This window comes from Diplotaxodon limnothrissa, linkage group LG4 (genome assembly GCF_057381915.1).
Source record: "Diplotaxodon limnothrissa isolate DT_005_m linkage group LG4, D_limnothrissa_male_GT1.1, whole genome shotgun sequence".
Taxonomy (NCBI): Eukaryota; Metazoa; Chordata; class Actinopteri; order Cichliformes; family Cichlidae; genus Diplotaxodon; species Diplotaxodon limnothrissa.
This window is the reverse complement of record NC_140599.1, coordinates 2,342,386-2,483,720: the sequence shown is the minus strand read 5'-3', so window position 1 is coordinate 2,483,720 and position 141,335 is coordinate 2,342,386. Positions and strand designations below refer to the sequence as shown.

Sequence of the window (141,335 nt, the reverse complement as noted above, 5' to 3'; positions counted from 1 at the left end):
AATGACTACGGAGCAATTAAAAAGGAGGGGCGGGTTAGTGCGCAGTGCAGCCAGCACAGCCACGTGAATGGCCCTACACGCTACAACCTACGCAACCCACGACCCCCCCTCACTCACACTTTACATGTTGAGTGATGTGTTGTATGAGACAGTGGGGATAGGGAGGGTCAGGAGGTAGAAGACTATCCCTGGAAGGAGAAAGCCAGCAAACAACCGGCTCAGCAGTCACCCCCATTCCACATAACCCAACAAAGTGAATTCAGGGCCCACAGTGACAATGCCCCGGAGCACCACCGAGTCCACGCAGCAAGTTGAGCAGTAATATGCAGATGGGTCGGAGTTTGAGTTTAATGTTTGATTATTTAATGTTTATTTAATTAATTTAATGTTTTGTGTTCTTCCACACAACTTATGAATCTGTCGCTGCACACCGATTTCTAAGGTAAAGATGAAGTTGCTCTACTAGGTTTGTAACATTTTCTGCACTCTACACAATGATAATGAACACATTAATAAAACAAACGATCTGAAGAGGTTGAAATAGTATATGGATGGTCTTAACCTGTATGACACCCTTCCCAAGCAAACCAGCAGCTTTTAATAGTTGACTGAGAAAATGTTTTTGCATACCGATGTATTATGTCAAGATCTCCATCGAAATCCAAGAGCGACTCTACTTTTCTGTCCTCTCCATCAGGTTCTTCAGTGGCTTGTTTGACTGTTTGGCTGGTTTCACTTTCATGTTTTAAGTCACTCCCTGGCTCGTCACATCTTTCTGCCAGGATCACAAACCTAGACATGAAGACTGAAAAGTACACAAGTATACATACTGAAAAAACACATATTCAGTACAAGTTTAACAATCAGATGATTTGCATTTTGACATGTTTTGAATTTGAATTTTCAAATGACAATTTTGACATTTTATTTCGCTCAGGTCTTCATCTTAGCAGCTTCGATCAATTACCAAGTACAAAAATGTCACAAACAAGTGAGTAATGCTTTACCTTTTTGTCATTTAAAACATGTACATACTATAATTATATTAAAAACACTGATTTGGTCATTGTCACGTTGTGGACAACGGATTCTGTACACAGCAGCAAAAATAAAGCACAATGAACAGTGAACTGCCACTGAGGACTGGCAGTTTGACTAAAATCACTCCAAACACTTTCATAATAGTTGTCATGTTTTCTTTTTGTGATTGTTTTTCACTAATTATAAAAAATCAGAATGAGCTGAAACTTCTGGGAGAACAAAAACAAAGTTTAACAGGAAACGTATTCTTAGTCACAACAACCTACAGCTTCAGTATTATGACGCTGTGACAGTGACATCATTATACACACCAGGTTGACCAACGTTGTTGAGGTGTGTCATAAGGTGGCGTCCACCGGGACGGAGCATGTGAACATCTGACAGCACAGTCTCATGATGGAAACTGATTTCCTGCATGGATGATCAAATCTAATGCTGGAACTGAAGATCAGTCACCTGCTCACCTGAAAGAAGCGCGAGTTTAGAGACAAAGCAGGGTTAACAGGCTCTGGTTAACTCGGACAGGGAAACTGAGCCGAGCCAGTGTTGCCAACTTAGCGACTTTTTTTTCCAAAAAGCGACTAGCGACAAATCTGGCGACTTTTTCTGGTGTTCTTGGAGACTTATTTATGACGACTTTTTGATGTGAAAGGGCGTGTTGCTCTTACTCTCAACAAGCAGCGGGTGCTGCCGTGGGCACCTCACCCGTGCTAAAGCGCTCACGGGCGGAGGATAGTCCTCCCCCCGCTGCAGGAGATGTTCACATCTGTGAGTCCGAACTGCAAATGATGTCACTTTTGCCGGTCCAAACCCGGATAGAGGATCAGGGTTGGAATTGTGGCATTAAAAAACAATAATTGCTAAAAGAAATTTAATTTGTAGTTCTAAATAAATTCTAACTGCATTTAGGACGTTTTTTACTCACTTTGTCTCTTCCACGATGTTATTTCTCTCTCCAACAGCGTAGGTTACAAATACATTAGCATGACCAATTATACAAATTAGGTGATGACGTCATTTAGCGACTAGTAGCGACTTTTTGGACAGCCAATAGCGATTTTCCTTACGGAGGAGTTGGCAACACTGAGCCGAGCCCCACAGCAGCCGTTCAAACCTAATCAAATGTAGCTGGCATGCTCACGGCAGCCGAGGGTGGACACTACTGACAGGCAGCTTTCTCACAGAGTGAACAGAACCAGAGAGACTGAGGTTCAAACTTAATGCTTTGCATTGACAGCATTAACGCTTATACGTCATCCAGCAGCGGCACATGACTGCTGAGGTGGAGGGGACCAGGCCACGCTGCCCACGGTCACACTGGGAAAGATGGAGATCACGTAAAGAAACGTGATGAAGAGGCCTGCCGATGACTACAAACGGGCATAACATTAGGACGTCACGTACAGCAGCTGTTGAGAGGCGAGCTCAACCCGAGAACTGGATCCCTGCTGTCTGGACACGGCACATCTAAAATACATTTACTTTATTTATTTTTTAAAAAATGGGGAGGGGTGACGTTAACTCACCAGCAGCGACGCTGTGCTAAACGGCCACGACAGTTGACCCGGATGGAAACCCTCCCCCGCGCCTGCAGCGCCATCTGCTGTTTCTATACTGTCGTTTCTGTTTGTGCGTGTAAAATAATTGTTGCAAGAACAAATGTTGCATTTTGAGGGGGAAATTATTTTGAGCAAACAAAACTCATTACTGCGTCCAAGAAATGCCTTTCAGTGTTTGCTATGATTCACACACACACACAGAGTCCCTGTCACTCAGTCGTTGGCGTTTGTTCTTGCTCAGATCTCTGCAGACTAGGGTTGCCAACCGTCCCTTAAAATACGGAATCGTCCCGTATTTCGAAACAAAAGTACACGTCCCGTATTGAGCTAATAAGGGACGCACTTTGTCCCGTAATACAGTGAGAATCAAAAGTAGTCTATAACTTTTAATGGAATTAACACTTTGTTTGAAAACATAATTCCCAGCCCCTCTCCTGCTTTGTGACCAATGAGCTGACAGCACACTTATGACAATTCGAGTATGACAATTCAGATTACCGCTCATCTCATTGGTCGATGAAAGGTCGCTTGCGGAGAAAATACCGGAAGACAACAGATGACCACAACAAGAAGCATGGCCAACAGGGGAACAAACGCCGACTCTGCGGTGCAAGTCTCGGATGACAGTACACCTAAAGCTGGGCAAACACTGTGCGATTTTTTCAGTCACGTTATTCAGCTCCTGCTCAAACTGCACGATTGACTCGCAGGGGTTAGAAGTTCGTATGTCACGATGTACTCTCACACTATACCGCCCGATGCTCTGATGCGACCTGAGAGCTCACACTGTGCCTCCATAACATGAAGGTTATAACAGAAAATCTGTCGCGCTCTCCCTCTGTCTTTCACTCACACAGACACACCACCACCATCAACTTTGCTAAATTGCTAATGAAAAACATTGATCAGGCAGCTGTGATTGAGCAGCGATGTAGATCCAACTATTTTCACGGTTGTTGTGGTCGTGATCATTTTGTGATGCCACATCGAAAAGGCTCGGATGAGCTTTCCAAAGTTCTACAAGTTGTGCCTCCATCGCTTGTGTCCAGATCACACGCTGCACTGCCGTGCTGCTCCGTCTTTTTCACCAACGTTTACGTTTGCGCGTGAGCAGTGTGAGCCCCTGTGGTGAGACCCTCACGAGCGATTGATGATCGGGAGCTGGTCGTGAGGTGTTAATCACTTCTCGTTACCCCACGTATACTACACGATGCATGATGAAGGCCAAAATCGGTCCGATCACTCAAAAATCGGCTCAAAATGGGCCAAAAATCGCACAGTGTGAGCCCAGCATTAGAGCAGCAATGTTTGTTCCCCTCAGAGAAAGGGAAGAATGGGAAAAGGAAAACACCTGGCTGGAAAACGTTAATATGGGCATGTGCAGTGAATATCAGCGCTATGTGGCCAGAAGTGTGATAATATAATTTATTTTGTGTAATAAACAACTGCAAGGATAGATGATTACAACAAATTGATGACTAATACATAAAAGTAATACATAGATGAATAATGATGATGAGTTATGATGCATAATCATGGGAACAAGCGGGTTTACAAACAGGAGCAGCTGATTAGCATTAGAAAAGCTGAAATTGTCATGGTCCTGGGCCATGTGGGCCCAGTATTCTTAGTTTTCATGTATTTTTGTATTTTGTTCTTTATTTAGGCCATGCTTCCTGGGTTGATCTGTTACGTTGTTCCTTATGTGTTTTCCCTTCGTGACTCTTACCCCCTGTGTGCCCCTCTGTGTATTTATGAGCCCTCGTCTCTCTTTGTGTTTTATTCTATGTTTTCCCCAGCCCGTTATGTCTGCGTTCTCCCCGTGCTCTCTCTCCTCCTGTTTGAACCTCTGTGTACTTCCTGTTTTACTTTGCCCATCTCCCATCAGTGTTACGTTCACTCCTGCCGTGTCTTGTTATGATTATCAGTGTCACCTGTGTTCCCCGTGTGCATCCACTTCCCCTGATCATCCCTCATGTGTATTTAGTCTCTGTGTTTCATACAGTCTGTGTCGCGTCGTCTGTGTTCCCACCCCCTGTGTTCTGTATTTCCAGCCATAGCCTTTCCATAGTTTGTCCAGTTTAGGTTTCTGTTGAGCTACTACTCATATGCTGCCTTCACTCTGTTTTGTTCCTTTCATCAGCCATAATAAAAGGCTCGCTTTTGTTTAAATCCACTCCTGCATCCTCGCTTGTGTTCGCACCTGGGTCCACCATACACATTCCCGCACGGTCTGCCTCCGCAGACCGTGACAGAAATAATACCTCAACTGAAGCCAATTGTACTAAATGCACTAAATGTGCACTGTTACAAGAATATTTTTCTTTCTATTGTTTTCTATTATTTTAAGTTAAGCAGGACAGAGTGCTTTTAAAGAAAGATTTACTTATATTCTCAAAAGTTAAGCATGACAGGCTTCTGTTTAAGAAAGAGACCTGTTTTACTGTGTTAATGTTGTCATTTTGAGCTAAAAATAAATGGCTAAATGATCATTTGTTTCACATGTGTTCATATCACAAAGAATAGAATATGCATCTACTTAAATCAACTTCAAGTCAAATGGTTAAAAAAATAATTTCACACACAAAAAAAGAGCTAGAAAATTCACCACACTGGGAAGGGTGAAGACAACTGGGTCGCCCGGCCCTGGCCACGAGGTGTCCCTTATTTATTTTTCAGGGAGTTGGCAACCCTACTGCAGACCTGCTCTCAGTGTGTCGCTCCCTCTCTTTAAACAAAGGCACAATAATAACAAGCTGGCTTTAAATTATTAGAACCAACTGCTGAAGCAACCTAAGGGATATATACAAAACAAAAAAGAAACAAAAATCTAAAAGGCAATGCGACTCTTTAATCAGTAGAAGAGCTGGCACAGTAGCTATAAGTGTTTTTGTGTGAGTGTGTCAGAGACAGAGCAAGCGTGTCTATGTGACCAAATTATTTATTAAGCTTTAATTGGACTCACACTTTACTGCAGACGTCACCGTTTCAATTCATGTCATCACCGAGGAATAAGTTCAGGAATCCAGTGGAAACAAAATGAAGCATACACATGGACGGGAAGGTTACACATATAGGTCAGCACTAACTACCAAATGATCGAATGTTAGATTGCATGAATGAAGTAATTTGTCTTCTAGCAGTTTTCCTGTTTAAGGGCTTTTATATGTTGTGTCTAACTTGTCTTCAGAAGAATTCAGTCGTAGCTTAAAGATAATTCAAAGACAGCATATTTCTAATGTTTTTCTTAGCATTTCATTAAAAGGAGCAACTTTTTGTACTCCAAAGCAAATACAGCTTCTTGTTTTTACATCAAGTTCCAGGGGAGATTCAAGGATCAGAGGTAGGGATGGGTATCGCTTAGGTTTTATCCGATACCGGTGCCAAACCGGTACTTTTGAGACGGTGCCGGTGCTTAAACGGTGCTCAAACCGGTGCTTAAAGAATGGAGAACACAAAATTGGTCCAAAAACCTCTCATATTCAGCTGTTTTTTTTGTAAAAAGATAACAATGTTAGCCTTTTCTGCAGCTATAGGGCATATATGGTATCACTCTTGGCTGGAAGCAGTGCTTAATCAATGGAAAAAACACAAACTCTGTCCAAGAACCTCTCATGTTTAGCTGTTTTCCACTTTTTCTTTGGTCATTTTAGCCTTTTTGGCCAGGGTGAAGGGAGCATCTGCCATCAAACAAGAAGACAGCCGCATGTAACTACGAAGGTGTTTGCTAGTTCACCTTACATGCATTAATGTAATAACGTGGTTAGCCTACTCAACGTAAATTATACACGAACAACATTAAGCTACTCACGCAGAGAAGAACGGCTGCTGCTGCCATCATCATCCGTCATCCTTTCTGCTACACTGGCAGGGCTAGGGACCAGGACTCTCCTCTTCAGGTTTTTGGGGGATGTTGCTAACTCCGGGTCCGATAACAGGCACCACACCCGCAGTAGATGTGCTCGGTGTGAGGTCTCGCAGCAAGCTATCAAATACGGCGCATTTTTCGGCTTTTAAAAAAAAGCGCTATGCGTCGCCAGGTGTTTCATCGGATTTGAGGTGTTACCTCCTTTGCACAGTATCACCTTAAAGCACTTGTTGCAGGCTGCTGCATATTTTGCTGTGAAGTACAGCCAGACTTTGACCGCTTCGCCTTGGACATTTTTAATCTGTAGCTCTGCTCTAAAAGAACGTACGTACCTGGACCCGCCTACTATCCTCAGAAACGTAAAATGATTGGCTAGAATTCAAAGTGTATCACATCTCAGGAAAAAAAAGCACCGAAATAAAGCACCGAAATGTGCGCTGCTTTTCGGTCTGGTTACTACCGTTTATGTCAGAACCGGTGCCATCATGGCACCGGATACCGGTACCCATCCCTAATCAGAGGTTTGAGGTGCTGAGCACCCAGAGAGCTGCTCAGCCAGGCAAGATCAACTTTACTCGTCACGATGAGACTTCTTCCCCGTCTCTGTCAGTCCCTGCATCCTTAAATGTCTCCAGTTGTCCCGAGTTCCCTCTGACTGTCTCCTTGGTGCATTTAAACCTGTTCCTCCCTGTCCTCGTCGTCTGTTGTCCTCGTCTCCATTATCAGTCATCATAATTTTAGCATCTCTGTGCAGGTCTGCAAATTTCTTTATTAAATCATAAGATTCTTAAAATCATCAAGTCTCTCTGTGCCTGGGTCCTCGTCACAAAACATGACATCACTGTTTTGTACATTTTAACACAATTTAATCCCACATTTGTGAAAGAAAAGAAAAACACTGTAACAGTCTGTAACAAAACCATCAAATCAAATAAAGGTTATTTAAATGCTGCAAAAGAAGAATGGATTGGAATAAAAAAAATATCCTAACCTTAATTACTGCAGGAGAATAATGAATGATGCTCATAGTGAGTAAAAAGTAAACTGAGTGCATTTTTTGGACAGAGATTCACTTTTAATATGTATGTATAATACAATACAGATACATAAAAATACACTCCAAAAACAGAGTCCTTGAAATGTACAAATGTACAAAATATTGAGAGAAAAATTATAAAAACTGGAGGCAACTTTGCCTATGGTACAATGTATGAAAAGATCTTTACTGCAGATACTACTATGGCTCTGCAGATTTTTTATTTTATTTTAACCTACGTCGCCTCACCTTGAGGTTCGCAAATCTGTCTATCACTTTTTGGTGATCAACTCTCTCAAGCAAGTTAACAGTTTGTTTTGCCTGTCACTGTTCCCTATCTGTTTCCTTATCTGGTTCTCCCTGACCTTGTACTTTCTCCCTCTTGGGACTAGAGTTGGATGTCTCGAGACCGGTCTTGGTCTCGAGACCACTTTTACGTGGTCTTGGTCTCGTCTTAGTCTCAACGGACTTTTGTCTTGGTCTTGTCTTGGTCTCGACGTACTTTTGTCTTGGTCTTGTCTTGGTCTCGATGGACTTTGGTCTCGGTCTTGTCTTGGTCTCGCTGTCTCGGTCTTGCTGTCTCAGATCAACATAGTGGTCGGGAGATTTGGAGTCAACAGTATCCATGACACACAACGTAACGTTCGATAATGTATCATGCGCTAAAGCTTTAGCTCTTGTTACGAGTTCAAAATATTGGGGATGGAGACAAGATGAAAAACCAAAAGAACAACACTGGTCCGGTCGGGTTCAGTCAAACAATGATTTTAATGATCACACGCGTGGGAGATGGACACTGTATGCAGACAGCATCAGATCTCACCTCAAAAAACACATCTCAATAGTTTTATGAAATCAGGGTATTAGAACGCCCCTTCATGCGTAATGACAGGTGGAATACAATCAATGTTGACAATTTTGTTTAACACAGAAAAATAACATTGTCTCCTTCCCGAGGCCAGGCACAGCCTCCCACCCGGCTCTTGGAACCAACCGTCCCCGCTGAGACACAACATTGCAGCTACAAGGATTTCCAGTTTGATTAAAATGATCACAATATGCTGCTCTGGCACAAATGTATAATATTAAATGAATATTGTTTAAATGACTACTGCTTAAATGATTATTGTTTAGGTGAACTACCTCTACTTAAACCAAAACAAGAAATATATAACTGAACACAAGATCACAAAAAATAACCTCATATCAGTGTTATGTAAGCGTGTGCGGCCTTCCATGCTCAAAACCTTTCCCCGCCATAGATCAGTTCAGACATAACGCTGACTGTAGCTCTTAACCCTTTATCGGCTTTGAACACAACTCTATAATGAGCAACAAATTGCAATGTGTGTGAGATGATCATGGTTACACCTGCAATGAAAAATCACTTTATTCTGGTACCTGTAAGCAAAAGATTAATCTAACGTTATAACAATCACTGTAATCCAAAGGGTAACGTAAGGTCAAAAACTTCAATAAATGTTTAATGCAAAGCTGATTATATGATTCTAATAAACTAATAATGTCATATTAAAATAATGATGAATCAAGAAAAGAAAAACATCCCCTTTATTATTCTACAATTCCCTCTGATGACCTCTGGAGAATCCAGAGGTCACAAAACTAACAGTTGTGTCCTTCCCCGGCCTACACATTCACTTCTACATTCATCATGGGCATCATGGACATCGGAGTGATCCCTCTGCGGTCCACTGCCTTCACAAACATACTTTCAAACACTCTTCTGGCACAAGGAATGAGACAACAACAACAAGTAACCATAATACCCACCACAACAGACAAAAAGAGCACGACCGAAACAATGAGCCCCTTCCACCGTCCGAACACTGAGGTCAGCCAGCCTTCTAACGGATTATCAATACCGGAGTGATCATGCATAGTTTCAGAAAGACTCCTTAGGCCCTCCAAGGCCTTTGTCACCGAACTATCTGGAGCAGTGTTGTTTGGAATGAAAGTACAACATTGATCGCCAAACATCGAGCAGACCCCCCCTTTTTCCGCCAATAACATATCAAGGGCCATCCTATTCTGCACTCCCATTAACGATGTCGGACCCACCTGCTCCGCCAACCCCTCCATCCCGTCTCTGGTAAGGTTAGAGAGCCTCAGTACATTGTAATGAACATAATTAATCCTATCTACATTCTTGTTTGGGGTCACTGGAAAGAAAGCAGAGATTAGTGGAATATTTTCAAAACCGGCTGCTATCTGATCAGCAAGTTTAAATTCACTTGGAACCCCCCTGGGCACTCCAATGGAGTCAATCCAGGTGGGGGAATTCATCCTAGGGTCTTAGGAATGTGTGCCGAGAATTCCTCTCTTCCTCAAAACATGTCTTTTACGCCTGGCTGCCAATGTGCGTGTATTGTGTTGAGAGATTGTTTTTACCTGATTACCAATTAACATAAGTGGCGCTCCTAGTCTCACCATCGCGCACGTCCCCACGCTCCCAAGAGGAACACGTACCAATAGAGTCCTGTGTCTGCAATAGTAATACAGCCCGCTCCTAGCCCAAGTCCCAATTAGTGTGGATGCATCACTCACATTGTTGGTGGTCCTCCCCGTCCGGGTGACCGAACACCAACTGGGGTCAATGTCCCCCAACTGATATTTAACTTTATCTGTGGAAAACGTAAAACACGTATAATTATCTTTCCTGGGCACAAACGGCCCTGCTCGTGTGAGTTTGTCAATAGGGGGAAATAGACTAGACAACATAGTGCAGTTCCCCATATTCACAGCTCCTCTAGTCATTCGCAACATACAATCATAGCCCCACTGATCATCTGGATGCAGCGGTGCAGGCTCTGTAAATAAACGCGGCCTTGCGGAAGCGCAAGCTACACAATTTGACACTTTTTGTTCTCTAGCATTTTGAGCCATCCAGTCCAGCCAGATGTTACTGTCACTGAACCCGGTGGCGCGTTCAATCAAATCTTGAGGTTTTAACATGCTGTAGTCTACCGACACTACTCGCCGCTCCTTTGGTTCGTGTTCTTCTCGTGCAGCCACCGACGACCCGCTTCCCTCTTGCCCTGTAGAAGATACAACAGAGCCTATAGAATTAGAAATCACGTGAGTTGTCGTTACTTCTCTACCTAACGGCACGGGATTAGTCTTCTCTAGGAAATTAACTTTAATTAGGCTTTTTGGATCCACCCCCGCTGTTTCCACCCCCAAGATTAAATACATAGATTGTTTTCGACGCCAATTCCCCAATGACAAGGTTAACGGATTTTTAGATGTGCTAAAATCCCTCTGAAGTTTAAGCTCATTTTCTGGTCCTGATTCTAACGGTTCCCAATTTTGCCCAGTGTAACCCCTTACCTGATCCCAGTTACGGCACCAGGTGTCATAAGGCCGATTTCCCCTTTCACAGTGCGTGCTCACTGAATAATCCCAACAGATCCACACATTATATCCCCTCCAGCTGCTGCCGACGTCCTTACAATCAAAGACATCACACAAATCAAACGTAAAGAAAGTTGTGGAGCCGATAACATAATCTAATTCTAAACCACCATATGTGCTGAGACACTCATCCTTTTTACCAGAGACCTCGCGCTTCGCTCTTGCCCGTGGCTTGGAGTCACTAAGGATCACGTGTGGTGTAACTGGTGTATCAAACAATGCTGGGCTGGCATGGCCTCCGTGCTCAGACTGGTTTCCCGGGCTGGTCTGCAACGAATAAATCAAAGAACATATAGCGGTGATTAATACCATGATCAACATCAAGCTTACGATATTTTTGAACATTGTGGTATCTTTTGAAACTTTTCTCTCAACACGAGTGTCTGATTGTGGTGGTATGGTTATATATATATGTGTTTATAGTGTAGCAAAAAGTTCAACGCCCCTGTTTTAGATGCTTAGTTGGGTACCGCTCCTTTTCGTTGGCGCGGCGACCTCCTCCTAGGCTGCTCTTCTTTCTTCGGCCTTCTGGGTGGACTACCAGTCGGCCCGTTGCACAGGTATGAGGGATTATTCTGCCTCTCAATTTCACCTGCGTTGGGTGGAGATTGATCCTTTTCCACCAAGCCCTCATGCGCGGGTGCGCACTGCGTCCAGTGGTACCAGGTGTCGCCTTTCCCCTTCAGTTGGACCGCTGTTGCCGTCCGAGCCGACACCTCATATGGACCCGTCCAGCGAGGTTCCTTCCACTTGCGTTTGATGACTTTCAACCAGACTGCCTTTTCGTCCGGGACCTCTCCTCCTGCTGTGGGCCTTTCACAAGCCACCTGTTTTGTGAAACTGGATACAAGCGCCTTTAACTCGTTCCAGTAATCCGCGTGTGACCGGTTCCCTTTTGTGTCCTGTCCCACCGAGCCCACCGTCCAGGGTGCCGGAAACTGTCTCCCGGTTTGCAACTCGTATGGTGTGAAACCTGTGGATTGATTAACAGAACATCTTATGGTCATCAACGCAACCGGCAGGGCTGCGACCCAATTTAGCCCTGTTTGCGCGCAAATTTTTGCCAATTTGTTTTTCAAATTTAGATTCATTCTTTCTACTTTTCCTTGAGACTGAGGATGATAGACTGTTCCAAATTTGTGCTGGACGCCCAGCATTTTTTCTACTTTTGCCAAATCTTGATTTTTAAAATGGGTTCCATTATCTGATCTGATTCGTTTGGGGAACCCATGACGAGGAATATAATGATTAATTAAACACTTAATGACAGTCTTAGCATCCTCTTTTTTCGTAGCCCACGCCTCTGGCCAGCCGGTCAGAGCGTCTACACACACCAACAAATATCTTACACCACCAGGCCCGGAATCAATCATATCAGTAAAATCAATCACAATCTCCTCTCCCGGCCTCTCAGGGAGCCGAAACTTACCCAACTCCGGTTTGACCGCTGGCTTGGGATTGTGTGCCCCACAGATTAAACACATCCTGGCTTTTTCTCTTATCATTCCTCACAGCTCAGGATGCCACCAATGACACAAGTTCCTCTCCATTTGGGCTATTCCCACGTGGGCCAGTCCGTGGGCCTCATCCACCTTCTGTTCTGCCATTTTGGCTGTCAACACGGGGCGTCCGTCTGGTCCCCTCCATAAATGTCCATCCTGCCAAGCTCCTTTTTTCTTCCACACCCCCTTTTCCTCTGGGGATGCCTCCTCTTGGGCCTGTTTGACTTCCTCAGTCAGGTCAGTAGATATCTCCTCTTCTGGAGTTACCTGTATCATTTGTCTTCGTCCTTTGTAGCCTGCAGCCTCCTTTGCGGCTTCATCTGCTTTCTGGTTTCCTTTTTCCACCATGCTGGTTCCTTGAGTGTGAGCTTTGCATTTTATGATACTCACCTCCTCCGGGTCAGCCAAGGCCTTTTCCAGTTCCTCCATTTCCTGTTTGTGGCAAATGGGTGCATTGGTTGCTGTTCTGAATCCTACTCTTTTCCACTGAGGCAGTTCCACATGAGCTGCTCCAAATGCATATGCTGAGTCGGTGTAGATGTTCACTCTTCTGTTCTTGGCTAGTCTCAAGGCTCAAGCTAGGGCTATCACTTCAGCTCTCTGGGCCGACTGCTGTCCCTCAATCTTTCCTGCCTCTTTGACCTGATACTCTCCTTCTACTCTGCAGACTACCGCATACCCTGCTTTCAGTCCTTCTTCGTCTCTGTGGCAACATCCATCAGTGAACCAGTCCTCAGCTCCAGGTATGGGTTCGGCTTTCAGGTCCTCTCTAATCTTTTCCTCAACCTGTGCTCTTTTGACGCAATCATGTGGTTCCCCTGTTCCCATTAGATCTGCCATGTTAGTTCCTTCATGTGTGAATGTCAAATTTGGGGCCTCTAAGACTTTGCTCAGTCTCTGTTGTGCCCGTGGTGACATACAAAATGCTTGTGAATTCACGTATGCCACTATGCTATGTGTAGTGAGTATTTTTAGTGGGTGGTCTCTCACTACATATGCTGTTTTCTGAATGATTCTGGCAACCCCTGCTGCGTGTTGTGTGCATGTGGGGTGCTTTGCTTCAGTTGGATGTAGTTTTATGCTGACATACATAAGCACATCCCTCCTCCCCCCTTTTTTCTTAAACAACACCCCGTTCACAACGGAGTGTGTTTCAGAAACATCTAAATAAAATGGCTCATCATAATTGGGCGTGGCCAGATCAGAAGCCCTTGACAAATCCTGTTTTACCCCAATAAATGCGGCTTCAGCGTCAGGCGTCCAAGGCAACTCAGCCTTAAGGTTTCGAACGCCAACTTGCTTCATCAGGCCCCTTAAAGGGGCAGTTTTGCCTGCATAGTCTGGAATAAACTGTCTGCTGTAACCTGTCAAACCAAGAAAAGAAAGCATTTCTCTCACAGTTCGCGGTTTCGGGTGTGTTAGAATTTGGTCTCTGTGTGTGTTCATTAGACCCACTGATTTGTGTGCGATTACTCGGCCTAAGAAAGTTACCTCAGGTCGAACTAACTGCAGCTTCTCCTTACTCACTTTAAAGCCGCTTTCAGCCAACTTTTTCAACACGACGAGCGACGCCGCTGTGCAATCCGCTGCTGACGGGGCTGCAATGAGAAGATCATCAACATATTGTATTAATGTACATCCATCAGGCAAACAACATGTTGACAGGGCTTCTTTGAGCACCTGATTGAAAATGCCTGGAGAAAGTGCAAAGCCCTGTGGCAGACGTGTATATCTGAGTTGCTGACCTCTGTATGTGAATGAAAAAATGTCCCTGAGTGACTCATGTAGAGGAAGACAAAAGAATGCATTTGCCAGGTCAATACACGTGAACCACTTCTGGTCACACGTTATAGCTGATAATGCTGTGTATGGGTTTGGCACAGGTGTAGTGGTAGAGAGCAGTATTGCATTAATGGCTCTCAGATCATGTGCCATTCGGTACTTTCCTGAACCCTGTTTTTCCACTGGTAGGATTGGTGTATTCCACAGTGAGTGTGATGACTCTAACACTCCGACCTTTAACAGGCCTTCAATTGTTTCTGTGATTCCTTCCTCTGCTTCAGGTTTGTGTTTATATTGTGGTCTGTTTATTGGTGTGTTTGTCTTAAGCTGGAACAGGACAGGAGAACACTTAGCTAGGCCAACGTCCGTGGGCCCTTTTGACCATAGACTGTCAGGGAGATTTGACAGTTCAGCAACTGCATCAGGATGGTCTACCCTCTCCTGACCATATGTTTTGGGAATTTCTTTATGCTCCAGAATCACTGTATCATTACAGACGCAAGTTATGCGATAAGTTTTGCAATTTGGTGCATAAGACAAGTTTGGAATTTGGGTGCTCTGCCAACCTGTGTCGTCCAGTGCCTGCCTGACCATTGGACCCAGATCCCCCGCTCCATGACCCTGACGGACCGCCAATGTAATGTGAGGAGTCGACTTTTCTCCCACATTGTACCAAGGCAGTTGTTCATCAGTTAATTTCACAGCCGCGGCTACACCTTCTGGTCCAATGTAAATGTTGTGTGTTTGCACATTCCAAGTCTGACCGTCAAGATCAGACTGGAATAAATCACGATAGGTGTCGTCATTATCTTTATCATAAAACAGTGTGACATGGAAAGGGTCGCGCGGAGGGGAGTAAACCGCCAAGCTCATTATCCAGTGTTTCCACAGCTGAAATTGCCTCAGAATGTCTTCTTCGACTAGTCTCCCCCAGTAAATGTCAACATTTTCTCTTTCACAGTCTTGAAGCAGATATTGAGTCTTTGAGTGTGACCCCAGGCACGGGAAACGCTGTCCCCCTGGCAGAGTAACAGATAGTCCATCAGCTGAGCACATGATCGTAGCCCCCAGCTTCACGAGCAGGTCCCTGCCCATGAGATTCACTGGTGCTTGTGATGACACCACGTATTCGTGTTTCAGAGTCTGTTTGCCCAGCTTTGTCAATGCTGGATCAGTCAGCGGCAGATTCATCGGGTTCCCGGAAAAGCCCACAACGTTGACTGTGTGGCAGGATAGTGTTGCACTGTCTGGTGCTGCTTTCAACGTTGAATATGTTGCTCCAGTGTCTACTAGAAAGGGCAACTCTGTACCCTCCACAGACATTAACAGCATGGGGTCTGCCGTCTCCATGCTGTTTGGTCCCTCCGGGCCCCTTCAGTACTGTTCTTCCTCCCAGTCCGCCACTGGATACTGTGCGGCTGGTGCTGCGCTCGGGTTTGGGGCCTGGTATGCTCCCCTGCCCCCATCTCCTGCTCTCGGAACTCCACGTGCCTGAGGTCTGTTGTTTCTTCTTTGATAGCTTTGACGATTTTCTGGGCATTCTCTGCTCCAATGACCTTCCTCTCCACATCTCCAGCAGACATTCCAAGGGGCATTGCTGGGATTCCCTGTGTTACGAGCTCTTTGTACTCCCCCCGCTGAGCCACCACGCCCTCTGTACGATCCACCGGTTCCCCAATTCCCTGTGTTTTGGTACTGCCTTGGTGCATTGACGGGTCGCCTGTCCGTAGTCCAGGGACCTGGGCCACTATCTGACCATTCGGGCCCAGGGCGAGGCTGGGGCCCCACTACCATTATTTTCTTTGCATTCTCTTTTTCTTCTTTCTTTTTCTCCCCGGCTTTGTTTTTGGCTTCTGCCAATTGTAATTTAAGCAAGTACGCTTGATCCTCCTCCAACTCCTTTTTCTGCTTGTTCGCCATGTCCTGCTCCAGCTGCAACCGGTGTGAAACATGTCTTTCCCACTGCACCGAATCTGCCACGGCAAAATCTGGATTTTTCTCTAGATCAGCTATGACCTGGTTGGGCAGCCCTGCCAGCACCGCCGAGCGAAACCAAGCGCGATGTTCACCTTCTCTACCTGGATGAGTCCCTGTTTCTGACAACCACTGATCCTTGGCCTTTTCTAAAAACTCTCTAGGTGTGTTTTGGGGATCCCAAATTATTTTAGGTATAGCACCAGTGTTAGGGGTTGGGTACTTTTCACGTACTGCGTCAGACAAAGCACATTGCACCTCAGGATAAGACAGATCATTTGCATAGCGAGTTGTGCGGGCTATGGCCTCTACGTCTGCTAGCCCACCACCGAGCATACACCTCGCAGCGATAGCTCGAAAATCACCTATCGCAAGCTCCTCCCCCTCTGTTAATCTGCCTAGTTCTCTTAACCACCTCGCTCCTCCTCCAGTTATAGGTGGAAGTTGTTTAACCAATGCCTCCAAATCTCTTACTTTGTATGCGCGGTACACTGGTTGGTTTTTTGTACCCGCCACTAAAGGCAGATTATACTGAGAACACGCCGCTTTTTGTTTTTTGCTCACTGTTTCACTCTGTCCCATTTTACCTTTACCTTTTAAGGTCTTAAAAATGGTCCTCCTCTGTCCCTGCTCACCTTTGACCTGTCTAGATCTAAGATTCCTAAGTGTACTTGGCTCTGACGTGGCTCCTCCTTTTTCTCTGTCTTCGTCGTCGTTCTCCTCCTCTGAAGAGGATGACTCGTTGTCGCCCTCCTCTTCTGATATCCCTTTGTATATCTTGTCCCTCACGGCCTTCAGCGTATTTAATGCTTCCACTAGCCCATGCGGGGCTTCAAGCATCTTTCCAAATACTTCTCCTGCCCAGGTTTCCGCCTTGTCCGCTGTCTTTGAATGTTTTGCCCTGGTGGTCTGGGCCTGTGCTTCTCTCGCCGGTGTTGGCAGCTCGATAAAAGCTGGTTGTGTAATCCCTTCTACCGGTGAGGTCATGTCGTCGTTTGTAGGGGTCCGATGCGCTTCTCCACTCTGGCCTGGCCGCTCCTCTTTTGATGCTTCAGCGCCTGACCTGTTTTCTCTCTGATTTGAACGGGGAGGCGAAGTTGAGCCTTCAGTTGCACCTGAGGCTATCACTCCCCCTCCCTCACTGAGGGACTGACATTTAACTGTCATATGCCCTTCATTGTGGAATACTAGAGGTGCGCTGGTGTATTCAACATCCGCAAGTCCTCCAACTATCACTCCTTTTTGTCCATCTGGGCCATGAACTTGACCTCCCTCAAGGGTCATCATGGGCATGACATAGGATCGTCCTGGAGCATTAGATGATAATGTGGCCCAAGGATGTACTTTCGTTGTGTGATATCTGTTAGCATCACCTGGTTTTGGAACCCACTGCTTCATTTGGTCTTCCAGCTTCTTATTTTGCTTTTTGAGTTGTTTCAAAGCCTCCACTATGCACTCCATATCTGCAGTTTCACTTATGTCATCCTCCTCCATCCAGGAAGATGCTCCATTCCACAAAAACATCCACTTGCAGCACTTTGCATGAATTTCCTGCAATTTCTTGATTTGTTGTTTTGCTCTCCAGTTAATTAAACGTCCCTTTGTCTCCTTTTGCAGTTGTTCCAGTTGTTGTTCACATGCCTCTCCTTCTGTTTTGAGCACAAAACTTAAGGCTATTTTGTCATCCAGTCCTCTCTGTTGGGAAGCAATGAGTTTATTTAGCTTAGCTTCCATAGTTTTGCATTCCACTTCAGCTACTTTTGATGATCCAGGGGAAGCTAAACGAATAGCTCTTTTTAGCTGTTCCAGCTGCTCCTTCAGAGGCTTGTAGCCTCTAGACCCACTAGGTGTCGTGCTCGAGCCGTCAGCCATTATCCTAGAACACAGGCTTACCTCCCTTTTTGTGACGTTTTACGGCTCCTCTTCCTGGGTCACCCTGCTACTTCCGCTTGTTAGTTTTCAGTATTACTGTCACTCGTCCAACAGTCAATGTCTCCTTGACCTGCTTGGTAAGACACACAGCGACCCCAGTGTGTCAGAAACTCTACCAAGCTTCTGTCAGGATTTAAATGTAATCACAACTTTTCACTTTCAAAAATAAATGTTATAAAACCATGCACAGCATGTTATCCTTGAGGCACAGAACAATGACACAGCTCAGAAGCATTCACACAACCTAATGTTTATTTTCCTAGAAATCGCCTCAAAGCTACATCAAGCTTACTGACATAGCTGTCATAAACACCGTGTTGCTTACTGAGCGAGAGAGCAATGGGCCTGTTAAAACCACACTCCTCAATAATTAGCTTTGTGACTCGCTCTACTTCAATGTCAGAGGATGATCCTCTGATTAATTTCATTTATATCAAACAAATATTCAAAACCTTCTCAAACACACACACATACATACACCATCAGCCAAATGTTTTCAAGCACACAATTGCCTCCTTTGCATCCACCTATCACTTGGAGACGTCTCCACAAATTACTCAATTATTTCCCAAGCAAGCATATCAAAATCGATACCGTCTAGCATAACATAGGCAAAATCAGCCGCATCTGTGGGCTGCCAATTCGGGTTGTTTTCGTTCATGGTTATCTCTTTCAAGCCTCGGAATAGGTAAAGGCAATGTTGTATATAAGCATTTAACTGGTGCATCTCAATCTCAGACCACACTGACATGTCATAAGGTGAGTGACCTTCCTCTGTCAATATACGGCATTGACAGGTTACTTCTACCAAACCCTCCCTCTGTTCAATGTCTATGTAACAAGTCGCAGAATATAACATTGCCATGTTTGCGTGTACTTTATTCAAACAGTGACTTATTAGTGTTGAGTGGGACTGTTTTAATGTGTGGGACACAAATTGTTTTATTTATTTATTGAAAGGGCAGATGTCAAACGGGGATGTTCTAACAAGTCCACTTTATTGCGTGCTCATAAGTTTTTCTGTTGCCTGGGTTGCTCACCCAATGTGATGTGGTTTTTTATTTATTTATTTATTTTAAGGTATCAATTGTGTCACGCTTATTAGTGGCTCATTGATTGCTTACGGCCTATGTCTGAACTCAACTACAGAGGCAGAGCATCATTCCATCCTTTCAGGGTGAAGAACTCCACTTTCTCTGTTGTCAAGGCAGCTCATACATATTTTATTAGCTTCACTGAACAATGTAGGCTTTCTCACATTTAGTAACAAACATTCACAATTTAAATAATTTTTTTTTTTTTTTTTTTAGCTGTATTCAAATAATTAATGGACAAACAGTAATCTCACTGAATACAGGGAAATTATTACTTGTAAAACCTAATAATTGTTTAATTTCTCAAGCTATGGCTCTAGATCACTTGTGTTATCAGTATGAAATGCTTTAAGATTTATTTAGATTTTGTTTTCAATTAATTTGCGGCAGCTTAGTCTAAATTATAAACACTCCCCTACTCTCAGCATGAACTGTATTAACTCAGTCCTACATGCTTTTTACATTACTTACTCAAAAGACAGTTTCATCTATTCAGCACATATTCTCAACAATGAAACAAAAGCCATTTATATTATCATGACAGCCAAAACCAGCCACTTATTTACAGATCTTCAGCATTACTCATAGCTTATAATCGTAAAACTCAAACACACTCTGAGCAGGAAGTGAAAATGCTCCTTTCTCCTCTTCTCCGCCAGCTCATTTGCATGTTCACACACACGCTCTAAAAATAGCCCTGCAGCAGTGCAGCACTCACGTCACACCCAAAGCTCTATTACTTTAAATTACAAAGACGTCTTATATATATACAAACACTGACAGGCCTGACAGATTAGCACCTAACAAATTTCGACAAATTTACCATAACAGGTCTAACCGAAGAAAGCTACACTTTTTTACGCCCAATTCTCCCAGCATCTGTTACTTCTGGAACAGTTCCTGGTCTAATTTCTAAAGTCCCTAACTCAATTTAACCATGCCCAAAAAAGCACAAAACACCGTTTCCGACGGTGAGGAGTCTCTCTAACTCCTAGCTAATTTCAGGATGCCCCGTACCCCACAGAATAGCCAAACTGAACTAACCCTGTTCGCCGACAGGTCAAAGCCGCGCGTCCACGACTAGGAGGGAGCATAACCTCCAGGCTGCGTGCTTCTTAGCAACTTCTGGTGCCGTCCTATAATAATTTTCGCCTACACAATTTTGTGAGAAATTTATCATAACGGGTCTAACCGAAGAAAGTTAACTTTTTTGTAATCAATTAAACAGCCTCTGTTTCTTCTGGAACAGTCTCTGGCCTAATTTTCTAAAGAACACAAAGCCAATTCCCTACCAAACTACTTGAGACTCTAACTCAATTCCTTGGGACTCTAACCCAGCATTTCCATACTTTTTAACTTCATTTAATATTCTTAACCAACTTTAACTGCATTACACACACACGGATCAAAATCAAAACAGACATCCACCGGCAACTTCAGTGAGTAGACTTTTAATTTAATGCAGCCCAATTTGGCACACTTTGGGAAACAACTCAACAGGCAGTGCCTTACCTTTAGATGTACCCGCGGAGCCCACTCACGTCAGATCCCTGGTTCGTGCCTGTCCGTTCGACAACCTCAGACCGTCCAAACCTCCAACTTCCACCCCAATACCACAGGACGAGCCCCCAAAATGTTACGAGTTCAAAATATTGGGGATGGAGACAAGATGAAAAACCAAAAGAACAACACTGGTCCGGTCGGGTTCAGTCAAACAATGATTTTAATGATCACACGCGTGGGAGATGGACACTGTATGCAGACAGCATCAGATCTCACCTCAAAAAACACATCTCAATAGTTTTATGAAATCAGGGTATTAGAACGCCCCTTCATGCGTAATGACAGGTGGAATACAATCAATGTTGACAATTTTGTTTAACACAGAAAAATAACATTGTCTCCTTCCCGAGGCCAGGCACAGCCTCCCACCCGGCTCTTGGAACCAACCGTCCCCGCTGAGACACAACATTGCAGCTACAAGGATTTCCAGTTTGATTAAAATGATCACAATATGCTGCTCTGGCACAAATGTATAATATTAAATGAATATTGTTTAAATGACTACTGCTTAAATGATTATTGTTTAGGTGAACTACCTCTACTTAAACCAAAACAAGAAATATATAACTGAACACAAGATCACAAAAAATAACCTCATATCAGTGTTATGTAAGCGTGTGCGGCCTTCCATGCTCAAAACCTTTCCCCGCCATAGATCAGTTCAGACATAACGCTGACTGTAGCTCTTAACCCTTTATCGGCTTTGAACACAACTCTATAATGAGCAACAAATTGCAATGTGTGTGAGATGATCATGGTTACACCTGCAATGAAAAATCACTTTATTCTGGTACCTGTAAGCAAAAGATTAATCTAACGTTATAACAATCACTGTAATCCAAAGGGTAACGTAAGGTCAAAAACTTCAATAAATGTTTAATGCAAAGCTGATTATATGATTCTAATAAACTAATAATGTCATATTAAAATAATGAATCAAGAAAAGAAAAACATCCCCTTTATTATTCTACACTCTAAGAGCCGTGCTTAGAGAGCGCTTTGTAGTGAATCAGAATAGTCGACTCCCATTGAGTCACTTAATTTCCTTTCGCTGCTCAGCTCTCACACAGCGACACACAGTGGCTCAGCCACGCTCAAATCCCTCCACATTGTGGTATTTTATTATTTCGCCTTCCGCGCCCTTCAAACACAACTAAATGCAACCCATTAGATTGAGCAGTATGCCCGGTCAGTAAGTTACAGAAATGTCAGCGACTTCGTCTGTCATAAAGTTTGCGTTCATAGAACACAAAGAGTTTTCGGTAAATGCAAAAAAGAAGCATTCGGCAAAGTGCAGGTTTTGCAAAGTCCCCTTGACCGAGACAGCCGGGACTACCTCAACCTTCACCAGGCACCTGGAGCGCAAACACCCTCAAAGGTAAGCTAGCCAGCAGCCATCTAGCCATCTTCAAACTCTTCTAACTACCTTTCCAACCTCACATGACCAGGTCATGTTTATGTAATATTGTTATTTATAATGTGTTCTTCAAGCGTTATAAATTATGTAGGGACAGTTTTTTAGCAACCGTCCCTGCAGACTTAACTTGTGAAGATTGTAACTAACGTTACGTTACATGCTATGTACAGGTAGCTAGCGCTAGCAGTGGCTATCAGCTACTTAAACAGTTTTCACTAACTTTAGGTATTTTGGTGAATTCATTGAGCAGAAATATATCGAAACCATTTCAGTGAGCACTTTAAGGGCTGGTATGGTGTGGTTTGTTGTCGACTTTAATGGGCATATTTATGTGGTTGCTGACTCGTAAGTAAGGACAGGCGTTTCAAGAGTGTCCCTATAACACTGCTCGGCTAACAGCCCTCATTGATAGGTTTAAAATTACTGTGCTTGTAAGATACAGTAGTTTTTGTGGTTGAATAGAAACAGATGTTTTACAGGTTCCTATTTCCCTGTTTTGTAGGTACTTGGAGTACAAAGCAGGATCTGCAACATCAGTGATAGCGGTCAATCCTACACAGCCTCAATTATCATTGTTTGCTCCAAGCATCCACTTATTTTCCCCAAATTCACCCAGGCAACAGGCCATCACCCAGTCCATCCTCCAGGACCTTATGGTTGGATGCTCTCTCCCCCTGTCTATCGTTGAGAATCCACATTTTAGACACTTCCTGAATGTCTTGGATAGCAAATACACTCCTGTGTCTAGGACCACCTTGACAGAGAAGCTGATACCTCACCTTGTCACTAAAGTGAAGGGTGACATAATCAAAGCCTTGGAAGTCCAGCCTGTCACGGTTTGCCGGGGCAAGCCGTGTGGAATATTTAGGACCAGGACGCGGCAGTTCTGGTGCAGGTGAGTATTTATTAACGAAGGGAAAAACAAACAACAAAGGCACTGGGAACATGAAACTGGAACCTAAACTGGGTAAAACTAACAAAACAAACCAGAAACGAAGATGCAGGGAGGTCCGGGGAAATACACATGGAGAGATGCAGGGAGACCGAGGGGAAACAACACAGACGAACCAGCAACTACTATGACAGAAGACACAACTTAAATACACTCAGAGAACACAGGGAGATTACACACAGGTGGGGAACACGGCTGGGAGTGATTAACGTGACGAGACTAGGGAGGCAAACTGAAAACACTCACATAAGACGCAGACCTTCACAATAAAACAGGAACTACGCATGAAAGGACACAAACTAAGAAACGCGGACTAGATACAGGAACACACGGGCAGAACAGAGTAAACACTAAACAGAGGAAGAACAGAAAACACAAAACGCTGGGTCAAAAGGACCCAGGATCATGACAGTACCCACCCCCCCCCCCCCCCGTCAAGGGCTGGCCCCAGACAGCCCAACACAGGAAAACCAAAACCGACCAAAAACAAAAAACTGTCATGGTCTGGGTGGGTTCCCTGCAGGTCTCCAACAGCGGCTCCTCCTCCTTTAGGCGGAGTTCGGTTGCTCCTCCCTGGCTGACCACCTGTGAGCAATTATTCCGGCAGTATATCAGACCTGCGCTCTCAACCATTCATCGCCTGAGTATCTGCTATCCCCATGTTAGTCAAGTGGAGCATCATAACTCTGTCCAGAATCCGTGTGATGACTTACTTGTTCTTCTTGTCCTCAGAGGTAGCACCTGGAGTGGAGGTCTTGTCTCCCTCACTCCCGCCTTCCTGGACCTGGGCCGCTTGCTGCTGATACGACGTGGCCTGCCAGCCCACCACTCACTTGCCTGCCTCCCCACGTCTCGACCGCTTCCGGGCCTTCCGCCCCACCTGTCCCCTCCACCTGAAACCAAGTAAGGCAACTCAATTCAACTGTGGAGGATCGTTGATTGTCTGCTGGATCCCACTGACCGTGATCTCCTCTTATGCCAGTGCCCCGGCCCCTACCTAGTCCTGTTTCCACCTCCCCGCTGCCTCTGCTGTTCAGCCGTCTCCTAGAGGTGTCTAGGTCACCCTCCGTTATCTTAGATTATCCTACGCGCCACTAGTGTGGTGGCGTCGTTTTGTTTTTTTGCTTGTGTTTGCCTGTGGGCGGAAATAAATCCTTTGTTCCCTTATCGTCTCGCTTCCGGGTTGGTTTCTGCACCTGTGTCCATCTCTGTTCCCTCGTGCCGCTGGGCCGTGACAGTATACTCAGGCCAGTTTTATGGACACAGCAGACCCAGCCCGTGTAGCGATAAGTAAGCAGGGGGCTATCATCGGTAGTCACGAACAGACGCTGTACCTACTAGCCCAAGTACACACGCTCACAGACGAGCAGGCTAAGATGCAATCTGACATTCAGTCCCTTCAACCCTCAGCGGAGTTAGAACCCGCCGCCGGTAGCTCAGCTCAGCCCGCCCCGACGGCGCCTTTACCACAGCCCGTGGCGGATCCCGAGCCCCAGCGGGGTCACCTGTTTCGCGACGCGGCTTCCCCGGAGCCGGAGCCGTATGCGGGTGACCCGGGGGCCTGTAGCGGTTTTCTCTTACAGTGCGAGCTGGCGTTCGGGCGTTCGCCCCGCTCTTTCATTTCAGACACAGTTCAAGTTTCCTATATAATAGGGAAACTGCGCGACCGAGCCCTGAATTGGGCCGAGGCATACCTGAGCGTACACCCGTTGCCGTCCTGTAGCTATGATGCTTTTCTCGGCGAGTTCAAAAGGACTTTTGCCCACCCCATCTCGGTGGGCAGTGCGGTTCGCCGGCTGTTAAATCTCCGTCAGGGCCGCCGTAGCATCGCGGATTACTTGATCAACTTCCGCACCGCCGCAGCGGCAGTCGGCTGGCCCGATAAGGCCCTTCAGGGAGTCTACTCGCAGTCGCTAAACGAGGACATGAAGGACCAGCTAGCGTCCCGAGACGAACCGGTTACCTTCGAGGAGTTAGCCACGCTCACGCTTCGCCTCGACAACAGACTGCGGGAGCGAGAGCGGGAGAGGAACTCCAGTACCTGTCGGCCAGTGCGGCGTGCGTCACCGGTTTACATTCCCCCGTCACCGCTTCTAGTTCTGCCGTCGGCCCCAGTCGCTGGGGAGAGGACTGACCCGGAACTCGAACCCATGCAGCTCGGGCGATCCCGGTTGTCTCCGCAAGAGAGGGAGAGGCGTCGTCGCGCTCGCTCGTGTTTTTATTCTGGTTCCGCGGAGCATTTCATTTCCACCTGTCCAGAGAAGGGAAAAGGGGATGCCCGCCGGTAGGTCCGGGGATACGGGTGGGCGGTACCTATAGTGATTCTAAGCCCCGTTTTTTGTTGCCGGTTACGCTCTTGCTCGGTTCCGCGACCCACACGTCCCGGGCGTTAATCGATTCAGGCGCTGAGCAGAGCCTCATTGATATGAAATTAGCCAAGCAGCTGAATATTCCCCTGTTCGAGTTGGAGTCTAGCCACCCAGTTAAAGCGCTGGATGACCAAGTTTTCTCTCACATCACTCACCGCACTGCTCCCGTTACTATTGTCGCCTCAGGAAACCATAGGGAGAGGCTCCCCTTCCTGACGTTCCACTCCTCCAGCATCCCCATTGTCCTTGGTTTCACCTGGCTAAAACTACATAACCCGCATCTGGACTGGGCAGGGCAGAAAGTTAAAAGTTGGAGCCCATTTTGCCATGCCAATTGTCTCGTCTCAGATCCGCCGTCTGCCATTGTCGAGCCCGCACATGACGAAAGTGCCAACATAGACCTTTCTGTCGTACCGTTGGTGTACCACAATTTAAGGGAGGTCTTTAACAAAGACAAAGCTCAAGCGCTGCCCCCGCACAGACCATATGACTGTGCCATTACATTGTTACCGGGCTCCACCCTACCCACAAGCCGCCTTTACAATCTGACACGTGCCGAGAAGACAGCCATGGAGAAGTACATAAAGGATTCCCTGGCAGCTGGCATCATCAGACCCCCCTCCTCGCTGTAGGGGCCGGATTCTTCTTTGTCGGTAAGAAGGACGGCTCGCTTCGTCCCTGTATTGATTTCAGGAGGCTTAATGACATAACAATAAAAAACATTGCCGCTAATCAGTTCCGCTTTTGAGCCGCTTCACGGTGCCACCATTTTCACTAAGTTAGACCTCAGAAACGCATATCACCTCGTCAGAATCAGGGAGGGCGACGAGTGGAAAACCGCTTTTAACACTCACTTGGGGCACTTTGAATATCTAGTGATGCCCTTCGGTCTCACAAACGCCCCGGCGGTTTTTCAAAATCTGGTGAATGATGTCCTGCGAGATTTCCTAGACCGCTTCGTCTTCGTTTATCTCGACGACATCCTGATTTTTTCCAAAGACCTGGAGGAACACCGTACGCACGTCAGAGCTGTGTTGCAACGGTTGCTGGAGAATAAACTGTACGTTAAGGCGGAGAAATGCAAATTCCACTCTCCTTCCATCTCGTTCCTGGGCTACGTCCTCGCAGGGGGGCAGGTGAAGACAGACCCGGCGAAAATAACGGCAGTCGTGCAATGGCCCATTCCAACGTCCCGGAGACTTCTGCAGCGCTTCTTGGGCTTCGCATACTTTTACCGGCGCTTCGTCAGGAACTATAGCCAAGTAGCAGCACCGCTGACCCGGCTGACGTCTCCGAAGCTCCCTTTCATTTGGAGCCAGGAGGCCGGAGCGGCGTTTTCCAAGTTAAAGGCACTGTTTACCTCGGCGCCGGTTTTGATTCACCCCGATCCCGGGAGGCCGTTTATACTTGAGGTGGATGCATCTGACGTCGGGGTGGGGGTGGTGTTGTCTCAGCGCTCTGGCACGACGTCCAAACTCCACCCATGCGCTTTTTTCTCCCGTTGTTTATCGCCCGCTGAGAGGAATTACGACGTGGGGGATAGGGAACTGTTGGCTGTGAAGCTGGCCTTAGAAGAGTGGCGGCACTATCTCGAGGGAGCGGAGCACCCGTTCATAGTGTGGACAGATCACAAAAACTTGACGTACATTCGTACAGCCAAAAGACTGAACTCACGTCAGGCTTGCTGGTCCATGTTTTTCAGTAGATTTAACTTCTCCATCTCTTACCGCCCAGGGTCCCGCAACGTGAAACCGGACGCCCCTCCCGACAATTTGACGCCGCGGGGGAGTCGCCCGACACACCCGCCATCCTCCCTGCAAGCGTCAAGGTTGGTTCCCTCACGTGGGAGGTGGAGGAGGACATCCGCCGGGCACTGGAGACCGAGCCGGACCCCGGCACAGGGCCTCCAGACCGCCGCTTTGTCCCAAAAGCAGCCCGCTCCAAAGTGATCGACTGGGTCCACAAGGGGAGATTTTCCTGCCATCCAGGGGGCGTGCGGACGAGTGCACTCATGAAAAGGTATTTCTGGTGGGGGTCTATTGATAAAGATGTCAAAGAGTATGTGGCCGCCTGCTGCGTTTGCGCTAGGGGCAAATCTAACACGCAACGCCCGGCTGGGTTGCTGCAGCCTCTCTCTATTCCACGGCGTCCCTGGTCGCATATTTCTTTGGATTTTGTTACTGGTCTACCTGTTTCTTCTGGCAAGACCACAATCCTCACTGTGGTCGACAGGTTTTCCAAAGCAGCTCACTTCGTCGCTCTCGATAAACTCCCCACATCCACTGAAACCGCTAATCTGCTAGTCGACCATGTGTTTAGGCTGCACGGGATACCCACGGAGATCGTCTCTGACAGAGGACCGCAATTTACGTCGCAGGTCTGGAGGGCGTTCTGTACATCCTTGGGAGCAAAACCATGTCTGAGCTCTGGACACCATCCTCAGACTAACGGTCAGACAGAATCGGACAGAAATAGATTGTATTCAATTAGATGAAAAAATTACATTAATATGAAAAAAAAAATACTATTGAGATCGCTAATAAAAAAAAGTCCTCTCTCAGTGTATTTTCAGCCAAAAGGCAAATAACCAAACCAAATGTAAATCTAATAAAACATATAAATATTGAAACACTGATCCAACATAATCCTTTATTGACGAATCATTTGTTCTTTCACTTTTACCTGAATGTTGCTCCTGGACGTATGACAAAATAACCAGCTTCTCTCATTCCATTTCAAACAGGACTACGGTGTACATTTTAGGACATCGTCAGGTCTCAAGAAAAAAGTTGTCAGGTATCAGACAAAAAATTGTCAGGTCTCAGTTGTCAGGAAAAAAGTTGTCAGGTATCAGAACACAAGGTACCAGACAGAGAGAAAATCTTCCTGCAGGTGGCGTTGTTGTCATGTCCCACCCGAATTGATTTCCAAATACGTCATCAACGTGTGACAGTGGGAGAGCGTAAGGTCATTGACCTCACCGGAGTTTTGCCGCGGTTCAGGCTCCTAACGACAAAGGTAAGTTTAACTTTTTCTCCCTTTTGTTCATATTTTTGCCACAGTTGTGTTATATTAAGTTGCGGTTATGTTGTGAAAGTTACATATCAGAGAAGGAAAGCTAGTTTTGTACGAAACCAAATCAGTACTATTTTTGTCTGGCTAATTCATTCTAGCTAGCGACAGTGGTTAAACGTGATTTAAATTTAAACTGTTCAGTAATTGTTTTGTATACATTTCAACAAATGGACAAGCTGAAAGCTTACGAGCAGCTGAAAAAACACCTTGAAAATGGTAATCAAACACTTTATTAAATGTTTTTGTAATGCTTGCAAGTTCATTTTTTTAACTGCAAAAAACAATATCGTGCTTTAATTATTTAACATTGTATGGTATTCCTATTTACTTCTCTTAATTAATATGCATGTTAACAGACGTATATAGTTATTACTTTATGATATTGTCGGAGTGCCCGATTTAAAAAAAAAGAAAAAAAAAAGACAAAAGATAAATTTCTCACAAAATTAAAAGACTTTATTGCAATTTAAAAATTAGATAGTCTTGTAGGATCTGGCTCCTACAGTCAATCTATAACTACTTACCCTTTTAAAATTTTACTTGAAGGTGAAATTACCCAAAAAGGCTTTGATAACAACGTAAAAAAGCTCCTGACAACAGAAAAATCAGGTAGGTTTTGATACTTTTGAACAACATGTAAAATAATCTCCTTTATTTAACATGATATGCTTAGCAGGTTATGATTGACTAACCACTTTATTAATAGATGCAATGCATTTTGAAAGCAGATGACTGTGCAGTAGTCTGTGATTGTAGTAGAATTCTATAAACCACGTTTCACATCACTGCCCTATTTATATTACAGATGACACTACTTCAACACGTGGCAATGAATTTCTCAGTAAGAAAACCCCAATTATTTTTCTTTAAGATCACTTGTAATATAGAACTCGCTGTGGATCAGTTTGATTAACTTTCAGCTTCATCCATTACAGGTGCAGCAGAGGCCTTTGGTAAAGCCAAGAAACTACTACAGCCTCAAGTAAAGAAAAGGCAGTTTCCATTGAATGATAAACGTTTGGACCATGGCAAATCATTATTGAAGGTTAGTTAAAAAGTGAAGCTACGTGTATGACTATCAGCAATATATTAAAAAAAACCTTTCTAAAAAGGCATATTTTTTCATAAATTTCCCTTTTTTTCCTTGATGCTAGGTGAGACTGGCTCCCATGGAGTGGAAGCCAAGAACTCATAGAAAGTTAATAATGGACGAAGTTCCACCTCGAATCATTCTGCAAGGCCATGAAACCTATGATGATTTAATTACCATAGGCAAAGAACGCTTCTGGCCAGAGCGTACTGAGGGGAGTGAGTTCACTCTTTGCCATTCTGACGGGACCAGGTGGAGTAAGGAGGAGTTCCACAAAGAATACAGAACTGTTTCTGATATTACACATCTGTGGAAAAGAACACTATACATCGGGCGAAGACAACTGGGTAATAAAGTGATCAATATTACTATTAACTACTGTCTAGCACTCGAATTTGTATGGTATGAAATAATTTTACTTTTTGTACAGAGGTCGTCTGTTTGGATGATCAAAGTTCCATCTCAGGTGTGTGCCTGCCCAAACCAAATTGAATATTTTTGATGTTATGATTGAACATGGTACACTGGCCATGTTGGGCATTCAGATATATTGCAATTAATGTGTTATTTTACAGATGAAGACCCTGTAGCTAAAGTGGGTGGTGATGAAAGTTGCAGTTTAGGTGAATGCCTGGACATCTAACTAAATCATTAAAATTGACTTCTTTTTTTGCTTGCATTACATTTCCAACCTTTACACACTTGTTTACTATGCTTGGTCATTGCAAAGTTACAGTATATAATATGCATCTTATTCTGCAGATGAACTTCCTGAAACCCTCATAGGACAAAGTGTTGCAGAACAGGTAAAACTATGGCTTCATCTTGAACAGACCAATTAATTTCTTATCATTGTCATAAATGTGGAGCTTTTCACAGCGCACCCTGCAAAAAGTATACAGTGGGGCAAAAAAGTATTTAGTCAGCCACCGATTGTGCAAGTTCCCCCTCCTAAAATGATGACAGAGGTCAGTAATTTGCACCAGAGGTACATTTCAACTGTGAGAGACAGAATGTGAAAAAAAAATCCATGAATTCACATGGTAGGATTTGTAAAGAATTTATCCATAAATCAGTGTGGGAAATAAGTATTTGGTCAATAACAAACATACAACTCAATACTTGGTAACAAAACCTTTGTTGGCAATAACAGAGGTCAAACGTTTACTATAGGTCTTTACCAGGTTTGCACACACAGTAGCTGGTATTTTGGCCCATTCCTCCATGCAGATCTTCTCGAGAGCAGTGATGTTTTGGGGCTGTCGCCGAGCAACACGGACTTTCAACTCCCGCCACAGATTTTCTATGGGGTTGAGGTCTGGAGACTGGCTAGGCCACTCCAGGACTTTCAAATGCTTCTTACGGAGCCACTGGCTTCTCACTGTTGCCCAGTGAGCGGGTGTCCGCTCCCCAGGCTCCGAAAGCCTTGCCAGCCCTTGTGATCGGGTGGCACCGCCCACCAGGCGTGTGAAAGAAAGAAGAAAAGAAGAAAAAACCCGAACCGGGCCGCCTGGCCACCCTTTGTGCGGGTGTCCGCTCCCCAGGCTCCGAAAGCCTTGCCAGCCCTTGTGATCGGGTGGCACCACCCACCAGGCGTGTGAAAGAAAGAAGAAAAGAAGAAAAAACCCGGACCGGGCCGCCTGGCCACCCTTTGTGCGGGTGTCCGCTCCCCAGGCTCCGAAAGCCTTGCCAGCCCTTGTGATCGGGTGGCACCGCCCACCAGGCGTGTGAAAGAAAGAAGAAAAGAAGAAAAAACCCGGACCGGGCCGCCTGGCCACCCTTTGTGCGGGTGTCCGCTCCCCAGGCTCCGAAAGCCTTGCCAGCCCTTGTGATCGGGTGGCACCGCCCACCAGGCGTGTGAAAGAAAGAAGAAAAGAAGAAAAAACCCGGACCGGGCCGCCTGGCCACCCTTTGTGCGGGTGTCCGCTCCCCAGGCTCCGAAAGCCTTGCCAGCCCTTGTGATCGGGTGGCACCGCCCACCAGGCGTGTGAAAGAAAGAAGAAAAGAAGAAAAAACCCGGACCGGGCCGCCTGGCCACCCTTTGTGCGGGAGTCCGCTCCCCAGGCTCCGAAAGCCTTGCCAGCCCTTGTGATCGGGTGGCACCGCCCACCAGGCGTGTGAAAGAAAGAAGAAAAGAAGAAAAAACCCGGACCGGGCCGCCTGGCCACCCTTTGTGAGGGTGTCCGCTCCCCAGGCTCCGAAAGCCTTGCCAGCCCTTGTGATCGGGTGGCACCGCCCACCAGGCGTGTGAATGCTGTCCTACCATGGAAGCATAGCATGAGTAGGGGTCTCTTTTTTTCCTCTTGTACTTTCCCCAGTGTAGTGTACATTTCAATGTTTTCTCTGATTCTACCAATCTCCGACCTGTATCCCCATGTAATGTTTGTGCTATATGTGTAAGGTCGGGGGGGGGGTCCTATTTCATTGCAGGGCAACCTGCACATGACGAATAAAGCTTTGATTGATTGAAAGAAAGAAGAAAAGAAGAAAAAACCCGGACCGGGCCGCCTGGCCACCCTTTGTGCGGGTGTCCGCTCCCCAGGCTCCGAAAGCCTTGCCAGCCCTTGTGATCGGGTGGCACCGCCCACCAGGCGTGTGAAAGAAAGAAGAAAAGGAGAAAAAACCCGGACCGGGCCGCCTGGCCACCCTTTGTGCGGGTGTCCGCTCCCCAGGCTCCGAAAGCCTTGCCAGCCCTTGTGATCGGGTGGCACCGCCCACCAGGCGTGTGAAAGAAAGAAGAAAAGAAGAAAAAACCCGGACCGGGCCGCCTGGCCACCCTTTGTGCGGGTGTCCGCTCCCCAGGCTCCGAAAGCCTTGCCAGCCCTTGTGATCGGGTGGCACCGCCCACCAGGCGTGTGAAAGAAAGAAGAAAAGAAGAAAAAACCCGGACCGGGCCGCCTGGCCACCCTTTGTGCGGGTGTCCGCTCCCCAGGCTCCGAAAGCCTTGCCAGCCCTTGTGATCGGGTGGCACCGCCCACCAGGCGTGTGAAAGAAAGAAGAAAAGAAGAAAAAACCCGGACCGGGCCGCCTGGCCACCCTTTGTGCGGGTGTCCGCTCCCCAGGCTCCGAAAGCCTTGCCAGCCCTTGTGATCGGGTGGCACCGCCCACCAGGCGTGTGAAAGAAAGAAGAAAAGAAGAAAAAACCCGGACCGGGCCGCCTGGCCACCCTTTGTGCGGGTGTCCGCTCCCCAGGCTCCGAAAGCCTTGCCAGCCCTTGTGATCGGGTGGCATCGCCCACCAGGCGTGTGAAAGAAAGAAGAAAAGAAGAAAAAACCCGGACCGGGCCGCCTGGCCACCCTTTGTGCGGGTGTCCGCTCCCCAGGCTCCGAAAGCCTTGCCAGCCCTTGTGATCGGGTGGCACCGCCCACCAGGCGTGTGAAAGAAAGAAGAAAAGAAGAAAAAACCCGGACCGGGCCGCCTGGCCACCCTTTGTGCGGGTGTCCGCTCCCCAGGCTCCGAAAGCCTTGCCAGCCCTTGTGATCGGGTGGCACCGCCCACCAGGCGTGTGAAAGAAAGAAGAAAAGAAGAAAAAACCCGGACCGGGCCGCCTGGCCACCCTTTGTGCGGGTGTCCGCTCCCCAGGCTCCGAAAGCCTTGCCAGCCCTTGTGATCGGGTGGCACCGCCCACCAGGCGCGTGAAAGAAAGAAGAAAAGAAGAAAAAACCCGGACCGGGCCGCCTGGCCACCATTTGTGCGGGTGTCCGCTCCCCAGGCTCCGAAAGCCTTGCCAGCCCTTGTGATAGGGTGGCACCGCCCACCAGGCGTGTGAAAGAAAGAAGAAAAGAAGAAAAAACCCGGACCGGGCCGCCTGGCCACCCTTTGTGCGGGTGTCCGCTCCCCAGGCTCCGAAAGCCTTGCCAGCCCTTGTGATCGGGTGGCACCGCCCACCAGGCGTGTGAAAGAAAGAAGAAAAGAAGAAAAAACCCGGACCGGGCCGCCTGGCCACCCTTTGTGCGGGTGTCCGCTCCCCAGGCTCCGAAAGCCTTGCCAGCCCTTGTGATCGGGTGGCACCGCCCACCAGGCGTGAGAAAGAAAGAAGAAAAGAAGAAAAAACCCGGACCGGGCCGCCTGGCCACCCTTTGTGCGGGTGTCCGCTCCCCAGGCTCCGAAAACCTTGCCAGCCCTTGTGATCGGGTGGCACCGCCCACCAGGCGTGTGAAAGAAAGAAGAAAAGAAGAAAAAACCCGGACCGGGCCGCCTGGCCACCCTTTGTGCGGGTGTCCGCTCCCCAGGCTCCGAAAGCCTTGCAAGCCCTTGTGATCGGGTGGCACCGCCCACCAGGCGTGTGAAAGAAAGAAGAAAAGAAGAAAAAACCCGGACCGGGCCGCCTGGCCACCCTTTGTGAGGGTGTCCGCTCCCCAGGCTCCGAAAGCCTTGCCAGCCCTTGTGATCGGGTGGCATCGCCCACCAGGCGTGTGAAAGAAAGAAGAAAAGAAGAAAAAACCCGGACCGGGCCGCCTGGCCACCCTTTGTGCGGGTGTCCGCTCCCCAGGCTCCGAAAGCCTTGCCAGCCCTTGTGATCGGGTGGCATCGCCCACCAGGCGTGTGAAAGAAAGAAGAAAAGAAGAAAAAACCCGGACCGGGCCGCCTGGCCACCCTTTGTGCGGGTGTCCGCTCCCCAGGCTCCGAAAGCCTTGCCAGCCCTTGTGATCGGGTGGCATCGCCCACCAGGCGTGTGAAAGAAAGAAGAAAAGAAGAAAAAACCCGGACCGGGCCGCCTGGCCACCCTTTGTGCGGGTGTCCGCTCCCCAGGCTCCGAAAGCCTTGCCAGCCCTTGTGATCGGGTGGCACCGCCCACCAGGTGTATGAAAGAAAGAAGAAAAGAAGAAAAAACCCGGACCGGGCCGTCTGGCCACCCTTTGTGCGGGTGTCCGCTCCCCAGGCTCCGAAAGCCTTGCCAGCCCTTGTGATCGGGTGGCACCGCCCACCAGGCTTGTGAAAGAAAGAAGAAAAGAAGAAAAAACCCGGACCGGGCCGCCTGGCCACCCTTTGTGCGGGTGTCCGCTCCCCAGGCTCCGAAAGCCTTGCCAGCCCTTGTGATCGGGTGTCACCGCCCACCAGGCGTGTGAAAGAAAGAAGAAAAGAAGAAAAAACCCGGACCGGGCCGCCTGGCCACCCTTTGTGCGGGTGTCCGCTCCCCAGGCTCCGAAAGCCTTGCCAGCCCTTGTGATCGGGTGGCACCGCCCACCAGGCGTGTGAAAGAAAGAAGAAAAGGAGAAAAAACCCGGACCGGGCCGCCTGGCCACCCTTTGTGCGGGTGTCCGCTCCCCAGGCTCCGAAAGCCTTGCCAGCCCTTGTGATCGGGTGGCACCGCCCACCAGGCGTGTGAAAGAAAGAAGAAAAGAAGAAAAAACCCGGACCGGGCCGCCTGGCCACCCTTTGTGCGGGTGTCCGCTCCCCAGGCTCCGAAAGCCTTGCCAGCCCTTGTGATCGGGTGGCACCGCCCACCAGGCGCGTGAAAGAAAGAAGAAAAGAAGAAAAAACCCGGACCGGGCCGCCTGGCCACCATTTGTGCGGGTGTCCGCTCCCCAGGCTCCGAAAGCCTTGCCAGCCCTTGTGATAGGGTGGCACCGCCCACCAGGCGTGTGAAAGAAAGAAGAAAAGAAGAAAAAACCCGGACCGGGCCGCCTGGCCACCCTTTGTGCGGGTGTCCGCTCCCCAGGCTCCGAAAGCCTTGCCAGCCCTTGTGATCGGGTGGCACCGCCCACCAGGCGTGTGAAAGAAAGAAGAAAAGAAGAAAAAACCCGGACCGGGCCGCCTGGCCACCCTTTGTGCGGGTGTCCGCTCCCCAGGCTCCGAAAGCCTTGCCAGCCCTTGTGATCGGGTGGCACCGCCCACCAGGCGTGAGAAAGAAAGAAGAAAAGAAGAAAAAACCCGGACCGGGCCGCCTGGCCACCCTTTGTGCGGGTGTCCGCTCCCCAGGCTCCGAAAACCTTGCCAGCCCTTGTGATCGGGTGGCACCGCCCACCAGGCGTGTGAAAGAAAGAAGAAAAGAAGAAAAAACCCGGACCGGGCCGCCTGGCCACCCTTTGTGCGGGTGTCCGCTCCCCAGGCTCCGAAAGCCTTGCCAGCCCTTGTGATCGGGTGGCACCGCCCACCAGGCTTGTGAAAGAAAGAAGAAAAGAAGAAAAAACCCGGACCGGGCCGCCTGGCCACCCTTTGTGCGGGTGTCCGCTCCCCAGGCTCCGAAAGCCTTGCCAGCCCTTGTGATCGGGTGTCACCGCCCACCAGGCGTGTGAAAGAAAGAAGAAAAGAAGAAAAAACCCGGACCGGGCCGCCTGGCCACCCTTTGTGCGGGTGTCCGCTCCCCAGGCTCCGAAAGCCTTGCCAGCCCTTGTGATCGGGTGGCACCGCCCACCAGGCGTGTGAAAGAAAGAAGAAAAGGAGAAAAAACCCGGACCGGGCCGCCTGGCCACCCCTTGTGCGGGTGTCCGCTCCCCAGGCTCCGAAAGCCTTGCCAGCCCTTGTGATCGGGTGGCACCGCCCACCAGGCGTGTGAAAGAAAGAAGAAAAGAAGAAAAAACCCGGACCGGGCCGCCTGGCCACCCTTTGTGCGGGTGTCCGCTCCCCAGGCTCCGAAAGCCTTGCCAGCCCTTGTGATCGGGTGGCACCGCCCACCAGGCGCGTGAAAGAAAGAAGAAAAGAAGAAAAAACCCGGACCGGGCCGCCTGGCCACCATTTGTGCGGGTGTCCGCTCCCCAGGCTCCGAAAGCCTTGCCAGCCCTTGTGATAGGGTGGCACCGCCCACCAGGCGTGTGAAAGAAAGAAGAAAAGAAGAAAAAACCCGGACCGGGCCGCCTGGCCACCCTTTGTGCGGGTGTCCGCTCCCCAGGCTCCGAAAGCCTTGCCAGCCCTTGTGATCGGGTGGCACCGCCCACCAGGCGTGTGAAAGAAAGAAGAAAAGAAGAAAAAACCCGGACCGGGCCGCCTGGCCACCCTTTGTGCGGGTGTCCGCTCCCCAGGCTCCGAAAGCCTTGCCAGCCCTTGTGATCGGGTGGCACCGCCCACCAGGCGTGAGAAAGAAAGAAGAAAAGAAGAAAAAACCCGGACCGGGCCGCCTGGCCACCCTTTGTGCGGGTGTCCGCTCCCCAGGCTCCGAAAGCCTTGCCAGCCCTTGTGATCGGGTGGCACCGCCCACCAGGCGTGTGAAAGAAAGAAGAAAAGAAGAAAAAACCCGGACCGGGCCGCCTGGCCACCCTTTGTGCGGGTGTCCGCTCCCCAGGCTCCGAAAGCCTTGCCAGCCCTTGTGATCGGGTGGCACCGCCCACCAGGCGTGTGAAAGAAAGAAGAAAAGAAGAAAAAACCCGGACCGGGCCGCCTGGCCACCCTTTGTGCGGGTGTCCGCTCCCCAGGCTCCGAAAGCCTTGCCAGCCCTTGTGATCGGGTGGCACCGCCCACCAGGCGTGTGAAAGAAAGAAGAAAAGAAGAAAAAACCCGGACCGGGCCGCCTGGCCACCCTTTGTGCGGGTGTCCGCTCCCCAGGCTCCGAAAGCCTTGCCAGCCCTTGTGATCGGGTGGCACCGCCCACCAGGCGCGTGAAAGAAAGAAGAAAAGAAGAAAAAACCCGGACCGGGCCGCCTGGCCACCCTTTCTGCGGGTGTCCGCTCCCCAGGCTCCGAAAGCCTTGCCAGCCCTTGTGATAGGGTGGCACCGCCCACCAGGCGTGTGAAAGAAAGAAGAAAAGAAGAAAAAACCCGGACCGGGCCGCCTGGCCACCCTTTGTGCGGGTGTCCGCTCCCCAGGCTCCGAAAGCCTTGCAAGCCCTTGTGATCGGGTGGCACCGCCCACCAGGCGTGTGAAAGAAAGAAGAAAAGAAGAAAAAACCCGGACCGGGCCGCCTGGCCACCCTTTGTGAGGGTGTCCGCTCCCCAGGCTCCGAAAGCCTTGCCAGCCCTTGTGATCGGGTGGCACCGCCCACCAGGCGTGAGAAAGAAAGAAGAAAAGAAGAAAAAACCCGGACCGGGCCGCCTGGCCACCCTTTGTGCGGGTGTCCGCTCCCCAGGCTCCGGAAACCTTGCCAGCCCTTGTGATCGGGTGGCATCGCCCACCAGGCGTGTGACAGAAAGAAGAAAAGAAGAAAAAACCCGGACCGGGCCGCCTGGCCACCCTTTGTGCGGGTGTCCGCTCCCCAGGCTCCGAAAGCCTTGCCAGCCCTTGTGATCGGGTGGCACCGCCCACCAGGCGTGTGAAAGAAAGAAGAAAAGGAGAAAAAACCCGGACCGGGCCGCCTGGCCACCCTTTGTGCGGGTGTCCGCTCCCCAGGCTCCGAAAGCCTTGCCAGCCCTTGTGATCGGGTGGCACCGCCCACCAGGCGCGTGAAAGAAAGAAGAAAAGAAGAAAAAACCCGGACCGGGCCGCCTGGCCACCATTTGTGCGGGTGTCCGCTCCCCAGGCTCCGAAAGCCTTGCCAGCCCTTGTGATAGGGTGGCACCGCCCACCAGGCGTGTGAAAGAAAGAAGAAAAGAAGAAAAAACCCGGACCGGGCCGCCTGGCCACCCTTTGTGCGGGTGTCCGCTCCCCAGGCTCCGAAAGCCTTGCCAGCCCTTGTGATCGGGTGGCACCGCCCACCAGGCGTGTGAAAGAAAGAAGAAAAGAAGAAAAAACCCGGACCGGGCCGCCTGGCCACCCTTTGTGCGGGTGTCCGCTCCCCAGGCTCCGAAAGCCTTGCCAGCCCTTGTGATCGGGTGGCACCGCCCACCAGGCGTGAGAAAGAAAGAAGAAAAGAAGAAAAAACCCGGACCGGGCCGCCTGGCCACCCTTTGTGCGGGTGTCCGCTCCCCAGGCTCCGGAAACCTTGCCAGCCCTTGTGATCGGGTGGCACCGCCCACCAGGCGTGTGAAAGAAAGAAGAAAAGAAGAAAAAACCCGGACCGGGCCGCCTGGCCACCCTTTGTGCGGGTGTCCGCTCCCCAGGCTCCGAAAGCCTTGCCAGCCCTTGTGATCGGGTGGCATCGCCCACCAGGCGTGTGAAAGAAAGAAGAAAAGAAGAAAAAACCCGGACCGGGCCGCCTGGCCACCCTTTGTGCGGGTGTCCGCTCCCCAGGCTCCGAAAGCCTTGCCAGCCCTTGTGATCGGGTGGCATCGCCCACCAGGCGTGTGAAAGAAAGAAGAAAAGAAGAAAAAACCCGGACCGGGCCGCCTGGCCACCCTTTGTGCGGGTGTCCGCTCCCCAGGCTCCGAAAGCCTTGCCAGCCCTTGTGATCGGGTGGCACCGCCCACCAGGTGTATGAAAGAAAGAAGAAAAGAAGAAAAAACCCGGACCGGGCCGTCTGGCCACCCTTTGTGCGGGTGTCCGCTCCCCAGGCTCCGAAAGCCTTGCCAGCCCTTGTGATCGGGTGGCACCGCCCACCAGGCTTGTGAAAGAAAGAAGAAAAGAAGAAAAAACCCGGACCGGGCCGCCTGGCCACCCTTTGTGCGGGTGTCCGCTCCCCAGGCTCCGAAAGCCTTGCCAGCCCTTGTGATCGGGTGTCACCGCCCACCAGGCGTGTGAAAGAAAGACGAAAAGAAGAAAAAACCCGGACCGGGCCGCCTGGCCACCCTTTGTGCGGGTGTCCGCTCCCCAGGCTCCGAAAGCCTTGCCAGCCCTTGTGATCGGGTGGCACCGCCCACCAGGCGTGTGAAAGAAAGAAGAAAAGGAGAAAAAACCCGGACCGGGCCGCCTGGCCACCCTTTGTGCGGGTGTCCGCTCCCCAGGCTCCGAAAGCCTTGCCAGCCCTTGTGATCGGGTGGCACCGCCCACCAGGCGTGTGAAAGAAAGAAGAAAAGAAGAAAAAACCCGGACCGGGCCGCCTGGCCACCCTTTGTGCGGGTGTCCGCTCCCCAGGCTCCGAAAGCCTTGCCAGCCCTTGTGATCGGGTGGCACCGCCCACCAGGCGCGTGAAAGAAAGAAGAAAAGAAGAAAAAACCCGGACCGGGCCGCCTGGCCACCATTTGTGTGGGTGTCCGCTCCCCAGGCTCCGAAAGCCTTGCCAGCCCTTGTGATAGGGTGGCACCGCCCACCAGGCGTGTGAAAGAAAGAAGAAAAGAAGAAAAAACCCGGACCGGGCCGCCTGGCCACCCTTTGTGCGGGTGTCCGCTCCCCAGGCTCCGAAAGCCTTGCCAGCCCTTGTGATCGGGTGGCACCGCCCACCAGGCGTGTGAAAGAAAGAAGAAAAGAAGAAAAAACCCGGACCGGGCCGCCTGGCCACCCTTTGTGCGGGTGTCCGCTCCCCAGGCTCCGAAAGCCTTGCCAGCCCTTGTGATCGGGTGGCACCGCCCACCAGGCGAGTGGAAGAAAGAAGAAAAGAAGAAAAAACCCGGTCCGGGCCGCCTGGCCACCCTTTGTGCGGGTGTCCGCTCCCCAGGCTCCGAAAGCCTTGCCAGCCCTTGTGATCGGGTGGCACCGCCCACCAGGCGTGTGAAAGAAAGAAGAAAAGAAGAAAAAACCCGGACCGGGCCGCCTGGCCACCCTTTCTGCGGGTGTCCGCTCCCCAGGCTCCGAAAGCCTTGCCAGCCCTTGTGATCGGGTGGCACCGCCCACCAGGCGAGTGGAAGAAAGAAGAAAAGAAGAAAAAACCCGGTCCGGGCTGCCTGGCCACCCTTTGTGCGGGTGTCCGCTCCCCAGGCTCCGAAAGCCTTGCCAGCCCTTGTGATCGGGTGGCACCGCCCACCAGGCGTGTGAAAGAAAGAAGAAAAGAAGAAAAAACCCGGACCGGGCCGCCTGGCCACCCTTTCTGCGGGTGTCCGCTCCCCAGGCTCCGAAAGCCTTGCCAGCCCTTGTGATCGGGTGGCACCGCCCACCAGGCGTGTGAAAGAAAGAAGAAAAGGAGAAAAAACCCGGACCGGGCCGCCTGGCCACCCTTTGTGCGGGTGTCCGCTCCCCAGGCTCCGAAAGCCTTGCCAGCCCTTGTGATCGGGTGGCACCGCCCACCAGGCGTGTGAAAGAAAGAAGAAAAGAAGAAAAAACCCGGACCGGGCCGCCTGGCCACCCTTTGTGCGGGTGTCCGCTCCCCAGGCTCCGAAAGCCTTGCCAGCCCTTGTGATCGGGTGGCACCGCCCACCAGGCGTGTGAAAGAAAGAAGAAAAGAAGAAAAAACCCGGACCGGGCCGCCTGGCCACCCTTTCTGCGGGTGTCCGCTCCCCAGGCTCCGAAAGCCTTGCCAGCCCTTGTGATCGGGTGGCACCGCCCACCAGGCGTGTGAAAGAAAGAAGAAAAGAAGAAAAAACCCGGACCGGGCCGCCTGGCCACCCTTTCTGCGGGTGTCCGCTCCCCAGGCTCCGAAAGCCTTGCCAGCCCTTGTGATCGGGTGGCACCGCCCACCAGGCGTGTGAAAGAAAGAAGAAAAGAAGAAAAAACCCGGACCGGGCCGCCTGGCCACCCTTTGTGCGGGTGTCCGCTCCCCAGGCTCCGAAAGCCTTGCCAGCCCTTGTGATCGGGTGGCACCGCCCACCAGGCGAGTGGAAGAAAGAAGAAAAGAAGAAAAAACCCGGTCCGGGCCGCCTGGCCACCCTTTGTGCGGGTGTCCGCTCCCCAGGCTCCGAAAGCCTTGCCAGCCCTTGTGATCGGGTGGCACCGCCCACCAGGCGTGTGAAAGAAAGAAGAAAAGAAGAAAAAACCCGGACCGGGCCGCCTGGCCACCCTTTGTGCGGGTGTCCGCTCCCCAGGCTCCGAAAGCCTTGCCAGCCCTTGTGATCGGGTGGCACCGCCCACCAGGCGTGTGAAAGAAAGAAGAAAAGAAGAAAAAACCCGGACCGGGCCGCCTGGCCACCCTTTGTGCGGGTGTCCGCTCCCCAGGCTCCGAAAGCCTTGCCAGCCCTTGTGATCGGGTGGCACCGCCCACCAGGCGTGTGAAAGAAAGAAGAAAAGAAGAAAAAACCCGGACCGGGCCGCCTGGCCACCCTTTGTGCGGGTGTCCGCTCCCCAGGCTCCGAAAGCCTTGCCAGCCCTTGTGATCGGGTGGCACCGCCCACCAGGCGCGTGAAAGAAAGAAGAAAAGAAGAAAAAACCCGGACCGGGCCGCCTGGCCACCATTTGTGCGGGTGTCCGCTCCCCAGGCTCCGAAAGCCTTGCCAGCCCTTGTGATAGGGTGGCACCGCCCACCAGGCGTGTGAAAGAAAGAAGAAAAGAAGAAAAAACCCGGACCGGGCCGCCTGGCCACCCTTTGTGCGGGTGTCCGCTCCCCAGGCTCCGAAAGCCTTGCCAGCCCTTGTGATCGGGTGGCACCGCCCACCAGGCGTGAGAAAGAAAGAAGAAAAGAAGAAAAAACCCGGACCGGGCCGCCTGGCCACCCTTTGTGCGGGTGTCCGCTCCCCAGGCTCCGAAAGCCTTGCCAGCCCTTGTGATCGGGTGGCACCGCCCACCAGGCGTGAGAAAGAAAGAAGAAAAGAAGAAAAAACCCGGACCGGGCCGCCTGGCCACCCTTTGTGCGGGTGTCCGCTCCCCAGGCTCCGGAAACCTTGCCAGCCCTTGTGATCGGGTGGCATCGCCCACCAGGCGTGTGACAGAAAGAAGAAAAGAAGAAAAAACCCGGACCGGGCCGCCTGGCCACCCTTTGTGCGGGTGTCCGCTCCCCAGGCTCCGAAAGCCTTGCCAGCCCTTGTGATCGGGTGGCACCGCCCACCAGGCGTGTGAAAGAAAGAAGAAAAGAAGAAAAAACCCGGACCGGGCCGCCTGGCCACCCTTTGTGCGGGTGTCCGCTCCCCAGGCTCCGAAAGCCTTGCCAGCCCTTGTGATCGGGTGGCACCGCCCACCAGGCGTGTGAAAGAAAGAAGAAAAGAAGAAAAAACCCGGACCGGGCCGCCTGGCCACCCTTTCTGCGGGTGTCCGCTCCCCAGGCTCCGAAAGCCTTGCCAGCCCTTGTGATCGGGTGGCACCGCCCACCAGGCGTGTGAAAGAAAGAAGAAAAGGAGAAAAAACCCGGACCGGGCCGCCTGGCCACCCTTTGTGCGGGTGTCCGCTCCCCAGGCTCCGAAAGCCTTGCCAGCCCTTGTGATCGGGTGGCACCGCCCACCAGGCGCGTGAAAGAAAGAAGAAAAGAAGAAAAAACCCGGACCGGGCCGCCTGGCCACCCTTTGTGCGGGTGTCCGCTCCCCAGGCTCCGAAAGCCTTGCCAGCCCTTGTGATCGGGTGGCATCGCCCACCAGGCGTGTGAAAGAAAGAAGAAAAGAAGAAAAAACCCGGACCGGGCCGCCTGGCCACCCTTTGTGCGGGTGTCCGCTCCCCAGGCTCCGAAAGCTTTGCCAGCCCTTGTGATCGGGTGGCACCGCCCACCAGGTGTATGAAAGAAAGAAGAAAAGAAGAAAAAACCCGGACCGGGCCGTCTGGCCACCCTTTGTGCGGGTGTCCGCTCCCCAGGCTCCGAAAGCCTTGCCAGCCCTTGTGATCGGGTGGCACCGCCCACCAGGCTTGTGAAAGAAAGAAGAAAAGAAGAAAAAACCCGGACCGGGCCGCCTGGCCACCCTTTGTGCGGGTGTCCGCTCCCCAGGCTCCGAAAGCCTTGCCAGCCCTTGTGATCGGGTGTCACCGCCCACCAGGCGTGTGAAAGAAAGAAGAAAAGAAGAAAAAACCCGGACCGGGCCGCCTGGCCACCCTTTGTGCGGGTGTCCGCTCCCCAGGCTCCGAAAGCCTTGCCAGCCCTTGTGATCGGGTGGCACCGCCCACCAGGCGTGTGAAAGAAAGAAGAAAAGGAGAAAAAACCCGGACCGGGCCGCCTGGCCACCCTTTGTGCGGGTGTCCGCTCCCCAGGCTCCGAAAGCCTTGCCAGCCCTTGTGATCGGGTGGCACCGCCCACCAGGCGTGTGAAAGAAAGAAGAAAAGAAGAAAAAACCCGGACCGGGCCGCCTGGCCACCCTTTGTGCGGGTGTCCGCTCCCCAGGCTCCGAAAGCCTTGCCAGCCCTTGTGATCGGGTGGCACCGCCCACCAGGCGCGTGAAAGAAAGAAGAAAAGAAGAAAAAACCCGGACCGGGCCGCCTGGCCACCATTTGTGCGGGTGTCCGCTCCCCAGGCTCCGAAAGCCTTGCCAGCCCTTGTGATAGGGTGGCACCGCCCACCAGGCGTGTGAAAGAAAGAAGAAAAGAAGAAAAAACCCGGACCGGGCCGCCTGGCCACCCTTTGTGCGGGTGTCCGCTCCCCAGGCTCCGAAAGCCTTGCCAGCCCTTGTGATCGGGTGGCACCGCCCACCAGGCGTGTGAAAGAAAGAAGAAAAGAAGAAAAAACCCGGACCGGGCCGCCTGGCCACCCTTTGTGCGGGTGTCCGCTCCCCAGGCTCCGAAAGCCTTGCCAGCCCTTGTGATCGGGTGGCACCGCCCACCAGGCGTGTGAAAGAAAGAAGAAAAGAAGAAAAAACCCGGACCGGGCCGCCTGGCCACCCTTTCTGCGGGTGTCCGCTCCCCAGGCTCCGAAAGCCTTGCCAGCCCTTGTGATCGGGTGGCACCGCCCACCAGGCGTGTGAAAGAAAGAAGAAAAGAAGAAAAAACCCGGACCGGGCCGCCTGGCCACCCTTTGTGCGGGTGTCCGCTCCCCAGGCTCCGAAAGCCTTGCCAGCCCTTGTGATCGGGTGGCACCGCCCACCAGGCGTGTGAAAGAAAGAAGAAAAGAAGAAAAAACCCGGACCGGGCCGCCTGGCCACCCTTTGTGCGGGTGTCCGCTCCCCAGGCTCCGAAAGCCTTGTCAGCCCTTGTGATCGGGTGGCACCGCCCACCAGGCGTGTGAAAGAAAGAAGAAAAGAAGAAAAAACCCGGACCGGGCCGCCTGGCCACCCTTTGTGCGGGTGTCCGCTCCCCAGGCTCCGAAAGCCTTGCCAGCCCTTGTGATCGGGTGGCATCGCCCACCAGGCGTGTGAAAGAAAGAAGAAAAGAAGAAAAAACCCGGACCGGGCCGTCTGGCCACCCTTTGTGCGGGTGTCCGCTCCCCAGGCTCCGAAAGCCTTGCCAGCCCTTGTGATCGGGTGGCACCGCCCACCAGGCTTGTGAAAGAAAGAAGAAAAGAAGAAAAAACCCGGACCGGGCCGCCTGGCCACCCTTTGTGCGGGTGTCCGCTCCCCAGGCTCCGAAAGCCTTGCCAGCCCTTGTGATCGGGTGTCACCGCCCACCAGGCGTGTGAAAGAAAGAAGAAAAGAAGAAAAAACCCGGACCGGGCCGCCTGGCCACCCTTTGTGCGGGTGTCCGCTCCCCAGGCTCCGAAAGCCTTGCCAGCCCTTGTGATCGGGTGGCACCGCCCACCAGGCGTGTGAAAGAAAGAAGAAAAGGAGAAAAAACCCGGACCGGGCCGCCTGGCCACCCTTTGTGCGGGTGTCCGCTCCCCAGGCTCCGAAAGCCTTGCCAGCCCTTGTGATCGGGTGGCACCGCCCACCAGGCGTGTGAAAGAAAGAAGAAAAGAAGAAAAAACCCGGACCGGGCCGCCTGGCCACCCTTTGTGCGGGTGTCCGCTCCCCAGGCTCCGAAAGCCTTGCCAGCCCTTGTGATCGGGTGGCACCGCCCACCAGGCGCGTGAAAGAAAGAAGAAAAGAAGAAAAAACCCGGACCGGGCCGCCTGGCCACCATTTGTGCGGGTGTCCGCTCCCCAGGCTCCGAAAGCCTTGCCAGCCCTTGTGATAGGGTGGCACCGCCCACCAGGCGTGTGAAAGAAAGAAGAAAAGAAGAAAAAACCCGGACCGGGCCGCCTGGCCACCCTTTGTGCGGGTGTCCGCTCCCCAGGCTCCGAAAGCCTTGCCAGCCCTTGTGATCGGGTGGCACCGCCCACCAGGCGTGTGAAAGAAAGAAGAAAAGAAGAAAAAACCCGGACCGGGCCGCCTGGCCACCCTTTGTGCGGGTGTCCGCTCCCCAGGCTCCGAAAGCCTTGCCAGCCCTTGTGATCGGGTGGCACCGCCCACCAGGCGTGAGAAAGAAAGAAGAAAAGAAGAAAAAACCCGGACCGGGCCGCCTGGCCACCCTTTGTGCGGGTGTCCGCTCCCCAGGCTCCGAAAACCTTGCCAGCCCTTGTGATCGGGTGGCACCGCCCACCAGGCGTGTGAAAGAAAGAAGAAAAGAAGAAAAAACCCGGACCGGGCCGCCTGGCCACCCTTTGTGCGGGTGTCCGCTCCCCAGGCTCCGAAAGCCTTGCAAGCCCTTGTGATCGGGTGGCACCGCCCACCAGGCGTGTGAAAGAAAGAAGAAAAGAAGAAAAAACCCGGACCGGGCCGCCTGGCCACCCTTTGTGAGGGTGTCCGCTCCCCAGGCTCCGAAAGCCTTGCCAGCCCTTGTGATCGGGTGGCATCGCCCACCAGGCGTGTGAAAGAAAGAAGAAAAGAAGAAAAAACCCGGACCGGGCCGCCTGGCCACCCTTTGTGCGGGTGTCCGCTCCCCAGGCTCCGAAAGCCTTGCCAGCCCTTGTGATCGGGTGGCACCGCCCACCAGGTGTATGAAAGAAAGAAGAAAAGAAGAAAAAACCCGGACCGGGCCGTCTGGCCACCCTTTGTGCGGGTGTCCGCTCCCCAGGCTCCGAAAGCCTTGCCAGCCCTTGTGATCGGGTGGCACCGCCCACCAGGCTTGTGAAAGAAAGAAGAAAAGAAGAAAAAACCCGGACCGGGCCGCCTGGCCACCCTTTGTGCGGGTGTCCGCTCCCCAGGCTCCGAAAGCCTTGCCAGCCCTTGTGATCGGGTGTCACCGCCCACCAGGCGTGTGAAAGAAAGAAGAAAAGAAGAAAAAACCCGGACCGGGCCGCCTGGCCACCCTTTGTGCGGGTGTCCGCTCCCCAGGCTCCGAAAGCCTTGCCAGCCCTTGTGATCGGGTGGCACCGCCCACCAGGCGTGTGAAAGAAAGAAGAAAAGGAGAAAAAACCCGGACCGGGCCGCCTGGCCACCCCTTGTGCGGGTGTCCGCTCCCCAGGCTCCGAAAGCCTTGCCAGCCCTTGTGATCGGGTGGCACCGCCCACCAGGCGTGTGAAAGAAAGAAGAAAAGAAGAAAAAACCCGGACCGGGCCGCCTGGCCACCCTTTGTGCGGGTGTCCGCTCCCCAGGCTCCGAAAGCCTTGCCAGCCCTTGTGATCGGGTGGCACCGCCCACCAGGCGCGTGAAAGAAAGAAGAAAAGAAGAAAAAACCCGGACCGGGCCGCCTGGCCACCATTTGTGCGGGTGTCCGCTCCCCAGGCTCCGAAAGCCTTGCCAGCCCTTGTGATAGGGTGGCACCGCCCACCAGGCGTGTGAAAGAAAGAAGAAAAGAAGAAAAAACCCGGACCGGGCCGCCTGGCCACCCTTTGTGCGGGTGTCCGCTCCCCAGGCTCCGAAAGCCTTGCCAGCCCTTGTGATCGGGTGGCACCGCCCACCAGGCGTGTGAAAGAAAGAAGAAAAGAAGAAAAAACCCGGACCGGGCCGCCTGGCCACCCTTTGTGCGGGTGTCCGCTCCCCAGGCTCCGAAAGCCTTGCCAGCCCTTGTGATCGGGTGGCACCGCCCACCAGGCGTGAGAAAGAAAGAAGAAAAGAAGAAAAAACCCGGACCGGGCCGCCTGGCCACCCTTTGTGCGGGTGTCCGCTCCCCAGGCTCCGGAAACCTTGCCAGCCCTTGTGATCGGGTGGCATCGCCCACCAGGCGTGTGATAGAAAGAAGAAAAGAAGAAAAAACCCGGACCGGGCTGCCTGGCCACCCTTTGTGCGGGTGTCCGCTCCCCAGGCTCCGAAAGCCTTGCCAGCCCTTGTGATCGGGTGGCACCGCCCACCAGGCGTGTGAAAGAAAGAAGAAAAGAAGAAAAAACCCGGACCGGGCCGCCTGGCCACCCTTTCTGCGGGTGTCCGCTCCCCAGGCTCCGAAAGCCTTGCCAGCCCTTGTGATCGGGTGGCACCGCCCACCAGGCGTGTGAAAGAAAGAAGAAAAGAAGAAAAAACCCGGACCGGGCCGCCTGGCCACCCTTTCTGCGGGTGTCCGCTCCCCAGGCTCCGAAAGCCTTGCCAGCCCTTGTGATCGGGTGGCACCGCCCACCAGGCGTGTGAAAGAAAGAAGAAAAGAAGAAAAAACCCGGACCGGGCCGCCTGGCCACCCTTTGTGCGGGTGTCCGCTCCCCAGGCTCCGAAAGCCTTGTCAGCCCTTGTGATCGGGTGGCACCGCCCACCAGGCGTGTGAAAGAAAGAAGAAAAGAAGAAAAAACCCGGACCGGGCCGCCTGGCCACCCTTTCTGCGGGTGTCCGCTCCCCAGGCTCCGAAAGCCTTGCCAGCCCTTGTGATCGGGTGGCACCGCCCACCAGGCTTGTGAAAGAAAGAAGAAAAGAAGAAAAAACCCGGACCGGGCCGCCTGGCCACCCTTTGTGCGGGTGTCCGCTCCCCAGGCTCCGAAAGCCTTGCCAGCCCTTGTGATCGGGTGTCACCGCCCACCAGGCGTGTGAAAGAAAGAAGAAAAGAAGAAAAAACCCGGACCGGGCCGCCTGGCCACCCTTTGTGCGGGTGTCCGCTCCCCAGGCTCCGAAAGCCTTGCCAGCCCTTGTGATCGGGTGGCACCGCCCACCAGGCGTGTGAAAGAAAGAAGAAAAGGAGAAAAAACCCGGACCGGGCCGCCTGGCCACCCTTTGTGCGGGTGTCCGCTCCCCAGGCTCCGAAAGCCTTGCCAGCCCTTGTGATCGGGTGGCACCGCCCACCAGGCGTGTGAAAGAAAGAAGAAAAGAAGAAAAAACCCGGACCGGGCCGCCTGGCCACCCTTTCTGCGGGTGTCCGCTCCCCAGGCTCCGAAAGCCTTGCCAGCCCTTGTGATCGGGTGGCACCGCCCACCAGGCGAGTGGAAGAAAGAAGAAAAGAAGAAAAAACCCGGTCCGGGCCGCCTGGCCACCCTTTGTGCGGGTGTCCGCTCCCCAGGCTCCGAAAGCCTTGCCAGCCCTTGTGATCGGGTGGCACCGCCCACCAGGCGTGTGAAAGAAAGAAGAAAAGAAGAAAAAACCCGGACCGGGCCGCCTGGCCACCCTTTGTGCGGGTGTCCGCTCCCCAGGCTCCGAAAGCCTTGCCAGCCCTTGTGATCGGGTGGCACCGCCCACCAGGCGAGTGGAAGAAAGAAGAAAAGAAGAAAAAACCCGGTCCGGGCCGCCTGGCCACCCTTTGTGCGGGTGTCCGCTCCCCAGGCTCCGAAAGCCTTGCCAGCCCTTGTGATCGGGTGGCACCGCCCACCAGGCGAGTGGAAGAAAGAAGAAAAGAAGAAAAAACCCGGTCCGGGCCGCCTGGCCACCCTTTGTGCGGGTGTCCGCTCCCCAGGCTCCGAAAGCCTTGCCAGCCCTTGTGATCGGGTGGCACCGCCCACCAGGCGTGTGAAAGAAAGAAGAAAAGAAGAAAAAACCCGGACCGGGCCGCCTGGCCACCCTTTGTGCGGGTGTCCGCTCCCCAGGCTCCGAAAGCCTTGCCAGCCCTTGTGATCGGGTGGCACCGCCCACCAGGCGAGTGGAAGAAAGAAGAAAAGAAGAAAAAACCCGGTCCGGGCCGCCTGGCCACCCTTTGTGCGGGTGTCCGCTCCCCAGGCTCCGAAAGCCTTGCCAGCCCTTGTGATCGGGTGGCACCGCCCACCAGGCGTGTGAAAGAAAGAAGAAAAGAAGAAAAAACCCGGACCGGGCCGCCTGGCCACCCTTTCTGCGGGTGTCCGCTCCCCAGGCTCCGAAAGCCTTGCCAGCCCTTGTGATCGGGTGGCACCGCCCACCAGGCGAGTGGAAGAAAGAAGAAAAGAAGAAAAAACCCGGTCCGGGCCGCCTGGCCACCCTTTGTGCGGGTGTCCGCTCCCCAGGCTCCGAAAGCCTTGCCAGCCCTTGTGATCGGGTGGCACCGCCCACCAGGCGTGTGAAAGAAAGAAGAAAAGAAGAAAAAACCCGGACCGGGCCGCCTGGCCACCCTTTGTGCGGGTGTCCGCTCCCCAGGCTCCGAAAGCCTTGCCAGCCCTTGTGATCGGGTGGCACCGCCCACCAGGCGTGTGAAAGAAAGAAGAAAAGAAGAAAAAACCCGGACCGGGCCGCCTGGCCACCCTTTCTGCGGGTGTCCGCTCCCCAGGCTCCGAAAGCCTTGCCAGCCCTTGTGATCGGGTGGCACCGCCCACCAGGCGTGTGAAAGAAAGAAGAAAAGAAGAAAAAACCCGGACCGGGCCGCCTGGCCACCCTTTCTGCGGGTGTCCGCTCCCCAGGCTCCGAAAGCCTTGCCAGCCCTTGTGATCGGGTGGCACCGCCCACCAGGCGTGTGAAAGAAAGAAGAAAAGAAGAAAAAACCCGGACCGGGCCGCCTGGCCACCCTTTGTGCGGGTGTCCGCTCCCCAGGCTCCGAAAGCCTTGCCAGCCCTTGTGATCGGGTGGCACCGCCCACCAGGCGTGTGAAAGAAAGAAGAAAAGAAGAAAAAACCCGGACCGGGCCGCCTGGCCACCCTTTGTGCGGGTGTCCGCTCCCCAGGCTCCGAAAGCCTTGCCAGCCCTTGTGATCGGGTGGCACCGCCCACCAGGCGTGTGAAAGAAAGAAGAAAAGAAGAAAAAACCCGGACCGGGCCGCCTGGCCACCCTTTGTGCGGGTGTCCGCTCCCCAGGCTCCGAAAGCCTTGCCAGCCCTTGTGATCGGGTGGCACCGCCCACCAGGCTTGTGAAAGAAAGAAGAAAAGAAGAAAAAACCCGGACCGGGCCGCCTGGCCACCCTTTGTGCGGGTGTCCGCTCCCCAGGCTCCGAAAGCCTTGCCAGCCCTTGTGATCGGGTGTCACCGCCCACCAGGCGTGTGAAAGAAAGAAGAAAAGAAGAAAAAACCCGGACCGGGCCGCCTGGCCACCCTTTGTGCGGGTGTCCGCTCCCCAGGCTCCGAAAGCCTTGCCAGCCCTTGTGATCGGGTGGCACCGCCCACCAGGCGTGTGAAAGAAAGAAGAAAAGGAGAAAAAACCCGGACCGGGCCGCCTGGCCACCCTTTGTGCGGGTGTCCGCTCCCCAGGCTCCGAAAGCCTTGCCAGCCCTTGTGATCGGGTGGCACCGCCCACCAGGCGTGTGAAAGAAAGAAGAAAAGAAGAAAAAACCCGGACCGGGCCGCCTGGCCACCCTTTGTGCGGGTGTCCGCTCCCCAGGCTCCGAAAGCCTTGCCAGCCCTTGTGATCGGGTGGCACCGCCCACCAGGCGCGTGAAAGAAAGAAGAAAAGAAGAAAAAACCCGGACCGGGCCGCCTGGCCACCATTTGTGCGGGTGTCCGCTCCCCAGGCTCCGAAAGCCTTGCCAGCCCTTGTGATAGGGTGGCACCGCCCACCAGGCGTGTGAAAGAAAGAAGAAAAGAAGAAAAAACCCGGACCGGGCCGCCTGGCCACCCTTTGTGCGGGTGTCCGCTCCCCAGGCTCCGAAAGCCTTGCCAGCCCTTGTGATCGGGTGGCACCGCCCACCAGGCGTGTGAAAGAAAGAAGAAAAGAAGAAAAAACCCGGACCGGGCCGCCTGGCCACCCTTTGTGCGGGTGTCCGCTCCCCAGGCTCCGAAAGCCTTGCCAGCCCTTGTGATCGGGTGGCACCGCCCACCAGGCGTGAGAAAGAAAGAAGAAAAGAAGAAAAAACCCGGACCGGGCCGCCTGGCCACCCTTTGTGCGGGTGTCCGCTCCCCAGGCTCCGAAAACCTTGCCAGCCCTTGTGATCGGGTGGCACCGCCCACCAGGCGTGTGAAAGAAAGAAGAAAAGAAGAAAAAACCCGGACCGGGCCGCCTGGCCACCCTTTGTGCGGGTGTCCGCTCCCCAGGCTCCGAAAGCCTTGCAAGCCCTTGTGATCGGGTGGCACCGCCCACCAGGCGTGTGAAAGAAAGAAGAAAAGAAGAAAAAACCCGGACCGGGCCGCCTGGCCACCCTTTGTGAGGGTGTCCGCTCCCCAGGCTCCGAAAGCCTTGCCAGCCCTTGTGATCGGGTGGCATCGCCCACCAGGCGTGTGAAAGAAAGAAGAAAAGAAGAAAAAACCCGGACCGGGCCGCCTGGCCACCCTTTGTGCGGGTGTCCGCTCCCCAGGCTCCGAAAGCCTTGCCAGCCCTTGTGATCGGGTGGCATCGCCCACCAGGCGTGTGAAAGAAAGAAGAAAAGAAGAAAAAACCCGGACCGGGCCGCCTGGCCACCCTTTGTGCGGGTGTCCGCTCCCCAGGCTCCGAAAGCCTTGCCAGCCCTTGTGATCGGGTGGCATCGCCCACCAGGCGTGTGAAAGAAAGAAGAAAAGAAGAAAAAACCCGGACCGGGCCGCCTGGCCACCCTTTGTGCGGGTGTCCGCTCCCCAGGCTCCGAAAGCCTTGCCAGCCCTTGTGATCGGGTGGCACCGCCCACCAGGTGTATGAAAGAAAGAAGAAAAGAAGAAAAAACCCGGACCGGGCCGCCTGGCCACCCTTTGTGCGGGTGTCCGCTCCCCAGGCTCCGAAAGCCTTGCCAGCCCTTGTGATCGGGTGGCACCGCCCACCAGGCGCGTGAAAGAAAGAAGAAAAGAAGAAAAAACCCGGACCGGGCCGCCTGGCCACCCTTTGTGCGGGTGTCCGCTCCCCAGGCTCCGAAAGCCTTGCCAGCCCTTGTGATAGGGTGGCACCGCCCACCAGGCGTGTGAAAGAAAGAAGAAAAGAAGAAAAAACCCGGACCGGGCCGCCTGGCCACCCTTTGTGCGGGTGTCCGCTCCCCAGGCTCCGAAAGCCTTGCCAGCCCTTGTGATCGGGTGGCACCGCCCACCAGGCGTGTGAAAGAAAGAAGAAAAGAAGAAAAAACCCGGACCGGGCCGCCTGGCCACCCTTTGTGCGGGTGTCCGCTCCCCAGGCTCCGAAAGCCTTGCCAGCCCTTGTGATCGGGTGGCACCGCCCACCAGGCGTGAGAAAGAAAGAAGAAAAGAAGAAAAAACCCGGACCGGGCCGCCTGGCCACCCTTTGTGCGGGTGTCCGCTCCCCAGGCTCCGGAAACCTTGCCAGCCCTTGTGATCGGGTGGCATCGCCCACCAGGCGTGTGATAGAAAGAAGAAAAGAAGAAAAAACCCGGACCGGGCTGCCTGGCCACCCTTTGTGCGGGTGTCCGCTCCCCAGGCTCCGAAAGCCTTGCCAGCCCTTGTGATCGGGTGGCACCGCCCACCAGGCGTGTGAAAGAAAGAAGAAAAGAAGAAAAAACCCGGACCGGGCCGCCTGGCCACCCTTTGTGCGGGTGTCCGCTCCCCAGGCTCCGAAAGCCTTGCCAGCCCTTGTGATCGGGTGGCACCGCCCACCAGGCGTGTGAAAGAAAGAAGAAAAGAAGAAAAAACCCGGACCGGGCCGCCTGGCCACCCTTTCTGCGGGTGTCCGCTCCCCAGGCTCCGAAAGCCTTGCCAGCCCTTGTGATCGGGTGGCACCGCCCACCAGGCGTGTGAAAGAAAGAAGAAAAGAAGAAAAAACCCGGACCGGGCCGCCTGGCCACCCTTTGTGCGGGTGTCCGCTCCCCAGGCTCCGAAAGCCTTGCCAGCCCTTGTGATCGGGTGGCACCGCCCACCAGGCGTGTGAAAGAAAGAAGAAAAGAAGAAAAAACCCGGACCGGGCCGCCTGGCCACCCTTTCTGCGGGTGTCCGCTCCCCAGGCTCCGAAAGCCTTGTCAGCCCTTGTGATCGGGTGGCACCGCCCACCAGGCGTGTGAAAGAAAGAAGAAAAGAAGAAAAAACCCGGACCGGGCCGCCTGGCCACCCTTTCTGCGGGTGTCCGCTCCCCAGGCTCCGAAAGCCTTGCCAGCCCTTGTGATCGGGTGGCACCGCCCACCAGGCTTGTGAAAGAAAGAAGAAAAGAAGAAAAAACCCGGACCGGGCCGCCTGGCCACCCTTTGTGCGGGTGTCCGCTCCCCAGGCTCCGAAAGCCTTGCCAGCCCTTGTGATCGGGTGTCACCGCCCACCAGGCGTGTGAAAGAAAGAAGAAAAGAAGAAAAAACCCGGACCGGGCCGCCTGGCCACCCTTTGTGCGGGTGTCCGCTCCCCAGGCTCCGAAAGCCTTGCCAGCCCTTGTGATCGGGTGGCACCGCCCACCAGGCGTGTGAAAGAAAGAAGAAAAGGAGAAAAAACCCGGACCGGGCCGCCTGGCCACCCTTTGTGCGGGTGTCCGCTCCCCAGGCTCCGAAAGCCTTGCCAGCCCTTGTGATCGGGTGGCACCGCCCACCAGGCGTGTGAAAGAAAGAAGAAAAGAAGAAAAAACCCGGACCGGGCCGCCTGGCCACCCTTTCTGCGGGTGTCCGCTCCCCAGGCTCCGAAAGCCTTGCCAGCCCTTGTGATCGGGTGGCACCGCCCACCAGGCGAGTGGAAGAAAGAAGAAAAGAAGAAAAAACCCGGTCCGGGCCGCCTGGCCACCCTTTGTGCGGGTGTCCGCTCCCCAGGCTCCGAAAGCCTTGCCAGCCCTTGTGATCGGGTGGCACCGCCCACCAGGCGTGTGAAAGAAAGAAGAAAAGAAGAAAAAACCCGGACCGGGCCGCCTGGCCACCCTTTGTGCGGGTGTCCGCTCCCCAGGCTCCGAAAGCCTTGCCAGCCCTTGTGATCGGGTGGCACCGCCCACCAGGCGAGTGGAAGAAAGAAGAAAAGAAGAAAAAACCCGGTCCGGGCCGCCTGGCCACCCTTTGTGCGGGTGTCCGCTCCCCAGGCTCCGAAAGCCTTGCCAGCCCTTGTGATCGGGTGGCACCGCCCACCAGGCGAGTGGAAGAAAGAAGAAAAGAAGAAAAAACCCGGTCCGGGCCGCCTGGCCACCCTTTGTGCGGGTGTCCGCTCCCCAGGCTCCGAAAGCCTTGCCAGCCCTTGTGATCGGGTGGCACCGCCCACCAGGCGTGTGAAAGAAAGAAGAAAAGAAGAAAAAACCCGGACCGGGCCGCCTGGCCACCCTTTGTGCGGGTGTCCGCTCCCCAGGCTCCGAAAGCCTTGCCAGCCCTTGTGATCGGGTGGCACCGCCCACCAGGCGAGTGGAAGAAAGAAGAAAAGAAGAAAAAACCCGGTCCGGGCCGCCTGGCCACCCTTTGTGCGGGTGTCCGCTCCCCAGGCTCCGAAAGCCTTGCCAGCCCTTGTGATCGGGTGGCACCGCCCACCAGGCGTGTGAAAGAAAGAAGAAAAGAAGAAAAAACCCGGACCGGGCCGCCTGGCCACCCTTTCTGCGGGTGTCCGCTCCCCAGGCTCCGAAAGCCTTGCCAGCCCTTGTGATCGGGTGGCACCGCCCACCAGGCGAGTGGAAGAAAGAAGAAAAGAAGAAAAAACCCGGTCCGGGCCGCCTGGCCACCCTTTGTGCGGGTGTCCGCTCCCCAGGCTCCGAAAGCCTTGCCAGCCCTTGTGATCGGGTGGCACCGCCCACCAGGCGTGTGAAAGAAAGAAGAAAAGAAGAAAAAACCCGGACCGGGCCGCCTGGCCACCCTTTGTGCGGGTGTCCGCTCCCCAGGCTCCGAAAGCCTTGCCAGCCCTTGTGATCGGGTGGCACCGCCCACCAGGCGTGTGAAAGAAAGAAGAAAAGAAGAAAAAACCCGGACCGGGCCGCCTGGCCACCCTTTCTGCGGGTGTCCGCTCCCCAGGCTCCGAAAGCCTTGCCAGCCCTTGTGATCGGGTGGCACCGCCCACCAGGCGTGTGAAAGAAAGAAGAAAAGAAGAAAAAACCCGGACCGGGCCGCCTGGCCACCCTTTGTGCGGGTGTCCGCTCCCCAGGCTCCGAAAGCCTTGCCAGCCCTTGTGATCGGGTGGCACCGCCCACCAGGCGTGTGAAAGAAAGAAGAAAAGAAGAAAAAACCCGGACCGGGCCGCCTGGCCACCCTTTGTGCGGGTGTCCGCTCCCCAGGCTCCGAAAGCCTTGCCAGCCCTTGTGATCGGGTGGCACCGCCCACCAGGCGTGTGAAAGAAAGAAGAAAAGAAGAAAAAACCCGGACCGGGCCGCCTGGCCACCCTTTGTGCGGGTGTCCGCTCCCCAGGCTCCGAAAGCCTTGCCAGCCCTTGTGATCGGGTGGCACCGCCCACCAGGCGTGTGAAAGAAAGAAGAAAAGAAGAAAAAACCCGGACCGGGCCGCCTGGCCACCCTTTGTGCGGGTGTCCGCTCCCCAGGCTCCGAAAGCCTTGCCAGCCCTTGTGATCGGGTGGCACCGCCCACCAGGCGTGTGAAAGAAAGAAGAAAAGAAGAAAAAACCCGGACCGGGCCGCCTGGCCACCCTTTGTGCGGGTGTCCGCTCCCCAGGCTCCGAAAGCCTTGCCAGCCCTTGTGATCGGGTGGCACCGCCCACCAGGCGTGTGAAAGAAAGAAGAAAAGAAGAAAAAACCCGGACCGGGCCGCCTGGCCACCCTTTGTGCGGGTGTCCGCTCCCCAGGCTCCGAAAGCCTTGCCAGCCCTTGTGATCGGGTGGCACCGCCCACCAGGCGTGTGGAAGAAAGACGAAAAGAAGAAAAAACCCGGACCGGGCCGCCTGGCCACCCTTTGTGCGGGTGTCCGCTCCCCAGGCTCCGAAAGCCTTGCCAGCCCTTGTGATCGGGTGGCACCGCCCACCAGGCGTGTGAAAGAAAGAAGAAAAGAAGAAAAAACCCGGACCGGGCCGCCTGGCCACCCTTTGTGCGGGTGTCCGCTCCCCAGGCTCCGAAAGCCTTGCCAGCCCTTGTGATCGGGTGGCACCGCCCACCAGGCGTGTGAAAGAAAGAAGAAAAGAAGAAAAAACCCGGACCGGGCCGCCTGGCCACCCTTTGTGCGGGTGTCCGCTCCCCAGGCTCCGAAAGCCTTGCCAGCCCTTGTGATCGGGTGGCACCGCCCACCAGGCGTGTGAAAGAAAGAAGAAAAGAAGAAAAAACCCGGACCGGGCCGCCTGGCCACCCTTTGTGCGGGTGTCCGCTCCCCAGGCTCCGAAAGCCTTGCCAGCCCTTGTGATCGGGTGGCACCGCCCACCAGGCGTGTGAAAGAAAGAAGAAAAGAAGAAAAAACCCGGACCGGGCCGCCTGGCCACCCTTTGTGCGGGTGTCCGCTCCCCAGGCTCCGAAAGCCTTGCCAGCCCTTGTGATCGGGTGGCACCGCCCACCAGGCGTGTGGAAGAAAGACGAAAAGAAGAAAAAACCCGGACCGGGCCGCCTGGCCACCCTTTGTGCGGGTGTCCGCTCCCCAGGCTCCGAAAGCCTTGCCAGCCCTTGTGATCGGGTGGCACCGCCCACCAGGCGTGTGAAAGAAAGACGAAAAGAAGAAAAAACCCGGACCGGGCCGCCTGGCCACCCTTTGTGCGGGTGTCCGCTCCCCAGGCTCCGAAAGCCTTGCCAGCCCTTGTGATCGGGTGGCACCGCCCACCAGGCGTGTGAAAGAAAGAAGAAAAGAAGAAAAAACCCGGACCGGGCCGCCTGGCCACCCTTTGTGCGGGTGTCCGCTCCCCAGGCTCCGAAAGCCTTGCCAGCCCTTGTGATCGGGTGGCACCGCCCACCAGGCGTGTGAAAGAAAGAAGAAAAGAAGAAAAAACCCGGACCGGGCCGCCTGGCCACCCTTTGTGCGGGTGTCCGCTCCCCAGGCTCCGAAAGCCTTGCCAGCCCTTGTGATCGGGTGGCATCGCCCACCAGGCGTGTGAAAGAAAGAAGAAAAGAAGAAAAAACCCGGACCGGGCCGCCTGGCCACCCTTTGTGCGGGTGTCCGCTCCCCAGGCTCCGAAAGCCTTGCCAGCCCTTGTGATCGGGTGGCACCGCCCACCAGGTGTATGAAAGAAAGAAGAAAAGAAGAAAAAACCCGGACCGGGCCGTCTGGCCACCCTTTGTGCGGGTGTCCGCTCCCCAGGCTCCGAAAGCCTTGCCAGCCCTTGTGATCGGGTGGCACCGCCCACCAGGCTTGTGAAAGAAAGAAGAAAAGAAGAAAAAACCCGGACCGGGCCGCCTGGCCACCCTTTGTGCGGGTGTCCGCTCCCCAGGCTCCGAAAGCCTTGCCAGCCCTTGTGATCGGGTGTCACCGCCCACCAGGCGTGTGAAAGAAAGAAGAAAAGAAGAAAAAACCCGGACCGGGCCGCCTGGCCACCCTTTGTGCGGGTGTCCGCTCCCCAGGCTCCGAAAGCCTTGCCAGCCCTTGTGATCGGGTGGCACCGCCCACCAGGCGTGTGAAAGAAAGAAGAAAAGGAGAAAAAACCCGGACCGGGCCGCCTGGCCACCCCTTGTGCGGGTGTCCGCTCCCCAGGCTCCGAAAGCCTTGCCAGCCCTTGTGATCGGGTGGCACCGCCCACCAGGCGTGTGAAAGAAAGAAGAAAAGAAGAAAAAACCCGGACCGGGCCGCCTGGCCACCCTTTGTGCGGGTGTCCGCTCCCCAGGCTCCGAAAGCCTTGCCAGCCCTTGTGATCGGGTGGCACCGCCCACCAGGCGCGTGAAAGAAAGAAGAAAAGAAGAAAAAACCCGGACCGGGCCGCCTGGCCACCATTTGTGCGGGTGTCCGCTCCCCAGGCTCCGAAAGCCTTGCCAGCCCTTGTGATAGGGTGGCACCGCCCACCAGGCGTGTGAAAGAAAGAAGAAAAGAAGAAAAAACCCGGACCGGGCCGCCTGGCCACCCTTTGTGCGGGTGTCCGCTCCCCAGGCTCCGAAAGCCTTGCCAGCCCTTGTGATCGGGTGGCACCGCCCACCAGGCGTGTGAAAGAAAGAAGAAAAGAAGAAAAAACCCGGACCGGGCCGCCTGGCCACCCTTTGTGCGGGTGTCCGCTCCCCAGGCTCCGAAAGCCTTGCCAGCCCTTGTGATCGGGTGGCACCGCCCACCAGGCGTGAGAAAGAAAGAAGAAAAGAAGAAAAAACCCGGACCGGGCCGCCTGGCCACCCTTTGTGCGGGTGTCCGCTCCCCAGGCTCCGGAAACCTTGCCAGCCCTTGTGATCGGGTGGCATCGCCCACCAGGCGTGTGATAGAAAGAAGAAAAGAAGAAAAAACCCGGACCGGGCTGCCTGGCCACCCTTTGTGCGGGTGTCCGCTCCCCAGGCTCCGAAAGCCTTGCCAGCCCTTGTGATCGGGTGGCACCGCCCACCAGGCGTGTGAAAGAAAGAAGAAAAGAAGAAAAAACCCGGACCGGGCCGCCTGGCCACCCTTTGTGCGGGTGTCCGCTCCCCAGGCTCCGAAAGCCTTGCCAGCCCTTGTGATCGGGTGGCACCGCCCACCAGGCGTGTGAAAGAAAGAAGAAAAGAAGAAAAAACCCGGACCGGGCCGCCTGGCCACCCTTTCTGCGGGTGTCCGCTCCCCAGGCTCCGAAAGCCTTGCCAGCCCTTGTGATCGGGTGGCACCGCCCACCAGGCGTGTGAAAGAAAGAAGAAAAGAAGAAAAAACCCGGACCGGGCCGCCTGGCCACCCTTTGTGCGGGTGTCCGCTCCCCAGGCTCCGAAAGCCTTGCCAGCCCTTGTGATCGGGTGGCACCGCCCACCAGGCGTGTGAAAGAAAGAAGAAAAGAAGAAAAAACCCGGACCGGGCCGCCTGGCCACCCTTTGTGCGGGTGTCCGCTCCCCAGGCTCCGAAAGCCTTGTCAGCCCTTGTGATCGGGTGGCACCGCCCACCAGGCGTGTGAAAGAAAGAAGAAAAGAAGAAAAAACCCGGACCGGGCCGCCTGGCCACCCTTTCTGCGGGTGTCCGCTCCCCAGGCTCCGAAAGCCTTGCCAGCCCTTGTGATCGGGTGGCACCGCCCACCAGGCTTGTGAAAGAAAGAAGAAAAGAAGAAAAAACCCGGACCGGGCCGCCTGGCCACCCTTTGTGCGGGTGTCCGCTCCCCAGGCTCCGAAAGCCTTGCCAGCCCTTGTGATCGGGTGTCACCGCCCACCAGGCGTGTGAAAGAAAGAAGAAAAGAAGAAAAAACCCGGACCGGGCCGCCTGGCCACCCTTTGTGCGGGTGTCCGCTCCCCAGGCTCCGAAAGCCTTGCCAGCCCTTGTGATCGGGTGGCACCGCCCACCAGGCGTGTGAAAGAAAGAAGAAAAGGAGAAAAAACCCGGACCGGGTCGCCTGGCCACCCTTTGTGCGGGTGTCCGCTCCCCAGGCTCCGAAAGCCTTGCCAGCCCTTGTGATCGGGTGGCACCGCCCACCAGGCGTGTGAAAGAAAGAAGAAAAGAAGAAAAAACCCGGACCGGGCCGCCTGGCCACCCTTTCTGCGGGTGTCCGCTCCCCAGGCTCCGAAAGCCTTGCCAGCCCTTGTGATCGGGTGGCACCGCCCACCAGGCGAGTGGAAGAAAGAAGAAAAGAAGAAAAAACCCGGTCCGGGCCGCCTGGCCACCCTTTGTGCGGGTGTCCGCTCCCCAGGCTCCGAAAGCCTTGCCAGCCCTTGTGATCGGGTGGCACCGCCCACCAGGCGTGTGAAAGAAAGAAGAAAAGAAGAAAAAACCCGGACCGGGCCGCCTGGCCACCCTTTGTGCGGGTGTCCGCTCCCCAGGCTCCGAAAGCCTTGCCAGCCCTTGTGATCGGGTGGCACCGCCCACCAGGCGAGTGGAAGAAAGAAGAAAAGAAGAAAAAACCCGGTCCGGGCCGCCTGGCCACCCTTTGTGCGGGTGTCCGCTCCCCAGGCTCCGAAAGCCTTGCCAGCCCTTGTGATCGGGTGGCACCGCCCACCAGGCGAGTGGAAGAAAGAAGAAAAGAAGAAAAAACCCGGTCCGGGCCGCCTGGCCACCCTTTGTGCGGGTGTCCGCTCCCCAGGCTCCGAAAGCCTTGCCAGCCCTTGTGATCGGGTGGCACCGCCCACCAGGCGTGTGAAAGAAAGACGAAAAGAAGAAAAAACCCGGACCGGGCCGCCTGGCCACCCTTTGTGCGGGTGTCCGCTCCCCAGGCTCCGAAAGCCTTGCCAGCCCTTGTGATCGGGTGGCACCGCCCACCAGGCGTGTGAAAGAAAGAAGAAAAGAAGAAAAAACCCGGACCGGGCCGCCTGGCCACCCTTTGTGCGGGTGTCCGCTCCCCAGGCTCCGAAAGCCTTGCCAGCCCTTGTGATCGGGTGGCACCGCCCACCAGGCGTGTGAAAGAAAGAAGAAAAGAAGAAAAAACCCAGACCGGGCCGCCTGGCCACCCTTTGTGCGGGTGTCCGCTCCCCAGGCTCCGAAAGCCTTGCCAGCCCTTGTGATCGGGTGGCACCGCCCACCAGGCGTGTGAAAGAAAGAAGAAAAGAAGAAAAAACCCGGACCGGGCCGCCTGGCCACCCTTTGTGCGGGTGTCCGCTCCCCAGGCTCCGAAAGCCTTGCCAGCCCTTGTGATCGGGTGGCACCGCCCACCAGGCGTGTGAAAGAAAGAAGAAAAGAAGAAAAAACCCGGACCGGGCCGCCTGGCCACCCTTTGTGCGGGTGTCCGCTCCCCAGGCTCCGAAAGCCTTGCCAGCCCTTGTGATCGGGTGGCACCGCCCACCAGGCGAGTGGAAGAAAGAAGAAAAGAAGAAAAAACCCGGTCCGGGCCGCCTGGCCACCCTTTGTGCGGGTGTCCGCTCCCCAGGCTCCGAAAGCCTTGCCAGCCCTTGTGATCGGGTGGCACCGCCCACCAGGCGTGTGAAAGAAAGAAGAAAAGAAGAAAAAACCCGGACCGGGCCGCCTGGCCACCCTTTCTGCGGGTGTCCGCTCCCCAGGCTCCGAAAGCCTTGCCAGCCCTTGTGATCGGGTGGCACCGCCCACCAGGCGAGTGGAAGAAAGAAGAAAAGAAGAAAAAACCCGGTCCGGGCCGCCTGGCCACCCTTTGTGCGGGTGTCCGCTCCCCAGGCTCCGAAAGCCTTGCCAGCCCTTGTGATCGGGTGGCACCGCCCACCAGGCGTGTGAAAGAAAGAAGAAAAGAAGAAAAAACCCGGACCGGGCCGCCTGGCCACCCTTTGTGCGGGTGTCCGCTCCCCAGGCTCCGAAAGCCTTGCCAGCCCTTGTGATCGGGTGGCACCGCCCACCAGGCGTGTGAAAGAAAGAAGAAAAGAAGAAAAAACCCGGACCGGGCCGCCTGGCCACCCTTTGTGCGGGTGTCCGCTCCCCAGGCTCCGAAAGCCTTGCCAGCCCTTGTGATCGGGTGGCACCGCCCACCAGGCGTGTGAAAGAAAGAAGAAAAGAAGAAAAAACCCGGACCGGGCCGCCTGGCCACCCTTTGTGCGGGTGTCCGCTCCCCAGGCTCCGAAAGCCTTGCCAGCCCTTGTGATCGGGTGGCACCGCCCACCAGGCGTGTGAAAGAAAGAAGAAAAGAAGAAAAAACCCGGACCGGGCCGCCTGGCCACCCTTTGTGCGGGTGTCCGCTCCCCAGGCTCCGAAAGCCTTGCCAGCCCTTGTGATCGGGTGGCACCGCCCACCAGGCGTGTGAAAGAAAGAAGAAAAGAAGAAAAAACCCGGACCGGGCCGCCTGGCCACCCTTTGTGCGGGTGTCCGCTCCCCAGGCTCCGAAAGCCTTGCCAGCCCTTGTGATCGGGTGGCACCGCCCACCAGGCGTGTGGAAGAAAGACGAAAAGAAGAAAAAACCCGGACCGGGCCGCCTGGCCACCCTTTGTGCGGGTGTCCGCTCCCCAGGCTCCGAAAGCCTTGCCAGCCCTTGTGATCGGGTGGCACCGCCCACCAGGCGTGTGAAAGAAAGACGAAAAGAAGAAAAAACCCGGACCGGGCCGCCTGGCCACCCTTTGTGCGGGTGTCCGCTCCCCAGGCTCCGAAAGCCTTGCCAGCCCTTGTGATCGGGTGGCACCGCCCACCAGGCGTGTGAAAGAAAGAAGAAAAGAAGAAAAAACCCGGACCGGGCCGCCTGGCCACCCTTTGTGCGGGTGTCCGCTCCCCAGGCTCCGAAAGCCTTGCCAGCCCTTGTGATCGGGTGGCACCGCCCACCAGGCGTGTGAAAGAAAGAAGAAAAGAAGAAAAAACCCGGACCGGGCCGCCTGGCCACCCTTTGTGCGGGTGTCCGCTCCCCAGGCTCCGAAAGCCTTGCCAGCCCTTGTGATCGGGTGGCACCGCCCACCAGGCGTGTGAAAGAAAGAAGAAAAGAAGAAAAAACCCGGACCGGGCCGCCTGGCCACCCTTTGTGCGGGTGTCCGCTCCCCAGGCTCCGAAAGCCTTGCCAGCCCTTGTGATCGGGTGGCACCGCCCACCAGGCGTGTGAAAGAAAGAAGAAAAGAAGAAAAAACCCGGACCGGGCCGCCTGGCCACCCTTTCTGCGGGTGTCCGCTCCGCAGGCTCCGAAAGCCTTGCCAGCCCTTGTGATCGGGTGGCACCGCCCACCAGGCGTGTGGAAGAAAGAAGAAAAGAAGAAAAAACCCGGACCGGGCCGCCTGGCCACCCTTTGTGCGGGTGTCCGCTCCCCAGGCTCCGAAAGCCTTGCCAGCCCTTGTGATCGGGTGGCACCGCCCACCAGGCGTGTGAAAGAAAGAAGAAAAGAAGAAAAAACCCGGACCGGGCCGCCTGGCCACCCTTTGTGCGGGTGTCCGCTCCCAAGGCTCCGAAAGCCTTGCCAGCCCTTGTGATCGGGTGGCACCGCCCACCAGGCGTGTGAAAGAAAGAAGAAAAGAAGAAAAAACCCGGACCGGGCCGCCTGGCCACCCTTTGTGCGGGTGTCCGCTCCCCAGGCTCCGAAAGCCTTGCCAGCCCTTGTGATCGGGTGGCACCGCCCACCAGGCGTGTGAAAGAAAGAAGAAAAGAAGAAAAAACCCGGACCGGGCCGCCTGGCCACCCTTTGTGCGGGTGTCCGCTCCCCAGGCTCCGAAAGCCTTGCCAGCCCTTGTGATCGGGTGGCACCGCCCACCAGGCGTGTGAAAGAAAGAAGAAAAGAAGAAAAAACCCGGACCGGGCCGCCTGGCCACCCTTTGTGCGGGTGTCCGCTCCCCAGGCTCCGAAAGCCTTGCCAGCCCTTGTGATCGGGTGGCACCGCCCACCAGGCGTGTGAAAGAAAGAAGAAAAGAAGAAAAAACCCGGACCGGGCCGCCTGGCCACCCTTTGTGCGGGTGTCCGCTCCCCAGGCTCCGAAAGCCTTGCCAGCCCTTGTGATCGGATGGCACCGCCCACCAGGCGTGTGGAAGAAAGAAGAAAAGAAGAAAAAACCCGGACCGGGCCGCCTGGCCACCCTTTGTGCGGGTGTCCGCTCCCCAGGCTCCGAAAGCCTTGCCAGCCCTTGTGATCGGGTGGCACCGCCCACCAGGCGTGTGAAAGAAAGAAGAAAAGAAGAAAAAACCCGGACCGGGCCGCCTGGCCACCCTTTGTGCGGGTGTCCGCTCCCCAGGCTCCGAAAGCCTTGCCAGCCCTTGTGATCGGGTGGCACCGCCCACCAGGCGTGTGGAAGAAAGAAGAAAAGAAGAAAAAACCCGGACCGGGCCGCCTGGCCACCCTTTGTGCGGGTGTCCGCTCCCCAGGCTCCGAAAGCCTTGCCAGCCCTTGTGATCGGGTGGCACCGCCCACCAGGCGTGTGAAAGAAAGAAGAAAAGAAGAAAAAACCCGGACCGGGCCGCCTGGCCACCCTTTGTGCGGGTGTCCGCTCCCCAGGCTCCGAAAGCCTTGCCAGCCCTTGTGATCGGGTGGCACCGCCCACCAGGCGTGTGAAAGAAAGAAAAAAAGAAGAAAAAACCCGGACCGGGCCGCCTGGCCACCCTTTGTGCGGGTGTCCGCTCCCCAGGCTCCGAAAGCCTTGCCAGCCCTTGTGATCGGGTGGCACCGCCCACCAGGCGTGTGAAAGAAAGAAGAAAAGAAGAAAAAACCCGGACCGGGCCGCCTGGCCACCCTTTGTGCGGGTGTCCGCTCCCCAGGCTCCGAAAGCCTTGCCAGCCCTTGTGATCGGGTGGCACCGCCCACCAGGCGTGTGAAAGAAAGAAAAAAAGAAGAAAAAACCCGGACCGGGCCGCCTGGCCACCCTTTGTGCGGGTGTCCGCTCCCCAGGCTCCGAAAGCCTTGCCAGCCCTTGTGATCGGGTGGCACCGCCCACCAGGCGTGTGAAAGAAAGAAGAAAAGAAGAAAAAACCCGGACCGGGCCGCCTGGCCACCCTTTGTGCGGGTGTCCGCTCCCCAGGCTCCGAAAGCCTTGCCAGCCCTTGTGATCGGGTGGCACCGCCCACCAGGCGTGTGAAAGAAAGAAGAAAAGAAGAAAAAACCCGGACCGGGCCGCCTGGCCACCCTTTGTGCGGGTGTCCGCTCCCCAGGCTCCGAAAGCCTTGCCAGCCCTTGTGATCGGGTGGCACCGCCCACCAGGCGTGTGAAAGAAAGAAGAAAAGAAGAAAAAACCCGGACCGGGCCGCCTGGCCACCCTTTCTGCGGGTGTCCGCTCCGCAGGCTCCGAAAGCCTTGCCAGCCCTTGTGATCGGGTGGCACCGCCCACCAGGCGTGTGGAAGAAAGAAGAAAAGAAGAAAAAACCCGGACCGGGCCGCCTGGCCACCCTTTGTGCGGGTGTCCGCTCCCCAGGCTCCGAAAGCCTTGCCAGCCCTTGTGATCGGGTGGCACCGCCCACCAGGCGTGTGAAAGAAAGAAGAAAAGAAGAAAAAACCCGGACCGGGCCGCCTGGCCACCCTTTGTGCGGGTGTCCGCTCCCCAGGCTCCGAAAGCCTTGCCAGCCCTTGTGATCGGGTGGCACCGCCCACCAGGCGTGTGAAAGAAAGAAGAAAAGAAGAAAAAACCCGGACCGGGCCGCCTGGCCACCCTTTGTGCGGGTGTCCGCTCCCCAGGCTCCGAAAGCCTTGCCAGCCCTTGTGATCGGGTGGCACCGCCCACCAGGCGTGTGGAAGAAAGAAGAAAAGAAGAAAAAACCCGGACCGGGCCGCCTGGCCACCCTTTGTGCGGGTGTCCGCTCCCCAGGCTCCGAAAGCCTTGCCAGCCCTTGTGATCGGGTGGCACCGCCCACCAGGCGTGTGAAAGAAAGAAGAAAAGAAGAAAAAACCCGGACCGGGCCGCCTGGCCACCCTTTGTGCGGGTGTCCGCTCCCCAGGCTCCGAAAGCCTTGCCAGCCCTTGTGATCGGGTGGCACCGCCCACCAGGCGTGTGAAAGAAAGAAGAAAAGAAGAAAAAACCCGGACCGGGCCGCCTGGCCACCCTTTGTGCGGGTGTCCGCTCCCCAGGCTCCGAAAGCCTTGCCAGCCCTTGTGATCGGATGGCACCGCCCACCAGGCGTGTGGAAGAAAGAAGAAAAGAAGAAAAAACCCGGACCGGGCCGCCTGGCCACCCTTTGTGCGGGTGTCCGCTCCCCAGGCTCCGAAAGCCTTGCCAGCCCTTGTGATCGGGTGGCACCGCCCACCAGGCGTGTGAAAGAAAGAAGAAAAGAAGAAAAAACCCGGACCGGGCCGCCTGGCCACCCTTTGTGCGGGTGTCCGCTCCCCAGGCTCCGAAAGCCTTGCCAGCCCTTGTGATCGGGTGGCACCGCCCACCAGGCGTGTGGAAGAAAGAAGAAAAGAAGAAAAAACCCGGACCGGGCCGCCTGGCCACCCTTTGTGCGGGTGTCCGCTCCCCAGGCTCCGAAAGCCTTGCCAGCCCTTGTGATCGGGTGGCACCGCCCACCAGGCGTGTGAAAGAAAGAAGAAAAGAAGAAAAAACCCGGACCGGGCCGCCTGGCCACCCTTTGTGCGGGTGTCCGCTCCCCAGGCTCCGAAAGCCTTGCCAGCCCTTGTGATCGGGTGGCACCGCCCACCAGGCGTGTGAAAGAAAGAAGAAAAGAAGAAAAAACCCGGACCGGGCCGCCTGGCCACCCTTTGTGCGGGTGTCCGCTCCCCAGGCTCCGAAAGCCTTGCCAGCCCTTGTGATCGGGTGGCACCGCCCACCAGGCGTGTGGAAGAAAGAAGAAAAGAAGAAAAAACCCGGACCGGGCCGCCTGGCCACCCTTTGTGCGGGTGTCCGCTCCCCAGGCTCCGAAAGCCTTGCCAGCCCTTGTGATCGGGTGGCACCGCCCACCAGGCGTGTGAAAGAAAGAAGAAAAGAAGAAAAAACCCGGACCGGGCCGCCTGGCCACCCTTTGTGCGGGTGTCCGCTCCCCAGGCTCCGAAAGCCTTGCCAGCCCTTGTGATCGGGTGGCACCGCCCACCAGGCGTGTGAAAGAAAGAAGAAAAGAAGAAAAAACCCGGACCGGGCCGCCTGGCCACCCTTTGTGCGGGTGTCCGCTCCCCAGGCTCCGAAAACCTTGCCAGCCCTTGTGATCGGGTGGCACCGCCCACCAGGCGTGTGAAAGAAAGAAGAAAAGAAGAAAAAACCCGGACCGGGCCGCCTGGCCACCCTTTGTGCGGGTGTCCGCTCCCCAGGCTCCGAAAGCCTTGCCAGCCCTTGTGATCGGGTGGCACCGCCCACCAGGCGTGTGAAAGAAAGAAGAAAAGAAGAAAAAACCCGGACCGGGCCGCCTGGCCACCCTTTGTGCGGGTGTCCGCTCCCCAGGCTCCGAAAGCCTTGCCAGCCCTTGTGATCGGGTGGCACCGCCCACCAGGCGTGTGAAAGAAAGAAGAAAAGAAGAAAAAACCCGGACCGGGCCGCCTGGCCACCCTTTGTGCGGGTGTCCGCTCCCCAGGCTCCGAAAGCCTTGCCAGCCCTTGTGATCGGGTGGCACCGCCCACCAGGCGTGTGAAAGAAAGAAGAAAAGAAGAAAAAACCCGGACCGGGCCGCCTGGCCACCCTTTGTGCGGGTGTCCGCTCCCCAGGCTCCGAAAGCCTTGCCAGCCCTTGTGATCGGGTGGCACCGCCCACCAGGCGTGTGAAAGAAAGAAGAAAAGAAGAAAAAACCCGGACCGGGCCGCCTGGCCACCCTTTGTGCGGGTGTCCGCTCCCCAGGCTCCGAAAGCCTTGCCAGCCCTTGTGATCGGGTGGCACCGCCCACCAGGCGTGTGAAAGAAAGAAGAAAAGAAGAAAAAACCCGGACCGGGCCGCCTGGCCACCCTTTGTGCGGGTGTCCGCTCCCCAGGCTCCGAAAGCCTTGCCAGCCCTTGTGATCGGGTGGCACCGCCCACCAGGCGTGTGGAAGAAAGAAGAAAAGAAGAAAAAACCCGGACCGGGCCGCCTGGCCACCCTTTGTGCGGGTGTCCGCTCCCCAGGCTCCGAAAGCCTTGCCAGCCCTTGTGATCGGGTGGCACCGCCCACCAGGCGTGTGAAAGAAAGAAGAAAAGAAGAAAAAACCCGGACCGGGCCGCCTGGCCACCCTTTGTGCGGGTGTCCGCTCCCCAGGCTCCGAAAGCCTTGCCAGCCCTTGTGATCGGGTGGCACCGCCCACCAGGCGTGTGGAAGAAAGAAGAAAAGAAGAAAAAACCCGGACCGGGCCGCCTGGCCACCCTTTGTGCGGGTGTCCGCTCCCCAGGCTCCGAAAGCCTTGCCAGCCCTTGTGATCGGGTGGCACCGCCCACCAGGCGTGTGGAAGAAAGAAGAAAAGAAGAAAAAACCCGGACCGGGCCGCCTGGCCACCCTTTGTGCGGGTGTCCGCTCCCCAGGCTCCGAAAGCCTTGCCAGCCCTTGTGATCGGGTGGCACCGCCCACCAGGCGTGTGAAAGAAAGAAGAAAAGAAGAAAAAACCCGGACCGGGCCGCCTGGCCACCCTTTGTGCGGGTGTCCGCTCCCCAGGCTCCGAAAGCCTTGCCAGCCCTTGTGATCGGGTGGCACCGCCCACCAGGCGTGTGGAAGAAAGAAGAAAAGAAGAAAAAACCCGGACCGGGCCGCCTGGCCACCCTTTGTGCGGGTGTCCGCTCCCCAGGCTCCGAAAGCCTTGCCAGCCCTTGTGATCGGGTGGCACCGCCCACCAGGCGTGTGAAAGAAAGAAGAAAAGAAGAAAAAACCCGGACCGGGCCGCCTGGCCACCCTTTGTGCGGGTGTCCGCTCCCCAGGCTCCGAAAGCCTTGCCAGCCCTTGTGATCGGGTGGCACCGCCCACCAGGCGTGTGGAAGAAAGAAGAAAAGAAGAAAAAACCCGGACCGGGCCGCCTGGCCACCCTTTGTGCGGGTGTCCGCTCCCCAGGCTCCGAAAGCCTTGCCAGCCCTTGTGATCGGGTGGCACTGCCCACCAGGCGTGTGAAAGAAAGAAGAAAAGAAGAAAAAACCCGGACCGGGCCGCCTGGCCACCCTTTGTGCGGGTGTCCGCTCCCCAGGCTCCGAAAGCCTTGCCAGCCCTTGTGATCGGGTGGCACCGCCCACCAGGCGTGTGAAAGAAAGAAGAAAAGAAGAAAAAACCCGGACCGGGCCGCCTGGCCACCCTTTGTGCGGGTGTCCGCTCCCCAGGCTCCGAAAGCCTTGCCAGCCCTTGTGATCGGGTGGCACCGCCCACCAGGCGTGTGAAAGAAAGAAGAAAAGAAGAAAAAACCCGGACCGGGCCGCCTGGCCACCCTTTGTGCGGGTGTCCGCTCCCCAGGCTCCGAAAGCCTTGCCAGCCCTTGTGATCGGGTGGCACCGCCCACCAGGCGTGTGAAAGAAAGAAGAAAAGAAGAAAAAACCCGGACCGGGCCGCCTGGCCACCCTTTGTGCGGGTGTCCGCTCCCCAGGCTCCGAAAGCCTTGCCAGCCCTTGTGATCGGGTGGCACCGCCCACCAGGCGTGTGAAAGAAAGAAGAAAAGAAGAAAAAACCCGGACCGGGCCGCCTGGCCACCCTTTGTGCGGGTGTCCGCTCCCCAGGCTCCGAAAGCCTTGCCAGCCCTTGTGATCGGGTGGCACCGCCCACCAGGCGTGTGAAAGAAAGAAGAAAAGAAGAAAAAACCCGGCCGGGCCGCCTGGCCACCCTTTGTGCGGGTGTCCGCTCCCCAGGCTCCGAAAGCCTTGCCAGCCCTTGTGATCGGGTGGCACCGCCCACCAGGCGTGTGAAAGAAAGAAGAAAAGAAGAAAAAACCCGGACCGGGCCGCCTGGCCACCCTTTGTGCGGGTGTCCGCTCCCCAGGCTCCGAAAGCCTTGCCAGCCCTTGTGATCGGGTGGCACCGCCCACCAGGCGTGTGGAAGAAAGAAGAAAAGAAGAAAAAACCCGGACCGGGCCGCCTGGCCACCCTTTGTGCGGGTGTCCGCTCCCCAGGCTCCGAAAGCCTTGCCAGCCCTTGTGATCGGGTGGCACTGCCCACCAGGCGTGTGAAAGAAAGAAGAAAAGAAGAAAAAACCCGGACCGGGCCGCCTGGCCACCCTTTGTGCGGGTGTCCGCTCCCCAGGCTCCGAAAGCCTTGCCAGCCCTTGTGATCGGGTGGCACCGCCCACCAGGCGTGTGAAAGAAAGAAGAAAAGAAGAAAAAACCCGGACCGGGCCGCCTGGCCACCCTTTGTGCGGGTGTCCGCTCCCCAGGCTCCGAAAGCCTTGCCAGCCCTTGTGATCGGGTGGCACCGCCCACCAGGCGTGTGAAAGAAAGAAGAAAAGAAGAAAAAACCCGGACCGGGCCGCCTGGCCACCCTTTGTGCGGGTGTCCGCTCCCCAGGCTCCGAAAGCCTTGCCAGCCCTTGTGATCGGGTGGCACCGCCCACCAGGCGTGTGAAAGAAAGAAGAAAAGAAGAAAAAACCCGGACCGGGCCGCCTGGCCACCCTTTGTGCGGGTGTCCGCTCCCCAGGCTCCGAAAGCCTTGCCAGCCCTTGTGATCGGGTGGCACCGCCCACCAGGCGTGTGAAAGAAAGAAGAAAAGAAGAAAAAACCCGGACCGGGCCGCCTGGCCACCCTTTGTGCGGGTGTCCGCTCCCCAGGCTCCGAAAGCCTTGCCAGCCCTTGTGATCGGGTGGCACCGCCCACCAGGCGTGTGAAAGAAAGAAGAAAAGAAGAAAAAACCCGGCCGGGCCGCCTGGCCACCCTTTGTGCGGGTGTCCGCTCCCCAGGCTCCGAAAGCCTTGCCAGCCCTTGTGATCGGGTGGCACCGCCCACCAGGCGTGTGAAAGAAAGAAGAAAAGAAGAAAAAACCCGGACCGGGCCGCCTGGCCACCCTTTGTGCGGGTGTCCGCTCCCCAGGCTCCGAAAGCCTTGCCAGCCCTTGTGATCGGGTGGCACCGCCCACCAGGCGTGTGAAAGAAAGAAGAAAAGAAGAAAAAACCCGGACCGGGCCGCCTGGCCACCCTTTGTGCGGGTGTCCGCTCCCCAGGCTCCGAAAGCCTTGCCAGCCCTTGTGATCGGGTGGCACCGCCCACCAGGCGTGTGAAAGAAAGAAGAAAAGAAGAAAAAACCCGGACCGGGCCGCCTGGCCACCCTTTGTGCGGGTGTCCGCTCCCCAGGCTCCGAAAGCCTTGCCAGCCCTTGTGATCGGGTGGCACCGCCCACCAGGCGTGTGAAAGAAAGAAGAAAAGAAGAAAAAACCCGGACCGGGCCGCCTGGCCACCCTTTGTGCGGGTGTCCGCTCCCCAGGCTCCGAAAGCCTTGCCAGCCCTTGTGATCGGGTGGCACCGCCCACCAGGCGTGTGAAAGAAAGAAGAAAAGAAGAAAAAACCCGGACCGGGCCGCCTGGCCACCCTTTGTGCGGGTGTCCGCTCCCCAGGCTCCGAAAGCCTTGCCAGCCCTTGTGATCGGGTGGCACCGCCCACCAGGCGTGTGAAAGAAAGAAGAAAAGAAGAAAAAACCCGGACCGGGCCGCCTGGCCACCCTTTGTGCGGGTGTCCGCTCCCCAGGCTCCGAAAGCCTTGCCAGCCCTTGTGATCGGGTGGCACCGCCCACCAGGCGTGTGGAAGAAAGAAGAAAAGAAGAAAAAACCCGGACCGGGCCGCCTGGCCACCCTTTGTGCGGGTGTCCGCTCCCCAGGCTCCGAAAGCCTTGCCAGCCCTTGTGATCGGGTGGCACCGCCCACCAGGCGTGTGAAAGAAAGAAGAAAAGAAGAAAAAACCCGGACCGGGCCGCCTGGCCACCCTTTGTGCGGGTGTCCGCTCCCCAGGCTCCGAAAGCCTTGCCAGCCCTTGTGATCGGGTGGCACCGCCCACCAGGCGTGTGAAAGAAAGAAGAAAAGAAGAAAAAACCCGGACCGGGCCGCCTGGCCACCCTTTGTGCGGGTGTCCGCTCCCCAGGCTCCGAAAGCCTTGCCAGCCCTTGTGATCGGGTGGCACCGCCCACCAGGCGTGTGAAAGAAAGAAGAAAAGAAGAAAAAACCCGGACCGGGCCGCCTGGCCACCCTTTGTGCGGGTGTCCGCTCCCCAGGCTCCGAAAGCCTTGCCAGCCCTTGTGATCGGGTGGCACCGCCCACCAGGCGTGTGGAAGAAAGAAGAAAAGAAGAAAAAACCCGGACCGGGCCGCCTGGCCACCCTTTGTGCGGGTGTCCGCTCCCCAGGCTCCGAAAGCCTTGCCAGCCCTTGTGATCGGGTGGCACCGCCCACCAGGCGTGTGGAAGAAAGAAGAAAAGAAGAAAAAACCCGGACCGGGCCGCCTGGCCACCCTTTGTGCGGGTGTCCGCTCCCCAGGCTCCGAAAGCCTTGCCAGCCCTTGTGATCGGGTGGCACCGCCCACCAGGCGTGTGAAAGAAAGAAGAAAAGAAGAAAAAACCCGGACCGGGCCGCCTGGCCACCCTTTGTGCGGGTGTCCGCTCCCCAGGCTCCGAAAGCCTTGCCAGCCCTTGTGATCGGGTGGCACCGCCCACCAGGCGTGTGAAAGAAAGAAGAAAAGAAGAAAAAACCCGGACCGGGCCGCCTGGCCACCCTTTGTGCGGGTGTCCGCTCCCCAGGCTCCGAAAGCCTTGCCAGCCCTTGTGATCGGGTGGCACCGCCCACCAGGCGTGTGGAAGAAAGAAGAAAAGAAGAAAAAACCCGGACCGGGCCGCCTGGCCACCCTTTGTGCGGGTGTCCGCTCCCCAGGCTCCGAAAGCCTTGCCAGCCCTTGTGATCGGGTGGCACCGCCCACCAGGCGTGTGAAAGAAAGAAGAAAAGAAGAAAAAACCCGGACCGGGCCGCCTGGCCACCCTTTGTGCGGGTGTCCGCTCCCCAGGCTCCGAAAGCCTTGCCAGCCCTTGTGATCGGGTGGCACCGCCCACCAGGCGTGTGAAAGAAAGAAGAAAAGAAGAAAAAACCCGGACCGGGCCGCCTGGCCACCCTTTGTGCGGGTGTCCGCTCCCCAGGCTCCGAAAGCCTTGCCAGCCCTTGTGATCGGGTGGCACCGCCCACCAGGCGTGTGAAAGAAAGAAGAAAAGAAGAAAAAACCCGGACCGGGCCGCCTGGCCACCCTTTGTGCGGGTGTCCGCTCCCCAGGCTCCGAAAGCCTTGCCAGCCCTTGTGATCGGGTGGCACCGCCCACCAGGCGTGTGGAAGAAAGAAGAAAAGAAGAAAAAACCCGGACCGGGCCGCCTGGCCACCCTTTGTGCGGGTGTCCGCTCCCCAGGCTCCGAAAGCCTTGCCAGCCCTTGTGATCGGGTGGCACCGCCCACCAGGCGTGTGAAAGAAAGAAGAAAAGAAGAAAAAACCCGGACCGGGCCGCCTGGCCACCCTTTGTGCGGGTGTCCGCTCCCCAGGCTCCGAAAGCCTTGCCAGCCCTTGTGATCGGGTGGCACCGCCCACCAGGCGTGTGAAAGAAAGAAGAAAAGAAGAAAAAACCCGGACCGGGCCGCCTGGCCACCCTTTGTGCGGGTGTCCGCTCCCCAGGCTCCGAAAGCCTTGCCAGCCCTTGTGATCGGGTGGCACCGCCCACCAGGCGTGTGGAAGAAAGAAGAAAAGAAGAAAAAACCCGGACCGGGCCGCCTGGCCACCCTTTGTGCGGGTGTCCGCTCCCCAGGCTCCGAAAGCCTTGCCAGCCCTTGTGATCGGGTGGCACCGCCCACCAGGCGTGTGAAAGAAAGAAGAAAAGAAGAAAAAACCCGGACCGGGCCGCCTGGCCACCCTTTGTGCGGGTGTCCGCTCCCCAGGCTCCGAAAGCCTTGCCAGCCCTTGTGATCGGGTGGCACCGCCCACCAGGCGTGTGAAAGAAAGAAGAAAAGAAGAAAAAACCCGGCCGGGCCGCCTGGCCACCCTTTGTGCGGGTGTCCGCTCCCCAGGCTCCGAAAGCCTTGCCAGCCCTTGTGATCGGGTGGCACCGCCCACCAGGCGTGTGAAAGAAAGAAGAAAAGAAGAAAAAACCCGGACCGGGCCGCCTGGCCACCCTTTGTGCGGGTGTCCGCTCCCCAGGCTCCGAAAGCCTTGCCAGCCCTTGTGATCGGGTGGCACCGCCCACCAGGCGTGTGAAAGAAAGAAGAAAAGAAGAAAAAACCCGGACCGGGCCGCCTGGCCACCCTTTGTGCGGGTGTCCGCTCCCCAGGCTCCGAAAGCCTTGCCAGCCCTTGTGATCGGGTGGCACCGCCCACCAGGCGTGTGAAAGAAAGAAGAAAAGAAGAAAAAACCCGGACCGGGCCGCCTGGCCACCCTTTGTGCGGGTGTCCGCTCCCCAGGCTCCGAAAGCCTTGCCAGCCCTTGTGATCGGGTGGCACCGCCCACCAGGCGTGTGAAAGAAAGAAGAAAAGAAGAAAAAACCCGGACCGGGCCGCCTGGCCACCCTTTGTGCGGGTGTCCGCTCCCCAGGCTCCGAAAGCCTTGCCAGCCCTTGTGATCGGGTGGCACCGCCCACCAGGCGTGTGAAAGAAAGAAGAAAAGAAGAAAAAACCCGGACCGGGCCGCCTGGCCACCCTTTGTGCGGGTGTCCGCTCCCCAGGCTCCGAAAGCCTTGCCAGCCCTTGTGATCGGGTGGCACCGCCCACCAGGCGTGTGAAAGAAAGAAGAAAAGAAGAAAAAACCCGGACCGGGCCGCCTGGCCACCCTTTGTGCGGGTGTCCGCTCCCCAGGCTCCGAAAGCCTTGCCAGCCCTTGTGATCGGGTGGCACCGCCCACCAGGCGTGTGGAAGAAAGAAGAAAAGAAGAAAAAACCCGGACCGGGCCGCCTGGCCACCCTTTGTGCGGGTGTCCGCTCCCCAGGCTCCGAAAGCCTTGCCAGCCCTTGTGATCGGGTGGCACCGCCCACCAGGCGTGTGAAAGAAAGAAGAAAAGAAGAAAAAACCCGGACCGGGCCGCCTGGCCACCCTTTGTGCGGGTGTCCGCTCCCCAGGCTCCGAAAGCCTTGCCAGCCCTTGTGATCGGGTGGCACCGCCCACCAGGCGTGTGAAAGAAAGAAGAAAAGAAGAAAAAACCCGGACCGGGCCGCCTGGCCACCCTTTGTGCGGGTGTCCGCTCCCCAGGCTCCGAAAGCCTTGCCAGCCCTTGTGATCGGGTGGCACCGCCCACCAGGCGTGTGAAAGAAAGAAGAAAAGAAGAAAAAACCCGGACCGGGCCGCCTGGCCACCCTTTGTGCGGGTGTCCGCTCCCCAGGCTCCGAAAGCCTTGCCAGCCCTTGTGATCGGGTGGCACCGCCCACCAGGCGTGTGGAAGAAAGAAGAAAAGAAGAAAAAACCCGGACCGGGCCGCCTGGCCACCCTTTGTGCGGGTGTCCGCTCCCCAGGCTCCGAAAGCCTTGCCAGCCCTTGTGATCGGGTGGCACCGCCCACCAGGCGTGTGGAAGAAAGAAGAAAAGAAGAAAAAACCCGGACCGGGCCGCCTGGCCACCCTTTGTGCGGGTGTCCGCTCCCCAGGCTCCGAAAGCCTTGCCAGCCCTTGTGATCGGGTGGCACCGCCCACCAGGCGTGTGAAAGAAAGAAGAAAAGAAGAAAAAACCCGGACCGGGCCGCCTGGCCACCCTTTGTGCGGGTGTCCGCTCCCCAGGCTCCGAAAGCCTTGCCAGCCCTTGTGATCGGGTGGCACCGCCCACCAGGCGTGTGAAAGAAAGAAGAAAAGAAGAAAAAACCCGGACCGGGCCGCCTGGCCACCCTTTGTGCGGGTGTCCGCTCCCCAGGCTCCGAAAGCCTTGCCAGCCCTTGTGATCGGGTGGCACCGCCCACCAGGCGTGTGGAAGAAAGAAGAAAAGAAGAAAAAACCCGGACCGGGCCGCCTGGCCACCCTTTGTGCGGGTGTCCGCTCCCCAGGCTCCGAAAGCCTTGCCAGCCCTTGTGATCGGGTGGCACCGCCCACCAGGCGTGTGAAAGAAAGAAGAAAAGAAGAAAAAACCCGGACCGGGCCGCCTGGCCACCCTTTGTGCGGGTGTCCGCTCCCCAGGCTCCGAAAGCCTTGCCAGCCCTTGTGATCGGGTGGCACCGCCCACCAGGCGTGTGAAAGAAAGAAGAAAAGAAGAAAAAACCCGGACCGGGCCGCCTGGCCACCCTTTGTGCGGGTGTCCGCTCCCCAGGCTCCGAAAGCCTTGCCAGCCCTTGTGATCGGGTGGCACCGCCCACCAGGCGTGTGAAAGAAAGAAGAAAAGAAGAAAAAACCCGGACCGGGCCGCCTGGCCACCCTTTGTGCGGGTGTCCGCTCCCCAGGCTCCGAAAGCCTTGCCAGCCCTTGTGATCGGGTGGCACCGCCCACCAGGCGTGTGGAAGAAAGAAGAAAAGAAGAAAAAACCCGGACCGGGCCGCCTGGCCACCCTTTGTGCGGGTGTCCGCTCCCCAGGCTCCGAAAGCCTTGCCAGCCCTTGTGATCGGGTGGCACCGCCCACCAGGCATGTGAAAGAAAGAAGAAAAGAAGAAAAAACCCGGACCGGGCCGCCTGGCCACCCTTTGTGCGGGTGTCCGCTCCCCAGGCTCCGAAAGCCTTGCCAGCCCTTGTGATCGGGTGGCACCGCCCACCAGGCGTGTGAAAGAAAGAAGAAAAGAAGAAAAAACCCGGACCGGGCCGCCTGGCCACCCTTTGTGCGGGTGTCCGCTCCCCAGGCTCCGAAAGCCTTGCCAGCCCTTGTGATCGGGTGGCACCGCCCACCAGGCGTGTGAAAGAAAGAAGAAAAGAAGAAAAAACCCGGACCGGGCCGCCTGGCCACCCTTTGTGCGGGTGTCCGCTCCCCAGGCTCCGAAAGCCTTGCCAGCCCTTGTGATCGGGTGGCACCGCCCACCAGGCGTGTGAAAGAAAGAAGAAAAGAAGAAAAAACCCGGACCGGGCCGCCTGGCCACCCTTTGTGCGGGTGTCCGCTCCCCAGGCTCCGAAAGCCTTGCCAGCCCTTGTGATCGGGTGGCACCGCCCACCAGGCGTGTGGAAGAAAGAAGAAAAGAAGAAAAAACCCGGACCGGGCCGCCTGGCCACCCTTTGTGCGGGTGTCCGCTCCCCAGGCTCCGAAAGCCTTGCCAGCCCTTGTGATCGGGTGGCACCGCCCACCAGGCGTGTGAAAGAAAGAAGAAAAGAAGAAAAAACCCGGACCGGGCCGCCTGGCCACCCTTTGTGCGGGTGTCCGCTCCCCAGGCTCCGAAAGCCTTGCCAGCCCTTGTGATCGGGTGGCACCGCCCACCAGGCGTGTGAAAGAAAGAAGAAAAGAAGAAAAAACCCGGACCGGGCCGCCTGGCCACCCTTTGTGCGGGTGTCCGCTCCCCAGGCTCCGAAAGCCTTGCCAGCCCTTGTGATCGGGTGGCACCGCCCACCAGGCGTGTGGAAGAAAGAAGAAAAGAAGAAAAAACCCGGACCGGGCCGCCTGGCCACCCTTTGTGCGGGTGTCCGCTCCCCAGGCTCCGAAAGCCTTGCCAGCCCTTGTGATCGGGTGGCACCGCCCACCAGGCGTGTGAAAGAAAGAAGAAAAGAAGAAAAAACCCGGACCGGGCCGCCTGGCCACCCTTTGTGCGTGTGTCCGCTCCCCAGGCTCCGAAAGCCTTGCCAGCCCTTGTGATCGGGTGGCACCGCCCACCAGGCGTGTGAAAGAAAGAAGAAAAGAAGAAAAAACCCGGACCGGGCCGCCTGGCCACCCTTTGTGCGGGTGTCCGCTCCCCAGGCTCCGAAAGCCTTGCCAGCCCTTGTGATCGGGTGGCACCGCCCACCAGGCGTGTGAAAGAAAGAAGAAAAGAAGAAAAAACCCGGACCGGGCCGCCTGGCCACCCTTTGTGCGGGTGTCCGCTCCCCAGGCTCCGAAAGCCTTGCCAGCCCTTGTGATCGGGTGGCACCGCCCACCAGGCGTGTGAAAGAAAGAAGAAAAGAAGAAAAAACCCGGACCGGGCCGCCTGGCCACCCTTTGTGCGGGTGTCCGCTCCCCAGGCTCCGAAAGCCTTGCCAGCCCTTGTGATCGGGTGGCACCGCCCACCAGGCGTGTGGAAGAAAGAAGAAAAGAAGAAAAAACCCGGACCGGGCCGCCTGGCCACCCTTTGTGCGGGTGTCCGCTCCCCAGGCTCCGAAAGCCTTGCCAGCCCTTGTGATCGGGTGGCACCGCCCACCAGGCGTGTGAAAGAAAGAAGAAAAGAAGAAAAAACCCGGACCGGGCCGCCTGGCCACCCTTTGTGCGGGTGTCCGCTCCCCAGGCTCCGAAAGCCTTGCCAGCCCTTGTGATCGGGTGGCACCGCCCACCAGGCGTGTGAAAGAAAGAAGAAAAGAAGAAAAAACCCGGACCGGGCCGCCTGGCCACCCTTTGTGCGGGTGTCCGCTCCCCAGGCTCCGAAAGCCTTGCCAGCCCTTGTGATCGGGTGGCACCGCCCACCAGGCGTGTGAAAGAAAGAAGAAAAGAAGAAAAAACCCGGACCGGGCCGCCTGGCCACCCTTTGTGCGGGTGTCCGCTCCCCAGGCTCCGAAAGCCTTGCCAGCCCTTGTGATCGGGTGGCACCGCCCACCAGGCGTGTGGAAGAAAGAAGAAAAGAAGAAAAAACCCGGACCGGGCCGCCTGGCCACCCTTTGTGCGGGTGTCCGCTCCCCAGGCTCCGAAAGCCTTGCCAGCCCTTGTGATCGGGTGGCACCGCCCACCAGGCGTGTGAAAGAAAGAAGAAAAGAAGAAAAAACCCGGACCGGGCCGCCTGGCCACCCTTTGTGCGGGTGTCCGCTCCCCAGGCTCCGAAAGCCTTGCCAGCCCTTGTGATCGGGTGGCACCGCCCACCAGGCGTGTGAAAGAAAGAAGAAAAGAAGAAAAAACCCGGACCGGGCCGCCTGGCCACCCTTTGTGCGGGTGTCCGCTCCCCAGGCTCCGAAAGCCTTGCCAGCCCTTGTGATCGGGTGGCACCGCCCACCAGGCGTGTGGAAGAAAGAAGAAAAGAAGAAAAAACCCGGACCGGGCCGCCTGGCCACCCTTTGTGCGGGTGTCCGCTCCCCAGGCTCCGAAAGCCTTGCCAGCCCTTGTGATCGGGTGGCACCGCCCACCAGGCGTGTGGAAGAAAGAAGAAAAGAAGAAAAAACCCGGACCGGGCCGCCTGGCCACCCTTTGTGCGGGTGTCCGCTCCCCAGGCTCCGAAAGCCTTGCCAGCCCTTGTGATCGGGTGGCACCGCCCACCAGGCGTGTGGAAGAAAGAAGAAAAGAAGAAAAAACCCGGACCGGGCCGCCTGGCCACCCTTTGTGCGGGTGTCCGCTCCCCAGGCTCCGAAAGCCTTGCCAGCCCTTGTGATCGGGTGGCACCGCCCACCAGGCGTGTGAAAGAAAGAAGAAAAGAAGAAAAAACCCGGACCGGGCCGCCTGGCCACCCTTTGTGCGGGTGTCCGCTCCCCAGGCTCCGAAAGCCTTGCCAGCCCTTGTGATCGGGTGGCACCGCCCACCAGGCGTGTGGAAGAAAGAAGAAAAGAAGAAAAAACCCGGACCGGGCCGCCTGGCCACCCTTTGTGCGGGTGTCCGCTCCCCAGGCTCCGAAAGCCTTGCCAGCCCTTGTGATCGGGTGGCACCGCCCACCAGGCGTGTGAAAGAAAGAAGAAAAGAAGAAAAAACCCGGACCGGGCCGCCTGGCCACCCTTTGTGCGGGTGTCCGCTCCCCAGGCTCCGAAAGCCTTGCCAGCCCTTGTGATCGGGTGGCACCGCCCACCAGGCGTGTGGAAGAAAGAAGAAAAGAAGAAAAAACCCGGACCGGGCCGCCTGGCCACCCTTTGTGCGGGTGTCCGCTCCCCAGGCTCCGAAAGCCTTGCCAGCCCTTGTGATCGGGTGGCACCGCCCACCAGGCGTGTGAAAGAAAGAAGAAAAGAAGAAAAAACCCGGACCGGGCCGCCTGGCCACCCTTTGTGCGGGTGTCCGCTCCCCAGGCTCCGAAAGCCTTGCCAGCCCTTGTGATCGGGTGGCACCGCCCACCAGGCGTGTGAAAGAAAGAAGAAAAGAAGAAAAAACCCGGACCGGGCCGCCTGGCCACCCTTTGTGCGGGTGTCCGCTCCCCAGGCTCCGAAAGCCTTGCCAGCCCTTGTGATCGGGTGGCACCGCCCACCAGGCGTGTGGAAGAAAGAAGAAAAGAAGAAAAAACCCGGACCGGGCCGCCTGGCCACCCTTTGTGCGGGTGTCCGCTCCCCAGGCTCCGAAAGCCTTGCCAGCCCTTGTGATCGGGTGGCACCGCCCACCAGGCGTGTGAAAGAAAGAAGAAAAGAAGAAAAAACCCGGACCGGGCCGCCTGGCCACCCTTTGTGCGGGTGTCCGCTCCCCAGGCTCCGAAAGCCTTGCCAGCCCTTGTGATCGGGTGGCACCGCCCACCAGGCGTGTGGAAGAAAGAAGAAAAGAAGAAAAAACCCGGACCGGGCCGCCTGGCCACCCTTTGTGCGGGTGTCCGCTCCCCAGGCTCCGAAAGCCTTGCCAGCCCTTGTGATCGGGTGGCACCGCCCACCAGGCGTGTGAAAGAAAGAAGAAAAGAAGAAAAAACCCGGACCGGGCCGCCTGGCCACCCTTTGTGCGGGTGTCCGCTCCCCAGGCTCCGAAAGCCTTGCCAGCCCTTGTGATCGGGTGGCACCGCCCACCAGGCGTGTGGAAGAAAGAAGAAAAGAAGAAAAAACCCGGACCGGGCCGCCTGGCCACCCTTTGTGCGGGTGTCCGCTCCCCAGGCTCCGAAAGCCTTGCCAGCCCTTGTGATCGGGTGGCACCGCCCACCAGGCGTGTGAAAGAAAGAAGAAAAGAAGAAAAAACCCGGACCGGGCCGCCTGGCCACCCTTTGTGCGGGTGTCCGCTCCCCAGGCTCCGAAAGCCTTGCCAGCCCTTGTGATCGGGTGGCACCGCCCACCAGGCGTGTGGAAGAAAGAAGAAAAGAAGAAAAAACCCGGACCGGGCCGCCTGGCCACCCTTTGTGCGGGTGTCCGCTCCCCAGGCTCCGAAAGCCTTGCCAGCCCTTGTGATCGGGTGGCACCGCCCACCAGGCGTGTGAAAGAAAGAAGAAAAGAAGAAAAAACCCGGACCGGGCCGCCTGGCCACCCTTTGTGCGGGTGTCCGCTCCCCAGGCTCCGAAAGCCTTGCCAGCCCTTGTGATCGGGTGGCACCGCCCACCAGGCGTGTGAAAGAAAGAAGAAAAGAAGAAAAAACCCGGACCGGGCCGCCTGGCCACCCTTTGTGCGGGTGTCCGCTCCCCAGGCTCCGAAAGCCTTGCCAGCCCTTGTGATCGGGTGGCACCGCCCACCAGGCGTGTGAAAGAAAGAAGAAAAGAAGAAAAAACCCGGACCGGGCCGCCTGGCCACCCTTTGTGCGGGTGTCCGCTCCCCAGGCTCCGAAAGCCTTGCCAGCCCTTGTGATCGGGTGGCACCGCCCACCAGGCGTGTGAAAGAAAGAAGAAAAGAAGAAAAAACCCGGACCGGGCCGCCTGGCCACCCTTTGTGCGGGTGTCCGCTCCCCAGGCTCCGAAAGCCTTGCCAGCCCTTGTGATCGGGTGGCACCGCCCACCAGGCGTGTGAAAGAAAGAAGAAAAGAAGAAAAAACCCGGACCGGGCCGCCTGGCCACCCTTTGTGCGGGTGTCCGCTCCCCAGGCTCCGAAAGCCTTGCCAGCCCTTGTGATCGGGTGGCACCGCCCACCAGGCGTGTGAAAGAAAGAAGAAAAGAAGAAAAAACCCGGACCGGGCCGCCTGGCCACCCTTTGTGCGGGTGTCCGCTCCCCAGGCTCCGAAAGCCTTGCCAGCCCTTGTGATCGGGTGGCACCGCCCACCAGGCGTGTGAAAGAAAGAAGAAAAGAAGAAAAAACCCGGACCGGGCCGCCTGGCCACCCTTTGTGCGGGTGTCCGCTCCCCAGGCTCCGAAAGCCTTGCCAGCCCTTGTGATCGGGTGGCACCGCCCACCAGGCGTGTGAAAGAAAGAAGAAAAGAAGAAAAAACCCGGACCGGGCCGCCTGGCCACCCTTTGTGCGGGTGTCCGCTCCCCAGGCTCCGAAAGCCTTGCCAGCCCTTGTGATCGGGTGGCACCGCCCACCAGGCGTGTGAAAGAAAGAAGAAAAGAAGAAAAAACCCGGACCGGGCCGCCTGGCCACCCTTTGTGCGGGTGTCCGCTCCCCAGGCTCCGAAAGCCTTGCCAGCCCTTGTGATCGGGTGGCACCGCCCACCAGGCGTGTGAAAGAAAGAAGAAAAGAAGAAAAAACCCGGACCGGGCCGCCTGGCCACCCTTTGTGCGGGTGTCCGCTCCCCAGGCTCCGAAAGCCTTGCCAGCCCTTGTGATCGGGTGGCACCGCCCACCAGGCGTGTGAAAGAAAGAAGAAAAGAAGAAAAAACCCGGACCGGGCCGCCTGGCCACCCTTTGTGCGGGTGTCCGCTCCCCAGGCTCCGAAAGCCTTGCCAGCCCTTGTGATCGGGTGGCACCGCCCACCAGGCGTGTGAAAGAAAGAAGAAAAGAAGAAAAAACCCGGACCGGGCCGCCTGGCCACCCTTTGTGCGGGTGTCCGCTCCCCAGGCTCCGAAAGCCTTGCCAGCCCTTGTGATCGGGTGGCACCGCCCACCAGGCGTGTGAAAGAAAGAAGAAAAGAAGAAAAAACCCGGACCGGGCCGCCTGGCCACCCTTTGTGCGGGTGTCCGCTCCCCAGGCTCCGAAAGCCTTGCCAGCCCTTGTGATCGGGTGGCACCGCCCACCAGGCGTGTGAAAGAAAGAAGAAAAGAAGAAAAAACCCGGACCGGGCCGCCTGGCCACCCTTTGTGCGGGTGTCCGCTCCCCAGGCTCCGAAAGCCTTGCCAGCCCTTGTGATCGGGTGGCACCGCCCACCAGGCGTGTGAAAGAAAGAAGAAAAGAAGAAAAAACCCGGACCGGGCCGCCTGGCCACCCTTTGTGCGGGTGTCCGCTCCCCAGGCTCCGAAAGCCTTGCCAGCCCTTGTGATCGGGTGGCACCGCCCACCAGGCGTGTGAAAGAAAGAAGAAAAGAAGAAAAAACCCGGACCGGGCCGCCTGGCCACCCTTTCTGCGGGTGTCCGCTCCCCAGGCTCCGAAAGCCTTGCCAGCCCTTGTGATCGGGTGGCACCGCCCACCAGGCGTGTGAAAGAAAGAAGAAAAGAAGAAAAAACCCGGACCGGGCCGCCTGGCCACCCTTTGTGCGGGTGTCCGCTCCCCAGGCTCCGAAAGCCTTGCCAGCCCTTGTGATCGGGTGGCACCGCCCACCAGGCGTGTGAAAGAAAGAAGAAAAGAAGAAAAAACCCGGACCGGGCCGCCTGGCCACCCTTTGTGCGGGTGTCCGCTCCCCAGGCTCCGAAAGCCTTGCCAGCCCTTGTGATCGGGTGGCACCGCCCACCAGGCGTGTGAAAGAAAGAAGAAAAGAAGAAAAAACCCGGACCGGGCCGCCTGGCCACCCTTTGTGCGGGTGTCCGCTCCCCAGGCTCCGAAAGCCTTGCCAGCCCTTGTGATCGGGTGGCACCGCCCACCAGGCGTGTGAAAGAAAGAAGAAAAGAAGAAAAAACCCGGACCGGGCCGCCTGGCCACCCTTTGTGCGGGTGTCCGCTCCCCAGGCTCCGAAAGCCTTGCCAGCCCTTGTGATCGGGTGGCACCGCCCACCAGGCGTGTGAAAGAAAGAAGAAAAGAAGAAAAAACCCAGAACGTTAAATCCAAGGCCCGTTTCACTACACGGGGAGATTTCCGTCAGCGTCTCTTCTTTCTGAGAGGACTGAGAAAGGCCCGGCTCCCACCACCGATTCTGACCACCTTCTATAGAGGAACTATTGAGAGCATCCTGAGCAGCTGCATTACTGTCTGGTTCGGGAACAGCACCAGGCCGGACAGACGAGCTCTACAGAGGGTTGTGCAATCAGCTGAGCCCACCATCCGCTCTGAGCACCCTCATCTGCACTCAATCTACAACAGGCGGTGCTGGACCAAGGCCAGGAAGATCGTGAAGGACCTCAGCCATCCCAACAACAGACTGTTCTCTCTGTTGAGGTCAGGAAAGCGATTCTGCTCCCGGAAGACCAACACAGAGACACTGAGGAGGAGCTTCTTCCCGCAGGCGATATGGTCACAAGCAGTTGTCTAAACTGCATATCGTACTGTGTATGGCCGTGTACGTGACAAATAAAAACCTGAATTTGGAAAACGAGGCATTCGCAAAGCCACCAGCATTGTGGCTGATCGGACACACCCCTCTCACACACTCTTCACACTCCTGCCACTTGGAAAAAGACAGCTTCAGCTGACAGAGCTGTGACAAGATGCCCACTGAGCCCAGATGAAAAATGAGGCCGAGCAAAGGAACGCTGACCTTAACAACTCTGCATTAAAACTGTGCAGGACAGTGACAGACCAACACGGATAATCGGGCAACAAAAAGGGCGTGCCAGAGACAAAAGGAGTAACTGAGGTCAGAAGGCACCTCAGAATGGACAAAAGCACGAGAGGAAAATGAGCTGAAGGCACAGGTGTCGGGGCTCGGCCAGGAGCTGACCTCTGAGAAGAGCCGAAAAGCAGAGCCGCAAAAGGCCGTGGAGCAAAGCAAGGAAAACATCAATGGACTTCAATCTGACGTGTACGGAAAAGACTCTGAGGTTTCTGCCCTCGGTGGGAGTTCAAGGCATCGGAGCAGAAACTGAGCATGGCTCAGGAGGAGCTGGCTGACAATCGAACCCATCAGTCAGGCTTGGAGTCCCAGACACAGGACTTGAAATCAGGCCGGAGCTCGCTGGAACAGGAGGTCACCAAATCTGACGGAAAAAACGCCAGCAGCATGAAGCCAGCCCTGAAGGAGCTACAGAAGCAAAAGGGTCAAGTTAAGGAGGAGCGGAACGAGGAAAAGATGCAGGATACTGGAGAAATGGACTGCCTTAATTGGGGCCAGAACCAGTATGGACAGAACTTTGAGCAGCAGCATCAATGGATGCAAACAGACTGAGATGGAGGAGGGGCAGGATCCCAGGGCACGCTTCAGGCTGCGGTTTACCCAGAACACCAGAACAGGAAAGTGATGAACACAAACACACACATCTACATGCACTGACTCAGAACGAAGAGAAACACACACATGAGCACATATGCACTCATTGATTGAATGAGAAATGACGCATACACACACGCTGATGCAATGAAGAATGCTTCACTAACAAATGCTGCACACAAACATGCGAATACAGAATCTGTTACAACAACAAGAAGCCATTGATTGTTTATTGGTTAAATGCATTTCATGTCACCCAGAGTGCGTTTGTGTAGATTTGGGGGACAAGGTCTAAGGCGGTTATGTTATGAAAACAATGTCTGTGCGTGATGTCTGTTTATGGCTTAATTATACATGAATGTAAGTGTAAATGGTTATTTGTTTCTATCTGATAACCTATCACTTCAGGGTTGTTTCCCAGCCCTGCTGTAACCAGGATAAAGATAGGAGGATAGTAGTTGTTGTAGACCCCTTCAATTTTTATGGTAACCAGGATCTAGACTTTGTTGAACCACATGCAATGTGAAGACCACATGTAGTATTTAAGTGACCAAGTAGTATTTGGATAAAAGTTGTTGAATGGTGTTGAAATAAAATAACAGAATTGTGAAGGATTACAATATTCCAAGAGTCCAACTGACTCTATCTGAACATATTTCAATAGTGTTATGAACACAAAAGGCACAAGTTTACTGAATATGAGAAGGTTGTGTTGATTTAACTCAGTTGTTTAAGTTTCTACCGAAGCAAAACATTTGTGTGCAGCCCATGTCCTCTATTGAATCGAGTAAGTCTGACATGTTTTTGTCACTGCAAAAAGGAGTTACGGTATCTGTGCTCCTACACAGTATTGTCCCGCGAGGGAGAAAAACTTTCTGGTGAACTTTTGGTTGATTTTTGGGTTTTGCTTGACACTAGGTTGATTTTATCAGTGAGGTTTGGATTGTTTTCTTTCTCTAAGAGAGAGAAAGATGGTTTTATGCTTGGACGTGTTTTGCAATGAGCCCCAGTATTTGTTACTACATGAGTAGTTTATTGGTTACGTTTGTTTTTGTTCTTGTTACAGTGCACTGAAAGAAAAACATCTGAGAGGTGTGGTCCACCGGTGGTGATGTTTTGGTATTTTGTGAGCTCCTGATTTAACATATCAGCTCTTTAATCGAGGCCTGAGAGATTGAACTTTAAAGCGCTATAAAATATTCTTTTTGAAAGCAGTCGCAAAGTGTTTTCTCCATGATTATAATGGGTTTGGGAGAAATTCACTTATATGGGACATTGAACCACATGAGAAGTCCTGACCCTAAAAGGATTGCAGCGAGTCAATCCAGTCCAAAAACAAGGAAGTGTTTTCCTTTAAAATGATGACGTCATCTTGCTGGTGATGGAGGCTTGAATAAGTTGCGCGTGAGACTCGATTATCAGCAACAACTGGTATGAATGTGTGTGAAAGTATGCATGTGATGGACTGTGATGGACTGTGATGGACTGACGACTAAAAGTTTTAACTGACCTGATACTGAGACAAAAACGATACTGACTTTAGAGTTAGTAAAAACGTCCACAAACAATTCACCCAGCCTGTAAAAGAAGGGTGGATGTTTTGTCTTGCTTTGTTTTGTTTGGCAAAGAACAGAAGGATGATAGAGACGAAGGGGGGAGGCTGTAACTTCACAGGAGTGTGAATTGCAGACTTAACCCTTAAGTTGCCAAATTTGGAGTTACTGATGTTTGCATTAAGAAACATTGTGTTTGAATAACTGTGTTTTAATTAATTATATCATTTATATCGTTGGGAATGTTAAATGCTAAAGTGAAGAAAAGCTTTGATTTCACTCATGACTGAACATCTTATTATTAATCATTGCGGGCCACTGTAAAGAGTCAATTAACGTTTATAGAGGTTAAAAAAAAAAAAAAAAAAGAATAACAGGGGAATGATAGACTTGTCACACTCAAAATGGAGATATGTAATGATAAACACTGGTCCCCGTCTTTTAGGTCCTTTCATTGAAATAGTCAATAATTTAGAAAAAGTAGAGACATAGCCGACAGGGGCATGCGACATGAGGTGGTGCTGCATAAAATAGGAGCCAAATAAAGAAAAATTATTGTTCTTAGCTTTGAGAAATTTAAATTAAAATGTACCATTGCACTCAGAGGATCAATAGGAAATTCAATATATGTTAATTTTGTATAAAGTACATGACTGATGACTGTTCTGTTCTGAGCTTTTGTTTTTACAGCACCCACTTGACCACACCAACAGTTTCTCGCCACCAACAGGGGGTACTTGCAAAGAATAGGGAGGAATTGGACTCAAAACTGGGAAAGGTAAGCCCCAAAAGGGTGTGATAACACCATAACTTTCACTTATTCCTGCTCCAAATTCTCAAAAGTTGACCCCAAACATGGAAAAGTCTTCAAACCTTTAGAGACAGAGTGGAGTTCTAGACAAATGTAAATGTGCCAAACCACATGCAAATGGAGCATTTGAATCGATAAGATGATGAAATAACACGCAGTAAAATGTTGATAATGTTGATTATGTTTATCCCAGTGTGCAGAGCAAGGTTATTAGTATTAAAGAAAACAAATGAAATAACAAAAACTAGAAGTGGAAAAACATTTGCGTTAACGGAAATAAAATAAAAACAAAAAAGGAAAAAAATTAACTAAAACTGTAATGAAGTTCACAAAACTAACTAAAACTAGAAAAATTTGCATTTCCTGCGAAAATGCAGTGTGGATGCTTTAAAGCTGGAGCTGCATGCGAAAAGTAGCAGAAATTGTAAAAACTTTGTAGAAGGAAAAGAACTTTGCGAAAATGTAATAACTTAGTAAAGCTGCAATATCTTGGAGGAAACATAATACTTGGCAGAAATACAATAGTATAGCAGAACTTAGCAGAAATATTGTAACTTACCAGAAACATGATAACTTCTCAAAAAATACAAGAATTTAGGGGAAATAGTATAAGATAACAGAAAAGAAATATATTTAGCCAAAAATACTTAAACATTACAGAAACACTAGGATTTAGAAAAGTAATACAACATAGCAGAAATACTGTGATTTAACAGAGGCATTGTGATGAACTGTAAATATTGTAATTTTAAATTAATACTATATTTAGCACATCTATTGTAACATGACATTCCCTCAAGCCAAGAGCATAGCAACCATAACAACGCATGGATTTTGTGAAAAATCACAGTTTTGCAACTCAAAACGTAAAGAGGGATAAGATGAAAACGGTAGAAGATATGAAAAAGCTGAATCATACATGAATAGCCCAATAATTTGTGAACATTTTAAAGTTTGAATGGTTGTTCTAGCCGAAAGTAGGGGGTAGTAGTTAAAGTTTCAAAAACAAGCAAGGTTTGGCAGAATTGCGAAAGTTTCCCATTCATTTCAATGGGACAAATTAAAAGAAAAAGCTTAAATTTTTTAAAGTAAAAATAGCAAAAGTTATGGCCGGAACGAGCAAAAATAGCAAAATAGATTAAAATTTAAACGGTGAAAATAGCACAAAATTGTGTAAGTAATAAAGAATAAAGAGAAACAGGAACTTAATGGTGTAGATGCTTAAAGCATACACACAATTAACTGAACTTATAGCAAAAGGTGTTTAGTTTTCATTGATGTGTGTGCCCTACAATAGTCAAGAATGAAAATGAAATTTAGTTTCCAGATTTTTCCTTGCTGTCTCATTATGCCAGCAGGTGGCGGTACGTTAATGGAGTCATCTGTGCGGCTGCCAGTGGTGCCAACTTAGCGACTTTGTCGCTATATTTAGTAAGTCTTCAGACCCCTTAACAAAAGACGCGATAGCGCGTATCACTTTTACTCTCAACAAGCAGCGGGGCTATAACGCAGTCAGTTCTTGTTTTACCGTTTTACTCTTATGCTGTTTTATGGATCACAAGGTTTAAAATTAGTTATAAACCCACACACACGAAGTAACTCCACAGGAGTGCCTATTTCGGATCACTTTTGCCGGTCCAAGCCCAGGTGAAGGAGCAAGGTTGGAATTGTGTCAAAAAACAACAAACAATAATGGCAAAACAAATTTAACTTGTAGTTCTAAATAGACTCTAAATGCAGTTAGGATATTTTTTTTTACCCACTTTATGTCACTTCCACGATATTATTTCTCTCTCCAACAATTTGGGTTACAATGAGGTTAGCATGACCAATTATGCAAAACTAGGCGATGGCGTCATTCGGCGACTTTTGTCGACTTCTAGCGATTTTTAGCGCAACCAATAGCGATTTCCCCTCTGTGAGGAGTTGGCGACATTGGTTTCTGCTTCGTCTTCGTGCAGAATCATGTCAGGAAAAGGTCGGGAGAGAGCAACAGAGTTCAATTTGGGATTACTTTGAATATGACTGTGTTTTGTTTAAAGCAAGTGTCTTGTAGTGGAAAGAGACAAATTATGAGGGAGATTTATAAAACGGTAAAAAATCCCACAAACCTTAAAATGCACTTGAAAAGCTCACATAAGGAGGCTAGCCTAGCTTACCTTGAAAAAGGTAAGGGAGTACACTCCCCTCCACTTAACCACTCATCCCCTCATCCCCAGAAACAGAAGCTAACCTCAGACAAGGCAGTGTGACGCATCCCGAGACAACAGGACGGGAACATCTACACAACTGTGTGTGTTAATTGCCTTCACAAAGTTTATCAATTCACCTGAACCAAATTAGGAATATCCCGTGCTGTAAGAGTTAATAGTCGCAATACATGGGAATGTGTCAAAACAGGGGGGGAGTTGAGTATTAACATTAATCAAGGGTTATATGAACATTTCTATGACTTCATTTGTGTTTTAATTACTTTGGTGAATTTAAGCTAATAGTGACCCTAAAGGTTTTATAAATCATTTTTCATCATTGAATCATTGAAATGAACTGAATTTTTTTTGGGGGGGGGGGCAAATGTTGGGTTTATGAATGGCTAATTTGTTTTTGATGCCGTTTGTTAAAATGAGTGGTTCTAATAATTCTCTTACACACCTTGCAAATGTGCTTATAATGAGTTGGCACTCGGTCTTTTGAAGGTCATAAGCTTCGTTCGGCGTGATGGTCCGGATTGATAAAGTGTAGGAAACGCCTTGAGTGCAGAGGGCTAAATGCAAACACGCTTACACACACATAGGATATGATTAGAATAAGTCCCTGGGACATTCTCAGTGTTCTACATCAATTCTGAATCACTGGAAGGTCAATAGATAACAACATTAGATTATTAGGGCTAGGCAGGGAGGTGTTTTGGTTTTCTGTCTCTTACAGAGAAAGGAACAGACACCAGACGAGGTCACAAATATACGAGGATCCTTTGCAGCGGAGACAGACACAGTGATGGCCGAGATACCAACTGGGTCCAAGTGTCATGGCGTTTGGGCTCCGATTAGTCACCTGAAAGGATGGATCCCATAAACACAGCGATAACCATGAAGGGGTTGGCGGAAATCCAGGAACACCAAACCAACGAGGTTCGAGAGGCTCTTGGGCAAAAGGGGGACACGTTCCTGTTCCTTTTTCTGGAGGATACACCGGACCGGAGGATACACAGATTGTTGTTTGAAATCGGGGCAGAATAATCCCCTGATCTGTGCAACGACTGAAGGGTTGTCTAACCCCTGAGGTTGAAGAAAGAAGAGCAAAGGACCACCCGACTGGACGACACTGGTGGCTGCAGCAATAAAGTAAAGGTCAAAAGCTCCTTGGATAGACGTCTGAAGGGTATAAGGTAGCACCAAGATAAAGCTGTGGGAGACCTGGGGAGTGTCATCTGTACCTGCTACTGTTGTAAAAATAATTTTTTCTTGCATCTGAACCGCGCAAACACAGAGGTCATCTCACACATGGTTCGCCCAACAGAGGGACAAAGGGCCGGAGGAGTGAGTCGAAATGGACCCGGCCACACTGGATTGCAGGGTGTAGGTGAGCTCTGGAGAATCCAGAGCTCAACAGAGGGAATTGTCAAATATAATGTTGGGTTATAATATTATTTTATGCCTAATTAAAGATTGTGAATTATTATGTAGTTTTAGTTTGCATTATTCTCCTGAATTAGAAGAAGCTGATAACTATTGCATTTGTTAGACTGATTTGCATTACCTTAGACTGCTGATTTATTGTGAATGAATGATGTTGTTTTATGATGCATTATACTGCTAAGTTATAAGAAATACTGTTCGCAGAAAGTCATCGCCTTATTTGTCTGATTAGAAGAGAACAGAACATGCTGGAGTTTTCTGCCCCATCTCAGCAGGAGCAGATAAAGAGGGAGCCAAGGTCGTAGCTTAGGCGTCGTGTGAGAGAGAGTGTGAATGTTTAGGCTTTTATGATAAGGTGGGAGGACCAGAAGCTATAAGAGTTTGAGCAATGCTCCACCATTTTGAGATCTGATGCTGTCTGCATACGGTGTTTATCTCCCACGCGTGTGATCATTAAAATCATTGTTTGACTGAACCCGACCGGACCAGTGTTGTTCTTTTGGTTTTTCATCTTGTCTCCATCCCCAATATTTTGAACTCGTAACACCGCCCACCAGGCGTGTGGAAGAAAGAAGAAAAGAAGAAAAAACCCGGACCGGGCCGCCTGGCCACCCTTTGTGCGGGTGTCCGCTCCCCAGGCTCCGAAAGCCTTGCCAGCCCTTGTGATCGGGTGGCACCGCCCACCAGGCGTGTGGAAGAAAGAAGAAAAGAAGAAAAAACCCGGACCAGTCACATGATCACATTTAACCAATGGTCGCCCTTGACGGCAGAACGCGCTAGTTACGAGACGGGAACGAGCTCACAAAGAGCACGCGCATTTTTAGCGGTCCGGAGCTGCAGGAGAAACACAAGTGAACTCAGAGACACAGACTGATGCGACAAAACCAGTAAGTAGGTGTACAGCGCACACTGTAGTGTGTAGCACCCAGGAGTATTAGCTTATTACGTACACGTTGGTAAGCTGTCTTGTTGCAACTGACGAACTGAAACAAACGAGCGTGCTGTGTGTGCAACAGCGCGACAAACATTACCTGTCCTTTTATTAACTCATTCACTGCCAGCCATTTCCAAACGTATGCTTTCAATTGACGTCTATAGCCGTCAATGGCAGTGAATGAGTTAACTGCACAAGTAGTGCTGGTCACAGCTGCTGGCTACCTGTGTAAGGCTGTCATGGGTCTGTAGCTCTGTCACCGTTTTAGGGAACATATTTAGTTTTAAAGTAAGTTTCCGGGCTTTTCCTGCCTTTCTGGAGGGATTATATTTCACTAAAAAACGATCTAATATGCATGTCCACATAATTATGCATTATTATAATTATAATATATTAAAAAACACACGCTGTATTTTAAAGAACATACATTAAGAAGCAGATTATATTAGATTTATATTTTAAATATGACAAAATTTGGATTTTACAGCAGTAAAATGATTGTATCTCTACAGTTTAAAGATGTAATAAGCTTTGCCCTGCACAGAGTGGATAGTGAAACAAATGGAATCATCATAAATACATTATTTCATATTTATTACTTCCCCCTCCTCTTTGCTTTATTATTGTAGCTCTAGTAATAAATAATAATGTAAGGATTCTGGATCAGCACAGTGATGCCCATAGTATATACAGTATTCTGAAGAAGGTCTAAAATGTCACTGTGTGTGCGTGCATGTGTGTGTTTTATTTAGATGGATTTAAAAAAAAATATTACTCATGATATAACATTGTGCAGACATGGCTGGTAAGGACATGAGGAGGAAACAGCAGGAGCTGTGTGAGGCTACTAAAGGCAGGGCTATAACATTTTTCTGTCATCATTTTATTATAGATTAAGTGCAAGAGTTGTTAGGTGTGGATAATTAGATTATAGTTTATTGCAATAGCAAGTTGTGCCTTGTTCTCACATAGACAGCAAGTGGAGAGTGATATATGAAATGATGGGATGGAAGGAAGAAGAGAAGCAAAGAGTGATTCACAGGCAGAGCCTAAATTATTTCTCACAGTTTTTTGTGTCCTTATGGTTCCAAGCGCTGTCACCAATCTTTGCACTTTGTTATTATCTCATGACACTTGTTTAATCAGCTACCACCTCTCCTATGGACTTTTTAATGTCTACAGTGTCAGACCAACACAGCCCTGCCCTTCCCATATTAGATTCTTGATGAATGTGTGTTGTTGTTATTCAACCTGGTTCAATGTGCCCCTTTTTAACTTTGAGCACCCGCCCCTTTAAACCTCTCTGCACGGCCCTGGTGTAGGGGACACAGCAAACATGTGGAAGAAGGTACTCTGATCAGACGAGACCAAAGTTAAACTTTTTGGCCTATATGAAAAGCGCTACATGTGGCAGAAAAATAACACTGCTCATCACCAGTGTTGGGACTAACACGTTATTAAGTAACGCGTTACAGTAACTACGTTATTATTATGGTAACGAGCACGGTAACTAGTTATTATGCCAAAACCGGGAACGCGTTACTCGTTACTGGGATTTAGATAGGCTCGTTATTCGTTACTTCGTGTGGTGGCTATCGCGGAGCTTCCGCAGATTCAATAACATTAGCAAGTGGTGGAAGCCAGCAGGTGGATGAAGGAAAAGGGAGAAGAGGAGAGACCCGAAGCGGCCGCTGGTCCGAGAGTGTCAGGTGAACTGAACTTCAGGTAAGAAGTTATGACCTGCAGTCTCTCTGGGTCAGATATGAACCAAGTTTAGGTGGAGTTTATTTTCGTTGCGCTGACTTTTTCGTACTGCGTGCTAGCTAGCATGACGGAGTTTCTATACAGCTGGGTGGTGCTATGTTACTAATGTTGAACTTTATTTTGTTCATACAGTTAATTATTAGAGTTGCCAACCGTTCCCTAAAAAACAGAATCGTCTCGTATTCAGAGAAATTATTACGCGTTTCTTATTGAGGTGAAAAGGAACACAGTTTGTTCCGGACTTCAGCTACAATGGAAAAGACACAAAGCTGGAGTTATTCTGTGTTTACGCTGCACAGCTGCCTCTTCTTCTCTCATTCTCTCCCCTCCCTCTCCTGTTTCTACTTTAATTATGAAACTGATCAATGATCAGCTGATCGGCTCTCTTGTTTGTTTATCGCCCACTTTGCGCCAGAAAGAGGAAACCAGCGGATGTCGCGCTAAACAACAGCAGCACGTTTAAGCTTGATCAGCTGTTGTTAGAATTTATTTAATATTAATTTCTAGTATCAGCTGATGTTTGCTGGAGCCACAGCTGTAAAGCTGCTGGTCATGATGTCGGTTTGTATATCTGGTGAGAGGGAAACATGAAGATGAAACCAGGAGATGTCCTTACTGGATCATCAGAGCTGAACAGGTGATGGAGAAACAGGTTTACCTTTTAGGTGACATGAATGAGTTGAAGTTATGAACTGTTTCTGAGAGACAAATAACACCAGGATCCTTTTTTAAGTAGCTGACAGCTGGTAACTGTGCAGGGGCGGGTCTAGCAAAGTGTTGCCAGGGGGCCATGTAGGGAATTAACAGGGAGAGGGAGGCACAAAGAAATACTTTTCTTTCTTATTCTCATTTAAAATGTCTAGCTTTTAAAAAATAATTATCTGAATCTTACAACAAACGATTGATAGATTGATACATATATACCATCAAGACAGTGTACATCACTGTCACAACAGTGTTTGTTTTCATTCAAAGGCTTTATGATATTTGCAATAATGGCGTCTCTAGTCAAAATGCCCGGGCTGATTTTAGTCCCAGTCCAGCCCTGTATGCAGCGCATCTGCAGTCTGGTGTTACCTACATCTTCCTATTCGGAAGGCAGAATTTATGAGTTCTGAGTACAATCGAAAGCACTACGACTGCAGTTTTTGTGTTGGATGTAAAAAGCGCACATGACGCTGTGACGTAGACTAGAATCATGGCGGCGGTCAACAACGGTCCAGGCGTGGGATTTCTCTCGTGGAAATATGCACATTATTTTTTCCTTTGGTAGGTGGCACAGTGCACTTGTGGCAAGTAAGCAAGCTAGAAGACTGGCAATCTTGCTGGGTATCCAGTTAGCAACACATTAACAAGAGAAGTCTGAGTAAAACCAAAGTTACTTTCCCTAGTAACTAGTTACTTTGAAAGTAACGAGTAACTTGAAGTAACTGAGTTACTTTTGATGGAAGTAACTAGTAATGTAACTAAGTTACTAATTTAAAGTAACTTACCCAACACTGCTCATCACCCTGAACGTACCATCCCCACTGTGAAACATGGTGGTGGCAACATCATTCTGTGGGGATGTTTTCCTTCTACAGGGACAGAGAAACTGGTCAGAGATGATGGGAAGATGGATGGAGCTAAATAGATGGGAATTCTGGAAGAAAACCTGTTGGAGGCTGCAAAGGACTTGAGCTTGGGATGTAGATTTACCTTCCAGGAAGACAATGACCCTAAATATACAGTTAGAGCTTCAATGGAATGCTTTAGATCAAAGAATATCCATGTGTTAGAAGGGTCAGTCAAAGTTCAGACCTAAATCCCATTGAGCATCTGTGGCAAGAGTTGAACATTGCTGTTCAGACACGCTTTCTGTCCAATCTGTCTGAGCTTGAGCTGTTTTACAATGAAGAATGGGCAAATATTTCAGTCTCTAGATGTGCAAAGCTGGTAGAGACATACTCCAAAAGACTTGCAGGTGTAACTGTAGCAAAAGGTGGCTCTATGAAGAGCAGGGGTTTGAATAGAAATGCATGCCACACTTTTCCAAATTTATTTGCTTAGAATTTTGACAACCATGTATTATTTTCATACCACTTCACAATTATGTGCTACTTTGTGTTAATCTATCATAGAAAAGGTCAATAAAAAACACATTTTGTTTGTGGTTGTAAGGTGACAAAATGTGTAAAAGTTCAAGAACTATGATTAATTTTTTAAGGCACCGTAACTTCAAATCACCACACAAGCACACATCAGTTAACATGCATGTACACATATGCAGTTAAAGCATATGTGTACATAGGGCTGCTCGATTATGGCAAAAATGATAATCACGATTATTTTCACTGAAATTGAGATCACGATTATTTGACGATATTTATTTAACCCTTTAAGACCTACCATAGAACCAAGTCCACCAGAGCTTATATTATTTTTTGTACATGCTGTAGTGCCATTTTGGGAGCATTTCAAGTTGCTATACATCAATACAACTGTTATAGCCCATATTTTAATAATATGTATGCATTAAGTCCATAGTAATTACATAAATTGCAAAAAAGTGCAATAAACTACAAAAAAAATTGAAAATCGCTTTTGTTTTGTTTACATATATTTCTACTTGGAGAAATTTAAGAGGTTTATCCCTCAAAACTTTAAATACAATAAAGTTGCAAAAAAATAGTTTCCCACCACAGGAAATTTATTTTGAGTGTCTTCATAGTTTTATTTTGGAGATACAGCAATTTTTATATACTGCAGGAAAAACAAAAAACAATCCTATGATGCAAATTTGCAAAGAAAACAGCATGTGCATCATTTTACTGTGGGAAGTGTTACGAACAGCTGATAGGAACGGCAAAGCGTGTTTCTGGAATATTATGTTTTTGTTCCTGCAAGCGCTTTTTATGCAATTTTTGCAAAGCTATATGTGGAACGAAACCGTGACCGAGGACAAGCTGATGGCATCAGATGTAAGTACAACTCCTCCGGTTTCATATGCAAAACAAATTATTGCGCTAGCTTACACGGTTCAGGTTCTACAGGGATTTAAAAATAGTTACGCAAAACGGAGCGTGCTGCTCTGACCGGCTTTAAAGGGTTAACAATGACTTTAAAAAAATAATATAAAATAGTGTGCAACACCACTGAAGTTTTTTTTTTTTTTTTAAACTCTCTTTTCAACCAACGGCAGTCACTCTCCTCTCCAAATAACTTCTGCTTCAAAAGTTAAAGTAGAGAAAGACTGCAAACCTTAGGAACAATATGGAATGAGTGATAATGTCAGCACCATTCCATGATTTGGAAATATTTGTTTCACTTTAAATCTGTTTTTTTTTCTTAATTGCAAAAACTGTAAAATTTGAATTATCTTTTGTGTCGCTTCAGTGTTCTGTCACTTCAATGACTCCCTCTTGTATCCTTGCTACACATTGGATATAATTTTTCTTACCACGATGATGCATGATCTTTACTCTCAAATCATTTTAATGGCTTCTGAGGAAGTTGCCCCTCCGCTCCAAATTACTGTTTAACAGGCAATTTGTTCTTTACTCTAGTTTGTTCCTTGATTGTAAAATCTGGTATTTTTGCAAATTTGGCTCAGGGGGACCTGAAAGCCAGGAGACAATTTATTGTATTGGCCACAAACAATCTAATAGAGGCCCATTTCCCATAAATATTAATAAAGATTTCTATCAGAGCAAAAATATCTCTCTCTCTCTCTTAAGTATTTGCTCCTAACCTAGCAGTCATATATAGCCTTTAATTAATCCTGCATTTTTTGTCAAAGATATTTGTCACCATGAAATTAATAGCTTAAAACGGCAACGTATGAACAGATTCACTGAGTAATCAGAAAAGTTTAGCATGAATCTGGACATTAGATTTAAGCTTGAAGTTTTAACCTTATCAAATATCACTTGGTAGAAGCTCCTTACCGTTTGAAGAAATCTCTTCTCAATCTGCTGTCCTCTTTTGCTTGCATCTTTTTTTTTCCATCTGAGACTGACGTTATTCCGTGTTAACTATTTTTTCTCCGTGAAAAACACAGCAACTCATCTTATCCCGGGGTGCCAGGGCGTCGAGCTCCGGATCTCAGCAGAAAAGTGCCAGAAAACGTTGCAGGCTGATCCAGGTATCAGTTTAAAATAAGTTCTCCTCCGTGACGTCAGAGTTGGAACACCGTTGCCTCTGCGTAACCATGGTTACAGGGGACGCTTTGGAGCTCTGCTGCTCAGCAGCAAAAGATTTCAGGTTAAACTCTAAAACCAAATAAAATCAATATACTGTATATGTGTATAGTGTACCGCGTAAGCGTTCGTTTTCTGGAAGAGGCTGTAAAACGGACAGTTAAAATGTGACCGGATTGAGGATATGTCGAGCTGTCGATAAGCACGGCTGTTTTTGTGCTGTTATTTACTGTTAGCCTGTTTTGCTGGCGTTACTGAAGTTGTTTTCAACTGGATGTCACATTGTTGAACTCTGATGATTAATGAATAAACTCTCGATGTGACGATGGTAGAATGTAATTGTAACCCTGTGTTCATTTAGTCGTTTGATACCGTTTAATATCCAGTCCATCTGTTTGGTATTTTGTTTTTAACATGCCCTGGAATAATTTAAAGTTTTACAATGCCGGTGATTTACGACTCTTTCGCGACAGTCAGCTGGGGAGTAAACTGTGGGGTTCTCAGAGGTAGCTCATGTGAGCCAGCAGTGACATCTGTACATGCAGTAGCCTTAAAATACTGATTATTTATTCTCCTGCTAGGTAAGAATTTGTGTTTTATACGTACATTGCTTCTTTCTATATGTTATCGTTTGGTTATGTTATGATGTGTGGTTAATGATTATTATTAGTGTGCTAACCGTGAATAAGGTAGTAAGCTTGAAAATTAGCAGCCATGTTAAGCGGATTTCGGTGATCAAATTCGTGTGTCACTGTTTGGAATATAAACCCATATGGCTTTCACTACTTTCAAGATGTAAGCTAAAGGGGTGTGTTTTAAAAAAGGTGCAAGAATGACCTAACTCAGTGAGCGATGTGTGTTCATTGTACAGTAAGTTGTAATTTATGTTGTTGTGCATTTGAACTAGCAGACTGCACTGTTGTTTAGGGGCTATGAGCACACATGGGCTGTGACCCAATCCAGTGACCGCACGCTTCGGGGTACGCGCAGTTCGCGTACTACGTACGGCGCGTACTAGGAAGTACGAGAAGTGCGGAAATGAGAGGCTTGTGAAATGGGACGGTCTGGCCGTCGTCGCGCTGCTCAGGTTGCCTAGCAACCATGATACTAACCGCGAGAAACGTTAGCTAGCTAACCACGCTAACGAGCTAACCACGCTAACGCCATGCAGCCCAGAGGTGCTGCACGGACTAAAATCCTTTCATTTTCTCAAAAGTTGACAGCGCGCCTTATGTATGAATTCTGGTTGTGCTTGATGGCCGCGAACCGATTTTATGTGGAACACGGCGCTCAGCAATCTGTCCAAAAATGTTTTAGTACGACTTTAGTAAGCTACGGAGCTGCACCGCTTGATGGATTGTCGGAGCATTACGGCTGAGCCTCGCGGAGTGATACGTACTGTGCTTCAACGTAATATTACCCTACTGTGTATAAGGACCATAAATGGCACCTGTTAAGAGACGTGGTTGCGAAGCGGATTTCAAACTCCAGGCTGTCAGTCACGCAGTAGAAGTTGGGAACAGAGCAGCTGTGAAATCTGTCTTTGTTATTGTGCTCAGCGTCTTTTAGTTTACATTTTGACTGCACAATTGTGAGCTTTTTGTTATGCACAAAAACAACCTTGTTTTCTTTTATTTATGGAGCATTATTATTTAATAAATGCTCATAATTTATTTTTGAGTAAATTTATGTACATCTGCTCTATGTTAATAAAAGTGCCTGTGTGACATCTGGGACACAGCTTTGACTAAGAACTCTCTTTTTGTTCTTACTTTATGGCTTTAAAAAAATATATCGAGATATATATCTTATATCGCCATCCAGCTAAAAAATATCGAGATATGAATTTTGGGTCATATCGCCCAGCCCTATCAGGGGGTCCTTTTGTCCCTCTGTGGGGGGATACTCCCACTAGGTTTATATCTGGGACTCTCCACCATTTGACCTTAGAACTGAAGAAGCTTCTCGGATGAGAGGTGAATCGTCTTCAAGTAACTTAAAGAAGTCCAGACGCTTTTCTTTGCAAGCTCCTTTGACTACGATGACCTGGATGACTGAGAACCTTCACAGACATTAGCAGGTGGTGGAGGCCAGCAGGTGGATGAGGGAAGGGGAGGCAAGAGGAGAGACCCGAGGTGGCCGCCGGTCTGAGTGTCAGGTGAACTGAACTTCAGGTAAGAAGTTATGACCTGCAGTCTATGTTGGTCAGATATAAACCAAGTTTAGGTGGAGTTTTATTTTTGTTGTGCTGACTTTTTACAGTCAGTTACAATAACTCGTACTGCGTGCTAGCTAGCATGATGGAGTTTCTATACAGCTGGGTGGGTGCTATGATACTACTGATAGTTAGTAGAGTTGCCAACCGTCCCGTAAAAAGACGGAATCGTCCCACATTCAGAGAAAATATTACGCGTTTCATATTGAGCTGAAAAGGAATGCAGTTTGTCCCGTTCCATCCTACCTGACAAACCATCCTACCCATTGTTTCTGCGCATGCGCACAACACGAAATTAAGTGGCAAACTGTACTACCTTTGTGAATATTAGCCAGAAAAATATTCTGACGGGTAAAATTAAGTGCCAGACCATCCTACCTTTGTGAATGTGACCTACAAGCATACTAACAGCTAAAATTTAGTGGCAAATCGTCCTACCTTTGTTAATCTGAGCTAGAAGCATATTTTCACAGCTAAAATTCAGTGGCGAACCATCCTACCTTTGTGAATATGAGCTACAAGCATACTCTGATGGGCAAAGTTAAGTGGCAAACTGTCATACCAACTTAAATTTGTGCTGGAATTTTTCTGTGACAGCAGAAATGTGCATAAACTACTTACGGTAGGACATTTTGCCAAAGTAGGATGGTTTGTCAGAACACCGTACTTCAGCTAGAAAGGAAAAAGACACAAAGCTGGATTTATTCTGTCGTTACGCTGTCAGCTGCCTCTTCTTCTCTCATTCTCTCCCCCTCCCTCACCTGTTTCTACTTCAATCATGAATCTGATCAATGATCAGCTGATTGGCTCTCTTGTTTGTTTATCGCCCACTTTGCGCCAGAAAAAGGAAACCAGCGGATGTCGCTCTAAACAACAGCAGCACGTTTAAGCTTGATCGGGTGTTGTTAGAATTTATTTAATATTAATTTCTACTATCAGCTGATGTTGGTTTGGATATGTGGTGAGAGGGAAACATGAAGATGAAACCAGGAGATGTCCTTACTGAATCATCAGAGCTGAACAGGTGATGGAGAAACAGGTTTACCTTTCAGGTGACATGAATGAGTTGAAGGGAGACAAATAACACCAGGATCCTTTTCTAAGTAGCCGACAGCTGGTAACTATGCAGGGGCGGGTCTAGCAAAGCTTTGCCAGGGGGCCAGGTAGGGCATTAACAGGGAAAGGGGGGCACAAAGAAATACTTCCTTATTCTCATTTAAAATGTCTGGCTGTTATTAAATAATTATCTGAAGCTTACAACCAAAGTTTTTATCTGACGTAAAATGTATAGAAATCATACATATACCAACAAGACTGTACATCACTGTCACAACAGCATTTGTTTTCATTCAAAGGCTTTATGGTTTTCCTATAATACCTGGTGGGCCGGTCTCTAATCAAAATGCCCGGGCTGATTTTTTGTCCCAGTCCAGCCCTGGGCACGACACGCAGTGAATTAATCTGAGAGGTGCATTAAAAAATAAATGGCCGCACCAGCGGTGCACATCGCAAATCAGCTCACATAGACACATTAGTTGTGCCGCTTCTTAATGACGGTATCTTAGCTAACAACCCTAACAATCAGATTCAACTTGTAATTGGGTTAAAATAACTTAGCCTACTGGTGAGAGGGACGTTATTATCTTTCTACATTCCGACACTTCAAAAGCTTCAGCAGCTGTGCGCTCAGCGCAGCATCAGCACCACGGAGATACACGGATACATCCGTAGACTCGAGACAGAATTCACAATGTGTTTTTGGGACTTTCAGGTGTATGGACCAATGTTTTATTTTCTGATCAAACCAGAAATCTTTAATGAGCAGCTGGATTTGTCTCACATTAACTGGCTGAGTTAATGCCAGTTAATGCAACATCGAAGCAGCTGGAATCCACAGCTGTGTGTGTTCATGGAGCTGCATGTTCACCTGCTGGACGTCACTACCTGACAAGTTTGACTATCTTCAGAACATTGCAGAGGCCTTATTGACAGTATTTGGCTCTACATGTCTGTGTGAGCAGATTTTCTCTCACATGAATCCTCAGGTAGCCTCTGAATGCTGGACACTGGGAGACCTGTGTCTCTGAGTGGGAGACCAGAGATCACATTAACATGTGTGTCTCTGTATTAACAAACATGCCATATTGGCCCAGTTTATTTTTCTTATCATTGTTGTGAGGAGACCATAAACAGCATTTGTATTTTCTGTTGTACAGTTCATTTGCTCTTATGGATAAAATGTGTTTTTTTTGTTTCAAAATAGCTGATAACTATTCGCTGACAGCTGCCAGCATCTGCAAACAAATATAATCCTATAAAGTGGTTCTATATAGTGTGTAACTGTTCATATAGAGCGTTATTAAATTTATTGCTAATGCAATCATATGGCACATTGACTTCTGAGGAAATTTTAGATGCACTCGTCATCAGAAAAGTTGCCGACCCCTGATATAGATGTATCATATATAAGAGACAAATGTTGTTCCTTCAGTATGTTGGCATTATTACATTTGGCTCAATGCTTACATATATGTGTAAAAACAAAATGTACGAGCTGTGATAACTGTGTCTGATAGAATGAAGAGTCGACTGATATATGAAATATTCCTTTATTGGGTGAGAAAACCAACATTCCACAGGCCACAATTGACAATCTGATAGACTCCATGCGACGATGTGTTGCACTGCATGAGGCAAATGGTGGTCACACCAGATACTGACCGGTTCTGGGTCCCCAGACCCCCAATAGTGCAAAAAACTGCACATTCCAGGGTGGCCTTTTGTTGTGGGCAGTCTGAGGTACACCTACACTACTCATGATGTCAGATCAGCATCCTGATGTGGCACACCTGTGAGGTGGGATGGATTATCTCAATATGGCAGATGTGCCCACTACCACACATTTGGACTGATTTGTGACCACTGTTTGGGAGGGATGGTTATATTGTGTATCTGGAATGAATTTTAGGTCTCTACGTCCATCCCATGGGGAATGGGAGCAGTAACAAAGGTGTTGCGTTTATATTTTTGTTGAGTGTATAAAGCATATAAACAGTTACAGCAATATGATGCAACAAACACAGCAGCTACTGATCCAAAATCCTCAAAGCTTCATAGAACTGAAACCAACATTTATTTTTAGCTCCATTCTGCTGCTGATACAGACTTTAGGTTTCTGAACATTAAACTTGTTGCTGCCTTTCATAGTGTGTAGCTTGAAGGCCCTGAGTACTCTGAGTACTTTCTCCCACACTGGAAACACTGGGATGATCACATTATTTGAACATTACCTAATAAGACTGATTCAGCACAGACAGTTATGTTAAACTTTCCTAGCAGTCCTTCACAAACAGGGAACAGTCTGTCTATTCTCTCCATCTGTCAGCTGCTGCTGGCTCTTCCTCCTCCTCTTCCTCACACACTGCTGAGTTTGTCCTGGTGGATCATCAGGGCTGCAAAGCCTCACAGATGATGTGCAGCAGTGGGTCCCTCAGTCTGTCCTCACTCTGGACACTTGCAGTCATCACACATGGAAATCAAATGTGTGATAAGCTGCAGGATTCAAACACAAGTGTAACTTATAAATACATGTTCATACTTTTATTCCACAATCAGAGAGAAAGAAACAGAGAGAGAGTGCAGGACAGACAGACAGGTGGCAGTCTCAGGTGTACACACTGCTACACAACAGCACAGAGAAGCAGGATTTAGTGTTTGTGTTATTACGAGTGTAAACAAGAAGAGTTCCAGATGGTGCAGTGGACACATGTGTGACTGCTGTGATTAAAGCATCTTTCTTTCAGCTTAACGAGTGAACCGTCAGCTCGTTCAAACACACGTTAAAGTCCGTTTGGCTCGACACCACCGAACAGAGGCAGCAATATAACACAGCTCACATTAACAGTGCAGTGGATCCTGCTTGTGCCGTGATGTTCAGGACTGCAAACCGAGCAGCATCACTGACTTTCAGCTTGTTGTGTTTGTGGATATATGACTGACTTTAATTATCCACAAAATCATCACATCTCTGTAAGATTAAGGTCGACTATTGAACGGCGTATATTTTAAAGTAAAGGCTGTAAAACCAAGTTAGTACATTCACAACTAATGTCACATAACTTTGCCGACATGTGGCCAACAGTAATGTTTTAATGTTCTTCATTATTAAACATTCGCACATAAATAAGTGACATCATATGCAGTAAACTTACTTTTGAAAGTTTACTCTTCGGCTGCTCCGCTTCTGCCCTCTGCCGTGTTTTTCGGCAAAATTATCCACACCCACCACCGCGCTATGAATTGTGGGATATATGGGACCACGAAGTGTACAGCGGACCACACTTCAAATTTGGGGAAATCGACGGCGCATTTGGAGTACACTTCAAATTGGGACAGCCGTCGTCACATCGCTGTGACGTAATAGGTTTCAAAATGCGTACTCAGGAGCGTGCGGTCACTGGATTGGGACACAGCCAAGGTCTGTAGCTGTGTCAGAGCAGCTTGTGTGAGCCAGCGGTGATATCTGTACACGCAGTACCTTTAAAATACTCGTGTGTCATTCTCCTGCTAGCAGTGGAGGAGACTTCTGCTGAGGAAGAGGCCCTGCTGTCCTGCCGTCTTACTGGTGCCATTGAGGGATCAGCGGCTGCTATATATTCTCCTCGACCTCGAGTATTTGGACTGAAGGACTCACAGACACGTTTTATATTTAGCTCTATACATTTTAAAAAGATTTTTTAAAAATATTTTCTTATTCACAAAGGCTGTATGGAGACATTTTGGTTATTGCCACAGACGCTTTCTCTTACTACGGATGGAGGATGTTGCGGTTTTACAACCCATGAACTGAGAAACGACTCAATAAGTAATATGTTCACATATTCCAGTGTTAAACACAAGTGAGTCTCAATTGAGTGAAGTGTTGGTAACTGATGCCAATATTTTTCTTCTGTTTAAATCCCATTCATATAAGGGACCCTAATTTTATCCTGCTACAAACATATTCACCCAGTGTCATTTAAGTTTCCTGTAAACTACACATGTAAAGCGGATGTGAGAGAGGCTGTGATGAAGTCCTGGAGTTTTTAACGATGTACGTGCTCCAGTCCAGAAATTTGTATTATATGTTGGACACAGGTGGTAAAGTGCTGTCACACCCTGAATAAATTGTCCTCTGTTCTTTGGTAAGCTGACATATTTGTTACATAATCATATGGTTTATCAGAGGGGAAGTGCGAGTTTTAGAATACTGGAGCCTAAGGTTAGGTGCAATAATATTCAGCCGTAATATTAGCTTATAACTAGGTCTTGTCAGTTAGCCAGTGTTGTGTCAAAAAGTCATGTCTGCCATAAACTCATTTTCGGTATTTGTCAAAAACCAGTTGATCATATTTAACCCTCCTGTTATGTTGGTTTCCAGGAACAACAGTTATGCTTCTGGGTTAATTTGACCCGGGGCAAATTTACTCATCCAAAAGTGTAGGAAACACTGGCATTGATTATTTTACAATTTTCTTTTATAATTTAGATTTTTTTCGTTTTCTGCAGTGATGCAGATGACATGTGACATCTCTTCTGTTCTGGGTCAATCTGACCCGCAACATAACAGGAGGGATAAACTGCTATAGACAACTTTTTGGTCTATAATATGTGAAACATGTCATATGTGTCCCTCATGAGTGATATTGAGTCATCTTGTGCCACAAACAACATTCCTGTCACAAGGTAGAAGCTGCAATCACTTTTTGGCAGTGATTTTTACTTCGTATTTATTCATTTGACATTAAAATTACTTTTTTAAAGAGTAATCTGGCCAAGAGGACAGCAGAAATTGCAACAAATATAATAATAGTTCTCTAAACATATTTTAAGTGTCCCAAAAGGACTGGGTTGGTTTTAATATAGTTACAATAACACAGAGTTATAAATATACTTGAAAAAATGGGTCGTTATTAAACTTGATATATAGCCTTTTGTAAATCATGTTCACTAAAGTCTATTTACCAATATAAGTAAAGACATTGGAAATCAGTTTTTGTCAGACGATCACTTTTTGGCACAACACCGGAGGTAAAACAGGTATGATCCTTCATATCTGGAGTGTGAAGGTGCAGACATAAATTCAGATATCTCTGGGATGTTTAAGAGTTTAGAATTTCTCTGGTTCATTAGCTTTATTCAGATAATTCAGTAATCACTCAAGATTAGTTCACTAGTACTCCTGAATTCAAAGAAATAGTCAGGGTATTCGGCGCTTTGCTTTCCCACAGGCGAACTCAGGTGAAATGAAAGAAGTATTGGATGCCCTCCTCCTCTGGCACAACGATAACTCACAAAAGCTCCTTGGAGTAAAGAGATCAGGTTCAGAAGTGGTTCTTTCTAAGAACGTATATCTGTTTTTATAAATGACATATTAAGGATGAGTGATGCTTAAATAATGAGGAAATTAAGCAGTGACCAATGACACATTTAACAATGTGTCATTTTTATCCACTATTCTATGTTTATTTATGAGTACAAGATGCTTTTTTCAATCAAATACCTAAAAAATGACTCACTGCACCTTTAAAAATACTAACTTAAATAAACCAAGATAACCCAGCAGTCCATAGGAAATAATGTGTGCACTATGTCACTAAATTTATTGTCACTGCAAATGTAAAAGGAAACATAAATGAACCACAGAGGAAGTGACATCACTTTGAGGACAGATGTGATCAGGTGGAAAGTGCAGAAAGCTGACTGATGTCCATCTGTGGCTCCATTCAAAGTTGGCCTGTCCTGTATCAGGCATTCAGGATTTTCTTTTATGGCCATTTAGCTCTTATGGCATGAACTTGCTCAGTGCATTATTATTGGCGTTTCTACAGTCTGATATTTGTTTAATAATTGATTGATACAGTGCATCAAATAAGTTGATAAATAAGATGTTAAAAACTTCATCATCATATCAAACATGATCGATTTGGAGCAAGTTTATTTGGCACATGCTGACTGCATTCTAATTGTAACCAGAACAGGAGGCGAGAGCAGAGAACGAGAGTGCAGCAGTTTAGTGAAAGGAACAGGAAAGGTGAAGAAGAGGTGAGCATCCAAAAGACGAGCAAGAGGACAGTTCCAAAGGAGACATGACGGCACAATAAAAGCTGTAAGAGCAGAGATTCATTTTTACTATTTTTTTCTTTAGGTTTTACTCCCGCTGCTTACAGTAAATCAAATATATAGTACAAACAAGAAAAACTCAAATTGCATTGTTGTTCAGTATAGCTCTGTGACTTCAACCTTTAGCTAACGTATAATGTTTGACATTTTTTATAACTGTGACTATAAAATATAGTCAATAATATTAAAAAGGTGCTGTTACTGAGTGAAACTTCCAAAGATTTCAGGTCTGGATTTAGCCCCAGTGCTATGCTGGACATAAGCAACTGTGTTAGTGTGACGCCCTGCATATTTGAAGCATTGCAATAAACTTCTGTTCTTACTGAATCTGTAACATTGCCTTGATCTGCCTACATCATTTTTTAAATAGTTTATGTTGTTAAATGAGTTTTGTGTCACTGTGCACAGAGAGAAACTCACCTGATGTAGTGGTAATGCGTTATTCACCACTAGATGGAGACAACCTGGCACAGGTATTTTCTCTACACACTAAATTTCACACTGAAAAGCATTGGTGGGAATTTTTGTTTACATAGTAAGCAAAAGAAAAAATGTCTTGAGGTCTTTCCAGTGTTTTCAAAATTGTGTTTTTCAGATACACGTCAAAATTTAATACAGACAAACACACACACAAAACAACAAAATATGTCAAATTACATGCACGTCTCATTCACTTTTCAATTTCATGGAAAATAACTTGTGTTATTCATGACATGATATCATTTAAAATAACTTTGTCAGGCCAGTGAATAGCTGCCACATAAGTATAAATCTAAATCATGCAAGTGTAATATAGAAAAAAAACACAAACAGTTGTGCTGTTAGTTCATAATAAATGGGTAGGGGTGTATAGTCAGTAAAAGCCACCAAGGCTCTGCCGAGCTCCAAACCTCCTCTGCCACAAACAGAAGCATCAAAAATGTGCGCTGGGAGCTTCATGGCATGATTTCTACAGCCACACAAATCTATATGTATGTGGCCAAGAACCTCAGTCCATGTAGAGTATCTTAGCACAGTTTACTTGTGTCAGTTAGGTCAGCTAGTGGGATGGCAGAGAGGGCAGCCTTTACATTATTTTATTGTAGAGTGACAGGAAGTGCCTATGAGCTTCTAATCAGGCAGAGATATTGACAGAAGGAAATATTTCAAAATAAAAAATAAAAAAAATTACTTTTTTAAATTTCAAAGGAAATACATTGATGAAAATCAAAGAAGAGAAATATTTATGTGATGTTCCATTTTCCTGAGAACTGATTGGCTGTGATGACTCCTTCAAGTACTACATGCTACTTTGTCCTGCTAGTTAAGCCTGCTGTCTGTTCTCAGGCCTCCTCCTGCTTCACTGGCATAAATCCATCACCAGAGGGCTCCACTGACCTGCCTGTTGACATCAGACCACACCCCTGTGTCATGTGACCTGGCTGGAGTTGCAAAGCTGGACTCAGACCTGGCCCAGGCAAGTTCAAAGACAGTTGTGGTAGAGAGAGCAGGGAGTATAGTAGAGCACTGGAAGGATGAGGTGGAAACAGGAAGCGTGTAGATTCAGTGGATTTGGCATCCTCCATCTGTCTCCATGCTCTCTTTACTGGCCTTCTAAAAATCACTTCTAAAAACTTTTCCTGTAGCTGTGTAGCTGCTTTTGTTTAAATGTTTAGCATTTAGAATTCAACTTTACTGTCATTACACATGTCTAAATACAGGGTAACAAAATACAGTTTGCATCTTATCAGTAAATGCAATAAGAGCAAATATACAGATGTACTACATATATACAGATGTATCGGTGTGAGGTAAACAGATCTACAGAGTGCTATGAATATATCTACAGCAGTGGAAGCGTAGCTCTCTGAACAGACTACAATAGTGAACATGGGTGTCAGGTTGACACTGTGCCCGCTGCACACTACAAGGTTAACAAGTTCCTCTCGACTGAGCCCAGACGGACTAGCCACAGACATTTTCTACATTTACAGAATAAATAAGTTTGTGTATTTCCTAAATATTTCGTTCTTGTTATTTTGTTTTGCACAAAAGCGAAATACAATCAGGAGCGTTGTCATGAAGCTTTTCCTGAAGCTGCCTCCACTGAGTGAGCAGCGGCGCCCTCTGCAGTTTGTGTGTGGAAGTGCAAAAGCTTACAGCACCTGGTATTCCCAGGCGGTCTCCCATCCAAGTACTGACCGGGCCCGACCCTGCTTAGCTTCCGAGATCAGACGAGATCGGGCGTGTTCAGGGTGGTATGGCTGTAAGCGAGGGAAGCCCGCTATAAAAGACCTTTTATACTTGGCAAATGTCACGCACTTTAAAATATAGTATTGTGCTAAGCTTCACATGTTACAGCGAAAACATGCAAACCTTTGTTGTGAACTGCAGCGTCAACACTGAGCTGCAAAAATGCTTTTCCCGCGGTAACGTCACCATAATAACACATGTTAGTTTCTCACAGCACAGTGTTAAAGTGACAGAGAGCACACAGTGTGTTAGGACCATTTGGAAGTCCAACATTTTTGTGCTTTGGAGAATTCAACTTGTATACAGGACATAAAAAAACGTAAGCACGACCGTGTCATCACAGCATGTATAAAAAGGCTGTTTCTGAAGCAGTCCCTCGCTTACGGCCACACCACCCTGAACACGCCTGATCTCGTCTGGTCTCGGAAGCCAAGCTGGGTCGGGCCTGGCCAGTACTTGGATGGGAGACCGCCTGGGAATACCAGGTGCCGTAAGCTTCTGCACTTCAAGACACAAATGACAGTTTAACCCTTGTGCGCCCGCCTGTTCTTGGGGCGTGGTGACCCCCCAAGGGGCGTGTGTGTTATTATGATGATTAGGGTGGGGGTCGCTAGGACCCCCGAGGGGCGCTTGTGTTATTACGACGTCGGCGGCGTCTGGGGAGCGTCGGTGCGTGAAGCGGCGTAGTTGGGACAGTACGTGACGGCGCAGTTGGTGCACACGTACACTCGGCACTCGTGGCACAGGATCTTGGTCTTGACGTCTTTGCTCTTGGGACACACGCGGCACCTTCGCCTCTTGACCGGAGAGGAGTCGTGTGGCGTAGCGTCGGCGGTGCGAGTAGTACGAGCATCGGCATCGTCGGCCTCGGTGGCAGTACCTCGGCCCGCGACTCGGCCTCCTCCCCGTCCTCGCGCTAACGCCCTGGCTTCGAGCATGGGGCGCGCGAGCGCTTTGCCCAGTCGCTCGAGGAAGAGCCGTCGTTTGTTGAGCTTGCCCGCCATCCAGTCGGGGTGAATTTCCCTCCACAGCACGAATGCGTTGTAGGCCGCCACGTCGACCATGTTGTGAAAAAGGGCCACGGGCCACCTGCAGGTCTTTCTCCTGCAGCTGTACGTGCTCACGACCTTGTCCAGGTTGTCGACGCCTCCCTTGTTGCGGTTGTAATGCAGCACCAAGGGAGGCCTTGCGAGCCGCCGTCCTGGCAAAGTTGCAACGGCATTTCGTAGCCGTGATCCAAGTGGCTCTTTGGTTGTTAAAGGTTGCTATGGCAAGTATGACAGAAGATTCTTAAATCATCTTAAAAAGGAAAGTCTCATTTTGCTCAACTGTTTCTGGAGGTCACAGCTCACGATTGAAATGGAAAACATTAAAGGTTGTTGGTAAAAGTTGTGGTATATCAGTGGTTAGAAATAACATTATTGCTTTAGGATTAGTTTAACACAAAGTCAGGGCTGACCCAGGACCATTGCTGTGAGTCACAGTGCGCAGCATAAAAGTTCTTTCACATCGGACGCAGGATGTGCTGCTAATGCTAATTGCTAACTAAAAGCAAAGGATCCAGAATTTGTTACGCTGGCTGCTGGGCTCTGTGGGTTTTTGCAGCAGCTCTACCTGTACTAGATGCACCTGCTCCTTGTCGTTTTTATCTCTGACTTTATGTTTTTTGCTAGTTCTTCAAATGTTCAATAAAAACATGTATGCTAATTCATAACGAAGAAAGCTTTGTAATAAAGACTGTCATTTCCAAAACACTGCCCGCCCCCACCCCGCGGTCCGCAGCGCTGTTGAAAAGGCTGTGGAAGTCCCTGTATTAAACACGTAGACCTGTGACATAAAAATCACCAAACTCGGACGACCACAGACTGTTTTCCTTCGTGGTGATGAAGGAAAACGCTGGGTTGGCATGTAAAAGGGCATTTATTCCCTTCAAAGACCTGCAGTTCAAAAAAAGCGCCCCTCGACAGCCAAACCCATCTGTTCTCTGATTGGATTGTTACATTTGTGATTGACATGACATTGACCAATCAGATGAAGGGAAGAAAAATAGGGTCAAAAATTCGTACTTGTAACTTGCAGGGGTTTTTTTTCTAAGTCCACACACAAATCTTTTTTACACATACAAATCTTTTTTACGCACACACAAATCTTTTTTACGCACACACAAATTCTTTTTACACATACAAATCTTTTTTACACATACAAATCTTTTTTACGCACACACAAATTCTTTTTACACATACAAATCTTTTTTACACATACAAATCTTTTTTACGCACACACAAATTCTTTTTTACACATACAAATCTTTTTTACGCACACACAAATTCTTTTTTACACATACAAATCTTTTTTACACATACAAATCTTTTTTACACATACAAATATTTTTTACACATACAAATCTTTTTTACAAGTACAAAATATTTATGACCACATTTTGAGCCCATAGACATCCGCTGGTTTCCTCTTTCGGCGCAAAGTGGGCGATAAACAAACAAGAGAGAAAAGACGATCAGCTGATCATTGATCAGTTTTCATGATTGAAGCAGAAACAGGAGAGGGAGGGGGAGAGAATGAAAGAAGAAGAGGCAGCTGTGCAGCAAAGACACAGAATAAATCCAGCTTTGTGTCTTTTTCATTGTAGCTGAAGTCCGGGACCAACTGTTCCTTTTCACCTCAACAAGAAACGCGTAATATTTTCTCTGAATACCAGACGGGACGGTTGGCAACTCTAATAACTTATGAACAAAATAAAGTTCAACATCATTAACTTCATAGCACCACCCAGCTGTGTAGAAACTCCGTCATGCTAGCTAGCACGCAGTACGGAAAAAGTCAGCATAACGAAAATAAACTCCACCTAAACTTGGTTCATATCTGACCCAGAGAGACTGCAGGTCATAACTTCTTACCTGAAGTTCAGTTCACACTTGGACCGGCGGCCGCCTCAGGTCTCTTTTCCTTCTGTGTCCCTTTTCCTTCATCCACCTGCTGCCTCCACCACTTGCTAATGTTACTGAATCTGTGGAAACTCCGCGATAGCCACCACACGAAGTAACGAGTAACGAGCCTATCTAAATCCCAGTAACGAGTAACGCGTTCCTGATTTTGGCATAATAACTAGTTACCGTGCTCGTTACCACAATAATAACGTAGTTACTGTAACACGTTACTTAATAACGCGTTAGTCCCAACACTGATAACTATGCATGTGACAAATAAAGAACCTTGAACCTTGAACCTTGAAATACATTGATTACAGTAAATGGTACATCTTAGATGGCTAAAAACAGACACAGAAGTTCCTCTTTCTATAACACCTTCCATACATGGCAATAAATTTCAAGCCTAGATGGTCCCTGAGGGCTTGTCCTTTCTTGACTGGTCTTCTGTCATCCGTTACCAAGCAAACTGAAATGCAGTTAGAAGCAAAATGAATTTTGGGCCTTTGGCCTGGCAGGCTTCTGGATTATATGTGTTTGTAAGCATGTACGCAATCCTTCTGTGCTCCAAGTCACCTACACAATACATTGTGAAGACATAGCGCTTCACAAAGCTTAAAACCTTCTTTAATGTAAAAAATAAATGCTGCCCCTTTTCTACAATTCCCCTGTGGGAGAGGAGCTGGAGTGGGCAAGCTATTTATTTGGAGGTCTTTCTTTCTTTTACCTTTTATCGTCAGACACAACACAGAACCACACCAGTTACACTCAAACCTCAGTCTGAGGGATGTTTGGACAGCAGAGAGAGGGAGACAGCTCTCCTGGGTCCTCACATGCAGAGCCGGTAAATCAGGAGTTAACTGCGATTAACCACAAGTTACACTCTCACATCCAGGCCTGACTACAGACATGCTGGATTAAGTAGAAGCTGTGTAACAAAGAGAGGACATCACACTACCATCTTAACAAAGTCACTGACATCTATCAGTCTGAAAGACTTAAATTTGGAGTCTATTGTGATTTTATTTTTCTCAGAATTGACAACAATGTCATTGTCCAGAGCAAATACCCAGAAATAAAAGCCACTCTGTTTCACTCAGGTGTGTCTGTGTTGTATCTGACTCAAAGACAAGGAATCTGTACATCTCACCTGACTGCAAGCTGATGATGCCAGTGCTGTTACCATGGCAGAATCCAGTTTAGCAGGTTTACAGACAGACCAAAACCATAAGAGTCACGTAACTGGAGAAAACTAAGCTGTAGTCTTTGTCACTGTGCAACAGACTTTTGGCTGTCTACATGTCATTAATGACAATATTTGACTGCTATTCCTATTGATGTATTCCGTATTTATACATGTGTATATATGCTATATTTATGCTTATGTTCATATTCTCTTATTCTGCTTTATTTTACATTATAACTGCTACTGGAAATTGAGTTTCCTGGAGGAACCACCCAAGGGATTAATAAAGTTCTATTGATCTACATTTACTGTATATAACAGTGTTTAAATAGTACTTTATATGGTATTGATGTCATACCAGAAACCAGGAAAGTGTCCTCTCTTTGTCCCTCAGCATGCAGCAGAAGATTCAGATCTTCACCTCAGCTGAGAAGCTGTTGGCCTGATTCATAGTCTCCAGGTTCAGATCAAGACTGAGTTGGTAGAGAAATATGATCTGACACTTTAGTAATAATAATAATAATAATAATAATAATAATAATAATAATAATAATAATGGATTGCATTTTTATAGCGCTTTTCGGGGCCCTCAAAGCGCTGTACAATACCACTATTCATTCATTCTCACATTCACACACTGGTGGAGGCAGCTACGGTTGTAGCCACAGCTGCCCTGGGGCAGACTGACAGAAGCGAGGCTGCCATATCGCGGCATCGGCCCCTCTGGCCAACACCAGTAGACGGTAGGTGAAGTGTCTTGCCCAAGGACACAACGACCGAGACTGTATAGTACAGTATATTAGCAGAGTTTTTCTGTCCTCACTAAGTGTTGTCCTCATGAATGTAGACTAAGCTATACAGACAGGTAAACACTCTCCTTGTCAAAATCCAAGGAACAGGCCGATGTATTGAGTTGGATGATTTAATAAGGATAAAGTGTAAAACTGTTGACAAAACCAGAAGTAAAACCAATTAAAATGTTGCATCAATATGCCTTGTTGGGGTTATAATACTGTACAAAGCACCTTGAGCCAATCTTTGTTATGATTTGGTGATATAAATGTAATGTAATGTAACTGATAAACTGGGACTACACACAACAGTGCACAGTGTTTGAGAACAACTTCTTGGTTCTTTAACCTGTTCTCTTTTACTCCACTACTGTCACCATTTCATCTAAGTCTTTGATAAAATATCTCTGTGATCAACATTATTTGTTAGGATCTTAACAGAGCTGCAGGAAAAAAAGTGAAACTCATTTGGTTTTGCTCTACAGAGATGCACACTGAGTCACAAACCAATTCAACATACCAGTAAAAAACAAGAAAACAAAACCAAAAGAAAGATGTAGGTATGGTAGGATGAATAGGTGTGGCAGGTTGTGTTATTGTGTCAGTATGTGTAAAGATTACCACAGATAGCAGACACGCCAATGCAAAATATGGCAACAATGAAGCAGGAAGTTTAGTAATCATGATCATCTTCAGAGATACAAAAATGAACCAAGTTTCACATGTATAGATGTATACATTACCAGCTGTTCTTGTTGTTCTGGAGCCAAAACAGCATCTGTCCCTGCTGGCCTAAAGCACTGCCTAACCTAATATTATCATATGTAGTTGTGATGGAGGTGGTAAGGATGGTAATTAAGCAGTACAATGGTTTGATTCTTTTTAAAATTATTTTCCTTTTTTTTTTTTTGGTAAGATACTGTGGGACAGCTAGGTACAAAGGTGTGCCAAGGTGTGGCCGATTAATTAATTATTCTCAAAGTTTCCAGACTTTTAGGATCATGAATCATCCTGTTCTAAATAAAATGTTTTGCGTTTGTTCATCAGACAGAGAAACATCTTATGTTGGATGCTCTTGCTATGTGAGGAAATGTGCAGCATGTATCAGTAATTGAACAACACAATGTGACAGATGATTGTGCAGGTGTCTGCTGTGAAAATTGATTTTTTAATTTCTGTCAGAGATGTGCTGTAAAAGAAACCAGAAGAAAAACACAGGAAAAAAACACAAGACTATTATACTTTGTTTATTCGTGACTATTGAAAATAATATTGAAGGAAAATAACTTTTTCTTTTTAAAATACAAGCTGACAAAGGACATATTTAGTTGTTTCACATTATCACATTTGGTCTCTATTATGCATTTCAGAGTCACTGGGTGAGAGGTGAGGTTGGGACAGGTCACTGGTCTCTCACTGATTAAAATACTTTTTTGTTCTCATAGTTATCACTGGGGTTTTGAAAAAAAGAGATTAAAACAAAAAATGTTTAGGGCAAGGGTAATTCACAAATTAACACTTAAATATCAGAGAGCATTAACTTCTTTAAAAAAATATTTGTTGTCATTTATTGCTTTTACTTTGGTTGTAATATCTGAATATAAAATGCTTCGAACACTTATTCACAGCAAAAATTAAGTCAGAAAAAAAATCGAAACTTTCAGAAAAAGTAAAAAAACAAACAAACAAAAAACTTGTGATGGTTACTGGGTATTGTTGTGTGAAATGGAAAATAGACTGATTCTTATATGGTGAATCTCTACTTTACCATTGGCTTACATCACTTCCTTGTTTCTTGCTTCTAGCTAACCATAGCACAGTGTTACAAGTAAAAGCAGCTCCTGTAAGAGTTGTACACTCTTCTCTATTACTGATAAATGCTGTTACCATAGCATTAATCAGCTGAAGAGCAAGTGGATTTACATCAGCCTGTATGCTTATTTGCATTATGGGTTAATATCTAATGAGATTTATTTTTTGGTTTAATTGTTTGTTTGTTCTTTGTGCTGCTCCAAAAAAAGTTTAATGTGTGTTTGTTTTGTCCTGTTGAAACAGCCAGCTGTGCCATCTGCCCATTTAACCTTTCTCCAAAAGACATTTCGCTCGTCCATAACGAGGAGCTGCGACAGTCGAGCTTCAAGATGTCGGTCCAAGATGTTTTGGAGCCGTTGCTTCTTTCTTAGTTGGCATGCTCACAGTCCATGGTCATATAACACTGGCTTCACTGTGGACGGTGACGCTCGTGTTGCAGCAGTTTTTAGTTCATGGCAGGGTTGAGCTTTGTGATGGACACAAAGTACCTTTGCTTTATTAACAACTGGAACGTTAATAAAACATGTTTGATTTTGCTCCACAGGGTGAAATGAAACAGAAAACCACAACGTGAAGATTAAAGAAATTAAACCAAAAAAGTAAGATAAGATAAGATAAGATAAGATAACCTTTATTAGTCCCACACGTGGGAAATTTGTTTTGTCACAGCAGGAAGTGGACAGTGCAAAAGTTATGAGGCAAAAATTAGGATACAATAAGAATAAATACAGTACACAGCTGTACAGAATAGAATAAAATAAAATACTATATACAGTAGAATAAAATAAAATAAATATACAATAAGATAAAAAATAGAATACAAATACAAATACTATATACAACTGAGTAAAAATACAACGATGACAGAAAGGATTATTGCACTTAGTATTATTGCATATGTATGGATGTGTGTGCTTGATCAGTTAAAGTCTTTATTATGGAGTCTGACAGCAGTGGGGAGGAAAGACCTGCGAAATCTCTCCGTCCCACACCGTGGGTGCCGCAGTCTCCCACTGAAGGAGCTGCTCAGTGCTGTCACAGTCTGCTGCATGGGGTGGGAGATGTTGTCCAACAGGGATGACAGCTTAGCCACCATTCTCCTGTCACTCACCACCTCCACTGGGTCCAGAGGGCATCCTAGAACAGAGCTGGCCCTTCGGATCACCCTGTTCAGTCTCTTCCTGTCCCCAGCAGAGATGCTGCCGCCCCAGCAGACCACGCCATAAAAGATAGCAGAAGCCACCACAGAGTCATAGAAGGTCTTCAGGAGTGGGCCCTCCACTCCAAATGACCTGAGTCTCCGCAGCAGGTACAACCTGCTCTGCCCTTTCCTGTAGAGGGCGTCTGAGTTATGAGTCCAGTCCAGTCTGTTGTTCAGATGAACACCAAGGTACCTGTAGCTGTCCACAGCCTCAATGTCCATACCTTGGATGTTCAGTGGTTGCAGTGGAGAATGTTTGTGCCTGCGGAAGTCTACCACCAGCTCCTTGGTTTTACTGGCGTTGATCTGGAGGTAGTTCAGCTGGCACCAGTCCTAATCTAACATTCCTAAGATAGGAATGTTAGATTAGTCACAACAGGTGTGACTGGTTCTGTCGGTGTGGGTGTGCACTCTAGTAGTATAAATATCTGCAGACACAGAGGCATTAGCACAATAACCACTGCTCATCTTTATCCACACTTTAAGGAATCATGGAGGTTTCAGCGTTAAAGAAAATGATAGATGTTTTGAGTCTCTGTGAAGACGTTAAGGTAGAAAAAACAGATCTCATCATTGATGGTAATGCTCTTTACTATTTTTTGTATTATACATCTGATCCAAAGCTGGACCAGAGATGTGGAGGGGATTATCCTGGATTCAAACATGAGGTCTGTAAGTTCTTTAAGACTCTGCAGGACTGTGAAGTCAATCCGTACGTCATCCTGGATGGAGGCTCAGGACCCGAGAAGCATAAAAAAAATGTGTCTCGTCTAAAATATAAACTGAAAAAAGCAAAGACAATAGCAGAAACTGAGCCTGATGGCACTTTACCAGAGGGATATAATGTGTTACCACCTCTGGTCAAAGATGTATTCCTAGAAATCTTAAAGGAAGAAAAAATAGAGTTTGAAGTGTGTTTAGGAGAGGCAGACCCTGAGGTTGTTTCTAAGGCAAATCAGGAACAATGTGCTGTGCTGTCCATTGACAAGGATTTTTACATCTTTGATGTGCACAAAGGTTTCCTTAATCTCCACAACTTTGAGTGGAAAAAAGAAGAGGATGGAAAAATTCCTGCTAAGATCTACACACGTTCAACGTTTTGTGAGCATTTTGAATTGGACCCTGCTCTCATGCCAGTCTTTGCTTCAATAGCAGGAAATGATTATTCAAACTTAGAAGACAATGACATTTTTGCAAATAAATCATCTTCACCTGGTGAGTCCAGCATTAAAAGACTGGATGGTATGCTCCGCTTTTTAAGTGAAGTGAACCTGGATGGCTTGAATGATTCACGGAAGAGAGAACATGCTCTGAGTGAAGCTTTAAAGTATGTTGGAAAAAAAGAGAACCAAAGATTTAAATTCGCCATTGAAAGATATGTTGAACCAGAAAAAAACAAAAAACAACCAAGTTCCAAGTTGCCACCATGGGTGTGTAAAAAAGTTGAGCACGGAGAACTCACCAGTTTCGCCACAAGTGTTGTGGGTCAGAAGACAATGATGCTGACCCCACTTGTGGAGGACTTTTCACAGCGCAGTAGTTATCAAGCTGCTTACCGCATCAGACAGTACTTCTATGGACTGTTAACAGGAGATAAGATTACTGAATATGGCAGGGATGGAGAAGAGATCAAATACTACGATGTCCGACCAATACCTCCCAGCAGTCATGAACAGAAACAACTGAAACTACAGTGTCTGACAGAGGTACTGAGGTTAATCATTAAATATGCGTTTAATTACTCTGACAGGTAGACATGTTTCTGTGGTACATGTAAGCATATTGTCTGTGTAGTACCTCTCTATGCAGGATGAGCGTCGCAGGGTGTTTGAAGAAGCTCTGGAGGTTCAGACTTCAGTCTTAGAAAACATCCCCAACCAGCTGAAGCTGCCAGTCTATGTGACTGTTTTCTGGTTCAAGAGTCTACAACAGCACCACTGCCTCCACGCCCTCCTGCTGTGGTTTGTGTGTAAGCCCGATGGTCCAGGTTAGTCTCACGGGGTAACATGATGAATATTAACAATGAAATATAGCTACATGTCACTTTATATATTCCATATATTCTACTCGGATGAAACTTTTACAGTTTCAGCTCCATAAATGTGATTATTCTGTTTATTATTTACAGTCACCTGTCAGCAGGTTAGTCTCTCTGAAAGCAGTCAGCAGATGGACTGTAGTCAGAGTTTGTGTCATGGTCCTGGGCCATGTGGGCCCAGTATTCTTAGTTTTCATGTATTTTTGTATTTTGTTCCTTATTTAGGCCATGTTTTCTGAGTTGCCCTGTTGTGTTGTTCCCTAAGTGTTTTCCCTTCATGGCTCTCTCCCCCCTGTGTGCCCTCTATGTATTTATGAGCCCTCGTCTCCCTTTGTGGTTGTTTCATGTTTCCCCAGCCCGTTACGTCTGTGTTTCCCCGTGCTCTCTCTCCTCCTGTCTGAACCTCTGTGCCTGTACATGTCATGTTCAGTTCACCCCGCCCTGTCTCGTTATGATTATCAGTGTCACCTGTGTTCCCCGTGTGTGCCCACTTTCCTCGTTTACCCTCTGTGTATTTCTGTCTGAGTCTCCCTCTGTTCGGCGTCGCGTTCTCCCTCATGTTGTGTGTAATTCTCCCCGTGGTTCGGTTCCCTTGTACAGTTCATGCTTTAGTTTTCCCAGTTTTAGTTTATTTGTATTGCCTCCCGTGGCCAGCAATAAAGCTGTGTGTTTGAGTTTATCCCCGTGTCTGCGAATCTGCATCTTGGGTCCTTCCCCTGCCTGCCACACAACTTATCATGACAGAAGAACGCGACCACAATATGGACCCAGCGACTCCTGGCAGAGGCGTAGTACAAGCGGTGGAGTCGTTGTGCTACCAGTGGAGCCGAAGCTCTAGTGAGGAGGAGAGGGAGGAGTTACTTTCCTCGTTGGGGACAAGCGTCACGGTTTTTCCCTGGTTATGGGAGGCGCTACCCCCTCTGATCTCGGACTTCCTCCGCACCATCCTCCCAGCCTGCCCTCGGCAGCATCAGCGGTCCGGTGTGCGGACTGCGTCACCACAGCCCCGTGGCCGCGCAGCCTCCCCTCCGCCTGCTGTGAGCATACAAGTCGGCACGCTGAGGTTCGCCACGGCACCACACTCCTCTACGCTGGCGCCGTCCCTCTACTCGCCGGCTTCCACTTCGCTGTCGCAGCTCAGTCGTTCACCCTCACCGCCTCGACCGACCTACCCGTCCTCCGCTTCCTATCTGGCACGGATGTGGTCAGAAGACGAGGAGCCGGTCGCCACAGAAATCGAAGTTTCATCCACGACCACCTCAAAGAGGAAGCGGCGTTCGCGTCGCCGTCGCCCCGCGCTACGGCATGTTTCGCCCTCCAACGAGCCACACGAGGATGCGGGGGAGGTCATGGATTTCGACCTGGAGGAGCGGCAGCGTGCAGCATGCGATCAACTGGATGAAGAGCTCCGGTGGAAGCCGTGGCTAGCTCCTGACTATGAGGAGATCTTCCGGGGAACCCGCCTGGCTCTCGGGGGTCCCCTGAGCTTCCAGGAACTCTCATCTACCGCTCCATCAGCACCCAGTTCACCAGCCTCTGCGACGCCGCCCGGCGCGCATGAAGCGCCGTTGTCTGGTTCATCGGGAGCTGCAGTCAAGAAGGAACGGCGTTCACGCCGCCGTCGCACCACCCCACAGCCGGACATTCGGACTCCTAATTCACCTGCTGTGGTGAGTGAGGACGCTGTGTCTTTTCCAGACATTATGACTGTTCATTCAGGAGCTGTGTCTTGTGTGGCGGAGGTCAAAGCGAGCTGCTTATCGCCTGCGCAGCCACCCTCAGTTCAGTTAGCTCCCTCGCAGCCACCCTCAGTTCAGTTAGCTCCCTCGCAGCCACCCTCAGTTCAGTTAGCTCCCTCGCAGCCACCCTCAGTTCAGTTAGCTCCCTCGCAGCCACCCTCAGTTCAGTTAGCTCCCTCGCAGCCACCCTCAGTTCAGTTAGCTCCCTCGCAGCCACCCTCAGTTCAGTTAGCTCCCTCGCAGCCACCCTCAGTTCAGTTAGCTCCCTCGCAGCCACCCTCAGTTCAGTTAGCCCCCTCGCAGCCCTTCACAGCTCAGTCGGCTACCCTCCTGGAAGCCCCCGCTGCCTGGTATTTTCAGCATCGGCATCTTTTCCCGTCAAGATTTATCGCTAAATCATTCGATCCTCCCTTAAGAGAGAGACTGCATCCTCGCTGCCTTCACCCCAGTACACCAGTGTCACCTGGGTCTCCAGTGTCACCCCCAGTTCAGTCTCCAGTAGCTCCAGTGTCACCCCCGGTGCAGTCTCCAGTAGCTCCAGTGTCACCCCCGGTGCAGTCTCCAGTAGCTCCAGTGTCACCCCCGGTTCAGTCCCCAGTAGCTCCAGTGTCACCCCCGGTTCAGTCCCCAGTAGCTCCAGTGTCACCCCCGGTTCAGTCCCCAGTAGCTCCAGTGCCGCCTGTAGCGCAGGCCCCAGTAGCTCCAGTGCCGCCTGTAGCGCAGGCCCCAGTAGCTCCAGTGCCGCCTGTAGCGCAGGCCCCAGTAGCTCCAGTGCCGCCTGTAGCGCAGGCCCCAGTAGCTCCAGTGCCGCCTGTAGCGCAGGTCCCAGTAGCTCCAGTGCCGCCTGTAGCGCAGGCCCCAGTAGCTCCTGTAGCCCAGTCCCCGATAGCAGTACGGTCCGCTGGTCAGCTTAACATCCAGCCAGGGGTCTCAAATCTCTCTGGCTCTGCATCAGCTCCTGCTGGGAGCTCGGATGAGCTCATCCAGGACTCCGCGGCTCCCACGCCGCCATCTACCTCGTCAGCTGGGGGTTCAGGAGAACCGCACCAGCCTCATGCCGCGTCAGCTGGAGGGTCCGAGGGGCCCGTTCAGCCTCCTGTCTCCGCTGGAGGGTCCGAGGGGCCCGTTCAGCCTCCTGTCTCCGCTGGAGGGTCCGAGGGGCCCGTTCAGCCTCCTGTCTCCGCTGGAGGGTCCGAGGGGCCCGTTCAGCCTCATGCCTCGTCAGCTGGAGGGTCCGAGGGGCCCGTCCAGCCTCATGCCTCGTCAGCTGGAGGGTCCGAGGGGCCCGTCCAGCCTCATGCCTCGTCAGCTGGAGGGTCCGAGGGGCCCGTTCAGCCTCCTGTCTCCGCTGGAGGGTCCGAGGGGCCCGTTCAGCCTCATGCCCCGTCAGCTGGAGGGTCCGAGGGGCCCGTCCAGCCTCATGCCTCGTCAGCTGGAGGGTCCGAGGGGCCCGTTCAGCCTCACGCCGCATCAGCTGGAGGGCCCGAGGAGCCTGTCCAGCCGCCACCTGCGACCGCCTCGTCGTCGCCTGGTCCGGCTGCATCTGCCTGTGCCTCTGCTACGCCTGGGCCAGCCTCTGCCTGTGCTTCTGCTACGCCTGGCCCAGCCTCAGAGTCTTCGTCCTCGTCTGGCCCAGCCTCAGAGTCTTCGTCCTCGTCTGGCCCAGCCTCAGAGTCTTCGTCCTCGTCTGGCCCAGCCTCAGAGTCTTCGTCCTCGTCTGGCCCAGCCTCAGAGCCTTCGTCCGCTGCAGCCTCAGCCTGTGCTTCGCCTGGTCCCGCCTCGACTGGTCCTGTGCCCACCGGGCCTCGGCCAGTACGCCTGACACTGGAGAGCCGCCGCCGCTGCCTTCCGCGCGGCCGGCCCCCTGAACTGCTCCGTCGTCTCCTTCGCCGCCGCCGCTGCCTTCCGCGCGGCCGGCCTCCTGAACTGCTCCGTCGTCTCCTTCGCCGCCGCCGCTGCCTTCCACGCGGCCGGCCCCCTGAACTGCTCCGTCGTCTCCTTCGCCGCCGCCGCTGCCTTCCGCGCGGCCGGCCTCCGGACCAGCTCTGCCACCTGTGCCACCTGCCTGGTCGGCCCCCCGACCGTGTGACCCGTGAACTCTGGTGCCTGTGGGCTCTGGGTCGGCCCCCTGAACTTTATTTTGACTATGGTCATGTGCTCCCGTGTTTTCTGTTGTTTATTTTGTTTCCCGTTCTGGTCCCTCCGTCCTGGTCCCCCGCCCCCCGCCCTGGGTGGGTTGTTTTCTGTTTTTGTTTTTGTTTCTCGGGTTTGGGCTGTCGGGAGCCAGCCCTTTAGGGGGGGGTGGTGTCATGGTCCTGGGCCATGTGGGCCCAGTATTCTTAGTTTTCATGTATTTTTGTATTTTGTTCCTTATTTAGGCCATGTTTTCTGAGTTGCCCTGTTGTGTTGTTCCCTAAGTGTTTTCCCTTCATGGCTCTCTCCCCCCTGTGTGCCCTCTATGTATTTATGAGCCCTCGTCTCCCTTTGTGGTTGTTTCATGTTTCCCCAGCCCGTTACGTCTGTGTTTCCCCGTGCTCTCTCTCCTCCTGTCTGAACCTCTGTGCCTGTACATGTCATGTTCAGTTCACCCCGCCCTGTCTCGTTATGATTATCAGTGTCACCTGTGTTCCCCGTGTGTGCCCACTTTCCTCGTTTACCCTCTGTGTATTTCTGTCTGAGTCTCCCTCTGTTCGGCGTCGCGTTCTCCCTCATGTTGTGTGTAATTCTCCCCGTGGTTCGGTTCCCTTGTACAGTTCATGCTTTAGTTTTCCCAGTTTTAGTTTATTTGTATTGCCTCCCGTGGCCAGCAATAAAGCTGTGTGTTTGAGTTTATCCCCGTGTCTGCGAATCTGCATCTTGGGTCCTTCCCCTGCCTGCCACACAACTTATCATGACAGTTTGTGTGACAGTAGCAGCACTGATGCTTCCACATGAGCCTGAACAAGAAGACAAACTGCTGCTGGTCTCTGGTTCTGTGTCACTGAAACTTTTTCTTTTTTTGTCTGTAGAGGACGAGTTTGAGAGGAAGATGAAAGTTTTAAACGATGAAGGTGTGAGTAACTGGAAGCCATGTGTGGCTCATGCTTTCAGCCAATGGCAGTGCTGCATGAGGCAGAGCCTCCACCTGAACCAGCTGCTGCTTTCCCCTCTACCAGAACCTCAGTTTGCCCGGTAAACACCAGACCAATGATTTGCTCCACAGATGGTTAACACACTTCATCAACTTTAACTGAGATTTTCTGCTTTGTCAGGCTTTACTGTGGACCTCTCCTTCATCGGCTGGCAGATGGAGACACGATTGAAGAAGTACAGAAAACACTGAGAGGAGAAAAGAAGAAATTATATGAGAACCTGAAGACTGTTTGTAATCCTTCTTCTGGAGAGGGATCCTCTGTCCTGAGAGTTGAGGTTCCCTCTACTGGGGAGCGTTCCTCTGGTATGAGTTCCTCCAGTGAGGAGGGATGGGAGCAAGTTGCAAACAACAACAAAAACCAAAAAAAGGGAAAAAAGAAGAGAGCTACCAGAGAAAAAGCTGATAAATGAGACTCTGAGTGATGAGCTGATCAGAGAAGGACTTTCTGATCCCGAAGCTCTGTTCTGTTACTTCTCTTCAAATGTACTCTAACACAACTGTTGCTACTAGCATTTGTTTGATTTTGAACACTGTTTACCAAGGAGTTTTCAAAACTTTTAAAATAAGGTACTATTATCTCTATGTGCCACTATCTTCATATATGGAATTAGCATTAATTTGATATTAGAATTTCTGGTGTAGTGATTCCGGTTAGTATGATAATTTACATCCATCCATCCACCCATCCATCCATCCATCCATCTATCTATCTATCTATCTATCTATCTATCTATCTATTGTGATCAGGAGATATTTTATTTTGTATTCTCATAATTAGTTATCATTGATTAATCATTTACCATTGTGGAATCTGATGACAGTATAATCTTTGTTTTATATCTATGGTAATCTGAGTAAAGATTAATGTATGCATATTATCATCATTGTAATCAAGTCTCAAATGGTATCCACAGCATTGTATTCACCGTCCATAACTGGAGGGTCCAGCAGGACCTTGTTCTAATTCATTTGCAGGCCTACATCAGAACATGCACATAGAGAGTTATGTAAACACGCACGTTCACCCTTATTTACACAGGGAGGTCATGTCAGGACATTCTCTAGTTGGACACACAGGCTCACAGAACTGCACAACATGACATGTCACACACTTCTTTTTCTCTAAAGTATCATCTGATGTTTGTATAAGGAGAACTTTGGACTATGGGGAGACTGTTATCATTTCAGTATCAGAATCAGAATCAGAATCAGAATGGGTTTATTGCCAGATGTTGAGGTTTACAACATTAGGAAATTGCTGCGGTGCTTCAGTGCAGACAATAAGAATTAAAGTGCTATGTAGAAAGAAAGATATGTGCATGAGATATATACATGAGAATAAGAATTATGAGTGCTACGTAGAAAGATATATACATGAGTGCAGGTGGTGATCAGTGCCAGACATGAAATGATGCAGTGACACAGCGTAGGGTCATGTGTTAGTGGCGGGGACAGTCATGTGGTTATTGTTCATGTGTCCAACAGCAGAGGGGAAGAAACTGTTCTTGTGGCGAGAGGTTCTGGTGCGAATTTCCAGTAAGGTCTAACTGTGTGATGTCATCATGGGTTATATAAGGATGGGGAACGGTCCACTCTTTGGAGATCTGTGGCTGTACGCTTGTCTTCCCATGCTTCTGTCTTAGAAGTGTGTAATAAAATCACTATTTTTGTCACCTACACGGACTCGGCTGTTTTTCCTTCTTACCCAAACTGAACCAGACGTAACAACTTGGTGCCGAAACTCCGGTTGGGGAGGAAGGGAGCTTGCAGCTATCGTGTGGGTGACAAACAGGGGCGAAGGCCAGCAGCCTATCTGAGTGACGCCAGGCGACATAAGAAAGGTGAGTGCCACCTGTTGATTTTTATCCAAAGGCGCTATATTGGAAGTTAAAACTAAATTTAATTAAATAATATTCACTCAGTCTGGGTTTCTGGTGTTTGTCCATAGTGATTTTTTTTTGGGTAATTTGTGTTTAAAGTTTGGGGAACATTTGACTGATAACATTTATTGCTGTTCATTGTGGGAGCGAATTTTAAGAGGTTTAAGAGGTTATATGAGGTTAAAATAATACGGTTTAAGGTGTGTGGAAACCGATGTGGGTGGCTGGATGCCAGCAGTCACCTGGGTAGTGTAGGGGATTTGATCCAATCGATTAGCAGAGACTGGGTCTCGGGCTTCAGATAAATGAAACTGGATGGCAGGGGTCCAACAGTGAGGCTTTTAAAACAAGTAAATTCGTTTAGGACTGAGAGCTAGGCTCTCTAAGAATGCAGTTGTTCAGCAGGTGGCACTGACCCCTAATCGCGGACGCGTGGTTAGGTTTTAGCCCAGTTTGGCCTCCCGCTGGGGACTTGGGACTCACGGTTAATTGGCCAGGTAATCTACGAGTGATTGCCTTCTACTGCATTGATTGATCGACAGAGTTGGACTCGGCCGGGACCACACAACGTCGTTGGCCTGAGAGTTTTAAGTAAAGCTGAAGGCGTGGGTTTGATACTAGCGCCAGAGGTGGAGCTCCTTTCCAGCTACGGGAAACGGTTATAAAGTAATTAGAATTTAGTAATCTGACCGTTTTCAAGGCGGCGTACTTGAAACGTGTAATTGACCAGCAAGGCTAGGCCTGGGCTATAGGTGCTTTTAAATTAGTCAAAAAGTTAGGTGTAACCTCTTCTGGCATATGACGTCTATGCGGGCCCGTGTGTATATAGATTATAAATTACCTGTGTGTGTAAATAAGTTCTATAAATCTGTTAAATCTGAAACTCCTGCTAAAAACTTCCTCCTCTTGGTATAAACTATAACTATAACTTCCTCTCTACAAACTCTTTTCTTTTCTCTCCCTCTTTCTCTCAGTTGGGATTCTGTGTGTGTATGTGTGCTGGAGAAAAAAAAAAGGAAAAGGGTCTCTCTCTCTGTCTCTGTGAGAGAAAAAAGGTGGGGGCCGAGTGAGCCCGCGGGGCCGAGCGGGTCCGCGGGAGCGAGCGTGTATGCTGTATAGAGGAGAATGAGGAAGAAGGGAGTGAGAAGGAGCGAGTGAAAAGAGTAACCGAGTGTTTGGTGATTTTTTTATTATTTCAGAGGCTCTGGGTAAGAGTTTTGACTATATTGATTTAATTCTGTGGGTTTGGAGTTGGTGGCTTTAGCTGTGAGAGTTGTGAAAAGAGCAGGTTTTTCTTTTGTTGTGATGTTAAGTATAAATTCAATAGACTGTGAGTAATCGGTGTTTTTCTGCCTAGTGTGCTGCGTGGAAGACACAGAAGTGTAGAAATGTTTGTGGTTTATCTTTGTTTGACGTTTTATAAAGAGTTGGTTGATCCAGGGTGATTTCTCCCGTTTAAGGGAGGAGTTGGATTGTGGGTATGTTAAAGCTTTGCTGTAGGGGTATGAGTGTGAATTTGTGCTGGCTTCACATGTTTAAATGGATGCATAGAAGTTTGTGAGTGAGAAATTGTTATGGTGGGGTTTAAAGTTAGTAAAGAGTTAAATCAACCCTCCTCAAGAGTTCAATAATTTAGGCAGTTATGTTTATACGAATACTAAATGTATGTTTAGTGTCTTCATACAGGTGTTTTTTCTTAACCTGGAAACCTGAGTACGGCAGCAGAAGACAGGCCAAGCTTTGGCTAAAAATTCACGGCTGGACACCAGAGTTGTCCCCACCCCTCCCGGAAAAAAAAAAGAGAGAATGAAGTTTTAGGCAGGTTTTTCTCGCTGAACTGCTCTGGGTGCTGTGTCCCTGAATCTCACCAGTGTTAACCTCTGGCGGAAGACATGGAGAAAAGGAAAAGATGTTCCTGGTAAATGACTGAAACAAATAAAACCACACACAACCAGAGAAAGGTATGAGAAGTGTGAGGAACAGACACATGTGCGTGTTAGAGAAATGCCTCATTTGAGAAGAAGTTAAATTAACCCATACACTGCATTTCGTTGCCCTGTACCTGTGCATGTGCAATGACAATAAAGTTGAATTCTATTCTATTTTATTCTATATACAGACGCACCCATACATGCAATGAAGAAACAGCTTACATACATGTGCACGTACATGCAAGATTAAAGTAGCGACACTTAACATACACCTGTTTTTAAATGATATAGTTTATACATGACTGACAAATAAACTCTCTGGGTTGCAAGACAACAACTTAACGTCAAAAGACAAAGACACTGGTCTGATGATTAAGTGAGGATACGACAAATTTAGTGGTTAAATTGGGACATGTTTTTGTTGATTGTTTAAGACAAATGACTACTGAATGGTAGAAAATTCCTTTTTAGGTTTCTAAACAGGATCTTAAGAATTTTAACACGTGCCTGTGTTGTCCTGTCAACTTGAGGGGTTATGAGTTGATTATGTGGTGAGAAAAAACAAAAAAAAAAAGGGGGGAAAGGAGACCTCGTTGTTTCTCCCCTCTCGGGATAACACAGCCAACACAGCACAGCCAACACAACATCATTTTCCTGTTTGCCTGTTTTGTTTTGTTTTTGTTTTTTCTGAAAGCCGAAGCTGACCTGGACTCCTACCCTCCCCTCTACCATCGTTGCCCTCTCCGCGACCATCTTTGACCCTTTGACCCCTGAAGGCCACAGCAGCTGGACTCACAACAACAACTTGAGGATGTCAACAGTGCTGCAAAAGAAAAAAGCGATCTCATGCAGCAGAGACGGAGAGCACTAAACCTAAAGCCCGTTTCACTACACGGGGGAAATTCCCAGACTGCGTCAGCTGACAGAGCTGTGACGAGACGCGCATTAAGCCCGGAGGAAAAGGGAGGGTGAGCAAAAGAATGCTGACCTCTGAGAAGAGCCGAACAGCAGAGCTGCAGAAGGCCGTGGAGCAGAGTAAGGACAACATAAATAGACTCTGATCTGACGTGGAAGGAAAAGACTGAGGTTTTTGCCCTCAGTAAGAGCTTAAGGCATCAGAGCAGAAACTGAGCATGGCTCCGGAGGAGCTGGCTGCTAATTGAACTCATCAGTCAGACTTGGAGTTTCACGTACAGGACTTGTAATCAGGCGGAAGCTTGCTGGAGCAGGAGGTCGTCAGACTTGACGCAAAGTTCCAACAGCAGGAGTAAACCCTGAAAGAGCTACAGAAGCAAAAGGGTCAAGTTACAAGGAGAAGATGCAGGCAGCTGCAACAACGGATGAAAACAGACCCAAAGAGGAGGGGAGGACCCCAGGGCATGCTTCAGGCCGCTGGTTTACCTAAACTACAGAACAGGAAGGTGATGAACACAAACATACACCAACACACGAACACACACTTCTGCAGGCGCCGACTTAGAATGAAGAGAAACACACACATGAACACTTATGCACTCGTTGAGGGAGTGAAAACTGATACATACCCATGCACCAAAATCAAAATGTTGATTTAATTCACTAAGAAGTGACACACAATGCTCCAGCTGCTGCAATGAAGAATGCTTTACTGACAAAGGCTCAATGCTGCACACGACAAAGTCAAATACAGAATTTGTTACAATAATAAGCCCAGAGGGCATTTGTGTGGTCTGGGGAGCAGAGTCCGGAGCGGTTTGGTTATGAAAACGATGCCTGTGCGAGATATCTGGGGCTTAAGGCCTCGACTCAATTGTTTACTGTACACCAAAAAGAAAAGAAAACAGCCTGAGCAGTGATGCAGAGTGAAAACGATGAATTAACAGTGTGAGTCTTATTTCAGAGCGCCACATCATTGTGATGGAGATTTAATAAAAGGAGGAACACACAGACAAAGAAGAAGAGAAAGGGGGGGCAGCCCTTGACCCCGATTGCCTGAGGTATTAAAGTTCTGTACTAAATTCTGGTTTCCAGTGTGAGAAAAGTCACGCAGTGCCAGTAGTAGAGCTAGGTTGAGTGATGATTCTAAATTACTGTAAGTAAATTATCGTACACCCGTTCAAGTTTCATGATAACGGGGATCTAGACTTTGTTGAACCCTAGGCAATTTGAACAGGTAAGATTTGAGTGAATAAAAGTTATTGAATAAGTGTTGAGGCAAACTGGCAGAATTAAGAGAACTAAAACATTTCAAGAGCTCAAATTACTTAATATGGAAACGGTTCAATTTTGTTTCACGAACACAAAAATATATAGGTGTATGAATATGAAAAGGTTGAGGTGGTGTTGATTTGACTCTGTTTAGGTTTAGGTTTGGCATTTTTACTGATAGGAGGAATATTCAGTGACAAGTCCTAAGACCCGGGCGTCTGCATTTTTGTTTTTGTTATCTTTCATTTTATTTTGTTTTATATTTTGAACAGTGCACTGATTTTTGTTTGTGAATCTTTTCTTTAAGCAGATCTGCACATCGGAAATTACAAGCGTTACACGTCGGCGAGAAAATTGTTGTAAGTGAGTTTCTCCGCATTGAAATTGGCTCTGGAGGAAACCACTTATGGGGACAATTAGAAAATGAGAGTCCCTGCCCAAAAAAGGATTCAGCGAGGTAATCCGATCTCAAGTTCTTCTTTTTCTTTTTGAAATGAGCTCATTTTGCTGAGGGCGGAAATCTAAATGCGGTGATGGTTTCCGCTATCAGCAAAGAAAGAAAAATGGATGAATGAATGAATGGATGAAAGACTGGAAATAAAACAAACGGACTGACTGGTAAAAGCTGACAAGACTTGACTACGACTTAAGGTTAACCTCCACCGAGATAGAACAAGAGGGTGGATGAATTTATGTGTGATTCTTTTTACAGGAAATCTTTTTATAGCACCTCTGGAATGTGGATGGGCTGCTAATGTTTGCTTTGCTGTGTTAAGAATGTGTGAGGAGGGTGCAGTAGAAAACAGACAAGTGACATGAAAACAAGTAATAATAACAAATAACTAATTTGGGGACAGTTTGACAGAGCTCACTAACTGGCCAATTAGGGAGCTCTTGGTAGGGATACACAAGTGGAGTAACATTGCCCAAAGGGTGAATAAAACAAATTGTGGCAATAATAGTGATTTAATGATCAGAGAAATCCTGAACATGATACTTGTCTGTTGTGCTGAATCTTTTATTACTCTTATGATTTGCAGGTGGTTGTAAATAAGCTGTTTGCTTTAACAGGTTTGCTTTTTAGCTGAATTGCAAAATACAACTAGAACAATTAATTGAGACTAATTAAAACTAACCTGACACTGAGGAGGTGGCAAAGAGGCCTGAAGCGTGACAGGCTGAGACTCGAGTCTGAAGCTAAAAGCTCAGCTGGGTTGTGGGGAAATTGGAAAATAAAGGGGGAGTTGACATGTATGAGTGTTGCTACATGTTTGGTTGTTTTTGACAGACGGGTGAATTTCCCAGACGCAGAGGTCTACCCGCTCGAGAGTCCAAATTGTTTGAGTCGCCGGATGGGATGGCTCAAATTGCTAAAGAACAGCAAGTAGATGATTGACACAGTTTACTGAGCCCGCTCCTCTGTATCCAGAGGATGACTGGGGTTATCAGTGTATTTTGAAATTAACTAGAGAGGCTGTGGACACAGGTAACTGCACCACCTTATCAGGTTTATATCCGCGAATTGACAAACGTACGCAAACACGTCGATCCACGCCTAAACGAAAATATTTACACATGTCTTGAATTTGCGACGGACGTGGTGAAAAACACTTTAACAATGTATGTACATCCAAGTGTGAACACGGCGCTGGAGGATCGGATGACGTCTGTTTTTGGGCAATGAAAAGGGAGTGTTTATGTCTGCCATGTTTTCTTTTATGGTTTTTCTAGGAATGTTGATGATCGGGTGTTGTTTCATTCCTCTGCTAAGGCGTGTCTTGGTAAAATTGGTAAGCAGGGCCCTAGACTCTGGTCCAGCTGGGTCAGCTGGTCCGGAACATATGATGCCGTTGCTTGGACGGAGGAGTGACACAATATCTCTAAATGTTGGCCTTTTTTCTAAAGGCCAAAGAGGAGGAGTGTGATCAGGAGATATTTTATTTTGTATTCTCATAATTAGTTATCATTGATTAATCATTTACCATTGTGGAATCTGATGACAGTATAATCTTTGTTTTATATCTATGGTAATCTGAGTAAAGATTAATGTATGCATATTATCATCATTGTAATCAAGTCTCAAATGGTATCCACAGCATTGTATTCACCGTCCATAACTGGAAGGTCCAGCAGGACCTTGTTCTAATTCATTTGCAGGCCTACATCAGAACATGCACATAGAGAGTTATGTAAACACGCACGTTCACCCTTATTTACACAGGGAGGTCATGTCAGGACATTCTCTAGTTGGACACACAGGCTCACAGAACTGCACAACATGACATGTCACACACTTCTTTTTCTCTAAAGTATCATCTGATGTTTGTATAAGGAGAACTTTGGACTATGGGGAGACTGTTATCATTTCCAGTAAGGTCTAACTGTGTGATGTCATCATGGGTTATATAAGGATGGGGAACGGTCCACTCTTTGGAGATCTGTGGCTGTACGCTTGTCTTCCCATGCTTCTGTCTTAGAAGTGTGTAATAAAATCACTATTTTTGTCACCTACACGGACTCGGCTGTTTTTCCTTCTTACCCAAACTGAACCAGACGTAACACTATCTATCTATCTATCTATCTATCTATCTATCTATCTATCTATCTATCTATTGTTAAGGTTCAGAATATTGGGATGGACACCAGAGGAAAAAACCCACAATAACAACACTGGTCCGGTCGGGTTGAGTCAAACGATGATTTAATGATCACACACACGTGGGAGATGGACACTGTATGCAGACAGTCTCAGATCTCATTTCAAAAAACACATCACCATAGTTTTATGAAATCAGGGTATTAGAACGCCCCCTCATGCGTAGTGACAGGTGTAATACAATCAATGTTGACAATTTTATTTAACACAAAGAATAACATGGTCTCCTTCCCGAGGGCAGACGCTGACTGCCCCCGTCTCCTGGAACCGTCTGTACCCTGCTAAGACACAACATGGCAGCTACAAGGACTCTTTCATTTGTTAAGACCATCAGTGTGTATTGCTCTAAATCAAGTCTATAATATTAAATGAATATTGCTGGATCAGCTACTTCTACTTAAAACATATTAAAACATGACTAAGCACAAAATCACCAAGAATAACATCTTATAAGTGCTGTGTAAGCGCGTGCGGCCTTCCAAGCTCAAAGCCTTTGCCCTCCATAGATCAGCCAGACTCGCGCTGGCTGTAGCTTTTAACCTTTAATTACCTTGAGCACAACTCTAGAATAAGCAACAAACTGCAATGTGTATGGAATGATCATGGTTACATCTGCAATGGAAAATCATGTTATTATTCTGGTACCTGTAAGAAAAGATCAAACTAAAGTTATCACCATCACTGTAATGCAAAGAATAATGTAAGATCAAAAACTTCAATTTATGCTTAATGCAAAGCTGGTTATATACTTCTAATGAACTAATAATGGCATATTAAAATATTAAATGATAATGAGAAAAACATCCCCTCCTTATTTTACACTATCTATCTATCTATCTATCTATCTATCTATCTATCTATCTATCTATCTATCTCTCTTGATCTTTTCAGTCTTTTCTTTTAGGTTAACTCCCAGCATGGCAAATATCACGTCCAGTGCCTTCAAATAGTCATGTCACTGGTTAAGTTCCCAGCTTGTGATTCAAAGCGCAGGTTCCATCAGTGGTGTTCATACATGCTGCTGCTTGTCCCTTCAGTGTTATAGGTCACTTGCACTGACTTTTGCCTGCTGTTAATTCTTCAAGTCCACGATGTTCTGTCTGTCTTCTGTCTTCATCACAAGGTTGACTGTCCTTTAAGCTTCTTCTCAGGCTAAGGACATAATGAGAGGTCAAGCTGTCAAATTTCAAGCCAAAGACTGGCCTGTTTGTCGTCCCAATTCTGTTAATCTATCATTTTGCCGCTGCACTCATGTTTTGAGGTCCATGGGCACCTGTATTAAAATAGGACGGAACACAGCCTTGCCTCAGTGAACTATTAATGACTTATGGTTGCTAAAAACAACTTAGGTAATTTAAATTCAAGTGGTCAAGGGAAACACCATAGGTGAAGACCAAGTCCAGAGTGTGCCCAGCCGTATGAGTAGCCCCTGCTACATGCTGAACAAAGTTGAAAGAGTCCATAATGCTCAGGAACCCCTTAGTGGTACTGTTTGTTGAGTCATCCACATGAATGTTGAAATCTCCAACAATGATAACCATGCCCATTTTAATAGTGGAAGTTAAAAAGTCTTGTAGGTCTGACAGAAAAGACGCAGCAGACCCAGGTGGACGATAAATTAAAATGCCGTATGTGGGCTGTTCTCTTCCAATTTTTATCATAAGCATCTCAAAAGAGTTTTAGCAGCTTGAAGAAATCATCTGGCATAAAAATGTATTTTTAAAAACATTCTGTCTGACTCCTGACACTGTTTCACAGACAGGCAGTCACAAAGCACTGTACACAAATACATGTATGACATTTATTAAACATAGATTTAATGAACCCAATCCAAAGAGGAAGTCTGGAAGTCCGCCATTTTGAATGTAAAATGATATTTTGGCACGTTTTAGTGTTTTCCAGGCATCGCTGGCTTACACATTCGCCTGCAAAGTGAGAGGTCACTGGTTAAATTCCATTTGGTTACTTCAGGAACTTTTTGGGGTTACTTCAGAAAGGGACATCTTCATCAAAGTCATGTTTGTGGTGGAATTTTGATCATTTACCACTGAACATAAGATTTTCATCTCTAAAAATGTATTTTGTCCAGTCTGTCCCAAACTTCACATGTTTGATGACAGTCTGGCGACGACTACATGCCAATATCTGGTCACACATGGTGCCACAGTTCTCATATAACATTTTAATCAAGACTGTGATTGAAGTATTTCTTGCAAAACAATCATAACCAAACAAAACCTGTCCTGTACTGTAAATGAACAGTAGGACAAAAAGATTTCTAGTCATTACGGAAAGCAATGTTTTTGTTTACATCGTTGGAACGAGGAAAAATTCCCCCACCACAAAAACACAGAAATACTCATGAAAGCAACCTGTAGTGCAAACACGAGGGCTGAATTTATTACTTCCTGTGCTAGAAACCTGCTGATGTTCCTGATATGAATAGATCACCAGTCTTCCTTGTCTTTATCTTATCTCCTGTTGAGATGTTGCAGCAGAAAATGTTTTTAAAAGCATTAGTATGTCAGAAAGAAAGACCATTTTCTCCATGGGAGTGATAAACTCCTATATTTGTGGTTTATTGCACTGGGTAGCATCTTCATCTAAATCTACTGCTGGAAAAGGATGATGTCACCACTAAAGGTACAGTGCGTTCTCAGGGGGAGTAATGTAATGTTGAAAATGGCATTTCACTGTGACTGAAACACAAAAAGGAACCAGTCCCATCCCTACATACACAAGTGGGCATCCATAGCTGCGATTTATCAGGTGGGTGCAGTGTGTGTTGGCAGTGGACTCACTGTGCCTAAGCAGCCATGAATCATAGAGGACTTCATGCTCCTCCATCATAAATCCACTGGCACCTACCAGCCAGTCACTGTGGGTTTGTCATTGTAGAAAGCTGAACATACAACCTCTGCATAGAAGCACAGCTACAGTTAATATGTTAGCTCTGTATTTGTTCTAAAACCTTCTATCACTGTGTGGTGATGGATACTGGTTGGATATTTTTAGCTGCTTCAAATGTTGAGACAATCAGCTCCATTATCCATTTGCCGATTTTTTTAACACAGGTGAAACCAGTTACTCATTTCTAGTAAATCAGTTGCCTGAGAAATTTTCCCTGGAAGCCAAACTGTGGCAAAGAACGACCCTGAAGCTGGCTGACCTGAACAAAGTGCAGCAACACTTAATAATTACACAAGCACATGTAAATATGTCTACTGCGCTGTTGCATAATTTTGGTTAGGTTGCAAAGCATGACAATAATGTTAATATCATTTTTACCAACTTGTACGTGAAGTGGGGAAACTAATTATTAAATTGCACCGAAATAACAACAAAGAAAAGAAAACAAAGCTGCCTTACTGCACTAACAGAGAAAGTTAGAGCTTCATGAAATTTCCCCTCTTTTGTATTTGACCCTTCACCCTCAGTTTTTCCTGTTCTTCGCTATTAGAAGCTGACCGTTTAAACCTCTGAGTTGGATTGAAATGTCCTAGCTCGGCATGTCAGACGGAAGGAGAATCACAGCTGAAACTATATATCTTTTTTCCCTGCAGAGCCATAGAAATGATTGCACTGTAATGTTTTTAATAAACGTCTATGGCAGGGGTCGGCAACCCGCGGCTCCGGAGCCGTATGCGGCTCTTTAGTCTTTATTTTGCGGCTCCGGGTGGTTTGGGAAAATAAATTAGAAGTATTTAGCTGAAGTGTATTTTATTTGTGTTTATTTCTTTTTTTAACTTGTAGTTCTAAATTAGAAGATTATTGTGATATTGAAATATAAAAATACAATTATATTCTATTATTTTTTTTCATCGCTCATAATAAGCGTCACACTCGCAGAAGCCGGTGTACCCGCCGAAACGCCTGCATTTATCGAGACTTTCAAACCCAGGTAGGCCAATTATGGATCTTTGGATCCACATTATGTCAGCAGCTCCACCGTGAACTATGTTAAAAACAAACATGCTCACGCCTCACAGACGACAGCTTACAGTCCTGCGTAAACTGACTTCGTACAGCCCCGACCTGCTGTACACACACAGCCGGCTGTAGCTTTGCAGCTCACAGCCCGACACACACCAACACAACAGCAGAGAGAGCACAGACTTTCAGGCGGCGAGGCGTGATTGCGGGTGCCGCTCAGGTGCGTCGCCTCCCTTGCGGCGGCGCTGCAGACCACGCCCCGCCACACACATTAACCAGGTAAAATACATATTTAGGCAGAATTTTGCAAATATCTATTTTTCATTTTTTAGCAGCATAGTGCTTTTTTTTCCAAATATTTTTAAAAGTCGGTTCAAGGCTCCAAAAACACAAAGGCGATATAAGGGTGGCGACTCACAACAGTTTGTTTGCTGGATCATTTTAGTTCAGCTTTCCTTTTGTTATATTTCTTTAAGAGTTCAAAATGTGTTAATTACATAAATAAAATGTAATTTTCTCTGTAGCACTTCATGGATTTCATAAGCAGCACACCTTAGTTGCTCTGTGGATTCTTTTAAAAAGCAGTTAAAAACTTTTCTTTTCAAACAAGCCTTTTGTTGATCTACATATTTTATATTCTTTACATTATGTACATTTGATCTTTTACATTGTGTATAATGTCTATTGATTGAATTGTTTATTTTAATATTTGTGTACAGCGCTTTGTGACTGCCTGTCTGTGAAAAGCGCTTAATAAATAAACTTTACTTACTTACTTTAGTTGTTCACACAAAGCATAAAAGTAAAAAACAATATATACAGTGTTATCTTCATTTTAGATGTCAAAAAGTATTTGCGGCTCCCAGCGTTTTCTTTTGCGTGGAAACCGGCTCCAAGTGGCTCTTTGGTTGTTAAAGGTTGCTGACCCCTGGTCTATGGCAAGTATGACAGAAGATTCTTAAATCATCTTAAAAAGGAAAGTCTCATTTTGCTCAACTGTTTCTGGAGGTCACAGCTCACGATTGAAATGGAAAACATTAAAGGAAAAAAGTGCACATTCTCTCATTTTTAAGGTTTGACATATAAGAACATAATAGAAATGATCTGGTCTTTACGAGCTCAGATGAACCACAAAGTGTGTGGAAACTAAGAACACCCCATGATTCAGTAGCTTGTAGAAGCAGCAATAACTTTATCAGGTTCTTACATCACTGTTGATAAGAATGTTGGCCTTCACTTCATTGAGGGTTTGAAGACATTGGTTCATGCACAGCTCTCTTAAGGCCCAACTGCAGCATTTCAGTCAGGTTGAGGTCTAGATGTCGACTGGGCCGTTGCAACACCTTGGTTGTTTTTTTACATTTATCTTTTCACCTAGCCATTTGGTTGCAGATTTGCAGCAGAATGTGTTTGAGATCATTGTTTAATCTGTTATGTTGTTGTTCATCTGAGGTTGTGTGTACCCAATTTGAGCCAAGCTTTATCTGTCAGGCAGATGGCTTCACGTTTGATTCAAAAATACTTTGGTACACAAAGGAAAGGTCCTGTGGACTTGCTGTGGATGGTCCTTTCTAATTGTACTGTCATGAACATTAGCATGTAACATGCTAGCAGTGGCCTGAAGAGTCTGAGACGTAGCTCTTGGGTTTTGTGCAGTTTTCCTGAGTATTGCACAGTTTGATCTTTGGGCATATTTGCTGGGATGTTCACTACTGAGAAGATTAGCAACTGCACTGAATGTTTTCCACTTGACAATCATCTGTCTCTCTGTAAAATGATGGGCTTCTAATTGTTTGGCCTCATTATAGCCTCATAACTTTTCCTAGATTGATGGGAAGCAACCATTTCTTCTCAAAGATGATTGTTGATGTCTTTTCTAGTTGGCATTGTGTTAATGTAACGGGTGTATTAAAAAATAATTTATATTTCACCAAAGATCCATCCTGCAGTGTTATCTCGCTTTGTCAGTATTGGTTATGTATATGTGTTTATTTATATATGTTTATTTTCTGTATTTATATTTTGGGAGCTTTTATTTTGTTTGTGTGACCTTTGACTTCCCATGAAGTCACTTCCTGTAGCTGCGCGCTATTTTCCTCAGTCGCCGAGAGGCCCCGCTGAGGAAAGTTCTGGGAGAATAAATCCACCCAGCTGGCAAAGTGAGAGCTGACTCCTCTGGTCATTCGCACAACACAACGCAGAGAACTAACGGCAATAAGAGTTTAAGGCCAGACCGGCTACAGTGGTGCCGTGACCCGGATCCACACCACTTCAGACTTGCTCATCGTGGTTCGTGGAGACGCGATCAACATCAGTTTGGTCACCAGAGGTTGCTGTAATGGACAATGTAATGTAAGCTTTGAACACAAATCCCAAGCGTTCGAGGAAACACTTGCACCTTTTTTTTGGACTGTTGTTTACAAGGTAAATTTAATTCTGCTGTTTGCATTGTACATATGTTATAACAATGGATGATGAAAAAGTTTTAAGTGACGGGTTCAGCTTTGCCATGGGAAGAGGGAGGGTAATTGAGGGGTTGCCTAGTACACCTGTTCGTAGTGCAGGCTCCCCAGCTTTCTGTTCCACTCGCATACTTGGTTGCACATCTTCCAGTAAAGGTAACTCATTCTCAGACCCTTCAGCCACAGCAGACCCAGCATTAAATGACCTGATAACACATATAGCTCAACAGGTGGGGCAGACCATTAGGGATCAGTTGAAAAAGGAATGTGGGGAAAGGGATGACGGGGCCGCACAAGCTCAGAGCAGTGTAAGCCAGCCACCCAGCGAGCCCACTTACCTTAACCTGACTGGGGCAAAGCTAGTCCTGCAGTCAGATGTGAGAGAGCCTCCAGTCTTCAGAGGAGATGGGTCGGATAAACATACAGTCTGTGAGTGGGAGGAGCTGATGAGAATGTATGTCAAGAAGCGAGCAACACCCCTTCAGGAACAGTACCAAGAAATAATGTTCAAGTTGATGGGCAAAGCTAAGGACATTGTAAGAATAACTCTGAGAAGCACCCCATCGTTAAAACCTTGTGAGAATCCAAATGTTATATATGACATACTGAGGCAACATTTCAGTGACATGACATATTCGTGTATGCCTATGGCCGATTTCTACAGCACAGTTCCAGTGCCAGGAGAAACTCCTGTAGAATATTGGGTCAGACTGAATAAGGCAGTTGATGCAGCAGAGGAAAGCCTGAAGAGACTCGGACGGCACATGGAGGATCCCTGCCAGGAGGCAGCCATGATGTTTGTGAAGTACTGCCCTGATCCCACCCTTGCTGCTGTTTTCAAGTTCAAGGCACCAGATAAGTGGACAGCCAGTGAGATTCAGGAGCAGGTGAATCGGTACCAGCTTGAGATGAAAGAGCGTATGCTCCCCAGGTCTAAGTGTCTCACACCAGTTAAAGCCAACATCCAGACCCCTGCAGCTGATGGTCTAGCGACATCAATGCACCCGGGAGAAACACAGGTGCAGGCGGGATCAAATGAGACAGTAAAGGCCCCTTGTAATGACAGTTGCCTGAAATTACTAATCAGCCTTTTTGACCATGCTTTATCGCAGAATAACCAGGTTGCAGACAAGCAGCTTCCTCCAGGTCAGACCCGACCCAGATGTTGTAGAGTATGCCAGTCCCCTGAACATTCTACCCTTGTGCATTGTAGGCAGAAACACCTATGCCTTGCATGCTTTGAGCCAAACCATATTAAGAGAAACTGCCCTCGTCGCTCACCGATTCAAAGGCACCCTGCCTCCCAACCTAATGACACCCAGCCTTTAAACTAGCTGGCCCGCATTTGGTGAGGGGATGTGTGGGCACAGATGTTGAAACCCTCGGCAGTGATGATGTTGAAAAGCATTACATTAAAGCATGTGCAGCCGCACCAGATGGTGTTAAGGTGGTAGTACAAAACACACAGAGAGTTGGCCCGTTTGACAAACTGTTTTACACTCCTGTCAGCATTAATAACAGACACCACATGCAGGGTATGCTTGACTCTGGTTCCATGGCGTGCACACTCAGTGAGCAAGCAGAACAAAGTATGCTGAGTGCGAATACACTGCCAGAACCCACTCCCCTGCCTCAAGAAATAGTGCTAGTAGGCTGTGGTGGCACACTTACCAAGCCCAAATGCATGTATGAAGTTGAAATGAAACTGTATGGAGAGACCTGTATTGTTCCCATCCTTGTAGTGCCAGGTCAACGTGATGATATAATCATTGGCACAAATGTCATCCGGTTTCTCATGCACCAGTTGAAAATAACCAATTGGCGCCTCGTGTCAGGTGGCGGTTGTCCCCCAGAGTGTGAGCAGTTTCTTGACCTCATGGCTAATTCATCCCGATGGAGAGGTGAAGAACTCCCAGACAAGATCGGCACAGTCAAGCTTCAGCAGTCAGTCACCTTGTTAGCAAGACAAGAGCATCTAGTCTGGGGCAAGCTGCCGAGTAATGTTTCTATGTCACCAGGGAGCACAGTGATTGTTGAAGCCACTTCATCAAAGTCCATGCCACGTAACATCATGGTTGGCTGCATCATAACGCCATTGTGGGGTGATAGGTGGGTTCCCATGAAGGTCACTAACCTGTTGGATAAACCAGTCACCCTGAAAAGAAACAGTAAGTTGGCTGACGTGTCCCCTTGTGTTGCTGTTGAGGATTTTGAAGTTTTCCAGGGCACCTGTCGACCCCAGAAATCTGTGCAGGAGGAAGAGAAGGATGATGCCCACCTCACTGATCTTAAACAGAGACTAAAACAGGTTGGGCTCAGCGAAATTGATATTGACCTGTGCCATGTTGGTCAAGGGGGGAAGGAGAAACTGGTTAAAATGCTTGAGAAGTACAATGACATTTTCTCCAAGCATGCACATGACTGTGGCAAGGCCGAAGGCTTTGTACACTGCATCAGGCTCACTGATGAGAGGCCATTCCGCCTTCCTTACCGCCGAGTCCCTCCAGCACATTATCAAAAGCTGCGACAAGTTTTGTCTGAAATGGAAGAACAGGAAATCATCAGAAGGTCCGTGAGCGAGTATGCCTCTCCACTGGTGTTAGTGTGGAAAAAGG

General features: G+C 50.4%; 3 protein-coding genes and 2 non-coding genes across 6 annotated transcripts in view; 3 read left to right on the top strand and 2 right to left on the bottom strand.

The window, feature by feature from the left end:
* The window catches only part of mettl22 (methyltransferase 22, Kin17 lysine), a 24,271-nt gene extending 21,643 nt beyond the window's left edge, over nt 1–2,628 (bottom strand). Inside the window, exons 1-3 of one of the 2 annotated variants that reach the window (XM_085351269.1) lie at nt 2,568–2,628; nt 1,353–1,505; nt 631–805 (exon numbers count right to left, since the gene is read on the bottom strand). In XM_085351269.1, coding sequence (XP_085207395.1) covers nt 631–805; nt 1,353–1,458 — 281 coding nt within the window. In that variant the 5' untranslated portion in view covers nt 1,459–1,505; nt 2,568–2,628. The remainder of the gene's footprint in view (nt 1–630; nt 806–1,352; nt 1,506–2,567) is intronic. The other variant, XM_085351270.1, reaches the window with a different exon arrangement.
* Nucleotides 2,629–28,763: 26,135 nt separating this feature from the next.
* Nucleotides 28,764–84,298, top strand: LOC146633005 (uncharacterized). Its single transcript, XM_085352893.1, has 9 exons — nt 28,764–28,812; nt 29,143–29,205; nt 29,402–29,437; nt 29,532–29,641; nt 29,751–30,033; nt 30,117–30,152; nt 30,262–30,309; nt 30,449–30,492; nt 83,975–84,298. Exons 1-9 carry the CDS (start codon nt 28,764–28,766, stop codon nt 84,296–84,298), a joined length of 993 nt encoding a protein of 330 aa, XP_085209019.1.
* Nucleotides 84,299–108,726: 24,428 nt separating this feature from the next.
* LOC146633004 (5S ribosomal RNA) lies at nt 108,727–108,845 on the bottom strand. The gene has a single exon (XR_014906188.1). It is a non-coding gene; the product is annotated as a 5S ribosomal RNA (ribosomal RNA).
* A 359-nt stretch (nt 108,846–109,204) lies between these two features.
* On the top strand, nt 109,205–109,323 carry LOC146633003 (5S ribosomal RNA). Its single transcript, XR_014906189.1, has one exon. It is a non-coding gene; the product is annotated as a 5S ribosomal RNA (ribosomal RNA).
* Nucleotides 109,324–117,252: 7,929 nt separating this feature from the next.
* Nucleotides 117,253–124,081, top strand: LOC146633002 (single-strand DNA endonuclease ASTE1-like). The gene is made up of 4 exons (XM_085351937.1): nt 117,253–118,467; nt 118,556–118,748; nt 123,547–123,709; nt 123,790–124,081. The coding sequence occupies exons 1-4, from the start codon at nt 117,253–117,255 to the stop codon at nt 124,079–124,081; spliced, it is 1,863 nt and encodes a 620-aa protein (XP_085208063.1).
* The last annotated feature ends 17,254 nt before the right edge of the window (nt 124,082–141,335 follow it).

Bases quoted from the DNA above. Each gene is read 5' to 3' on its own strand.
- LOC146633005 (XM_085352893.1), top strand. From the start codon at position 28,764: ATGGACAAGCTGAAAGCTTACGAGCAGCTGAAAAAACACCTTGAAAAT. The intron at 28,813-29,142 runs GTAATCAAACAC...TTTTACTTGAAG, and splicing joins GAAAAAACACCTTGAAAATG to GTGAAATTACCCAAAAAGGC. The intron at 30,310-30,448 runs GTGAATGCCTGG...CTTATTCTGCAG, and splicing joins TGATGAAAGTTGCAGTTTAG to ATGAACTTCCTGAAACCCTC.
- LOC146633002 (XM_085351937.1), top strand. From the start codon at position 117,253: ATGGAGGTTTCAGCGTTAAAGAAAATGATAGATGTTTTGAGTCTCTGT. The intron at 118,468-118,555 runs GTACTGAGGTTA...TTGTCTGTGTAG, and splicing joins AACTACAGTGTCTGACAGAG to TACCTCTCTATGCAGGATGA. The intron at 123,710-123,789 runs GTAAACACCAGA...CTGCTTTGTCAG, and splicing joins CCAGAACCTCAGTTTGCCCG to GCTTTACTGTGGACCTCTCC.